The sequence below is a fragment of the Crassostrea angulata genome, chromosome 6 (assembly GCF_025612915.1).
Source record: "Crassostrea angulata isolate pt1a10 chromosome 6, ASM2561291v2, whole genome shotgun sequence".
Classification (NCBI taxonomy): Eukaryota; Metazoa; Mollusca; class Bivalvia; order Ostreida; family Ostreidae; genus Magallana; species Magallana angulata.
In genome coordinates, this window is record NC_069116.1 from 30,644,707 (window position 1) to 30,788,885 (window position 144,179).

Here is a 144,179-nt window from a genome sequence, read left to right on the forward strand (position 1 = left end):
ATGAATTGTATGTCAAATTACAACCAATCTTTTCATCATAAGATGTAAATGCAGAACATACAATTTGAAACATACCTCAGAATGTAAATAATTATACTCTCTCAAATGGTTGTAGATTTGGTTACCCTGACCCCACCTACCTAGACCAAGTGTTGGAGGAGTTGGAGGCCAAAGGAGTCACTGAGGAGTCGGCTGATGATCCAGAGGAATACAAGGAGTACTCAAGAGAATTTAGATATTAGTACTTGAAGGAGAAAAAATATATACATGCCTTTTATGTAGTTAATATTCTTTTCAGAGTGGATCCAGTTTATTCATTATTAAGGTCTTCCGTTTCCAACGGAAGACCTTATTGTTATTGCTTTGATTCTTTTCCTCTATTATTATTATTATTCTTTTTTTTTTCTCCCACGTTTTCTCAAAAACGCTTCAGCCGATTCTCATGAAACTTTCAGATCTTATTCATGACAAAATTTGTAAGAAAATTACACGAGCTTTTTTTGGTCGTCACTTCCGGTACCAAGATATTAAAGATTTTATGTTTTTGCTTGTTCACGATTTTTCTAAAAAAGTATTCAGGATAGGACATTCAAATTTTCAGAGAAGGTAGAGAGTGAACGGCCGCAGTGCCCTTCGCATATCCGAACGTCCGCCGTTACTTCCGGTCGTCACCGGAAGGAAATGAAAAACCTTAAATTTTTAATTATTTGGATTTGAATTTTTTTTATTTTTTTATTCGATAGAGACGCTCTCGAAACTTCAGAATATGAAATTCGTTTTAAAATCGATCCATGCATTCTTGAGATTTTGGACTCCAAAGTTCTGAAGCGAGGGTCCGCGTAGCTCAGTCGTTAGAGTGGTGGACTTGTGCCCAGGCGACCCGGGTTCAGTCCCTGAGTGCCGAATCTTTTTTTTCTCTTATTTGTGTTTTGATTAATGGTTTTATCTTTAAAATGATGGATTTGAATGTTTTCCGTTTTATTTTTGTCATAAATAAAAAAAAATAGCGGCTTTTTTCAGTACAAATATAGACTTTTCTGTTCTATCAGCAGCTCTCTAAATTCCGACGCTCGTGGCATCGCCGACATTAAAGACATGCCGCCGAAGTGCCCCTGCAGTTCGATCGCATTAGAGTTCGCTGGGTCGCTTTGCCGGCATCAAAGAAATGCCGCCATCTCAATGACTGTATGCACACAACATTTAGCAATGCACCCACGTTATTCTACTCGGCTTAAAAAGGAGGACTGCTTAGTATTTATTCCCATATATAGATACACACATGCATGTATACATGCGTTTATTGACATAGGTTGCTTATATATTGATTTCCTGAACATTATAAAACACTATGTAATCTCTCTCTCTCTCTCTCTCTCTCTCTCTCTCTCTCTCTCTCTCTCTCTCTCAAGTACAAATGTTTTAGCATTTGAATAAGAACTAGTACGGGTAACATGCAGTAAATTGGATAGAGGGTAAATGCTTCTTATTGATTGGAAGTCAACGCTAAAAAGTCATTTTTATTAAAGATGGTGTACTTTTTCCTTTTTTGTGCATGTCTATATACTGATAAGATAGAAAAACCTCTGAAGTTAATACACGTATACTATACGTAACGGGTGACTGTGACAAGGTTTAAATACTGACCACCCGTTTATGAGAGTTTCAGCCTAAGAATGAATAGATTTTAAAAAAAAACCAATAGTTACATCTTTCAAACAACGCTTATACATTGTTCTAACATATGTATTTTATTTAGAAATTGTGTAATATGTGATATTTAGAATTTAATATTCTACGTTTAATATAGAAGTCACCGACCGACCCCCCCCCTCCCAATTCATAAAATCATTTAGTGTTTCTGGTCCGATTTTACTTGATCTTTGATCTTGGCCTTTAATTTCAACTAATTACCATTCTAGATTACTGTACTAATTACCAGACCCATTCGTTCATTAATTACAGAGATGAAGTTTTTGGCATTTGAGTTTCAATTGTCGTGTTTGACATGTACTATAAAAAAAAACTAACTCCCGAGCCCCTTACTCGTGTAAAATGCCCATACGCGTTTGGACAATAAATCTGATGTTTTTTTTTAAATCATTTTAAACAATATATGTTTAACGAATCATTGATTTTTAACCTATAGGTATGTTCAATACTTGGAATATGTTGACTCAAACAGGCGTATACATATCAAAACCTACAAATACTGTCATTTTTTAGAACTTCAAGGCATTTTCTTTTATAGAGTGGGTCTGTGCTCCATATTTTTCTCATAGTCTAATTAAGGTCTATTGGAAAACAAAACGATTTCAATCAACAAAAACGTGGAGAGAAGACCCACTATACATTAAAAATATCATTTTGTATCCCAACAACTGAACGTTTTGAAAAAATAGTACAAGTCCGGTAGTTCTTGACCTTAGTCACACATAATATTTAAAAAGCCCACTTTGTTGTGTCTGAAATGGCTCAGTGGTTAGAGTACCTGGTATAAGCTAACCTTATATATCTAGGGTTTTTATGTTACGGGTTCGATACCACCAAAATTTCCGACAATAATTTTTTTCTTATTTATTGTTAAATATATCAAAAACTGACTATAGTTAGAAATTTTGCTTTTGCAAAGTTGTATTATAATATATTTGAATAGATTTAATTGGGGAAAAATAAATTTAAAATTGTATTTCACTACTAAACCGAATTGGCATTTGCGCCATCTTATTCCCCCATCTTCTTTGTGTAAATGTACCTCGGACCCCAATCTTATTGTCTTCCAAATATGCAGCGGATTGAACAATTAAGAAGAAATTTTTGAGATCAAACGGCGAGTATAGCCTGTACGGGGAATTAAAATGTACACAGTACAAGGGATGTAAGCAGCCGCGTAATATTTCTGTTGCATGTATATTTCTTGTTTTCCGTTTAGTCTGTATCTACGATAGCGTGTGAACTACTTATGAATGTTAGAACTGTGGAAATTACTGTCATCAAATTTTTACCGAATAAATTTACGTGTTACAGATTTCGTTATTTCTACATTTATAAAGATTTTATCAATCCTGCTGAAATAAAACAGTCAAACATAATAGTAAACGACACGAAAAAATATTCTCAACACTGAAATACATGGGTAAAATGCATCAGTCATTGTTTTAGGACTTCCCCTAATTGTTGTTAACCGAATCCGAGATCCACACCTCAAAATTCTATTTTCGATTTATTTACGACGAAAATCAAGCTCGGGTCTTTTCACCCCCCTCCAGACACAAACACGCATTTCAAATGACCTCGCACTGTTACCAAACCTGAATAGTCAGACATCTTACAGGTTGTTTATCATCTCATACAAAAACTCAGCTCCTCTCCCGGGCGGAAACGCCCCAAATTCAAAGACAAAATCGGGATTTATTTGCGTCAGCCATGTTTTGAGACACCTGCAAAGGCTGTGTGTTCTAATCTCGCCGGAGCCAAGATTTGTTCTTTCTCTCCTTTTTATTTAATTTTCTAACTAAAATATTCAACATAAAAGGGTTGTTGGACTGTAGTACAAGTTGAAAAACACTCTTCAATTAAGATTAAGACAAAAACAGTCTTTTATTATAAGGGTCTTCTATTATAAGACCCTTCTAGTCTTATTGTTATTAGGGTCTTCCGTTTACAAAGGCAGACCCTCTTTTTTTTTTATTACAGGTCGTTAGACCTGTTATTAGGTCAAAAGACCTCTTATTTAATTTGAAATAAAATGGGGCTGGTCCATTAAATTAGGAGTCCAACGGGGTGTATAATCCTTCATCCATCGCTCTTTTAGATCACATCTGCATTTCCTGATATGTTTCGTTGATGAAGATAAAAGGCAAGGTCATTTCCTCTTCTAAAAATCGGACGGAAGACCTCCTCGTTGCTCGCAACGAGATCGTGTCTAGTTATTATTATTTTTTTTTCTCCCACGTTTTCTCGAAAACGCTTCAGTCAATTTTGATAAAACTTTCAGATCTTGTTTATGACAACATTTGTAAGAAAAGTACGTGGGATTTTTTTGGTCGTCACTTCCGGTCCCGAGATATTAAAGATTTTATGTTTTTGCTTGTTCACGAGTTTTCTCCAAAAGTATTTAAGATAGAACTTTCAAATTTTTAGAGATCGTAGAGAGTGAACGGCCGCAGTGTACTACGCATATCCGAACGTCTGCCGTCACTTCCGGTCGTCAGCGGAAGGAAATGAAAAACCTTAATTTTTTAATTTTTTGAACTTGAATTTTTTTTATGTTACTATTCGATAGAGACACTCTAAAAACCTCTGAATATGAAATCTGTTTTAAAATCGATCCATGCATTCTCGAGATTTTGGGCTCCAAAGTTCTGAAGCGAGAGTCCGCGTAGCTCAGTCGTTAGAGTGGTGGACTTGTGTCCAGGCGACCCGGGTTCAGTCCCCGAGTGCCGATTATTTGTTCTTGCTTAACTGTGTTTTGTTTAACGATTTTATCTTTATAATGATGGATTTGAATGTTTTCCGTTTTCTTTTTGTCATAAATAAAAATAATAGCGGCTTTTTTTCAGTACAAATATAGAGCTCTTTTCTGTCAACTGCTCGCTAAATTCGGACGATTGTCGCATTGCCGGCATCAAGGACATGCCGCCGAAGCACCCCTGCAGTTCGACCGCATTAGAGTTCACTTAATCGCTTTGCCGGCATCAAAGAAATGCCGCCATTTCAATGATTGTATACACACAACATTTAGCAATGCACCAACGTTTTTAGTATTTCACATGGCTTAAAAAGAAAGGTTGTTTTGTATTTATTCAAACATTTTGATATGTACATGTATGCATGTATACATGCGTTTATTGACAAATGTTGCGTTTATATTGAATTCCTGAACACTAAAATCTCTCTCTCTCTCTCTCTCTCTCTCTCTCTCTCTCTCTCTCTCTCTCTAAAAGATCTACTACAGGTAACATGGAGTAATGAGGCTAGAGGCTAATGTACATTTGACGTCAAAAAAAGTAAATACGTATTTTTTTCTAGTTACGGGATATTGTCTACGGATGTTATTTTTTGAAATTCACTGTTCAATGATTTAATTACAAATCTATTGACTGTCTGGGATTAAAAAAAACCGATTTTTATTATCAACTGAATGCTTAACATTGGTCATTTAGACATAACACTTGGGTATCGTTTGGATTCGGGAAAATGGGGAATAAATAATCATACTATATTTTTAATGATGTAGGTTATTTTATTTGCTGACTTACCAGATTTTTTTATTATGCAGTTATTGTCGGCAAAGAAAAACTTGAGACAAAAAGAAATATAATTCATATGAAAAAGCAGATAAAACAATTATTAATTTCTTTATCAAATCAGAGACGTAAATGTTATTTATGTCTCTGATCAAATCGATTTCTGATCTCTCTCTCTCTCTCTCTCTCTCTCTCTCTCTCTCTCTCTCTCTCTCTCTCTCTCTCATCATACATATGTAGTGTTTAGCATGTAAATGTTATGGCATTTTATATATTTTATTTCTGAAAACTTTAAAAGTAAAAAGTAAATCCATAAATTGCGTTTGATGTAAGATTTTAAAAGATTATTGCAAATGTTTCTCGACTTGTTGCAATACTGCTGTTGTCATAGGCAAAATCCCATCGTGAGCTCTGGACCGGTAAATGTCCGAGTAAAAATAAACTGGCGACTTCGAGAGAATAATGCGTATATCTCCCCTATTGTAAGACCCATCAACTTAAAATTCGGCAGGAGTGTATCTCAGACATTACTTTTATGAAAAATACATGCACGTTGCGAGTGTTTTAAAGATTAATTGATTTTTTAGGATTTTGAAGCGAGCTGGTAGTTTTCTATCTGGGTCAGAGTTCGACCTCTTTCTTTATTTATGGTTTCATTGAAATTAATGTTGAAATGGACTTGGCCCCTGTGCAGCCACGTAATATTTCTGTTGCATGTATATTTCTTTTTTTCCGTTTAGTCTGAATCTACGATAGCGTGTGAACTACTTATGAATGTTAGAACTGTGGAAATTACTGCATCAAATTTTTACCGAATAAATTTACGTGTTACTGATTTCGTTATTTCTACATTTATAAAGATTCTATCAATCCTGCTGAAATAAAACAGTCAAACATAATAGTAAACGACACGAACAAAAATTCTCAACACTGAAATACATGGGTAAACTGCATCAGTCATTGTTTTAGGACTTCCCCTAATAGTTGTTACACGAATCCGAGATCCACACCTCAAAATTCTATTTTCGATTAATTTACGACGAAAATCAAGCTCGGGTCTTTTCACCCCCCTCCAGACAAAAACACGCGTCAATATTTCAAATGACCTCGCACTGTTACCAAACCTAAATAGTCAGACATCTTACACTTTGTTTTTCATCTCATACAAAAACTCAGCTCTTCTCCCGGGCGAAAACGCCCCAAATTCAAACACAAATTCGGGAATTATTTCGCGTCAGCCATGTTTTGAGACACCTGCAAAGGCTGTGTGTTCTAATCTCGCCGGAGCCAAGATTTGTTCTTTCTCTCTATTTCTTTCTCTGCTATTTATTTAATTTTCTAACTAAAATAATCAACATAAAAGGGTTGTTGGACTGTAGTACAAGTTGAAAAACACTCTTCAATTAAGATTTAGACAAAAACAGTCTTTTATTATTAGGGTCTTCCGTCTTCAGCGGAAGACCCTTCTATTCTTATTGTTATTAGGGTCCTCCGTTAACAAAGGAAGGCCCTCTTTTTTTCTTCGGTTTCTTTTTATTACAGGTTATTAGACCTGTTATTAAGTCAAAAGACCTCTTATTTAATATGAAATAAAATGGGACTGGTCCTTAAAATTAAGGATCCTACAGGTGTATAATCCTTCATCCATCGCTCTTTTAGATCACATCTGCATTTCCTGATATGTTTCGTTGATGAAGATAAAAGGCAAGGTCATTTCCTGTTCTAAAAATCGGACGGAAGACCTCCTCGTTGCTCGCAACGAGATCGTGTCTAGTTTTTTTTTATGTTTGTTTGATTATATTGAAGCATACATATATGAAAAGTGCATTCTTCCTTTTGGTTGTATAAGATTTTACATGCTAAAATTAAGAGATTACTCCTATGACTTGTTAAAGGACCTACTGCTATTAGAATGTTATTTTACTGTAGACAAAACTAAAATTGTACATGTGAACTATATCCGACCTCTTTGACTGACATGTATTACAGCTATTTAAAGCTGCTTGGTCTGATTTTATATCAAATTTTATGCATGCTTTTAAACGATGGCTATGCTTAGTATATGTATAATAATAGACATTGCAGTAGTTTTACCCGTCAATTATGCCAAATTTCAATGAAGAAAAATACGTACAAAATTTGCTAACAAAACAAACGACATTAAAAGGTACCGCGTTATTTCGCCTCATGTTAAATTTCATCCCTAAAACGAGACGGGTATGGTTGTATTACGACTTTGACATCGCATTAAATAAAGGTCGAAATGATCAGACAAATTACAAATAAACATGTGTACGTTTTGTTCGCTAATATTTCAAAAGTCTGCCTTCTTTACAATCGATGCATAGCATGCGGGTTGAATAACCCCAATCATTCGGGGGACGACACCAAGCGGTTTCCTTTTCTAAAAATTCCCGTGATGCATCTTTGTTTGTTTTTTCGTTTGCCCAAATAGAAATTATTTTTATTTACTTTGAATATTTCTAACTTTGAAAGAAGACTGATTCTGCTGGTGTAAATACGAGAAAGTCCATAACTTTCTAAGATAACTGATTTGTATGGAAAAATTTTGATACTGTAATTACAAAAAAATCGGACCAAGCAGCTTTAAGTTCTTTAATGCTGTGTTAAATTTTAAAGTTTACCATTTTTTACTACATATTATATTCACGTTTCAAGAATTTTATTTTTAAATTTCTTTTAAGTATTGAAGTTTGACAATAGATGACAATAAATGTATAATTTGACGTTTTGTAGAATTTAGAATTATATATATGTAAGATTATTAAAATAATTATATCGGAGTACATGATCTACTCCAATTTCATATCAATAAATATTTTATCTATCTGTCAATTTTGTACAGCTTTTCTTCATTCAAAATTAAAGAAAAAAGATTCAAGTCGTTTTGAAGCATTAATGTAGCACTGAGTTACTTGGATATAAAAAATGCAAGGAAACATTTCATGTAAAAAAAACTTCTAAGATTTAACGAATATAAAAATAAATGTATTGACTTTAAAGTTTTATCTATTAATATTGAAAAAAAAACCCAACTTATAACGTTTGTTTTCAGCTTCTAAATCACATTGTGATTGCTTTTCCATCAACTTACTTTTCAATAAGTGTTTTTACTTTTGGTATATTGCCCACATCCATAAAAGTAGTTTTAACTTGTGCATAATTTTACCCATGACACAATGATTAAAATGATATTGTTCTCTATTTTGCAAATGATTTATTGCAAATTTTATTTTACATGTGACACATTGTATTTGTTTAATAAGCGATGGTTTTGGTTTGCATTATGTTAAGAAAAAATATATATTTGTTGTTGTGTTATTTTTGTCAAAGGATTTTTAAATTACGCTAACTTGTTCAGTTTGCTTTTGAATTATTATTTAGATATCGTCGAAAAAAAATTATTGTATCTTAATAAAGCTTTTTTGAAAATGTAAGGACGATGTTGAACCCTCAAAGGTATTGAACAACTATTTTGCATTTGGTTTTGCAATAGCACGAACAATACAAAAGAAATGTTCCATCGCCTTTTTTCCATATTTTAGTAAACTATGTTAGAAATTGTATCTCTGAATTATTAATATATTTATTGAGTTGTGGTGTTTTACATGATTAATGACAATAAAATAATTGCAGGTTCACAAAAGAATGCTTTTTAAATTTTACATGTACATGAAATATTTTAGATTTGGCAATTTTGTGATTATTAAGTAATTGCAGATAGCAGAGGAAAGAGTCATAAGTTCATTTGTAGTTTGAATTGTGACGAGTTGCTATCATTCTGTAATTAATACTATTTTCACCTTATATGTTAGAAACACAAACTTCTATCAAACTGCACAAAATTTTTCTATATATTTTGAGTAGTATAATATCTAACGCAGATTGGTTCAATTTAAAAAAAAAAGAAATGAATAAAATATACCGTGGAGAGAATATTTTCTTCTTTTGTAGTTTTTATGGTGTGCTCTTTTAAAACATTATTGTTCATATCAGTTTTTATAACGTACATCTACAAAGCTTAATTTAATCGTTACGCATTAAAAGCATAATGGTGACGTTCACCCTCCAAATAATAAAAAAAAAGACAAAAAGTAACATTTCCTTAAAAATCCCCAAAAATACAGGTTTGTTGTTCGTCGTCTTCAATTTTATTAACGTTATCAAAACAATTAATTTCTAAGAAGTTGTAAATACACGATATTTTACTTAAGTGTTTTAAGGTATCCGATCCATATTAGGACCTATTTTTTTTTCCAACCTTGAATATCCATCGTGTATTTAATACTTTGATATTAAGGAAGGCCGGGGTCTTCTCGTTATCAGACATACTTCTTATATTAAGAAATTCTTGAAATTTTGACACAGTCAAACAGATCATATAACCAAATGATTCTATGAGATTAACCAAATTTGACTAACTTGTTTTCGAATCAAGGTCAGGTCAAGGTCACTATCTTTTTCCTCAATTTAAAGAATAATACAAGTAAATGTAGTTATCTGCAGTTTTGTAGAAATCTGATAAAGATACGACGTTTCTATTCTTCAATGAAATGATAAAATATAAGATTATCTATTAGCTTATAATTCTAAATTGAAATTAATATTTAAACAAAAATTGAAATTGCTTAGCCCGCATTTCCTCCAATTTTTTTGAAATTTGAAGATATTTTGATTATTTTTTTATGCTTCCAATTATAAAATGCTTCTTATTTTTACATATAATGAAAACCTTATATAAAGGGATAAATTGACAGAAGCTATAATATTTTGACATTTTAATAAGAGAAAATCCGATTTTAGTGATTTTTCACACAAAACTATATAAAGAATGATTGTTTAAAAAAAACTAATAAAAATGTGAATTGATAGGCAAATCATATTTTAAAAAAATTCTCAGAAACCCAAGCACATTATCATTAGCTCAAATTAGCTGAAAAAATCCAATATTAATGTTACTGTTTTAAAAATGCTGAATAGACTCGTGAATCTACAGCAATTCTGAATTGCCAGAAATTGTGATATTTTCCTACGCCAGTGTTCCGCCAAAAAATAGTCCTTGTTAGATTCAAAACTTTTATTACTATTTCTATGCCAAGTTGATGATAAAAGAAAAATATGAAATTTTAATTTCCCTCATCTTGATTTAATGACCATTTACTTTTGACAAGTCGAAAACCAGAAAAGACTCCTTCCTTAATTTGAAGCATTTTAGAGTAGAAAAAAATTAACCTAGGGAAATTTTTTAAAATAATATAAATGAAGCATTAATTAATAAATGAAAATTAGATTATGGTCTATGGGGACAAGCACATTTTTTAAAATCAAAAAGTAAATGCTAGGAATATCAATAGATGCTTTGGTGGAAGGATGTATTTTTTCCTTAAGAATACAAAAACTATTGAAAATAAATTTTATACCGTAGAGATTTTTAAAACTAATTTTTATAGAATTAAAGCAAAGAGGGGAGGGGGAGCAGCTCTTCAAGAAAAGGAAAAAGGTCATTGATTAGGACACATTCCACTCTCACATATTGATACTTAAACATGACAATTATGTCCAAGTATACTGAGTATTAAGCCCATACATATCTGTTATGCACCAAGATTCATTGAATCTGAGGCTATTATGGATCGGATGCCTTAAAATTATACTTACTTTCAACTGTGAATACCGTATAAATATTTATATTTAAACAATAAAATGCTTCCTTTGGTGATTCATCCGGTTCATAAAGATGGCAACATTGTAGAAAAAATACATAACCCACGTTAGCGGGTTATGTTATTTTTCTCTAATTCTTTTTAAAAAATATAGTTCATTGATGTTGACTTTATTTATAGATGATATAAATAAAACTATACATTAATACAAGTACACAGACTTGCATTTTGTGAGCTCTTAATTTTAAGAAGTTTGGTAATTATGGCAGCCTTTAATTTAAATGTATAATTATGAAATTTGGCTGATTATTCTGTGCTGATCGACAACGACAATTAAAATTCACTTACTTTATGAGTTTATTTGAATAATTAATTATCTAAAACTTTTTTGTTAGTGTTTGATTTAGCCTTTAAGTTAGCGCTCATCACATAAATACTTTACATAACCCGTTAATGCGATAGTAAAATAAGGCTTAACATATCGATTCTATCTCATTTACAATACTATGAATCATACTTGCTATCAGTCACTGTATTCATGTTGCGTTGTGCACGTTTTAGGATATGTGTTTATTCTTATCTACAAGGCGAAGTATAGCGACCCATTGTCGTGTTTTGGTAATAGAAACAATTTTAAATAATATTTTGCTGAATGTTGCTGTCATGGAAATCTGTTCCCATGTACATTACGCAGTTTTCAAAAATTATCTTTTCTTTCCAAAAAGATTCGACAAAATCTGTTCCTCCTGTCTTCATTATATTGCAATGCCTTATAAATGTTGAAAAAAATTACGAATTACGCAAGAGCAAATGTCAAACTTCCATCAACGGGACTCTTTCCATTTATTCATTCGCAAGAAAGATGTAAAATTAACATCCAAAATCTTTCTTTTATAATTCATGCAGGATACGAAGGTAGCAATCATTGCAGAAAAAAATACACAACTCGCTATCAGGGGTTATGCGTTGTTTCGGCAGTGAACAAATTTTTTCCAACTGAATAGTTTACGACTAACATTTGTCAATTTACATCAAAAGAATAACACATTCATGGATCAGAAAAAAGATATGAATATATAGAAGCATATTGAACCTTTTAGCTTTCCATATGTGCGTTGCAATCACGAATGAAGATTTATCTGACTAGTGGGAGGGCATATTTACATGGCTCTCGAGGAAAATGCGTTCATACTCATTGAATATACATTAAAATACAACATGTGAGGTAAGATTTCTACAAAATCTGCTAATGTTTTTCTTCCTTCTTATTTAATTGATTTATTTGCCCCGCATCCAGATGTTATGGATATATCAAATGTTCTATGGTCACCAATGAGGCCTAGATGGTTCATTCTTCTTCCGAAATCAAAAATTTAATATTGCAATGGATTGTATAAATTAACTAATCTCAGAAAAGGTTCTTATATAATTTTTGAGATGATATTTCTATTAATCCAAAAAAAAGGTTCTCATGTAATTTTTGAGATATTTCAAATCTTCAAAACTGTAAGCATTAAGATTAAATACAGACATACCATTATTATTCCATGTAGGCATAAGGCAAGAACGACTCAGTAATCTTACGTAATTCATGTTCACAAAGAGAGTTTATTAAAAATTTGTTGGCATTTTAAAAAGAAATCTTAAAATACCACGTTGATACTTTTGTGAAAACATCTTCTGGTTCTGTAGATTCGAGCTTGTTTAAATCACGATCCCCAGGGGTAGGGTTTCGCTACAATGTGAAGATATGGGAGATAAAACATTATAAAATCTCTCAAAAACCGTTTAGCCAGAAATGCTGAAATTTGCATAAAAGCATCCTCATGTTGTGTAAATTCGTTAGTTTAAATCGTGATTCTCTTGGGTAGAGTTGGGGCCCACAAGTGGTCCTGGATCAAAGTTTGATATAGGTTTGTTTAAGATCTTCTTGGGAAATCGCATGCTCAGTATCATCCTGTAACAAAGGGGCATAATATTTGACATGAGAATAATTGGGGAAAGTTTTGAAAATATCTTATACAAGATCTATTCTACTACATTGTCGATGTTGTATAACTCCTCATAAAGCTGAATTAATTATGGATTTTGTTGTTCATATGAGCTATCTGTCCCAAGGGCTTATTATTTGGCTTTTACGGAAAGATCATTACGGTTGCTACGTGATAAAATCTATGATCATAAAGTCCTTCGTGTTTAGTTAGATTTGATCACGTGTCCTAACTTTGATGATCTCCCCAAGAAGTCAAAGAATGAATCCTTACTCCGCCTAGTGTGCGTCATTTGACACAATTCATTTTTTAGGTAGTGCAGACTTCGTATTATCAGACCAAAGTCACTGGTCTTTGATATGTAAATATGTAAATTATGAATATAATTCAGGCAAACATTTTCAGAATAGTGTTTGATCTTGATACATCAAAATACTCTGCACCTATTGCAGATTAAAATGTAAATTTTACACAACAAAGTTTGACAAAGTATAAAATATATAATTGAAAAAACCCAAAAAACTTAATTCCCAAAATAATCTTACTCTGTGTGTGTTTGTGTGGTGGGGGGGGGGGGGGGTACCTATAACTTACCTTAACTTTAATCTCACCTACCCAAAAAATCCCAAATTATGAAATTACTAGTCCGGGGGGGGGGTTAACCCATGACTGACTCAAATTTTCAATATCAATATTAATATATTAATATTTCAATCGTTTTAAGGTAAATTTAGGAACAATTATATTTGCTACGAGAAAAAGTGTGTGTGGGGGGGGGGGGGGAGGGCTATACTATGCTATACTAAGCCCCCTAGCCCCCCCCCCCCCCACCTCCCGACTCCGACGCCTATGGTCTGTATATTAGTGCGAACAATGTTGTACTTACGGGTTTAGAGGTAGTTGAGATGATGACTTTCATGTGATCGACAACAGCCAACCAGACATGACTATTTGGAAACGTATAAAATTTACATTTTGGAAAAGGTCATAAGAAGTACAAACTGTTTTGATTTTCTATATGTACATGTATTTTGTCATGATAAGAAAAGCTCAGGAAGATAACAGTAAAAATGTAAGGTAAGAACATCTAATTCATTGGCGTCGGAAGCAAATTGAATGGGGGGGGGGGCTAGACTATTCCTCAGAAATATTGAGGAAAAAAAACTAATTCCCAAAATCATGGAAATCCTAATCTGTGGAAGGGGGGGGGGAGAGTATTCCTATACTTTTCATAATTTTCCATATTTCCTGTTGGTTTTATCTTGCTTTTTCGTTTTGATAATCGTATGGCACACACTACAAAAATATTGAAAAATGCTTAAAAATGATAAAAGACACCATATCTCAAAATTTTGATCATTGACCTCAATAAATTTTATGCCAGTAGACAAAGGTCAACATACTTAGTTTAATACTATAAATGTTTTAGCATTATCATCATTCAATTTTTGTTACATTGAATAAAAAATGGGTAGTAATTTGAAAACCGAGAGAGGAAATTCGGACTAGAATATCTATAAAAATTGTGAATGAAAACCTAATGCTTTGTATCTATTTAATGTCACTACCATTTATTAATTATATTTCATTTGTTAAAGAGTTAAGCAATTTGTATTATTTTCACAATTAAGAAAATCTCAATCATAGTGTAAAAATTTTATGGATTTTCCTTAAATTTTCAAAAAATATTCAATGGTCATTAACTCAAAAAGTAGGTCATTGACTTACTTTTTTTGAAAGTGTAGAATAACATCACCATGCAAGGTCTATTACACAGAATAGTTGGTTTTTCATTATTATCATTATTAAGGTCTTCCGTTTCATACGGAAGACCTTACTGTTATTGCTTTGATTCTTTTACTCTATTATTATTTTTTTTTCTCCCACGTTTTCTCAAAAATGCTTCAGCCGATTTTCATTAAATTTTCAGATCTTATTTATGACAAAATTTGTAAGAAAAGTACCGAGATATTAAAGATTTTATGATATTGCTTGTTCACAATTTTTCTCAAAAATTACTCAAGATAAGACTTTCAAATTTTCAGAGAAGGTAGAAAGTGAACAGCCGCAGTGCCCTTTGCACATCCGAACGTCTGCCGTCACTTCCGGTCGTCACCGGAAGGAAATGAATAACCTTAATTTTTCAATTTTGGGGATTTGAATTTTTTTTTATTTTTTTTTATTCGATAGAGACGTTCTCAAAACTTCTGAATATGAAATTTGTTTTATAATCGATCCACATATTCTTGAGATTTTGGACTCCAAAGTCCTGAAGCGAGGGTCCGCGTAGCTCAGTCGTTAGAGTGATGGACTTGTGCCCAGGCGACCCGGGTTCAGTCCCAGAGTGCCGAATCTTTTTTGTGTTTTGATTAATGATTTCGTCTTTAAAATGATGGATTTGAATGCTTTCTGTTTTATTTTTGTCATAATTAAAAATAATAGTGGCTTTTTTCAGTACAAATATGGAGCTCTTTTCTGTCAGCAGCTCTCTAAATTTAGACGCTCGTCGCATTGCCGGTGTAATGAAGAATAATGACCCCCGTAGAAAAATGACCGGGGTCATTTTTTGACGTACAATTATGACTCCCCGGTCATTATTCTTCGCAGAAAAATGACCCCCGGTCATTATTCTACGTAGAAAAATGACCCCTTTGCCTGAAGAATAAGTGTCATTTTCATAAAAATGAGCACACTCTACATGAAGAAAAGTGACCCCTGTAGAATTATGACCGCCTTATAGATTAAAGTTTTCCAGTATATTTTTTTTTATTTGTGAAATAGTCTTTACAATATTGTAATTTTTACTGCAGTTTACAGAATTAACAGAAATAATAATTTATATAGAAGTAAACTTTTAAAAATGAAAGAAGGGGTGTAACTTAGAAAATAAAAATCCTTCCGTTATAACAAGATACTGACGTCCGTATTGCATCGGGGTATGGTTGTCATCTTAAAGAGACAGTACAGCTGAAAACACATGTGTGAATAACTTCAGATTTACCTATTGTATAGTTAGGAAATAAGAAATAACGTTTATTGTAATAGTTGAAATACGTGAAAATCCCTTTCACATACTAAATTAACGTAATTATGAGCTTCCGGAAATTCAAGGGTCGTACAAACCGGAATAATCTTATATCGTTTATTTGTACCACGTGGACTTTGATTGACAGTAATTGACACGTGCTGAAAACTACAAGATCTTCGTCCCACTACGGTCATCATGGAAAACGAGGTTAAAGCGATTCTCTAAATGAAACACATCCTTGCTTACTCGATATTTTATAAATGGTTTACCAATTTAAGTTCATTTTAAAATGAATAGACATAAATATGTCAAATAACCCCTCAAGGGGCCTCATTTATAAAAATAGATTTAGGTTGTAGCAACTCCTATTATAAACACGAAAAATACATGCTTACAAAATAATAAATTTGGTTATTTTAAAAACTTTGAACAGTTATTACATATGAGAAGTAGAAAATACATATTTGTTTCAACAAACCTGTCCAGGAGATTCTTCGCGAGCCCTGCATGTGTTTTGTTTACAGTAAATACGCATGCGTAATAGTATAGAAGGCTGAACCCCGAACACGTTGCGATGTATTTAGGTGATAGGTTATACTTAATTATTAATTTTAATGAAATAATTAGTTTTATTGCATGGAGAACTTTGTAAATTTCTGAGAGTTTATAAATTCATGAGTAGTACAAAAATACCGAACCCGATCGGAAATTTTTTTCAAGTCGGTTTTTCGATAAGATGCGCCGTACTGTCTCTTTAACGATTACATTTGCATGTATCTCATTATTACGAGTGACAACACATTAAAATGATTTCGAGATACAAAATTTTGTTTATTGTAAATGAAAGAGTAGACTCGATATTGTTCATGAATTATACTTGTATTGACGAAACTAAAATGATGAGAAGTTTACTCCACTGTTAGGCATGATAACCAAACTGAAGTTGGTGGACAGTAACAGCAGCCATTACGCCAGTAGAAGCTAACGGCCAACAAGGAAAATTGTCAAAGTACTGAGAGTACTCGAACAGAAAATTTTATTTTACTTTATCATCGGCATAGTTTAGTTAATATCAAGTTGATTAATGCATTAATGCTTTGTATGAGCATTGACAACTTTGGATACAGTAAAGATAGTGTGATCAAAATCAAGGGAAATATAAACCCTTAATATAAGCCCGAACCCCTTTTCAACGCTCTTAGAAAAAATCTGTTCTTATTATGATCGATCAGTGTTTATTATCTATTTAAGATTTAATATAGTCAGGTAAAGTTATTCATGATCACAAATACATTAACAAAAAATGTTTTGAATATCGATGTTCATGTATAATGTAGAAAAAACAAAACTAACGTAAAATGATTTTTTAAAAATAACTTTCCCCCAGAAATAATTAAGTATGCATGTTCCTACGTTACCTGCCTCCTTATCCTTTTTTCATAAAAATGTACATATACATGCATGTTTCATTCTTCGATTGACATTCATTCACCAGTGAATATTGCTTATATTATTTCAGCAATTATTCGTTCATGATTATTTTTCGTCAAGTATCACACAATAATTTAATTCTGGTTGTAACGCAGCATTTGATTGGATAGAAAAAAAAATTTCACGTCACAAGACACGTCACAATGCACCAACGTAAAAAAACGTACTTATCAGCTTGACGTTACGTTTAAATTTTGAACAAATTAATATCATTTTTAAAAGTAAAACAGAATCCATTTGTACAGCAACTTACAGAAAATTAAATTAGAAGGAATGAACTCAATATCCACCCAAGTTATACTCGTATAACCTGGGTTGGAGTAATATACGCTTTTTTATAATCCGCTCTGCGGATTATAAAGCGTAAATTGCCCCAACCCAGGTTATACTCGTATAACTTGGATAGACATTGAGTTCATTTCTTAAATATCCTAATGTGTATGAATTTTATTTCTTCATTTGCGTCAAATGCGAGAAGTGACGTAACTGTTAAAGATGACGTTTACTCAGAATGAAAAAAATTCCACCAATGATAATGAAAAGCCAACTATTGTGTGTTATAGACTTTTAATTGTAGTGTTATTTTTGTCTTTCAAAAAAGTAGGTCAATGACCTACTTTTTGAGTTAATGGCCATTGAATAAATTTCGAAAAATCAAGAAAAATCCCATAAAACTTTACACTACGATTGATATTTTCTTAATTGTGAAAATATTGGAAATAATTGAATACTTTAAAAAATGAAATTCAGTTTATGAATGGTAATGGCACTAAATAAATACAAAGCATTAAAATTTCAGTCCAAATCCCTACCAATTTTTGATCCAATTTTACAAAAAATTCAATAATTATAATACAAAAAACACTTGTAATAATAAACTACTTATATTGACCTTATTCTGTTGGCATAAAATTTATATAAGGTCAATGGTCAACATTTTGAGATATGGTGTCTTTTTAAAGCATTTTCCAATATTTGTGCAATTCGTGCAATACGATTATTTTAATGAAGAAGTAAGGTATCACTAATACCATGAGAAAATGAGACAATATGCAAAATTATACAGACTAAAATATAAAATCTTATCTTTTAATATTATAAGACTACTGACAAAATTTTTTTTAGCGGAAAACAAAATTTGCAAAATCTATTCCAAATTTCCTCTTTTTGGCTAAAAGTCTACTTTTGTTTGAGCCTGATGAGTAGAAATATCGAATGTTATGTCAATAATAATTTATTTCATAAATACTTTTTGTGTTTAGAACAGATTTTACTCATGACATTGAACTGTATAACAATCCGAATTTGAGAAATCAAACCCAGAGTAAACAACACCCTTAACAATCAATTTGTGGCAATGTAAGATTGCTTTGTGTATGCTTGCTACGGATATGAAAAACTATATATACAACGATTTATTTACAAGTTCGGTGTTTATAACTTCAAAATCAGTTGAACAGAATGAAAATTCAAGTAATTTCAAAGCCGTATCATGGATACGCGATAACCAATTCCTATTCTTTGGTACGGGAGGGGGTCATTTTTCTACGGGGGTCATTTTTCTTCATGTGTAACATGAAGAAAAATAGCCCCTGGTTCATTTTTCCTCAGAAAAATTCAATTATTCTTCAGCAAGGGGGGGGGGGGGTGGGGGGGGGTCATTATTCTACGTCGAAAAATGACCACCGGTCATTATTCTACGGGGTCATTATTCTTCATTACACCGGCATCTAAGACATGCCGAATGTTATTTTCTTTCTTAATTTTGTTTTGTTTCACAATTTTATCTTTAAAATGATGGATTGTAATGTTTTCCGTTTTAAATTTATTGTAAATAAGAATAATAGCGGCTTTTATTCATTACAAATAGATAGCTTGTTTCTGTCAGCAGTTCGCTAAATTCAAACGCTCGTCGCATCGCAGGCACCAAAAATGTGCCGCCGAAGTACCCCTGCAGTACGCTGGGTTGCTTTGTCGGCATCAAAGAAATGCCGCCATCTCAATGACACACACAATATTTAACAATGCACCCACGTTTAAGTAAGTATTCTACATGACCTTAAAAGGAGGACTGATTAGTTTTTATTCACATAAATATATACACGCATGCATGTATATAAATGTGTTTATTGACATACGTTGCTGATATACTGATTCCCTAAACACTGTAAAAAACTAGAAAATCTCTCTCTCTCTCTCTCTCTCTCTCTCTCTCTCTCTCTCTCTCTCTCTCTCTCTCTCTCTCTCTCTCAAGTACAAATGTTTTAGCATTTGAATAAGAACTAGTTCAGGTAACATGCAGTCAGTTGGATAGAGGCTAAATGTACATTGGCGTCCAAAAATTATACATGTATTTATTTCAAGTTACAGGATAATGTCTATGGATTCAAATAATTTCAAATTCATTGTTAAATGATTGTCTTCTTACTGATTGGAAGTCACGCTAAAAAGTCATTTTTATTAAAGACGGTGTACTTTTTACTTTTTTGTGCATGTCTATATACTGATACAAATCTGTTGCCTGTCTGGGATTAAGAAAAACCTCCGAAGTTTATACACGTAACTATACAAACGAATGGGTGACTGCGACAAGGTTTGAAAACTGACCACCCGTTTATGAGTGTTTGAGCCTAAGAATAAACAGATGTAAAAAAAAAATCAATAGTTACATCTTTCAAACAACGCTTATACATTGTTCTAACATATGTATTTTATTTAGAAATTGTGTAATAAATGATATTTAGAACTTAATATTCTACGTTTAAAATAAAAGTCACCGACTGACCCCCCCCCCCCCCCTCCCAATTCATAAAATCATTTAGTTTTTCTGGCCCGATTTCCCTTGTTCTTTGATCTTGGGCCTTTAATTTCAACTAAGTATCATTCTAGATTACTGTACTAATTACCAGACCAATTCGTTCATTATTAACAGAGTTATGAAGTTTTTATCCTTTGAGTTTCAATTGTCGTGTTTGATATGTACTGTAAAAAAAATCTAACTCCCAAGCCCTTCACTCAATCCTAATGAAAATTCGTGAAAATGAACCTCGGACCCCATTCTTATTGTCTGTCAAATATGCAGCGGATTGATCAATTAAGACGAAATTCCTGAGATTAAACGGCGCTTATACCTGGAAATTAAATTTACACAGTACACGCACCGACCCCCGCCCCTTCCTATTCACAAAATCATTTAGTTTTTCTGGCCTGATTTTACTGGATCTATTATCTTGAACCCTTATTTTCAACCCATTCGTTCATTTTTAAGAGAGTTATGAATATTTGGGCATTTGAGTTTCGATTGGCGTGATTGACATGTACTGTAGAAAAAAATTCTAACTCCCGAGCCCCTTACTCAATCCTAATGACATTTTGTGTATATGTACCTCGGACCCCATTCTTATTGTCTGCTAAATATGCAGCGGATTGAATAATTAAGAAGAAATTCCTGAGATCAAACGCCGAGTATAGCCTGTACGGGGACTTAAATACACAGTACAAGGGATGTAAGCAGCCGCGTACTATTTCTGTTGCATGTATATTTCTTGTTGTCCGTTTAGTCTGTATCTACGATAGCGTGTGAACTACGAAAGCCGAGAAGGATCATTCGAGATTCGAGATTCAAAATACGAGATTCGAAATACGAGATTCGAGATTCGAAATTCGAGATTCAATATCTAAATTAACCAATCAAATCATGGATCTGAAACCTGTATCCTAGCAACATCAAACTGTTCTAAATAAAGATCATTCGTACATGCTCTTTCCTACAAATAAATGTCTTAATAGCTCTTAATAAATGCTATGTTCACTTTTCCCTACCTAACTAAATAATTATGTATATTTACTTTTACACAGAATATCTAAGTAGACTAGTAATAATGCAGTGTGCTTCGCGGATCTAAGTGATTTTGTTTGCCCTGGTGCATTTCCACTTGATGCGTTTGAACCCTGGGGTATTTCACCACCAGTAATAGTTTAAAACCCGGGTTTATTCACCCCTTTTGTGTAAAAATGCGGTTATGGTAGAGAACTTCATAAGCGTAGCTAATTTTTTCTGTAGGGGGTCCTAGGCCAATTTTAAATAATTTTACTATGTAAATTTAATAAGCTCCAATTTTGCCGAGGAGGGGGTCCAGATCCCCTGACCCACTCCTTTCTAGATCCGCGCATGAAGATTAGTACATGTATCTAAATAATCTAAATATAAATAATCAGTTCGGTTTCACCAATAAATATAAGCATTACTTATCTTTTTATGTAGGCATACAGTCATACACTAGTACTATGATTATAAACAAATCATTGAGATATTATCACATTATACGGAATTATTAATAAATACAATTTTATTTCCTTTTCCTCAGTAAACAACTTATTATGAGTCTTACTTTTGGAATTGTTTTCAATATAGAAGGATACCTACTCTCTACAATTAAAGGTAGGGATGATAGGATGCCAATTTGTTCACATTGCCGATTTCTTGTGCAGAGAACAGTAAAACATTTTAAAAATTTGATTGTGCATGAATATTTCAAAATTAATTGTTGTACATGTATTTTGTTATAATTCATTCATTGATATATCAATAAGAAAGATTAAAAGCATATGTTTCACAGCCAAGTTAAGTTTCTCTGTAGTTTCCTACCCCCCCCCCCCCCCCCGCACCAAAATTGACAATAATTACATATAAGTCATACAAATGTTTACTTTTTTTGTAAGTAAATCTCTAAAGATGTAAATAAGCACTGTAACCTAAGATGTGTGTATTTAATATACTACTACATTACACTTAGCCAGATAAAATGTAATCAGGATGAAGCTACAAGGGGTGAGTGGTGCAAATTTACCAATTTGTCGCCATACACACAGAACACCAAATAAAGAAACTATGAGTGGTGTGTGGAATGCATAAAAGATGGCGGCAAATTATCTCAAATAATCAGTGCAAAAACAAACAAATAGACTGTTATTTGTTACATATCCTGCAAAAACATTGATAAAAAATGTTATCGTCACATAACATAGCCGATTATGTTAATGTGTACATATGGTCAACGTACATGTAATTCTAATATACAAGATGGCTGACGTATCAGGCGGGGATCCAGAAAATTAAATTTCAAAAATGATCGGTTGAATTACATTAAATGCTTTGAAAATTGTTTTAAACTATCGCACGGGTCAAAATGCATGATAGAAGCTATGTACAGTGTAATTTGAAACTTTCATTTTAAATCAATATGTAGTATTACCTATTATAACAAATGAGAGTATAGCACAACTGCCACAAGCAATACATGTCCTTTACCGGTACCACCTCCCTCCCCATAAAAAAATGAAACAATTGTCGTTTTATTTGCTAAAATGTGTGTGGTTCAAGATTTTTCTAAAGGACATACCCGATTAGAATTGAAAAAGAGTCGTACGTTTAAAACTAATTTTGTCAAATTTTTTAGATTCATTTGGTTATATTTTGGTCCATTTGGGTAAATAGATGCACCAGCGCAGCTCTTATTTATATATAATCAGGCCATAAATTCAAAATATTTTCAAAAATTAATAGCTTTAAATCCAGTGGATGAAAAAAAGGAAAGCAAGTCGAACTCGGTGAGCGCTAATACCTGTGTTGAATGAATGGTACAGTAGGATATGCGCAAAAAAGTCCCGTCTACTCTTTCCTACCCTATATTTATTGGAATATTAAATCCGATTATGATAGTCAAATTAAAAATCAAGTACGGATATGTACCTGTTTATCAAAAGTAAAACTACTCATAATTTATCTACAGTGCATCGTTATGGAGCTTTATATTAATTAATATTAATAATATTTATATCAAAGTTTTATATTAATTTGCCGAGCCAAATAAAAAAAACCTGGAAAACGAAGAGAAAACAAAGTGGGGACAGAATAACTGGCAAACTAATTAGGACTTTATAGCCCCCCCCCCCCCCTCTTGAAATGTATATACTGAAAACAGATTATTGGAGTACAACATCCGCACACAATTTAAAGAAAATTTCATGTTTTTTTTTTATCATTTTCGCTAGCTAATGTAAGACATCACAAATACCCCAAACCCCCTCACGGAAAAGGAAATGCTAGGTGATGAGAGAGAGAGAGCGAGAGAGAGAGAGAGAGAGAGAGAGAGAGAGAGAGAGAGAGAGAGAGAGAGAGAGAGAGAGAGAGAGAGTCGATGTAAATCACAGGTGCGCTAACACCGTTAAAATTAAAGCTTGCTAGTTGGTCTGCCCTACCCAAGCTACCTCCTCTCTTTTCTCCTTTTAGAGGCTTAATTGTTGTCTATATATGCTTGTAACAAATCAAATCAATTTCAAATTCTAAATCAAAACTGAATTTGACACTACAAAACTCTCTCTGTGTCTGTCTGTCTGTCTGTCTGTCTGTCTCTCTCTCTCATATCGACAATGGCATTGCCATACCCTACAATACACTATTCTTATCTGGATTTTTGTCTTTGAGGTTGTAAATCATTATATCTTCTATGGTTTAAAACTTTATCATAACCTATATTTTGACATGTCGATTATTTCATTGAGTTTCGTTTCATAGCTAAAACATTTAGATTAAACAGATCTTTCTTCGCGAGCCGATTTTTACACAGTTGGGGCGAATACACTCTGGGTTAAAATTGTTCGGGGGGAAATACAAACAGGGCAAACAAAACCACTTAGATTCGCAAAGCCAACAGTGTTATTTCTAATTTAATTGTTTATACGGTGTGGGGTTAATTCATCAATGTTAATTTAACCATTTTATAACCACTATATAAGAGCTATTAAGACATTTATTTGTAGGAAAGAGCATGTACGAATGATCTTTATTTAGAACAGTTTGATGTTGCTAGGATACAGGTTTCAGATCCATGATTTGATTGGTTAATTTAGATATTGAATCTCGAATTTCGAATCTCGAATCTCGTATTTCGAATCTCGTATTTTGAATCTCGAATCTCGAATGATCCTTCTCGGCTTTCGTAGTGAACTACTTATGAATGTTAGAACTGTTGATATTACTGTCATCAAATTTTTACCGAATGAATTTACGTGTTACTGATTTCGTTATTTCTACATTTATAAAGATTTTATCAATCCTGCTGAAATAGAACAGTCAAACATAATAGTAAACGACACGAAAAAAAATTTCTCAACACTGAAATACATGGGTAAAATGCATCAGTCATTGTTTTAGGACTTCCCCTAATTGTTGTTAACCGAATCCAAGATCCACACCTCAAAATTCTATTTTCGATTTATTTAAGACGAAAATCAAGCTTGGGTCTTTTCACCCCCTCCAGACACAAACACGCATCAATATTTCAAATGACACCGCACTGTTACCAAACCTGAATAGTCAGACATCCTACACGTTGTTTTTTATCTCATACAAAAACTCGGCTCCTCTCCCGGGCGGAAACGCCCCAAATTCAAAGACAAATTCGGGAATTATTTCGCGTCAGCCATGTTTTGAGACACCTGCAAAGGCTGTGTGTTCTTATCTCGCCGGAGCCAAGATTTGTTCTTTCTCTCTATTTAATCTTTCTCTCCTTTTTAGTTAATTTTCTAACTAAGATATTCAACATAAAAGGATTGTTGAACTGTAGTACACGTTGAAAAACACTTTTCAATTAAGATTTAGACAAAAACAGTCTTTTATTATTAGGGTCTTCCGTCTTCAGCGGAAGACCCTTCCATTCTTATTGTTATTAGGGTCTTCCGTTTACAAAGGAAGACCCTCTTTTTTTTCTTCGGTTTCTTTTTATTACAGGTCATTAGACCTGTTATTAGGTCAAAAGACCTCTTATTTAATATGAAATAAAATTGTGCTGGTCCTTCAAATTAGGGACCCAAGGGGGTGTATAATTCTTCATCAATCGCTCTTTTAGATCACATCTGCATTTCCTGATATGTTGTTGATGAAGATAAAAGGCAAGGTCATTTCCTCTACTAAAAATCGGACGGAAGACCTCCTCGTTGCTCACAACGAGATCGTGTCTAGTTATTATTATTTTTTCATTCTGAGTAAACGTCATCCTTAAGTGTGCCTACTTTCGGTTTGATAAATCTGTAGTACATGCGTTGCGAAGGAAATGTCGTCCCTTGCACAGAATCCATTTAGAATCCTAAAACAACACTAGGTAACATCACTTCACTGGGGCTAATTACACAACTGATCAGGAAAAAGTAATATGGTGCTAAACAATTAAATTCTAATTTATAGTAATGTTAAGTTTTTACAAGGACGTCCCTGGTTTTTATTTACACGGAATTATATTAATTTTGTAATGATTATGAGTAAATGTATGTTAGTATATGTAAGACTGTGTGCATGTAACAATTGTCCCCTTTTATCTTGCTCACAGACTTTTAAAAATATATGAAAAAATAATCTACAAAAACTACGTTTGTCATTAAAATCTACAAAGAATGTATTAGTAGTACAAGTGTTTGTTATGATTAGTGGAGTAGGGTTTGTCGTCAGGAATAACGAAGCCTTTATTCATTGGCTTTAAATGCAAAAAACTATGAGTATGTTTTCATGTGCATGGAAATAAAGTGCTTTATTATACCTCTGTTAATATTCCCTTGTTTTTAAGCTCGGAACATCTGTGACGTTACCCGATCGGTACATTAAATTCAAAGTCCGATAACTCTAATTTGTTTGTCAATAAGAAATTCTGCATCGCCGACAAAAAAAGTTTTCCTCGGTATAATTAAATACATATTTACTGACTATTCGGACGATAGCAAGGTTATTGTCCCCCTCGACAGCAACTTTTTTCCTTGGCTTCGCCTCGTGAAATAGTTGCTGTCTTGGGGACAATAAACTTGCTTCGTCCTCAAAGCCAGTAAATAGGTATATAATGTTTACCTCTTCAACAACAGTGTACATTCAGTAAGGTTGTTCTGCTAATGTGTACATGTTAAGCGAAACAAGGAAACAATTTATGCAGCCATTTGTTTTCTATTTCAGATGTTAAAATAGGTAAAAGACATAATAAACCAAAGATGGCACACACTGAGGAATCTGTAGAAACAACTTCAGATTTTGAGGTAAAAAAATTCAATTTATCAGTTGTGAAAAATATTTCCCTAATATGTTAACTTTGGGGAAAAAAAGTTACATGTATGAAGAAAGCATTAAATTTTTCGAAACTTAAGTTTTTCTGACCATACATGTACCCTGGTCATGTTTACTGTACGCGTAGCTCTTACTTGCTCTGATTCGCAGTGAGACAACTGTTCGCGTAGTTCCGAACCATACAATGAGCTATTCTAAGTTACCACTGGCGATAACTTGCACTACGATTGACAAAAGGAAACTTTTTGTGGAACTTCTGTATAATTTAGACTTAAGTACGAGGTGATGCAAGTCGATACGTGCCGTATGCGATGTATTGCTCGAGCTTTAAAACAGTAAGGTCCAAATAGACACATTTTAGGTGATGCAACCTGTCAGGATCTCATTTCCCTTTAAGATACGATAAAATACATGCCCACATACAATGTCCGATGTAACCTCGAACTGATTCGAAAATTATAACGCAAGTCCCTGATTTGTGTACGTGCATATAAGTTCTTTTTGGTTATCGCTCATTACTAACCGATGTCCTCCGTTGCAATGGGGCATAATGATGATATCTATTCTTTTCACGACCAAGATGATGGAAGATGACCACGATTTGAGTTACGATAGGACTCCGACGGCCATATCTACAATCATGTATTTAGCCCGAATGACCATATTGACAAATCTCAACAGTCCCTATCGCCACAAAAGAACTCAAAATCCATTGAGATTTAATACGATTAAGTACTACGATTACTGTACGATTAAGACGATTGCAATGATGAATGAAGTTTGTATTTTGATTTCTATATGCCACAGGCGCATGATGCAGATTGAAGGATGATTTTTATTAATGACAGGTGTATTGGTTGAATCGGTTGTAAGCTTAAATGTTGATGGACCGATCGGGAGACGGAGAGGATCACAAAATAATTTGACCGCTGAGTTTCAAGTGAACTTCCAGCTGATGTGACAGATTTGAATAAATAAAAGATGGCGGCGATGTGTACCTTGTGCATTATTAGGTGTAGACGGGTTTTTTTTTAAAATTTACAAATGTATTATGAGAAACAAATATAACGTCAGGCACAGCCACTTGCTACTTGTTTATGCCTAGAATGTTTTGTCTGGAGTACAATACTGTACATTCAGCAATTTTTCTGAAATAAACAATTGTTTGCGTGGACGTCGCAGAGAAGACAAATTCATGAAAGACAAGTGCATAATTCTGAGGTAATCTAATTCTCTCAGTTAGATGAAAAGATCCTGAATTCCCCAACATTCGTAATGATACATGGGAACATGAATGATTACTAAATGATTCACTATTTTGTGGGTGGTAATTTTTAAGCTCATACACAAACCATATGTTGTGAAATCCAATACTGCAGTGCAACCTGCAATTCTCTGGAGGTACCTAGCATGCACCAAACACCAAATGACCACAACGTAGACGACTATATTAACATTGCGGGTATGTTCCGTATTTAGGCAACATACACTAATACACAAATATTTAACGCGCATTTCTATCGAACACGGCAACCGAAAACTACAGTTAGGAAGATGGCCACGATTTTCATATTTTGATGATAACATATATCAATTTGATTTCTATTGCTCAGCGTGTTTTAAATATCATTCTTTAGAGCTACTGAATATATCTTATTCTGGCTCTTCAAAACCGTCAGAGTTGTAATTATAATCATCCCAGGCTTCTATAGTATCTAGATACACGCCTAGTCCAGATAAAGAGGTGTAACTTTATCCGTACATATTTTCATAAACCCAATGCTTTATTTTTTGGCTTCTAACAACTTGTACATGTATCTTTGAAATCGGCATACCCGGTTATTTTATAAAATTTAGTCATTGTTATGATTGTTCAGGTGAGTGATGTGGCTTATGGGCCTCTTGTTTGGGTATGTTATAGTCTGACATCCATTTCTGTTGAAATTGATCATTCAGGGTTTGCTAAACAACATTCAACAGCCATTTTTTATCATCTACATTTTGCAAAATCCAAAAAGGTTAGGGCCAATTACTTTGATGTGTACACGTAATTAAATATTTTCAAATACTGTAGATTCCTAATCAGACGCGAGGAATATATATCCGCATAAAATAGCGAGAAGTATACATCTCGCCAATTAATAATCTCGCTTTTAGTTGTTTTTTTTTGGCCATTCGCGAATCTGAATTCCTGTGATTTAATGCAAAACGATTGAATTGAGGAATTAGGATTATTGATAATTTTGTCAGTTACTTGCAATAACATTTACATAGTATGTATTTAATTACTATCAATTTCTTTGATTTGTGTAATTAAATAGATTTCAATTACTTTAATTTCGTCATTTAAAATCTCAAGAACAAATATATGTAGTAACAGCACGCACTGAGATAAACGAGGCTTTATGTATTAATTTTCAAAAAAAAAATCTTAAGTTCATTTTAGTCAGCATTAGATGTTAACCATAGTATATTCGTTCTTTGGTATGAGAGGGGTTCACACCTTAACAAAATAAAACTATTGCCCTGGACATTGTGTTATGATGTATAAACAAAAACATTCCATTCTAAGGCATTTAATTATTGCACAAGCATAAACCTAATATGGCAAACAGGTATTCAAATTATGCATCATTAGAACCCTTTTAAACTTTTAACTTGAGGAAAAAAAATAATGAAATGAAACTGAAATGTATTTGAAAAGACATGACCTTTTTCGAATGTATTTAATTATATTCAAGTAATTTACAAATAGACTCAATTACAAATAACTCTTTATTACTCTGAAAAAATTAATTTATAACGTTCAATTACAGTTCCTTTTTTCACTTACTACATTTCTGAAATAAAATCATATAATATCATCCACGTTTTTGTGCATTCAATCCAGTGGAAGTTATTTCTTTTGCACAGTGATTGGTTTTAAAAAAAATATACAAGTTATGGGTTTTTATTGCTTCTTTACCTGTAAACAATCTTATCTAAAATTTTATCAATCTCAGTTTTACATTTGCGTTCAGTGGATCTAGCAGGTTTCCAAGAACTATATACTTTGGTGTATATGTCTTAAGGTTTAAAGGTACATGGTCACGATTTTGGTCAAATCGATTTTGATGTTTACAATGTTTTAGTAAGCATATTCAATAGGCAAGCAAAATTTGAGAGTCATTTGTTGAGTTACAAGCGAGTTACAGAGCTTACAATTCTTTACTATATAAACAAAGCTTTTGTTTACATTTTAAATGTTGAAGTGAAAATTCCAGTTTTAGACCTAAAATGATTTGTTAAACGTTAGAAACTGTTTTTATATGCTTAAAATAAAGAAAAGGATAGACATATCAGCTCAAAAAAGATTTTTAGTGGTATATTAAACCTATGTAAACAAAAAACAGGGCACGAGCTTTGTTTACATGTCAAAGAATTGTCAGCCCTGTATCTTGCTTATAACTCTACGACTGACTCTCAAATTTCATTTGATCAATAGAAATGCATTTCTAAAGCAATGTAAATAATAAAAACTGAAAAAGAAATCTGACCAAAATCGTGCTTATGCCCCTTTAAAACAAGTTTACAGAATTTAAGATGAATTTTTTTCAATGAAAATTATATTTAAAGGGCCATAACTCACAATCGAATAACGAAATTTGAGTAGCATATTTATTAAACGCATAAATTTGACAATTTTGTTTAAATTTTTAGAATTTCAACAATGGAGATGTACCGGCTGAATCTTTAGAAATGGGTTTGTATATTTTGATTATATTTGTGAATCATTCTTTATTTGCAAAGATCGCTGGCAACAAATTCTTTTAAAAAGAACGTTTTCTATTCAGATATATGTATATCGTCCAAAAAGTAATATCATCAGCAATGGCCAATCATAGACGATTTCGAAGTAAATAACCAATCTTGTTATATATATATAATTTCAGTTGATGTTCGTGGTTTTCTTGCTGATTCGACGAAACTGAAAGATTTTATTACCTGTAGAAATTGCAAGCAGGAATTTGATCACGAAGCTCACAAACCGTTTCTGCTCCCCTGCTTACATGCCATATGTAAAAGCTGTACTCAGGATATTTCAACTATAGAAAAACAAGGATTAGAATGCGACGAGTGTCATGGCATTCATATTTGTTTTCAAAATGGTGATTTATCCTTGCAAGTTGACAGTACGAGAGAAATTGCATCAGAAATCTTACGTCTGACGAAAGGCGACTCTAGCTTGATTTGTGAAATGTGCACAAGTCATAAAATAGCGTCACATCGCTGTTCGGATTGTTCTCTTTTCATATGTGTTGAATGTGTGAAATTACATTCAGCTATCAAACCGTTCAAATCACACACTGTTTTGGAAATTAAAGGTCTTTTAAGCGAAGAAAAAAATTGCATGAGCTTGTTTAGGAAAACAGTACATTGCCCAGTGAATGGGCATGAAAATGAAACGCTGAAAATGTACTGTTTAGACTCTGCCTGCATGAAACCTGTCTGCGTTCTGTGCTGCATCACTACTCACAAGGAGCATGCGTATTGTAACGTAGCAGAGGTCGGGAAAGAAAACAAAACCAAAATAGAGAATACACTTCAAAACGTTGCTTCGAAAGTAGATCAAGCTCAAAAAACTGTTACAGAGTTGCAAGATATGAACGCAAAATGTATGCTGGACTCTCAGCAACTTCAGAACGAAATAAAAGCACGGTTCAGCGAAGCAAAAAAAGCTTTAGAACTTAGAGAAAAAATATTATGTGATGTCGTAGCTGAACAGGTGAATGACAAACAAAAATGTATTGAAAATGAGAAGAAAAAGATAACATCATATATCAACTCGTGCAAACAGGCCTGTTATTATTGGAATATTTCACCAAAACTGAATGATCACCAGTCTTTCTTAGCCATTGGCGATTCTATTCAGTCACAACTTGAAAACCTCAAAAGACAGGAAATTGAAAAACAGGTCAGCATGGATATCATGAAATTTTCTCCGAAACCTTCAGATGCATGTTTGACTTCATCAATAAACAGTTTTGGCAAAATATTAGTTACAAAGGTCAATCCAACCAAATCTAAAGTAGTTGTTTCACCTCCAGTCTGCTATCAAGGCGAAGAAGTACATTTTCAAATCCAATTACACTCTTCTAACGGTATACCAATAGTTGACGAAAATGTCAGTGTACATCTGAAAAACAGAAGAAAAATCATGAAATCCGTTCTGTGCTCCTCTGGTACATCATCAACTACTTTTACTGGAATATGGGTTCCAGATAGAGCACTTCAGTTTTCTTGGATCGTAGTCAGTAATGAGATCGAATTGGAGACCTTGGAGGGAATGATAGAAGTACAAGCTACAAAAATAGAATGTGGTATAGTATATTTTAGATTTTAGAGAGAAAATTAACTTCACACTGCGAAATATGAATGCATTATATTCGTAACTATCAATTTGGTTTCATATTCGAATTAATGCCATTGCTTCTCACAATTGGCTACACAAATGATACCATTTCTTGAGCCAAATAATTGTTGCAATGATCTCTATTTCATGAAATAATGCAGAAATGATGCAAAAATAACTGAAAGAATACATGAAAATTCGATAGATGTAGAATTTAATTATTTGTTATAACTTTTCATCAATTAATTAAAACACAAAGGCGAATTATGCACTAAATTTTGAAAAGGGGTTACATAAAACAACACGCGGATTGATTCCTCAACTTACATTTTGTAACTGTAACATACAAGAAGAGGTTAAACAATGTATGAATGAAAAAATATTTCACTGATTGACAGTGCATTTTACACTGTCATGTATCCGCGCCGGTAATGACGTGTTTGGATAAAGTGAAAATGGAGGCTCCGTTTGCTTCTTGATAAGTTTTCGTGTTATTTAAGGCTTACATTGTCTACTTTTACATTAAAAAGATCGTTAGATCTATTTAAAAGCATATAAATCTTTAAAGTTCTATGAAGATTGTGTTAAAATTATGTAAATATGTAAATAAGCAGTTTATGTCGATTAATTGTGAACAACGGAACAGGTTTGGATGACCTTGTTTTTCAAAATAGGAACGTTTTGGATACGCATCTGATACGGTTTGGATGTGGTTAATATAAGAGTGTAAACAGTTCTTTGAATTATCCTCTCACGAAGAGAATATAGCATCGCTACTGTGCGATATACATGCCCTCACTAAAAAGCATGCTCTCGATCATGAAATATGGATATCGTCATGAGATAGACATACGAAGTCACATTGTTTAAAAACATAAACATAGACGTTAAAGACTTATGCATTTAATTCAACAAAACTTAATATACCGTAATTTGAATTTCAATTTTACACAAGCTCCAAATAACTTGCAATCGGCTTATAAAAATTGCATACAGAGTGCTTTACAGATATGCTAATTCTGTTGTACATGTATAATCATTCTATCGATATTAATTTCGAAAGATTCAGCCTTACAAAAATCTTTACCGACACAAAAAAAACAAGTGTTTACGACAGTTTCAATTAAGTTATGATTGTATAACGTTATCGGCTTTAAACATGAAAACGTGAAAAAATAAAAGAGATCAGTCAAATACAGAATTATACCACCTTTAAAAAGTTTAAAAGTCTGTAAAATCGTCTAATGATACAAATGTGTTTTTTCTCTTTTAAAATTCAAACGATATAATATATAGATACACTACACAGAACAACCGTGATAACGTGGATATTCTTAATTATTGGTATCCCGTTATGGATTTCATGAAAATGAAAAAAAAATTCACTTTTGATACAGAGTACGTATCTAACTTATTAAACATCATACTTGTCTATTTTTTTAAATTAAAAATTGAAACGTTCCCAAACAACTTTTTAGTTTTACAACAGCCTAACAACTGCGCTTTAGCAAATTTTTAACTATGAAATTTTTATCATTATACTTTCATATTAAATTCTAACGCGGGTTTTGTACTTTTTCTGCAGTAACGCCACCTTCATTTCCCGCATGAGTCACCAAAACTTCATGATATACATAGATACATATTTATCGCTTTGATTGTCACGTGAGAATTATGATTGAATAAATGTACATATAAAATGGCGATGTTTATTTAGGTCTCGTCATCAATTGAATTTTCTGGACTATTTCTATCAACAGAGTAAATATATGACTAGACAGACAACTATGGTACTTTGTATTATATCACTGGGAGTGAAATTATCGTATAATTTTCTTCGTTTAGCGATGTACTGGCTTTGTATTGAATATAAACGAGGCTAACGTTCATAGTATTATTACGAAGCACTTTCTCCGTTCAACTTACTTCACGATATCGTGAAGTAACTAAACAAGAACACATCATATTGTCGATTGCCATAAAGTAGTAGATACATGTAGTTGTCTGTTAAGGTGTTTATAAATATGATGTATTGCTTTTGTCTTGCAAAACGCAATATGGACTTTAAATTTTTAAATATTAAAAGTTGCACTGAAAGTCAGTGCAGGCAAAATTTTATTCGTGTGCTACTTCGTACTTCAATCGACTCTGATATGAGGCGTTATATTTGATTCCGGAACGTAAAATTCACTCGGCATTTCAATATTAAATTGTCATTTTACCTGCCTCAGAAGTTCTTGCAACTCAAATTTTAAAGTAATAAACGTGTATTGTAATGGATGGAAATGATGACCACATACATATACGGCTTTCGAAATAGAAAATTAACACATGTTTGATATATTTGTTATAATTTCCGTCAAATCACCCCATGTCTTATATTTTTAAGGTCAAGATCTAGTAAATGAATCCAGGGTGCCTTTTTGATGCTAGAACCATTACAATTAATAGCTTTCCAAAAAGCTTGCCTGACTAAACAAAATTAATCAATAGAAGCATGCATGTATCAATTAGGCTATCTAATCAGAAATGAATTTTAATTTTCGCTGCTGATCATAAATCTATAAACGGAACGTGCAAATTTAAGACGAAATGTCAGTCTTTTCCTCGATCTAGAACACGTACATATATATCACTTGAAATTCATTTATTTCATTAATTCATTTTTTTTAGAATGTACACATATCATATAAGTTTATGTAAGCTTGAAAGCATGAGAGTAAATAGTCGTTTTTTTTTAATTGTACATGTGTTTGTTATATTAAGATGCAAAATAAACTAAATGGCATTATTAAAAATTTCCAACCATATGAAATATGAAAGGGTATACAAACACGTTTTGTTTTTGAATATGTAAGGGCAGCTTCATCAAAATCATCTTGACAAGCAATTAAAAAAGGGAAAATTCTCAAATTCATGAAAAAAACCCTAACTGTAACTTCAATTCAATAAGAATTCCTTATTTGCAGCTTCATTTTTTGCATGCTTCTACAAAAGTGTGGGGGAAGGGGGGGGGGGGGGCAAATCCATGATATTTCCATATGTTCTATGCCAGCTGCACTGCAAAAGTGGGAAGGAGGAAGCAGCCTTCCTCATCCCAACTCTCGATGCTACGTGCCTGTGATGTAAACACATGGTGTGCTCTTGGGTATTCGCATGAGCCCATTTAACGGACTCGTTAACTCGCGCGCAAAACCTATGAATGAGACATTATGGCGCGAAATCCTGCTCATGCACGTAGCATCGTTTTCGAAAGGGGGGGAGCAGACTCATCAAAAAAATCTTAAAAAGCAAAAAAAAAAAAAAAAGCAAAAGAAAAAAAAAGAGAGATTTAAAGTTTCCCAAAACCTTCAAATCCTAATACGAGGGGGTGGGGGGGGGGGGTCATATATAACTTTTAGCTTCAATTTCACTCCTCATTTCCTTATTTTCATATCAATTGTTTACATACTCCCAAAAAAGTTGTGGGGCCAACTCCATGATAATTCAATTTTTTATATGTAAATTTTAAAAAAATTTGTTGCTGCGAGAAAAAGTGGGGAGGGCCAGCCCCCCCCCCCTAATGCTACGTGCCTGCTCCTATTACCGTTCACGCAACGAATGAACTCATCCATTGGCAGAGAGCCATGGGGAGGGGGTCAGATGAATTTTTTGATATTTGTTTTGTAACAGCTGCATACATTATATTATACTTTGGTTTGGATGCGTTGGAAGAAATCTATCGAATTAAGAAACACATTTGATTAGTAATTGTTAAATGTAGTAATGTACATTTAGTAAGACACGCGAGCTATGATCCCTTTTCAAGATTAATGCAATCGCCCAACTGAACGAAAATCGGGTCACACCTCGCTTTGGCAATTTACTTCCTCCAGTAAACATTCCAGCTGTATAAATATATATTTGTTTTAATCCAAACTGATGACTCTCTTGTAATAATGATAATCCAACACCAATTATTACTTACATTGTACCGTAATAGACAATACATATGTATGTTACAACTTATTGCGATGACCCCCTCCCCCTTTCTCAACGTTTAAATATGGCAGAATGCTGATCTATTTTTAAATCAGGATTACACACGTGTACTGCATGGTGAACGTCCCTTTTACTTGAAAACTCTTGCTCGCTGTTGTTATTACATGCCATATAACATTTTCATCAATTGTGAATGTAAATGCTGACATCTTAAACATGCATCGGTTAATCTTTTTTGTGAAATATCATGATATTGCCTGTCCCATTGTCTGCACTGTTTCGGAGATTGCAACTTTTAAACCTTAGATATGCCTGGCGTCATGACGTCAGGCAATGACGTCACAATTGATTTGATTAATCTTTTCCCGTATTTTACAGCTTTAAAGGAATTATGTAGAAAATAAAACAACATTTTGACATTCTATATTTAATCACGGGAAAAGTAATCCCAGTACCTAAATTCTATTTGACATCATTTTTAAGAGGAGGTCAAGAGCTTGTTTCATGTTGTTTTTGGAGAGACTTTAGGCATTCTAGATATATTTCACTAGTCAAATATGGACAAAACTCTGATATTTGCTACTTTTATCTTTCATATTTCATAGAAAATGATTGTTTAAAACATGATTTTTCATTGAGTTTACCAAAAAATTAAGCCCTGGTACACCCTATAAAACAAGGATATTGTTATGAAGCATCATTTAAAGAGTTTATATCTTGAATTTCATAAACCTGTAAGCACCTTTCATTTACTAGATCTTAACCTTAAAAGATCAATTCTCAGTAAATGTCAAAATTCAGTGGCCACGCAAAGTCATTGATGTTGTTAATATTTCGTATTTTGATACCCTTTCGTGAATAATGATGCTATACAATCTTAAAGGGTTGCTATGAGGACCGATTGCCTTAGTAACAGAAACAAAAGATTGAAAAATGGCCATTTAAAGCAATTTGAGTACAATTTATAACAGATTGCAGCAGTTTCAGCTACACAGAATAAAATAATCATATACTTATTACTGTGAATTTTTAAATTACTGAAAACATTTCATGGGCATATGAAAGTTTAAATGTGTTTCTATGGTAACTAAATAGCACTTCAAAATAACATTTTATCGTTTTATTCGAACATGAACAGCTTTGAATGGAAAAAAAATAATTTTTGTTAAACTTGAGCAACAAAGATATTTAAAACTGAAAATTGGTATTCGTTGATACGGTAACAACAACTAAAAATCACAAAAACTACACTTAAGTCTAAGAATTTAGGAACTTTTGAGGACTTTATACCTATACCTGGATCATGATACTTTAATATAAATTAACTGGAATTACTATATAAACATGTCCTCAATTTTAATGCAATATCAGTTGAAGTTACGGTTGTCTTTAAGAAAAAGCAATAGCGGTTGCTATGATGTTTTGTGCAATTAGGAATTTCTTTATAATTTTCTTAAGTCAATACTCTAAGTGACGGCAGTTTTAGAATTATGAATATATGATAAAACATTTGTCATGTTAATCGCAAAAAGCAACAAAATAATGGTTATGTAATAGTATGAATATTATGGATATCATATTATTTAAGTATATAGAGTAAGTATATAGATTTTAAAATAAAACCAACCAAATCTGACACACATTTTAAATACACACCACACCCCCTAAGATCCACCCTGTACCTTTACATACCTGTATATATACCCCAGGGGCAGTGATTTGGTAAACATTTGTGTGCATAAATTTTATTGGTCAGATATTTGTTAGGGTTGTTGTGGTTGGTTTGTTTATCTGAGTACTATATTTTGCCGCCAAGTGTTGTGAATCTTTGTTTGGTCAGCCAGAGGGTGGCATGTAATATATATATATATATATATATATATATATATATATATATATATATATATATATATATATATATATATATATATATATATATATATATATATGACCTGAATAAGACCTAGATCATAAAGTTTGACAACAGACTATTTCTCTTTCTGATATCCATAACGATTATAAACTCATCATTAGGTGAATAGAGGAAGCTTATTCCCATAGAATGGGCTCGCTATCATTTGATTAATTTCATCCACTGTCACTGTGGCCACAATAAATATTCGAACCCTCAACAGGCGTTATTTATCATAAGTAAAACCTGTAACAATTTGGCGCCCACGTTGGGACACAGTGACAAGGAGGGAGAGAGACGAAACCAACTGGAGCAGACTGGTGAAGTTCCGACGAGAGAGTATCGAGGCACCTCCTAGATGCAACGCACCTTCCAATGAATCACGCTACTCAGAGACGGCTTTGTAGACGGTAGATCCGCTCCAGTCATCGCCGCACGAGTGAGTTCATTTTCTGTGATTTGTGAGTCAAAAACTGTGGCCCGCTTCAGTTCGTGTATCTATACGACAATACCTGTCATTCAAGTGTGAATTCAAAACTTTGGGAAATCAACAAAAGACTCACGGGTGAATTGAATCAGTTGACTTGCACAGTACTGACAGTTTGGCGAGTCGGTACACCATTAACATTAATCATCAGATTATAATTGACAATAAGTACAGTCCTGATTGCATATAGATATTATGTATGTAATTTGTAGTTTAGATAAGTTGTGAAGATCTGAATGTCGTCGTCTGAGGTATGCCACATGCGCAAATTTTGATTTTGATATATACAAAAAGTGCACTTTACTTATTTTTGACATAATTTATTTTTTTCGCATTTGACTTATTTTTGGTAATTTTTATAATGGCAAGATAGAAGAGTGCTAGAATGGTTAAGTGGTGTAATTAACAGTGCACATTACTTCTATTTCTTTATACCCTTACATGGTACTAATCAGTTAAATATTAATCGCTTTACCTATTGACGTTCGACCATCATTGACAGGAAAATTAGTTTTTAAAAATCGGGTTTTGTCTTCAGTTGTCAGAGGTTTTGCGAACTATTCATTTTTTGGCGTGTTACCTTGCAGTTGTCGGTGTGCTTCGATAGTGTTTGTTTTTGGTGATGGTATTGTGTTCTCAAATACAGCATTGTAGTCACAACATATCTCATATAAACCACAGTTTGATATAAATTAGCCCTAAAACAAATTCCAATATATATACTACAGTGTAGACAAGTTTTTCCATTTATTTTCATTTCAGTGTATTCTCATATAAAAATTTAATCGGGATCGGCGACTATATTTTTGCGAAATTTTGATCGAGCTCGAGCTTCGCGATATTCGTACAATGTGTTTGACACAGACCACAATTATTTTTCCCTCTTTTTCCTTTATAAAACAAAAATTCATATAAAAAATTCCACCGGCTCAAATCTATTCAAATTTGGCATAATAACCGACAAACATTAGTCCAAAAACATCTCCAAAGTACCGGAAATCAATTGAGATGGGGCTGAGATATGGCCCCTACAATAACCCCTACCCTGCAAAATCCACTTTCACTTCGGAATATTTGTAAACATTGGCATCTTTACACCCTTCCTATTGCGCCTTTAAAGATCGATTTTCCCAATAACTTTTAGCTAGTATTTTTTTTCAAACCTTCTTCTTTTCATCCATGCCCTAAAAGGTACCAAATTCGCCCATTTAGCACCCCTGGGAATTTTTGGGAAAAAAACATACATTTTTAGAATAGAACTACTTGCGTGGTCAATGAGCAGGGGGTAAAAATAGTGGTATGTGACCTAATTATTTCACATACCTTTATTGATTTTGATGAAACTTGGTAGGTTGGCACCTGTGGGTATTTCTGATGTCTCCCAGAAGTTTCGGTCAAAAATTGTCCTTAAACCAGAGTTATGGGCCCCTGAAAAAAGGTACAGGAATAGCTGAAATTCCATGCAAACATCAGCATCTCACACAATCAATTTCCTTGAAACTTTAATATGTCATATTTCAACTCTTTGCCCACAGACATCTGACATTTTTTCTCATCAAGATTAATATTATGCAATTTTAATAATGTTTTGAAATAATACCCCAAATAAGGCTATAAATCCCCAGAAAAGCCCCAAAATAAAATATGTAGACACAGATTTTTCAGTAGGAAAAAATATGTAAAATTTCTACATTTAATATACTATAGAAATCAGACATGCTAGTAAATAAACAGCAAGTATTCCCTTTGATGTAAGCGGATAATCAAACATGGCCACTGCAACCAACTTGAGGAAGGAAGTGGCACTTACAGGTCAAAATGGATTAGCATCGGGTACAGTTTAGATGACATGGATAGGTATAAAATGCCATTTGAAGTAGTGTCAAACATACAAGACTATAATTATGATGAAAATAAAGGAATCCATCACACCATCTTTGATACAGCAAGCAGAAAGTACTTACAGAATTTATCAAAATGTTTCAGAAAAACCAAAGGCCATGGAACAAAGGGAGGAAACTCCGCCAAAGGAAGCTGCCCAGCAGGAGGTTTTTTCAGCAAGGTAATACTAACAGATCCAAGGCTTCATCAGAGGACCAAGAGACAACTCGTAAACGCTCCTTTGTCCGGCTATACGCTGGGGACCATGGCCTGGTAACACGACCAAGTTTAGACTGCCAATCCTACATAACTCCTGACTGTGATGGGGAGAGTGGATCCTCGTGTATTCTTCGGCCACGGTCAGAAAGCTGCAGATACCTACAAAATGCCAACAGCAATGAATATGAAGGGGGACAACGTGTAGTGAGTGAGGAGAAAATGATCGATATGATGACGAGCACAGCCCATCTTCATCAGACTACTTCAAGCACCTGCCCCATGCCAAATTTTGCTGTACTCGAGGCAAGAAAGCTAGGCATCTCTTGGAAGTACAAGATACAATGCGCAAATTGTCCGTTTACCTCTCCGACATTCAACCTGTATCATGAGATTCAACAAGAGGGACCAGGCCGTAATCCATCAGCAACCAACATTGCTCTCGCATATGCCATTCAAGACACTGCCATCGGGGCCGAGAAGATGATTGAACTCCTCACCTGTTTGGACATACCTGCTCCCAGCAAATCATTCATGCAGACACTCCTGTGCAAAACAAGCAGAAAAATGACAGAACTTAACAAAATGGACATGAATGACAAGATACAAAAAGTCAAAGAGGTTAACGTTACTCGAGGACACCCTGAAAATATCATCAACATTTCAACAGATGCAAGGTACAACAGCAGCGTCATGTTTAGTCGGAAGACCCCCGGCCAGAATGCCAGTCAAGCCTTTTCTCTGGCAGTAGAAACAAATACAGATAGAAAGTATATACTTGCCTGTGCTGTACAGAACAAACTCTGCTGGACTGGTGCATGGCTGCGCTGGAAAGGAATGGAAGTGGACTGTCCTGGCGGTCATGTGGAATGTACTGCAAACCTGTCTCCGGCTGCTCCGTTCTCGGAATACGAGATGGGGAAGGATATCGGCACTCAGCTCGGCCTGCAAGATGTTCTAGTCCGGTATGTTACCACAGACGGCGATGCCCAAGGTGCTAAAGGAGTGGACGATGCCATGTGGGCTCTTCATCCCTTGTGAAAAGTAGAGCGCCTAGCAGACCCTGTCCATTTTGGGCAATCACAGTTCCGTGCCAGCAACCAAGCAGTATACAGCGATGAAATGTTCCATTCTAAGACAAAAGAAGAAAAGAAAGAGTTACAGAGGGTGTTTAGCAATGACTTAAAATCCAGATGTTCCATGATAGTGAAAAAGCTTTTCACCAAGTATGACAGAGACCTGGAGAAAATGAGCAGTTTCTTACCCAAAGTCCTGGAGGCAACTGTTGCATGTTATGACGGAGACTGTTCTATGTGTGCCGCCTATTCCTTGGTCTGTGACGGGGGAGTGGTCTCCAACTGGTGGAACTTTAGCCGCAACTTGGCCATCTATAGGATCACCGCCCTGCAAATGAATGACAACGACCTGAGAATTGTGACAAAAGTTCTGAAAATGAAGTTGAGCGTGGAGGCTATCTCTGCCATGAAACTTCTGACTGACACCAATGCCAACGAGTCCTACCATAGATCTGCAATTGGTAACATGCCCAAGAATGTGAAATTCTCAAGAACAATGGAAGGCCATTTGCACTCCATGATTCACAGGAGGAATAACTTACCAGGAACCTCAACCAGACTCAAGTGTGAATCTGCCGGTTTCCAATACTCAGACTCCGGCAAGTGACGACTAGCCAGGATTGGCCAGCAGTTCCTCTACAGACAAGAATACCACAAAAAGGAGAAGATTAAGACCAGAAGAAACAAACAGCAAGGTAGGAAAATGGAGGAACACCATCTATATCGTCAGGAACATCGGACAAAGTCAGACTACCGGAAGGGACAATTGGATATGAACCTACCTGCAGCAGTTGATCATCCCTACCACAAGAGAGGAGCATGCCAATATCATCTGAGGCCTCGCCTAGGATGTGACAGAATGACTTTATACCCATTTTATGAATGATACTGACTATTACTAACCTTAAAGCTTGAACTGAATCCATCACCATGTTCCATCAGGCATATACTAAAACCATTATTGTGAGGAGAGATGCATGACTCTCCAATGTTTAGCGGTGTAACATTGTAATAAATATGATAAACTTACCTATATTCTTTGTTTTCTCAATTCATGTCAATAATGAGGTCAAGTCTGCAAGGCAGGAAGGGAAAGTGGCCCAGGCAGGTGCCCCTAGCTCGGCAGGTCCGTCGCTGGTTGTTAATACCATGTGGTTCCAGAGTGATGTGCTCCGGAACAACACACAGTGTGTTGTGGCACAAGTGTGATGCAACAATAGATGCACCCAACTCATGATAACCATGATGTAGCATGACACTGAGTCTATGTACATGCACGGTAACCCACTTGTTCTTTACTGGATGCTTGTAGCATACAACACCATATTTGTTGTTGCTGCTTCTAGCACCAGTCCAGATGCGACGCTGACCGTTCAAACCAGGAGCAGAGCCCGAGCGCACTTTTTCTCTGTATTTTGTTAGACATTCGTCCAAAGCCACGAAATGAAAGTTGCAGACGACAAAAATAGTGCCAACACATGGTTACATAGAAATACGACTTACCTCATTTGCATATGCGGTCTTACTAATCACCCAACAATAAAACCACCATCAATTGAGAGGGGGCTGAGATATGGCCCCTACAATAACCCCTACCCTGCAAAATCCACTTTCACTTCGGAATATTTGTAAAAATTGGCCTCTTTACACCCTTCCTATTGCGCCTTTAAAGATCGATTTTCCCAATTGTTTTTAGCTAGTATTTTTTTTCAAACCTTCTTCTTTCCATCCATGCCCTAAAAGGCACCAAATTCGCCCATTTAGCACCCTGGGAATTTTTGGGAAAAACATACATTTTTAGAATAGAACTACTTGCGTGGTCAATGAGCAGGGGGTAAAAATAGTGGTATGTGACTTGTTTCTAGGTTTAACACCACTATTAATTTTTACTATATATTCTTACCAAAATTACGCAACTTTAGATACGGGTAGCAAGTTTAAAACAAACTTCTGGGAAAATTCCTCTTTACAACTTTTAAAACAATTGTTCCTAACCAATTTAGTAGCAAAAAACACACAGCCATCCACAAAGGCACGAACGTTTGTTTACATCAAATTTACACATGTGCTTGAAAATCATGTCCGAGCCCTTTTATCCCCCTGCCGAAACAACTGGCATCAACAATTCAAGTGACCTCGTGTTTTTACAAAGGTGGGAAAATCAGGCGTTTACACGTTGTTTTTTATCTCATAAAAAAGTACAGTCCCTGTCGCTGGCGAAAAATTCCTAAAAACGAAGGGGAATTCGGGAATTATTTTCACTCAGCCATGTTTTGACGTGAACCTTCGGAAAAATAGTGTTGTGATACCTGCATCTAGTGAAAACAAGTCGAGTATTTTCGGTTTATTTTCTGTTCAGTATATATGATTTAAATTTGTTTATTTCAGCCCAGCATTGTACATCCATGTATAGGTAGACTTGATTTACTTGTATCTTCTATTTCAGGTGATCAGTTACTTTTCTTATCGCGACATTTTTTATGTAAACAACAAATGATTTATTTGCATTGAATTCTGTTTGGTTAGATCAGTTGATATTTTATTAGAGTTTGATTGCTTATGTAGTTACATATAGTCAACAGGAAGTGCATTGTACATACTGGAAACGTAAATTGACTTTCGTTTTCAAACATTATTAACTTCATAACCTTAGTTCCACACGTGAACTATATATTCATATTTCTTAAGTCATTTGTGTTTATTTAAAAAAAAATTATCCCTTGTTTCATTTGTTTTCATACATTGATAGAACAAACCCTCCTCAAATAAAAAAAAAATCATTTATCATATCATTTATTTCATTTAGTTAGCTATTATATTCTCGGATATCAGCAATTGAATTCTGGGTTTAAATTATATTTACAATTTGTATTGTTTTGTGTATGTGTGTTGTATACTGCTGTACAATATATCACCATGTCTGAAACAGAGGAAGCTACATTGACTCCTGATGAAGTAAAAAACATAGTGTCTGCCTTAGAATCATTGAAGATGAAACCAAAAGCTGATAGTCCTGAATTGAAGTCATCAGCTGATGTTGCTGGCAGACCGGTAGAGACATCCTCTGCAGCATCTCCAAGTCCGCAGTTCATCAATATCCTTTTTCTCTGGAGACTCAAAGTCCGATGCCTCTTATGATGTCTGGAGATATGAAGTTGAGTGCCTACTGAATGAATCATATAAACCAGAGACCATATCTCATGCCATAAGACGGTCGCTTAAGGGAAAGGCTAGTCGTGTAGTTATGCACCTGGGAGCTGGTGCTTCCACGAGGTCAAGCTTGGATAAGCTTGATAGTATATATGGAACTGTGGCAGAGAGAGAGGACATCCTAGCTGAATTCTATAGTGCTCGGCAAAGAGAAGATGAAGAGTGTGCAAGATGGAGTTGTCGCTTAGAAGATATTATCAGCAAAGCACAACAAAAAGGATTAGTACAGACTAGAGAGTGTGATGAAATGTTGAGAACTATTTTCTTTAAAACTCAGACCATCTTCGAAAGATATATGTGGACACTTATACGACAAGTCTAGTACATTCGACTCTTTGAGAGCTGCAGTGAGGAAGGTGGAAATGGAACATCAGCCACCAATAAAGAAATCGGCCATTACAAAATTTGCAACACCCAAGGAGGAGCCAGATGATAGATATCAGTCATTAGATGCTAAGATCAATCAACTAACTACAGAGATTAGAGGCATGAAAGACAGGCAACACAGTTATAACTACAGACCAATGCCACAGGCTAGACAGCCTTGTCAGAGAGGGAGACAGAATCAAGGTTATAGAGGAGGATATAGACCGTACCCCAGATCACAACAGCCTAAAGATACTGAAGATGTAGTAACAGAACTTCGGGATTCTAGAGCTAGAGATCTACCAACATGCTACAAGTGTGGTCAAGTTGGTCATGTTGCTATTGGATGCATAGTTCTCGTTGATCATCGTCGCCAAGGTTTAAACTTCAACAGGTCAACACCTGCGGACGAGGGGTTGACTTGAGGACAAAGAGTCCCAGGAAACAGACATTAATAGGAAAGCCAAATGAAATTACAGTTGCTATCAATGACATCCAGTGTCGAGCATTGCTAGATACAGGAGCTACTGTGTCAACCACTAGTGAAGAATTTTACAGGAAGCAACTGCATGATGTTGAACTTCATAGCATAGAAGATGCCATTCATATTGAATGTGCAGATGGCCAAAATATGCCTTACATAGGATATGTATTTGCTAATTTGAATCCATTAGGCATTCCTACATTAGATGAACTGCATGACTGTCTATTTTTAGTTGTTCCCACAAGTAACTACAACTCTCATGTACCAGTACTTATAGGAACCAACATAATACAGAACCTTATTGACACAACGAGAGAGAAGTTTGGTTCTAGATTCTTACAGGATGTAGCTTTGCATACACCTTGGTACTTAGCATTCCAGTGTATTTTAATTAGAGAGAAGGAGCTTCAAAGGAATAGATATGCACTAGGACTAGTTAAGAATGCAGAAGCGACCAGGATAATTATTCCTCCTAACAGCAATGTTACTATTGATGGATATGTGGATAAAAAGATCCCACACAGCAAAGTCACAGTGATGATGCATCAGTCTTCTAAGACCTGCATACCAGATGATGTTGACATAGAGGCAACACTGCATCCTTATGTATATGAGGATTACCAGATATTTCCTGTGACTATCAACAATGGGACTACAAGGACTATTTCTTTTCCACCAAAAGCTGTTTTGTGTGAGATTCAGCCTGTAGTTATAGAAATTTTTGGTCAATTTTCGTACAGTTCATCTACTGTATCACCAAAGATGGAAGGGATTTTGTCAAAAATCCATATTCCTGATGACATTACAGATGAAGAGCGACAAGCATGCCTAGACCTTGTTGAATCTTATTAGGATATATTTTCCACAAGTGATACAGATATTGGAACCACAGACAAGGTGAAGCATAGGATCGAGTTGTCTGATGAGCATCCATTTAAGCAGAAGTATCGAATAAAACCCCCTGCAATGATTGATGAAGTTAGGTCGCACATCAAGGACTTGTTAGCAGCTTGAATTATCCGCCCCTCCCATTCGCGTTTTCATCATACGTTGTATTGGTAAGGAAGAGTGATGGGACTTTGCGCCTATGTATCGATTACAGGCAACTCAACTCTAGAACTGTGAATCAACAGTTAAAAATTGGCCAGTACCTTCCAATGCGGAAGATGTACGAAAGTTTTTAGGTTTCGCCGGATATTACAGGAAGTTTATTAAGGATTTTGCAAAAATCGCCACACCACTCATTGATATAATGGCCATAGGGAAGAAACAACGAACTAACATCAAGCATAGAGAAGATCCAAACTGGAAGTGGCAAAGAGAACAACAACAGTCATTTGATACCCTCAAGGAAAAGCTTACATCACCACCCATCTTAGCCTATCCAGACTTCAGTAAGCCATTCAAGCTGCATACAGATGCATGCCAAACTGGATTAGGTGCTGTACTATACCAGTGTCAAGATGGAGTAGACAAAGTGATAGCTTATGCCAGTAGAGGTTTAAGCCGTGTTGAAAAGAACTATCCCACGCACAAGCTGGAATTTTTAGCTCTTAAATGGGCAGTAACAGAGAAATATTCCGATTATCTACAAGGTAAGGAATTCACTGTTTACACAGACAATAACCCATTGACTTATGTTTTAAGCAATGCTAAACTGGATTCTACAGGTCATCGTTGGGTTTCCGCATTATTATAAATAACACAACTTCAAAAGTAAACCAAAAAAACCCAAACAGCATCAAAGTTTATGCTTCCGCTATACCAAATAGATACACAAAGAGCCACGTTTTGGTAAAAGTGTTTGCATTTTGTTTCTTTTTGTTTCTTTTTTTGATTTCGAGAGAATTGTCTATCTTTTTTATCAATAACGTGTTTTAAAAACAAGATTATGCATTTTAGACACATACAATGCGCATGATTTTTTATGAAATACTTTCCTACGCGTTGAAGAAATGGGGATTGAATATATAACGCTTGTTGCAAAATTTAAGGCAGCAACTGTTTGATTTTTTTCTACTAGACAGACATATTTTGTTTATTGCCGCTTTCAAAATTTGGTTGCTTTCTGACCCTTTGCCGACATTAAAAGCATGAGAGAGAGAGAGAGAGAGAGAGAGAGAGAGAGAGAGAGAGAGAAGAGAGAGAGAAGAGATATTTTCACTCCTTACTACACAATATGCGTAAAGACACATCAAAAGAGCTCGGCTTTCAGTTCTTCAGTACTTTGATGGAGAAATGGATGTTTTATCAATTTATAGATGGTCGGCTTGTCCTTGTCAGTGAGTGTACACATACCTCTTAGTATAGTTACGTACTTCTTGGCGAATTATTGATATAGTTAATATCTGTTCAAGTATTCTCTTCAATTTTCAGCAAATCACAGCAAAATACTTCATTTCATTTCTTGTATTTTGAACATGTTTACAATGCTTTCTGATCAAATTTAACAAACATTTCACATTTAGTTATGATGCCATCAATTTGTAAATCTCGGTAACACAATCTATAATTTGAAGACAAAAAATGTTTCTGGTATTTCTTTTATTTTGTTTAAACAACCCTGTGGGGTGTGTGTTGACAAATATGGCCATTAGTCACTTGAGTTGCTCATGTAATCTATTGATGTTTGTCTTTGATACTCAGCTGACCGTCAAAGCCTGTAACTCTCTTTAGATTTATCTGATTCGTCAATTTTGATTTGAGTACAAGTTTGAAATTTTAAATTTTATGGCATGTTGAATCTTTAATTTTTGAAAAGAGTGTTGAATTAATATTTATAGGTGCAAACAGGACTAAATATTGGAACTTCTTAATAATTATTTTAATTCAATTTAAATAGACCGAGTTTAAATTTGATGCCATGGTTCAATCCTATAAAAGAGTAAAAGGGGAGAAAGCGATTTATATGTAAGTTGAATTTTCACTGCAGAAAGGAAACTCTGAGGTAATGTTAAATGCGCCGTAGCGCCGAAAGAAGCACATACACCTATAGTTTTGTTTTGAATTTTGGTTCAGATGTGTGTGTAAATTTACAACAACAACAAACAAAACTTGGGAAAATGCAAGATTTTACCCAGGATTTAACTTCCGAAAGTAAATAGTGAACACTGACCTGGGATAATTATTAATTATCGAGATCAAAGTATACGTATAAAATCGCCATGATAAAACATTCTATCTCGTTAGAATTTTGAGACATTCTGCATGTTTAATCTCTGTACTTAAGTCATCTTATATAATAACTGCCGGTTTAAAACAAATAAAACTCAGTAGTATTTTTGTAAGGTAATTAAAATATTCTCACGTATTCTTGTGGGTAAAGAGACAAATAATGCTTTTATTAATTAACGATAGGGTTGATGTAACTTTATAATCTGAGTGCACTGTGCCTTATATACATGTACATGTAACTAAAAAAAACTATCAACAATGCTCTGATTTTTTAGACTTAATTCTCCTTTTTCAGATATACTAAAAGAAAAGGCATATTGTGTTATTTGCATGGATGACCCAACAGATCCAAAACAACTTCAAAAATGTGGGCATATATTTTGCAAAGAGTGCATTGAGCAGTACTTTGAGTACAAACCAAAATGTCCTAGCTGTGGCACAATCTACGGGAAAGTGACGGGAGACCAACCCCCAGGAACAATGTCAATTACGACAAACGGTAGTAGACTGCAAGGATTCAATGACAGCATTGGAACAATTGTTTTTACGTTTATTTTTAACAATGGAAAGCAAGGGGTAAGTTTTCATTTTACATAATGGTTAATATCAAATGTCATTTTTTATGTTCCGAGAACTTTGTTTGCTTGTTGACATTTGTATGTGGCCAATATTGCTAAGTGTTTAAATATGGGCAAAAAATGTTGAAAATTCCAATGTCTCCTTTGAAACTATACCCGTTTTTTGCTTTAGTTGATCAATTTGAAAATTTGGAAACAACAATTATATTTGGCATGTACCACATGTATTGGTTTGTTTTTCTAACTGAACCAATTCTAAATTCCCTAACATCTTGAAACATAAATATATTTTACATTTGCAAATATATTTCCTCATACAAACCCTCGAAAGAACAAACCTCTTTTTCTATGTAAACTTTAAGAGATCTGATCAAATAGTCATAATTTTGACATCACAAAGATCATAGCATGAGCTCGTATTTAATTTCTGTTGCGGGGATAAAGTAATTATCGCTATTCCTAAGAAAATATCACAGCGGAAAATTATCCTAGTTTGTATGCGAGGTAAATAACAGTCATTCTATTTTAATGGAGAAGACAAATTAAATTTTTGAATGTTTTCAATTTGAGAATTGAGCACATTGAGGTACAATTTTCTTCTTCACATCTATACATGTAGGATTTTTTAAATAAAAAAAAATAACTATTATATATTTTTTTAAATACAATAACTAGTAAGTAGTTGATGAAAAAATGTACCTATATGCTCTCATATATTTTGATCGCTTTACAAAGTGGGGGGGGGGGGGGGGGTGGGAGCAGAACGAAAATATAGGGAATTGGAAGTTAACAACTTAACAGTGTACCCCTACCAAATGTTTAGTTTTATATCTTGCGTAGGATTTTCTTATTCTGGTAAAAAATAGTATTTAATGAAGGTACAATGTCAAAGATTACGTGTATGCAAAAATAAGTGTAGAATTCGAATACTTTAAAATACTTTTTTTTTTGTTGTTCTACCGAGGGACCATATGGCACAATATCTTTTGAACGCCCATTGTTGCTCAGGTGAGCGATGTGGCCCCATGGGCCTCTTGTTCGTCATTTTTACTTCTATTGTACATGTGATTCTTGACTGTGTTTGTGTACATTTGTATTAACTGATTTTGAACTTCAAATACCAGTGAACTGGTCCTGAGTGAATAAAAGAAGTATAAAACTTAGGCCATTCTTTTTTTCCATTTTAAATGCTGAATAGGAAATACCAAGTTAAAAATTTAAAGCTGAATGTAATAAACTCATATGAACAAAATATGACTCAAACCTAGGCGAACTGTGAGTTCTGTATCTTGCTTATATTTCTACGATTGACGCTGAAATTTTTGTTGAACATTAGAAATTCTATATGAATTAGAGTATGTTTAATACTAGTACAAACAAAATAAAAGAATGATATTCTGTATATACCTACTCTCTTGGGCCCCCTCTTTATACAATAAATAATGTGAATTCTACATCAATTTTGATAGTTTTTCAGACACGAGTAAATAAAAACGACATCTTTAAAACAGTTTCCATAGTTCTGACACATTTCTGTTGCGGGGATAAAGTAATTATCGCTATTCCTAAGAAAATATCACAGCGGAAAATTATCCTGGTTTGTACGCGAGGTAAATAACAGTCATTTAATTATAATGGAGAAGACAAATAAAATTTTTGAATGTTTTTAATTTGAGGAATTGAGCACATTGAGGTACAATTTTCTTCTTCACATCTATACATGTAGGATTTAAAAAAAAAATAACTATTATATATTTTTTTTAAAAATACAATAACTAGTAAGTAGTTGATGAAAACATGCACCTATATGCTCATATATTTTGATCGCTTTACAAAGTGGGGGGGGGGGGGGGCAGAACGAAAATATAGGGAATTGGAAGTTAACAACTTAACAGTGTACCCCTACCAAATGTTAAGTTTTATATCTTGCGTAAGGTTTTCTTATTCTGGTAAAAAATAGTATTTCATGAAGGTACAATGTCAAAGATTACGTGTATGCAAAAATAAGTGTAAAATTCGAATACTTTAAAATACTTTTTTTGTTGTTGTTCTACCGAGGGATCATATGGCACAATATCTTTTGAACGCCCATTGTTGCTCAGGTGAGCGATGTGGCCCCATGGGCCTCTTGTTCGTTATTATTACTTCTACTGCCCCATGGGCCTCTTGTTTCGAATAACCCTTAACAGAGAGTGAAAATGCATGAATTTTTGTTAGTGTTTACCATCAAGTCACAGAAGAACAGTCAAGTCTTCCATATACTGTATATGATGCTAGGCTACAATGGTTGATTGAAAGTCAGAGGTCACCTCTTGAAAGCCCGTTCATGCTCTCAGTGTTCATTGTAGAAAAATACTCTAACTTATCAGATATGAGTTATTAATTTTCTGCAATGTTCGCTACCTTCATTCTTCAATGAAGCACCAAAGAAAACATATATTTTATCGTAAAATTAACTTCATTAACCTTTGAAGTGGTGTTTTTTTTTTGTTTAGCTACATTTTAAACAGTTTATGGTTTATGATTTATTTTTACTTTGCATAGTTTTTTCAATATTTTTTACAGGAAGAGCATCCAAATCCCGGAAACGTTTACAAAGGGATTAGTCGTTCGTGTTATCTCCCAAACAATAAGAAAGGCAGGCTTATAGCTAAGCTACTCAATGTAGCATTCAGTAGGCGGTTGGTGTTTACCATTGGATGGTCAAGAACTACAGGCCGTGATGGAGTAATTACTTGGAATGACATACATCACAAAACTAGAATGGAAGGAGGGCCAGCAAGGTATACACATTCAAAATGCACAATTATAATAATTTAATATGATTAGATTTTTTTCTAGATAAAGTAGCCTGATTAACTCTAGTTTTTATTGCTGTGGGTTTCCATAAGTGTGCTCGTACACTTAGTAACATTTACTATTTTTCTCTGAAACTGAATGCAACTACGACTTTATCTCCCTTCCCATGAACCATATTTTTTTTTGTTTTTACAAGCTTTTCAATTAATGTAATCTTTTAAACTATCTCCTTTGGTATCCTGCAGACCAAAAAGGAATTAGGTACATAGTTATTATAAGCAAGATAGCCTTTACTATAATTTTGGAATCCATGGTCCCAGGGTCAATAGTTTTGGTGTTATTCTAGGGCTCTATTTCTGATAAAGTAAATATGCTGTTACTGGTTTTTTTAACAGGAGATCAATTATAGACAAACATGCGCTCATGGTTAAACAGAGGAAAAACTACGCACATTGATGAAGTTTTCCGGTCAATTTTTCTTTGATACGTCGATCAACAGAAAAATTATTATTTTCATTTCTTAAATGGCAATAAATTTCTATTGGAATTTTTCCAAACTTTTTCAAAAATGACGAAGTAAAATTGAGCAAAGAATTAACGCAAAAAGAATGACCAAAAAAGGACCCAAAATACGGCGATCAGTGCAGTCATCTTTTTCTGGTCTTCTTTTAATTGTAACCTATTACTACTTTTATTAAATTTGAGAATACTGTTGATATTAGTATTAAGCCTCACATGCATTTATGATCTTTTATAATTATGTATCAAACAAATGTTGCTTCTGCTTCTGGGCAACGGCAATAAATCCAAGGATACAGTCATGAAATCTTGGGAAAATTAGTGGAAAAGACAAGTAAAAAATTACGGCATTGTAATCCGAACTTCGAAATAGAACGCTTGTTACATTCCTTGAACTTTGAGAAAATCCCGCATTAAAACGTCAAAAAACTTATGACGTCGTTTTTAATGTCGCAGTGACTTAAAGTTTTCTGTTCAATAGGGTTAAAAAAAAATCTTCTCGTTTACTCGGCGTCTTCATGAAGCAGGCGTCGGAGTAGAAAAAATAGGGTTATAAGGAACCGCCAGGGACTTGCAATGTTGATGCGGTTTTAACGTTATTCATTACATCTTATATGTTTAATTATAGGATCTCTCATGATGTGCGATGGTATATGATATTCATCCAACGAGTTGTGTGTTTTCTACCCCCGAGCCTTGGTGAGGGGATAGAAAACACAAAATGAGTTGGATAAAAATCATATACCATCACAAATCATGAGAGATTCTTTTTATCACATGTTCTACCGCAAGTTAAATCTCAGTCTTTTCTTAAACCGTGATCTTTCTTTAAACGTTAAAATTGTGAGCCGCACAACACATTCACTATAAGACGTCAACAACTTTACACATGAAAAAAGTTCCTCGAAGATTAACAAACAAACATTTCATTTTCTGGTAAATTTTTTATCAATTTACACCCCCCCCCCCAAAAAAAAAACCAAAAAACAAAAAACTGAAACAGCATGAAATGCTTCACATTTATAAATGTACGCTTTTCAACTGAATTATTTTGTGACTTTTTCATTCTACGTCAATTATCGCCTAAAGCTACGTAATGTTTAATTATGACGTCATGTGGCGTAAACACACACTGGAATATCAAAAATTAATCCCATGAGTGATAATCAACGTATATTGAGATTAACATGTGATAAAATACATTTACATGATTAAAGGAATGAACCTTGTTTCACTGCAAGCGTGAATTCATCAAAGCTTGCTCTATGTATCCTGTTTTGAAGCAATAGAGTGCATGGTACAGGTACTGATGACCAAGGTTGCCTCCCCAAAAAGTTTTAAATTATGCCTGGTTTGGGTTTGATCAAGATAAGGATACTTATGTAGGGGAGAACATAAATACTTTAAAGTATATCTTTCTTGATATATTTATTTGCAGCCTTTAATGATTGAAAGAAGATAAAACTTTGGGTCAAAACAGGTTTAATTTGTATGCCAAACTAATTCATCCTTTCATAATATGCAAAATTGGAACATTTAATCAAAACATAGCTAAATATGTATATAAATCATCTCATGTGGTTGAAGACAAGGGGAAAAGGTATATGAATTGCTCCCAATTAATTACATTTGTAAGTATTAATGGATTTGAAAGTATTTAATTTCATTTCAAAGTAATTGACCCACAACCCTGCATGGTTGTAGATTTGGATACCCTGACCCATCCTACCTAGACCAAGTGTTGGAGTCGTCGGGGGCCAACGGAGTCACTGAGGAGTCGGCTGATGATCCAGAGGAATACCAGGAGTATTTACAACAGATTGGATTTTAGCTGTATACAAGTTTCAGAGTGGATTCAGTAGAATCATTGTTTTGATGTTTGTTTGATTAAATATTGTAGTATGCATATATGAAAGCTACATTCTTACTTTATTTTCGTATGAATTTTCATGCTTAAAAGAAGGTTTATTCATATGAATGGTAAATGAAGTTACTACATTAAAATATCTATAACATGAATTGTACATGGAACCGTTTATATCTTTTTTATTCAAAATATATTGTACTTATATAATATTAGGGTTCTAATCTTTATTTTAGAATTTGAAATTATTATGTATATACCGGTAAATCAGACAGCTGATTGTTTACATGTACATGCGCGGAATCTGATGCACTAACAACATATAAAATACTATCATTATGTTGGTACATGTTATTCGGTACGATCTCAACATAATAATTGATTAATGCAACATGTTTAATTAAGATGCTCAGCAATTTTGATCTAAACGGAGATTATTCTCGCTGCTAGAAATACATAAGTATATATATGATGAGAAATAAATAGTTTTTTCTTTCATTAGTGCATTTTTCTCTTTTTTTAATTGTTTATAAATTTCTATTCACTAATCTGAGAGTCAAACTTCGAGTTATAAGCAAGATACAGAGTTTTGCGGACAATGCTACTGTATGTTTGTACACAAAGCTGAGGCTATACTTTAGTTCAACTGCAGGCCTCTCGATTCTCTTTAATTTGGGCCGATATTTGGCCCAATTCCCAACGTGAAAAAAGCATTTTTTCCCCCGAAATTGAGTGTGTTTTTCCCAATTTGAGATTGATTAGAATAAATGTAACTAAAAGAAAACCATACTTATTCTAAATATATATCATGTATATTCAGCAGTCATAAAAAAACTGTGAAGATGTGCAACACAACCGCATTGTAAACTGTTTCTTGTGATCGGTAACTTAGCCAGAATTTCCTCAGACATAGACAGTGTAATTGAAAAACGACGTTTAATACTTTTAATCCTGATATTACAGTCAGTTGATAAGCTGTTAATAGTTTATAATTCTGCAATAAATGTTAAATTTATTATGAAAACGTTTGTCTAAACAGATCCTCTACAAAACGGTAGTAAGTGGGTCAGAAGGTTGAACTAATACCCCAAATACACAGAAGTACATAGACTGATTTTATAAATATTGGCATTCAGCTTACACAATTAAAAAAAGGTTTTATTTGTAAATTGTGTAAATACAAAAATAAATTAAATTTTACATTTATACAAATAAGATAACTTTTTGGAAATTCTGATAAACTGTTTCATTTTTTCTTTGCCATTTGACATATATAGTAATTACACAAAAACCTTTTGGGAAATTTTACATCTCCTTTAGGAAACATGTATTACACTCTTTGAATTAATTTTTTTCCTTCTCATTGTTACACTCACATGTTCCCAGTTTTAAAAATAATTAAAAAAAATTAATATTAAAAAATCCTATCAGTGTACTGGTACCCTAGTTTTTTGTTCAGGGGACTGTACGTTTAAAGTAGGAAAAAAATTCCCAATTTTTATCAAAACGTCGCATTTTTCCCAGTCCATTAGCCCTGGTCCCAGTACAAGAAATGGGTGTGAGAGGCCTGCTGAGTTCGTTTATATTTTAAATTCAGCTATGCTGAATAGAAAATACCAAGTTTAAAAATCTTAAGTTGAATGTAATAAACTCATTTGAAGAAAAACATGACTCAAACCAAGCTTTGTATCTTGCTTATAATTCTATGATTGACGCTGAAATTTTGGTTGATCAATAGAAATGTCTTCCTAAAAGGATGATATGCTGTAACTACTTTCTGGTATCCCTTCTTAAACGATGAATTGCATAAAATCTACACAAATTTCTGATAGTTTTTAGAGCACAAATAAATACGACGTCTTTTAAACTGTTTCCATAGTCCTGACACATTATTATAATGAGGATGAAAGCATAAGCATCGTTCTTATAAAATTATTGCAACGGAAAATCATCTTTGTAGACATTTGTTGTTTTTAATAAAGATGAAAATAATGGATGGGCTTGGTACAATAGAGCGACATTCCTGCCAATACATAGATTTGAGTTATAGCTCTTTAACATATGTAACAACATTTTTCAGTTAAGCTTTTTCATCAGTCAAGTGAGTAAGGATATGAAATGTCATACGAAATGAATTCATGCCTGGTAAACGACAATCCTTTATAATGGAGAAGGCCAATGAAATTTTTCAATGTTTTTTAGTTATTTATATTGCATATAATCTTATTTTCGGTAAAAATTGTATTCCATAAAGGTCAAAGATAAAGTATATGCAAAAATAAGTGTAAAATTCGGATATTCATTTTCGGTTAATCTACCGAGGGTCCATATGATACAATATCCTTTGAACGTCATAAGGCCGGTGTTGCTCAGGTGAGCGATGTGGCCCATTGGACCTCTTGTTTTAGTGATCGGATTAGTTTATTTGGACTAAAAACTGATAGCAGTAAATCAATCATTAACTAGTCCGACTTAAAATCATTTAACAACGGTTTAACATTGATAAATGCACAATTAACATCATTCTTAAAACAACGTTTCCTATTGGAGCATACAAACTTTTATGACACGAACCAGCGTACATGGTTTCTAACACCATTAAACTCTGCCTATTTGGTCAAGGGTTTGTGAGTGGCGGTGCGGATCAGAAACTCTTGACTTGGGAAGATGCTTTGTCTTACGATAATGGACAAAATTTTATTTATTTTTTTTTAAGGGGGGGGGGGGGAGGTCTTAATATCCCATTAGTGATGTTAAAAGGATTGGCCAGGTAATAACAGCAATCTATAATGATTTATTTTATTTGTTTAAGCTAAAATAACTGTTTAGGTTATAAGATATAGACAATAAGCATGGGAACAAAATTTAACACAAACATCTATTTCATAGAAAAAGAGACTACTATTCTAGTTTAAATATCATCTTAGCAACTCAGGTTTCACCCATTTGAAAATGAAAATAAATTCAACAGTATTTTAGTCATCAATTTATTTTTTTAAAAAAACTATTTTGAATACCATGTGTTCATTAGAATTGCTTTTAATTGAACGTTCTTGAGCTCTGACACACTGCAGACAATGTGTGCTAACATTATTGATATGTCTTCATGAAAACGAGAGAGAGAGAGAGAGAGAGAGAGAGAGAGAGAGACTTAGGTCTTATTCAAGGAAGAAGAAATCATTCTTTTAATATCTTAAAAGAAGTATTTTAATACGGTTGGGGTGATCAAATGCTGTAATTTTGATTATGTCCGACTGTATCCGATCACTTCATACTATTCAAAGAACGGTTCCTTATTATATATACATGTAATTTACAGCATACCTACGATTTAATGTTAGAATAAAATACATGTGATGTGTACCAACGGTACGCAAAATTTACCTTTTTTTCGACACCATTCACGGTGTACCGGTGGGACACCAAAATTCACGGAATATGAAAATTTGTACTGTATTTTGATTTTAGGTTTTTTGGTGGCTTTGTTTTAAACGGTTTCTTAAACTCATGAATGTTTCGTAAATTGATTGAAAAAAATTAGCCAACTTTAAAAATATAATATACATGAACTTGACCCAGCTCTTCGTAAGTAATATATTAATTTAATAATCAAACAACTATTATCTAAAGTATAAGCTACTTTAGATAACAGTTGTTTCATACACGTACGATTCATGAGAAAATTGTAATAATTATAAAATACGAAATGAAATTTTAAAGGCAGCAAAACTTCATTACAACATTTAATATAAGAAATTGTTGTATTGGTTTGGTTTGAACTTATTTCATTTTAATATGATTACAATGGGATTGGGCACAAGTTCTAAAACTTATTTAGCCCTCTCCCTTTTGTATTATTACTTAGTCTAGTAAAATGAAAAATAAAAGTATCAAAATATAAATAGAAGAACAGGAAGTAAGAATTGATATAATCAATTTAAAATAGATTTAAACTATTTTAAAAAGATATAGAAACAAGAAATTTAAATCAAAATAGTAAAAAAAGATAAATGCGCCCCCCCCCCCCCCCCCGCATATTCGTACACACACAAACACACAATATGGGTTTAAAGATGGATTTTTCATGGTTTTTTTTTCCAGTATAAATGAGTGCAATCCACCTTTTGTAATTGGTACTACAGTAAAGAAAAAGACTTTAGTAATGTAGCATCGCAAGCATTGTTAAAATGAAAGCTGTCTCCCCTTGATGGTATCTCCTTGGTTCGCTGGACAATGTTAACAATCTGTCAGTTAACATCTACGGAAGCGTATTAGTGCCACATATACACTTCACATATTTTTATTTTCTACACTTTAAAGTGTAAATTTTACACTTTAATCTGAAAATTTTACACTTTAATCTGTAAATTTAACACTTTAATCTGTAAAATTCACGCTTTAATCTGTAAAATTCACACTTTAAAGGGTAAAATCACAATCTAATCTGTAAAATTTACACTTTAATCTGTAAATTTTACACTTTATTCTGTAAATTTTACACTTTAATCTGTAAAATTCACACTTAAAAATGTAAAATTCAGAGTTAAAAGTGTAAAATTCACACTTAAATCTGTAAAATTTACACCTAAGTCTGTAAATTTTACACTTTAATCTGTAATCTTTAAACATTAATCGGTAAAATTCACACTTTATTCTGTAACATTCATACTTTAAAGTGAAAATTAACACTAAAATCTGTAAAATTTACACTTTAATCTGCAAATTTTACACTTTAATCTGTAAAAATCACACTTTGAAGTGTAAAATTCACACTTTAATCTGTAAATTTTACACTTTATTCTGTAAATTTTACACTTTAATCTGTAAAATTCACACTTTAAAGTGTAAAATTTACACTTTAAAGTGTAAAATTCACACTTTAATCTATAAAATTTACACTTTAATCTGTAAAATTTACACTTAAATCTGCAAATTTTACACTTTGATTCGTAAAAATCACACTTTGAAGTGTAAAATCACACTTTAATCTGTAAATTTTACACTAAAATCTGCAAATTTTACACTTTGATTCGTAAAAATCACACTTTGAAGTGTAAAATCACACTTTAATCTGTAAATTTTACACTTTAATCTGTAAAATTAACACTTTAGTCTGTAAAATCCACACTTTAAAGTGTAAAATTCACACTTTAATCTGTAAATTTTACACTTTAATCCGTACATTTTACACTTTAATCTGTAAAATACACATTTTAAAATTTACAGATTAAAGTGTAAAATTTACAGACTAAGGTGTAAATTTTACAGATTAAAGTGTGAATTTTACACTTTAAAATGTGAATTTTACATTTTTAAGTGTGAATTTTACAGATTAAAGTGTAAAATTGAATTACAGTCTAATGATTATTTTCATTTGTTCTTCACAAAAATGACCAATGACTATTTAGAATGTATTCCACACTTACAAAAGCGCATGTCTAACAAAACTTTTTTTATCTTTCATTGCGCATCAAAATAGATTCACTACATGCTCGTACATCTAAAATGTTAAATTAAAATGGTGATAACGGTATAATGATATAACTTTGATCTCTCTCTCTCTCTCTCTCTCTCTCTCTCTCTCTCTCTCTCTCTCTCTCTCTCTCTCTCTCTCTTTAAGAGAGAGAGAGAGTATTGAATCCTTTGGTTTTCCATAGGTGATATTCAATTTTTTCTGTAATGATCGATTTATCTACCTTTTTGGTGGCATATCTACTTGGCTAATGAACGAGAAAAAAATGCTTGCATTCCTTTCCTAGCATATAAAAAAACCAACATATGACAACATAAGACAATGTGAGGTAAGATTTAGTCAAAGCCGATTTTCTGTTCTTGTTTACACAATACGATAGAATAAATTCAGTCAATAAATATTTTTTTACTATACCAATACCAACTTTCGTTTTGATTTGTGTCCAGTAATGGGCAAAATTGATTTTTTCACGTATTAAATAAATTATATATATTTGTCAAATTGAAAAAAAATATATGTTTTGTATATAATTATGCATATCGTAATCCTATTTTACATTTCTTTTGACAATGTACTGATCTAAGGTATAAACTGATAACACGTCATATAAGAATTGCTACGAAAGCCCAGAAGGCTCCTTCGCTATTCAACATTTGTGAATAGGTTTTAAGGTACTTTTTAATCATAGTAAAAGAAGTGGTGAGGTTGATCCAGATCATCATCAACAAAGTAAAATAATCATCGGACTCCTGGCAAACAAGAGAAAAAATTCTAGATCTGCGCATTCTATTCAGACATAGTACGTTTTCATAGTAAACATACAAGAGATATTTATGCAATACAAAAGCTGGACCTTATTTAACCTTCATTTCATCTAAAAGACTACAAGAGTTAATGATTTTATTCATATAAGATAATTATTCGACGATAACATTTATTATGCCAGTCATTCCAAGCATGTAGACAGTAACAATTAAGTTGTGTTCCTTTAGTTTATCAAGAAAATTTACTGAATTCTTATAAAACCAAGAACATTAAATACATAATTCTTATCATCTAAATATGCTTTTTAAAAGCTTTATGAATGATTTAGATTCCTCTTTTTAAATTTTATTTTTGTAATGGTAACAAATTTATCACCTCTGAAAAATACCAGTAAAGTTTATGGGAATCATATCTTTTAAATATATTCTTTAGAATCAATTATTTTTTAAAAAAATCTCTTTGTAAATTTTTATTCTATGTAAGGTTAACAAATCTTTTAAAAAGTCTCAAAGCAAATATTTTTTCTTCTTTGAATAAGAAAAGTCTCCAAATTATGAATTATGTCAGCTTTATAACTATTGTCAAAGACATATCTAATATATAACATATTCAACAAATGTTACCTTTTATAAATTTGGGAATCTTATGCATACTTATGACATTGATTCAATTAAAAAATGTCCATATTTGTTAAAAAAAAATTAGCTCGATTTATTCAATTCTGTACCCTTCTTAACTTGACCCAGCATTTGTACATTTGTAAATATTTTTGGTTTTTTTGTACCTTATGTACCATTGATAGGGGCTGAGAGAAATAAACATTCATTCAATATTGTTTAGACCAATTAGATTTTCTTAAATCACCACAGATATATATGTACATGAACTAAATTAAAGAAATTAAGAAAGCGATAATCGCAGAAGTACTACCCTTAACAAATCAATTCTTTCTCCGTTGTGTCCTCTGTGATAAAATCCAAAAAAATTTGGCAGTTGCGATATAATGATTTAGCAATCTTTATTTTTTCTCAAGTCTCAGTTATGACCTTAAATTTAGGTACTTCTCTTAAATGGATTTGAAATGAAAACCAAGTTGAGAAATTTGAAAATGTTAATGATGCCGTGGCCACAATACCTTGTTTCCTCATATAACGTCGATAAAAAGGTTGGTTGTCTCCTTTAACTTTCGTGCCCTCTTCTTTCTTCCGTTTTATAAATGCAAATACCGGCTAACAGCTTAGTTATTCATTACCTGGCCTCTCCGCGATAACAAGCTTTGTTAAACATTTCAAATTGTTTTACAATGAACTGAAATGTCACACTTTCATTGGTTAATACATCACTCGAGACTACAGGATATATCTCTATATCAGTCTGGTGAGAAATAATATTCGGCAATATGGACGACAATTCGCCTACTCATCTCAACATTTCAATATTTAATACAAAGGCTGCGTTCTCGACTTCCGTAAGCTCTTAAAGTGTTTGGAATAGTAATGTCCTTTGTAATTACTTTTAAATTAGAGTAGTTGCCCTTTGAATTGACGTCACATCGTTGTGTCTAGAACAGAATAAAAGTGCAGCGTCGACATTTGCTGAAACCTCTGCTGAGGAAATTAGAAAAAGTTAAAAATTTAATTGCAACACAACATTGAAAGTAAAAAAGTGTAGCGAGATAGCAATCAATGACTATCTTATTCGGACATCAATTTCAGCAATGACGAACAAACACAGAATTTAAGTTTCATTTTATTGAGTCTGCATATCAAATCAAAATGAACAACAATATGGTAACAAAATAAATCCAGGCCTTTTATCCACCCTTAAATAACTTGATCTAAATATGACCCCTTAAATATAAATAACCAGATCTGAAAATAATCAAGATATGTAAAACAGAGATAAATGAAATTTAGGAAAAAAGCCAAAAGAGACGTTAACCCAAAAATGAAAAAGAGCAGACTGGCGATTTACGGAAAAATCACCTTTTATAAACACCCGTAAGAAATCTCATACAAAATCGTATCCGTAACCCTTACGGAGTATACGGAAAAATTGGGGAAAATAGTTCCAATAGAATAATTAACTTTATAATAAATATTTCATCATAAAATAACATAACTTTCATTCACACAACAATAATCAATTAATTAATTACCTTATAATGAGCCATTCTCACTGCCGGTAAAATATAGTCGTTCGCATAGATCTTAACGGCGGATCAAGAAAAAAAACAACCCGGAAGTAAAGGGACGTATCCCAAAATTCCATGTGCATAAACAAAAATGTAAACAGAAAAAAGATCGAAACTGGCCGGGATGACAATAAAAAAACAAGAAAATACATTTTATAACGCGCGAAATATGCCATTACAAGTATATACCGCAATAATATTACAATACAGGTACGATATCGTAACTCTTTCGTTAACTATCAAAGAGTACCCATGTACGTTCGTATGTGAAAGTAAAAGTTGCACAAGTAATTTTAAAAAGCTTTCCAAAAAGCTTCATTAGCTTGCCTGACTAAACAAAATTATTCAATGGAAGCATGCATTTTTCAATTAGGCTATCTTATTAGAAATGAATTTTAATTTTCGCTGCTGATCATAAATTTATAAACGGAACGAAATATCTGTCTTTTCTTCGATCTAGAACATGTACATGTATCACTTGAAATTCATTTATTTTATTAATTCAATCTTTTAGGAATGTACATGTAAGCTTGAAAGCTGGAGATTATATAGTCGTTTTTTTTTAATTTTATTTATTATATTAAGATGCAAAACCAACTGAAAGGCATTTTTAAAAATTTCCAACCAAATAAAATATGAAAGGATATACAAACACGTACTGTTAATGAATGTGTGTGGGCAGCTTCATAAAAACCATCTTGACAAGCAATTAAAATAGTGTGAATTCTCAAATTCATGGGAAAAACACCCAAACTGTAACTTCAATTCAATTAGAATTCGTTATTTGCAGTTTCATTTATTGCATACAAAAGTGGGGTGGGGGGGGGGGCAAATCCATGATATTTCCATTTATCATATGAAGTTAAGAAACGTACCAGCTGCCCCCCCCCCCCAAAAAAAAGGGGAGGGGGGAAACAGCCCCCCTCACCGCAACCCCGATGCTGTGATGTAAACGCATGGTGTGCTCTGGGGTATTCGCATGATCATAACGGACGCAGACATAATGGCGCGAAATCCTGCTTTTACCGTTCACGCAACGAATGAACTCACCAATGGCAGAGGTCCATGGGGAGGGGGTCAGATGAATTTATTGACCTTTGTTTTGTAACAACTACATACATGTATATTATACATGTACTTTGGATCGGATGTTTTGGAAGAAATCTAACGAATTAAGACTCACACTTGATTAGTAATTGTTAAATGTAGTAATGTACATTTAGTAAGACACGCGAGTTATGATCCCTTTTCAAGATTTATGTAATCGTCCAACTGAACGAAAATCGGGTCAAACTCCGCTTCGGCGATTTACAATGTAGTTCCTCCAGTGAACATTCCAGCTGTATATAAATATATTTGTTTTAATCCAAACTGATGACTCCTTGGTAATAATGCTAATTCAACACCAACTATAATTACTTACATTGTACAGTAATAGACAATATGTTACAACATGTTGCGACGACCCCCTCCCCCTTTATCACCGTTCAAATATAGTGGAATGCTGATCTATTTTTAAATCAGGATTACACACATGCACTGCATGGTGAACGTCCCTTTTACTTGAAAACTCTTGCTCGCTGTTTTTATTACATGCCATATAACATTTTCATCAATTGTAAATGTAAATGCTGACATCTTAAACATGCATCGGTTAATCTTTTTTGTGAAATATCATGATATTGCTTGTCCCATTGTCTGCACTGTTTCGGAGAATGCAAATTTAAACCTTAGATATGCCTGACGTCATGGCGTCAGGCAACAAGTTCACAACATGTGTTTCAGTTACATGTACCTGAGGAAAAGGTTGTTACAAAACGGTACATAGAACATACTTAAAAATACTAGATACTCCAATGATGCTTTAAAAGCATACATGTACATAAGTTATAACACATAAATAAATAACACATAAATACATATTTTTAAACTCTCATAACAAGGGGGTCATTTTAAATGTAGATAAAAATTTGAAACATTACACAAGGATGCAGCAAAGATTTTCAAAGGGTATTTGAAAGGTAATTATAATACTTTTGAAGAGTTTGATTCCATGAAATTCATTTAAAGATTGGACAAAAAGTTAGGCCACTGTAACTTTGACTTGTGTATTCTATCGCTTTTTGTAAATGAATGTCTAACTTGATAGTCCCCGGGTAGATAAGAAACTTGTTAGGAATGTAACTGACTGACTACAGATATCTTTCGGGCTCATTAATCGTATCAACGGCGAGACGAAAAATAATTGTATCTAATGGACGCCATTTAAGATTAGCATTTAATTTTTCCGTACTTATGCTTATCTGCATTGTCGTCTATTAATAATTTGGACTCATTCATGTATTACTGGTACCCATATGATTTGTATCCAATCATCATCATCATCATCATCATCATCATCATCATCATCATGTACTCGATCATCAACTCAATGTTAACGTTAGTGAAGTACAACAATACATGGATTAAGTACTATTTAAGTATATACATTAAAGAAATTGTGATTATTTTTTTTCCCGGAAGACAAATATTTGATTTAAAATTAAAAGTTGGTTAACTTTGATTTGTTTTTCTGTGTTGATAAATAAAACAATTGTGTAGGTGGATCATAATTTTCTTTACAAGAAATTAATTTCTCAATGCCTTGAATTGGTGTTTATATATATGTACCAAATAAAAAAAGGCTAAATGTGGTTAAACGAGCAAGCATGCGTGTTGCAATAAGAGAACAAAGCTAGCTTTTCAGGTTCTCTATATAGATAAAATGCTTATTTTCAAAATTGTATTTTAATTTTGATTTTCATTAATTTACATTCTTCCAAGGTAATGCAGTTTAGGTAAATTTTACACCAGATGCTCAATACACAGAAAAGCAATAAATGTTTAGGGAAACGGTGTTGTTCATTACCATTTATAGATTAAATATTCTTTAAGTCGCTACCATCATTTTGACAATACATGTAGTTTGACTATTTTATCATGATTAAAATGGACACAATTTCATTACTCTTGTCTTAGTGACAAATATCTGACTTATTACATGTAGTGGGTCATATTTACATCTATTTTGAAAATTTCAAATGTTTTTTGTTTTAAGCTTATTTAAGGATTTCTTCTTAATATTTCAGAAGGTTTGGTTTTAAGAAGTTTGCATTGAAAAGCAAAAGAGTAATTTACTTCATGATGGCACAACAGAACAAGGAGGAACCTACAGAAACATCTTCTGATTTTATGGTATACTATTATTTCTTTAATATTCGTTAGGATCGATTTTTAATAAATTAGAGAAAAGTAAAGTTTCAAGGAAATGTAAATTCGTGCCCAATGATACTACCAAAACAAGATGTTATTTAAAATGTACTTCATAAAAGAATTAATTTCGTGAATCAACTAAGCAACTAAATTCATCACTAAAACTGGTATCTAATGTGTAATAGTGTACGTAACATCGGGATTATTAATTTAGTTAAACAATTGGCTACAAGACAACTATTTCAATGAAAAGAAAACCAGTTACATTGTACATAAAAGCCCTACGAAAGTCAAGGTTGTTACATTATTTGCCGATATTGGTCAAATTGGCATTTGTTATCACGGTGCAAAATGTATATTTTTTGAGATGTGTATCAAATGTACAGTTCCTACAATGCAGCTTTACTCAGCCATTTACGCATTTTTTTAAACATTAAAAGCTTTAAAGGTTGCAAGGCATGCAAACCGAAGAATTAAAACTTCATTGGTTACAATTGAAGATTTGATATACCTACTGGTAAATTATCTTCCAAAAATGAAAGTTGTTAAAATTTCCAGTCGGCTGTTTTTGTAAATCAGAAAATAAACTACTGACCGCTTTTGTGTAGAAGTAAAAAGAACTTTTGGAAATAGGTGAAGAGGGGATTCCAATGACATTTAAAAACAAACATGACAATAAAATGGAAAATATTAGCTGTAAAAAAAAATACATTATCTTATGATTTCTACAATCAGATATTACAATTAAACATGTAGATATAAAAATGTCCTTAACCAAGTTAAAATAAAATACGAACTATGTTAAGAAGAATATTTTTCAATAAAATGCATCGTAATCATGCCCCTTAAAATGTAAATACATCGTCTATTTAAATACAAGATATGTATATAGTTTAAAAACAATAATTGACAATTCTTCTTAAGGTGATATTGAACACCTCCATGTTGTGACGTACAATTTATCGAAATAAACAATAAAATCAAGTATAATTTACAAATAGTTTCTTTCTCATAATAGTCATCTAATAGCTCCGTGCAGTGGGTTAGAGGGTTACTTTATATCTGTAAGTCATGAGTTCGAATCCCGCTGGGGATTTTGAAATTTTTACCATTCCTAAAATTTTTAAAACGTATTTTTTTGGTTAAATATTGTATAGTTTGAAAATTCTCAACCGGTAAAAGAATTTTAATTATAATGTACATTAATCCACATTAAAATCGACAGATGTCCAATACCACCTTAAATTGCATTTAAAAATGAAGATAAATCTTAAGTAAAAAGATTGCTTTAGCAACACAATTCACACCTCTTGTTTTGTTTTCAGTTATCAACTGTGCAAAAGAGTAACACACCCCAATCTTTGCGGCAATTTCAAAGAATTAGAATATATGTATCATTTTAAGTTTATTTTCTTCATATAAATGAAAAATATTCAATCATTTGAAAAGGAGATAATTCTAAAACACCAAGCCGCCAGTGAAGGTATATTAAGATTTTCCATTAATTCAATTAAAATATAAATAGGGTAGCAAACATCAAATTTATAAGAGAAAAGGTGAATATTTTCAAAGTTTTAATCTTCGATACATATACTACCATTTAAGTATTCCGATTTTTGTGTATTTAATCTTGTTCATAAAGTGACACGTGTACCAATAATGGAACATTAGAGGAACTAAAAGAATTTATACTTTAAAGTATTATAATGCTTTTATTTGTTAGTGATTTTAATATGTTGTATTTTGTACACATGTACGTTCAAAGTTCAACAAGTTACTAAATTTTGGCAATTTGAGTGGTCTTAAGAGGATTGCGGTGTTATAAATATCAAAATAGCATAAATCAAAAAAAAAAAAATCAACAAAATTTACAATACATGTACCACAATTTATGATGCAGCTAGGAATGCTTCAAGGTATATGATTAGAACAGTTTGTTGACATCCAAGACCGATGATTGGTACCCAAGAAGTGTGCAAAAGTTTTCACAGCTAAAACAATGACCGTAGCAAATGCAAGTAATTGGATGACAAAGGCTTTGATCTGTGTTTTTTTCTATTGTTAAACCGTAGTGTCTAGGTGTATAGTGAAGTCCCTTAATCAGTGAGGAGTTTTGAAGAATTGTGTCTAGACTAACAAATCGCAAAATAATTGTTAATTAATGACTTATTTAAAGAGCAATTGAGACATTTAGGAAATAATAGATTTTGAATCAATACTACTATATTAAAATAATAGACTCTAATTTTTGAGCTTTGATACCGAGAAATCGGAAGAGTACTGTATTTGTTTTATATATTTCAAACATCAATGGTACCTGAAGATTACCAATTTGTTTTTATTTTTTCGCAATCAAGCTTTGCTAATTAATAATCAACGAAAATTCCTAACAAAAATCCGGAAATCATGTGGATTTTACAATCCTGCGCATGCGCATTTCATTCACGCTAAATTAAGGGAGGCTCTATAGTTTATTTTTCCACAATATCACATTTGCCTTGATAAACTCAGAAACGATAACACAAATACATGTAAATTTTTATTGAAAATTTGCTATATAGCGTATTCGTCAACAAAGAAAATACGGGAGATAAGTCTAACTCAGTGCAGTTAATATGAAAAATCCCGAGAGTTCCGAATGTCAACGTGGTGTGTTAATATTGAAGCGAGTAAAAAACGGTGGTAAAAAAAAGTGTTGAAACTTTTTTAATATGAATTAAATTTTTAGATGAAGGGTTATTACAGCCTCAAAATGGTTTATTATGAATAATTTTTAAACTGTTGTTTTCAATGCAGCTTCATTAACTTTCTCCAAAATCGATTCTGAGCGATTCTGCAATTCTTTGCTACATAACGTGTGATGTTAAGGCCTGCTGTTTCGAAACGCAGATTACTCTAACTAAGTAGAGAGTAGTGAAATTCAAGCATTATTTTAGGCTTAAAGCTTGGTAATGTTAATGTCAACAATACGGTGAGTCAATGATATTGAATCTATTTCGCAAATTTCCTATATCATATGCAACGTCAACCCGTGCACGCACGGGTCAAAGTCTAGTATATTTTTAAAATCTTTGTTCAAATTCCGTTGATGGCTGTGTTTTTTTCTCAAATACTGTTTAAAAAATAGCCCATTGTAAAGTATCTTTTCTCTTTATATTGTTTCTTATATCGAAATGCCTCTTTTTTACCAGGAAGATAAAATGACCAGTACCGAAACAGAAGAATCAGAAAAAGGTGATACTCAGGATCATTAGAAATACATTTCTTTGCCCATTGATAATAGTTCAGAATGATATTATATCTCTCAAAATTAAAATTACCATTCAATTGTATTCTGTTCTATCGTTCTTATTATAAGACTTGTAAATCTTTAACACTATATTTATTTTCTACTATAATAGATGACTGAAATATAATCGACAGCACTAACATGCATTATAAAATTTTACATATGTGTGTGTATGTTCATAAGTTTAAAAAAGACGTTTTCTATGCCTTTCAGGTGTTCATAGTTATTTTGCTGATCCGGAAAAACTCAAAGAATTTTTATCTTGTGTCAAATGCAAACAAGAGTTTGATAATGATAATCACAAACCATTTTTACTACTTGTTCAGACGCGGTTTGTGAAAGTTGCACACAGGAAATACTTGCTTCAGAAAGTCAAAGTTATGAATGCCACACGTGTCAATGCAATCATATTTGTTTTCGAAATGGCAAAACCAATTTACACACCGACAGTACGAGGGAATTCGTCATAAAAATATTTCGTATTAATTCTGGAAAAACTAGCTTGGCTTGCGAAATGTGTACCCACAATAAGCTAGTATCCCATCGTTGTTTTGAATGCTCTCTTTTCATATGTACAGACTGTGTCAAATTACACTCTACTCTGAAAGCTTTTGGATCCCATTCAATTGTTAAAATAGATAGGCTTTTAACCACAAATTGACAACTGTTAGAAACGTTAGTTGTGCTGAGAAGGTAGCTGAAAATGCATGTATAACTACAGTAGATAGTTAAACAAGCGCGTCAATCTCTTGATGAGTTAGAAATCATAGATAAAAAATCTCAAGACGAATTCCTGCAAGTTCAAGAAGAAATAAAAACCCACTTTAGTGACGTCAAAAAAGCAATACAAGAAAGAGAGAAAATGTTATTCGATGCTGCTGTCACACAATTGAGTAAAAAACAAAGTTGTATCGAAACTGAAAAAGTACAACTTAATCTTTTTATTGATTTATGCGAACAAGCAAGTTACTATGGGGAATTTTCTGAGGTAAATGATCATGAATATTTCTTAGACATTGCAAAAACCATCCAGTCACGGCTTGAAACCACGGAGCGTCATTTATCTGAAAATAAAGTCAGTATGGATACAATGAAATATTCCACACAGTCAATGCTTACTTTCGAAACAGCTGTAAATAGTTTAGGCTCACTGTCGGTATCAAAAGCAATTCCGTCAAAATCCAAAGTGGTGGTTAAACCAGCATTTTGCAATAAAGGCCAAGAGGTACAATTTCAAGTCCAGTTGTTTTCTTCAACGGGAAATTTAATAGTTGACGAAGATGTCGGTGTGTGTTTGATGGTAAATGGAAACATCTTCAAAATCATCAAGTGTGCCATTGATGAATCGTTTTCATTTTTCATCGGAATTTGGGTCCCAGACAAACCAATGAAACTATCGTGGATTGTTGTCAGTAATGGAATAACACTGGCAACTTTAAATGGTGTCCTCGACGTCAACGAACCAAATAAAAGTATCAGGGGTAGGATTGTTTTTCAACGATCGTTCGTTATTTTTTAACAATTAGTCATGCAGTATTTCATTTATTAAAATATTATTTTTGGTGTTTTGCAGATGACGGGGGAAAGCAAGTCTCTGTGAGTATTATTATGTTATCAAAAATACAAAACTATTAGTAGATTAAAAGAAAACATTCTCTTTAAAGTGTTTCCTCGATGAGCAGTGTGGGCCTCCTGTAAAAAAATTGGTTTAAGAATTTCAAACAATACCGAATACGAAACTGCATCTGTTCTGCAAAGAATGTTTTTTATTGATCCATATTCATTGTTTAGAAGTATTGTACATGTATATGATGTTCAAAACCTAATTTTTCATGTTATCGAAGAATAAGCATTTGTTAAGAAAAATATCTCATAATACATTTATTTTTCAATATTTTCGTGGTTTTTTTTTCTTTGTTGGGATAATATTAATTACATTGTGTTTCTAAAACTTACTCCTTATTAAGCTAACATTTATGTTACATCGGTAATTTTTCCTGTTGTTTATCGCACTAGGAAACAAAGAATAAAAACAATTACCAATGAAACATTTTTTAAAAAAATCTCCGAATGCGAGATAAATAAAATCTCCTAAAATGATTGGTAAGATAATAAGTTCGCAGGTATATAGTTGCTTTAAACAGGCCTTGATAATTTGTATTTAAAATTTTATTTATTTTTCTTCATCAATATAATCTATTCTTATTTAAGGTCAATTATCACTTTGCTTAAAAATCCATGGGCACAGTAGTATGTAAGCAAATAAACAATTGTACAAATGTTCACACCTTAAAAACTGAATTGTTTGTTGTTAAGGAAGTTGTGATGACTAAGAAAACGTCTACAAAATGCAACAAAGGCTAATCTAAAAAGGATCCTTATTCAAGATTCAAAGGAGTAAAACCTCAAGAGAACACTTCTAACATAGAAGTCAGTTTACCATCGAAGGTTAACATTAATCAAGAGAAGCAATACACTACAAGTGGTAATAGCATCAACATGTCTGAAGAGGATTTTAGAAAAATGTTATTCTTTGGAGACCAACTTGACTGGTTCAAAGAAATATCAATGAAAGTATATTACGATGGGAAGAATTTATGTATTCAATCGACTGTTGATAATGATAGAGTAGAGAAACTACATAATCTATTTAAGAGCATACAAATGATGTCCACTGATGATTTTTTCACCCATTGTAAGGATATCAATGTTTTAATGGTAATGCAAGAGGTCGAACGGATGAAACCAACTGTTTGCATTTTGAGGACTGGAGATAAAATTGAAATCATTGCTAACAACTATATAGATCTTGTAGAAACAAAGAGTTTGCTTCAAAAAAAATGCTCATCAGAACAAATGTCAAGAAGAGAAGGGCGTTCCTTCGTAGAAAAACAAGACAATCGGTTACAGTTAATTGCACAGGGCACCAAACTTACGTACTTCCGTTAATTTGAATAAAGGTACGCGTATTCAAGCTTTAGAAGTGAACACAAAGAAAGGTTTAATGATAAAGATATATGCAGGCAGCATCCTTCGTTTAGATGTTGATTGCATTGTTAATGCATCAAATGAAAATCTGATGCATGGAGGAGGAGTAGCAGCTGCAATATCAGATGCTGCTGGATACCAGTTTGATCAGGAAAGCAGGGATTATGTTCAGAAATATGGTCCTATTCCAGTTGGAAGATGTTGTGTGACATCTGCTGGCAAATTACCTTACAAGTGTGTGATTCACACTGCAGGACCAAGATGGGGAAATTATAGAGATAAAAGTAGATGTCTTCTGGAACTGCAAAACTGTGTCGAACTTGCAATGAGAGAGGCAGACGACAGAAGGATGAAATCTATTGCAATTCCAGCAATAAGTCCTGGTAAGTTTGACATTGGTGTTTTAAAGCACAACCAGAGCAGGTTGCCTTATCCGAAGATATGGGGTATGAGGAAATAAAATGTGAAAATATGACTTTCTCTGGAATAATTTGAACTTACAATGATCAAGGAGGAGGATTACTTTCGAATGGTTTAACTTTACTCGTGATCATTGTTTTGTTTCAAAATTATGCATCGTTATTTGTAGTACCACGGCCCCGTTTAAATTTATGACAAATATTTTACGTATTATCACTTTGCAGTACAGTGACATTCTCTTGTATTTTATAGTTTAATGACAGGTATCGAAAAAAGAAATTTATATTTAAAATATTTCCATTCTTACATTATTTTTACATAAACACATCGTACATGTATGCAAGTACCTACAGTATTAGCGTAAAGATAGATTTCAAGGCCCACTGGCTCTTTATAGATATTCTTTCTAAGATCGTGGGGATGACGAAGGAGCAAAAATCAAAAATAGGAATTTAAAACGTAAAATTGTTCAAATATACACACGAAATTTACTGAAGTAAATAAACTTTGAAGCAAACTACACACTCCAATGATATTTTTGCCAGTTAAATTATATTTCAAAGGGACATTTGAAAATGTTTTCTTGTTCATTTCCTTTTACATACATCAAAGTTAAACTGGAAATGAGTAGATGATCCTTACTCTTATTCGATATTAATTAAACGACTTACAGGACCACAATGTAATCTAGACTTTATTATTATTATCATTATTATTATTATCACTTTAGACATTGACTTTCGGTTAAGAACTTCCTGTATTTCCCTCTTTATCTTCTGAAAACTGGCCTTTTTTCTATATTGCCCTATTGGGGAAAATATGTTTTTGAACGATATAATCATATATATATTTCAATTTTAGCCATCGAAAACGAATAAAATTACCCATAAGCATCTTCTTCCTTTTTCTTATCATCTTTATTTTGTTAGGTATATTTGCCGTACCAAGGGACCTGTGTGTACAGCAATACTATAAAGCAGTGATGTCATTCAACAGGAACTATCCTTGTAAGAGTCTCCGGGAAATTCACTTTGTAGACCGAGACGATTCCATGGTCAGGGCGATACAGGAGATATTTCAACTGCCAGAAAATCGCCAATAAATGTATTCTTTTGATTTATCAAGTATTTATTATAGAGAGTTATATACCTTTATAATCTAAAAAGCGCAAATATATTGCATGATACCATAAAAATGTATTTAGTTTTTCTGATTATTTTTTTCTCGAGTATATTTTTAAGTAGATTTGAAAACCAAGGATTGAAACAAAATTGTGGATTTTTTTTAGAATTTAGTATTTTGGTCTTGTATTTCAAATGTATTTCCCATGGTAAGTACATGTAGTACGTTGTAAACTAGTGTTAATATTAATCGCTTTGTTAGTCAGTTCATTAATGCCGACGTATGTTAAACCCAAACCCGTTGGATACATTTTTTTAAAGATTGCAAATATTTTTTACATTTTTTTCTTAATATGTTTTGCCACTCATGTTTTAATCGCCTTGTCATTGACCATTTCCTTTACTTTTTCGATATCATTGTGCATTTTTATATAAGTTTAAACTTGTTTAAAAAAGAAACCCCCCAAAAAACTCATTATTTTGGTATTATAATGACACTTTTTTTTTTATAGAAATGACACTAATAATATTTTTTTTGGCAGGATACTAGTATTACTTTTTATGTCCAACTGTCTTCTGTAATAAAAGCTTCCACATTCATGCTTTTTTATAAATAATCATATGTTCAAACTATTCTAATGGATATTAAATTATTCTTTTGTACACAACATGTTTTCTAAGACTAAAACTAAATTACCAAACTGATGCAACTGTAAATGATTTATAATGCGAACTAGGAAAAGTACGAATCACCCTTTGAAAACCTAGCTATTATTTTTTATCACAAAGTGTGACTGGAAAAAGTATGGCTGGAAAGATACTCCGACTATATGCGTAGAAAACATATTAAAATCACTTATATCGTTGATTCATGACCAAAGGACATAAGTAAGGGCAGGAATTTTTTTTAAAAACACAGCTTTCAGTAAAAACTAATTTTTCATTTTTTACATGTCTTAAGATATCCTTGAATTACATTTTGATTAATTATTTGATATCTATAAATACATAGGGTTCAAACGGATTGCTTTAAATTGTTCTTTTGTTCTTTTAATGTATTACTCTGTTGTAAAATATCTTTGCATTTCATTTTGCCTAATTATTTGATGCTTAAGATAATCATTTCCTCAGCTTCAAAGTATTTTTTCTTCATTAAAATGTTATATATTATTTAAACTTTATAAATGAAATAATAAAAAAAAATAATAAAAAAAGAAATCTTTGGATAGTATCCTCGCATTATACGAAATTATACAGCAGTTTTGCATAGAATGTTTGAGATCAAATAAGATTTTTAAAAACCGGTTGTACTAATGCATCGGTGGCTCGAACCGCTTTACCTTTATGTAGTTGGTCTCCGTAGAGCCATTAAGACAAACATTCCGTTATTTAGCTGTGTGAAATATTAACACTTCAAAACTAAAAAAAAAATTCTACAAAAAAGACAGATTTATGGTACACATGAAAAAAATCAGGATAATTAAAAATTATCAAACATTGCTGAGGAGCGAAGTGTTAAATACATACACATACACTTATATACAGACTTTTGGTTCAAATATTGTTCTTTCAACTGTATTTAAAAAATTTCTTTTGAAACGTTTCTACTTGTTAATCAGGTTTCAATACACAGCATAAACATGAACAGTGTACGTAGATTTGGCATTACAAAAGACAGGATTTTATTTGCATGAATCATGTAATATCCAACTATCTTTCCTTTGTTTATGGATATTTTCATAAATATCCACATATGTTTGATCTTGAGAATATTTTATATTTATTCTTATCGAATATTAAATTAATCAATTCACAGTTAGGGCAAATAAGCAGCTAAAATAAAAAAAAAATCCCTGGTTTTTTTTAGTCCCCTACCGGTTTTCACCGGAGGGGACTATAGCTTATCTCTGCGTCCGTCAGTCCGTCTGTCTGTCCGTCCGTCTTTCTGTCCCACTTCAGTTTTTCACACTTTTTTTCTTTATGCGTTTGAGGAATAATATGAAATTTGCTGAACAGCTTCAAAATGTCAAACTACAGATCAAGTTTACACTTTTGTAGCGTCTGGTTGACATATTTTCGAGAAAATTAATTTTTTATATTCCAATTTTTTAATGTTCGGGTTCGATATTCTGCATAACAGTGCATTGTTTTCACAATTTCCACAAACTGGTAGGGGACGTGTATTGATTATGCAATACTCTCAGAATGCTTGTTTTATTAAATATCATCAATAAATCTATTAAGATAGAATAACATATCTGTTGTAAGGAAGGAATCTTCTCATTATCAGACCTACTTCTTATATGAAGAAATTTATAAAATTTGGACACATTTAAACTGATCATTTAAACAAATGATTTTATCAGTTTAATCAAGTTTGACAATCTTTTTTTCGCATCAAGGTCAGGTCAAAGTCACTATCTTTTTCCTCAACTAAAAGGATGATAAAATTAAATGTAGTTATAAACAGTTATGTAGACATTTGTTTAGGATATGAAGTTTCTATTCTCCAATGAAATGATAGAATATCAGAATGTCTATAAGCTTATACTACTAGTTAGGAAAACATACTTAAACTAAAATCCATACTGCTTAGTCCGCATTTCCTCTATTTTTTCTTAATAATTTAAGATATTTTTATTATTTCTATGCTTCCAATAAAAAAATACTTGTATTTCTGATTTTTACATATTATGAAGACCTTATATAATGAAAAAAAGACAATAACAAACCGTGAACCATCTCAAAAATCCATAAAACGAAATACAAATTCAAAGCCGAGCAACACTGACCTCCAAATACACCCCTGCGAATGTTATTGTCATTTAAATTTTAGAACACGTGGTTTTATTTGACCCTTTCAGTTTCGCAGTAAAAATCGTACCTCGTGTTTATAGTCTAGTTCATAGAATCTATAGGTACTATAGTAGTCAAATATTAAATCTAGAGGTTTATTGATTTTAAACTTTAACTTTATTAATTGGTGAATAAAATGTGTTATAGAAATAAATGTGACAATACAAAAAATAGTTTTTGTCAGCTGTTGCAACAATTAACATGTTAAGTAGATATCCCCCCTGAGGATTAATTTTCGATCCGCGCCTGACCTAGTAATAGCATCTTTAGTGAAACAGACTATACAATTTTATGCAGAACGTTCCTTGAAAATGACTCGATATACTAAGTTTTTATGCAAAACAGACATCCATTATTTTTTTTAAAACACGGTATTGCACACCACAAGCATCAAACATGGATATGATTTTATTAAGCCACGCAATGTTTATATTTTCAACCACTCAACACGTGGTTGAACACGAACGAAAACTCTGTTCTGAATATTATCTTTTAATATAAAAAAAACCCCCTAAATGGTGAAATAAGACGAACTTATTAAATGAATTTCATGTTTTAACATAAACCAAAGTAGGATACGATATGAAAAACGACCAGTACTTACGTATTTTGAGAATATAATCCGAACACTTATACTTCCGCTCGAAATTTCACAGGAACTGAACAAATCTCGGTGAAGTCTCGTGAACTTTCATTCGAGCACCTCTGGATTTATTACATACTTAGAACGATAAAGAAAACATTCCGAACACATTCGCAGGGGTGAAATAGATACAAGTAGGATCAGGTGCCTAGGAGGAGTGAACGTCCTCTGCTGACCAGTCACACTCGCCGTGTGCTCTTTGTCGTAATCGGGAAAAAAATCGGAAAAGTCGGTAGACAACTAGGTGATTAATTATGGTCTAACAATTAGTATGAAAAACGTTAGTCAGCATGCTACCCAGTGGAAGATTGTATTTGCTGACAAGGTCGTTGTATCGAGCATAGAACTTACGAAGATATGACTTCAAGCGAGACTGTTGATAATCCTTTTTTATCAACTTATTTGTCAGTAGCTTGCTCCCTCTTTGAAACTGTTCATACGAAGAGCAGGCCCTTGCGTATCGAATCAATTGAAAGACGAAAACACCATATGCAGGTGATAAAGGTATATTGCTACACAAGTAAGGAAAGTTGACTATAGAAAATTGAAGTCATTGCGTTTATCATAAAGTTTTGTTGTCAGGTTACCATCAATGTCCATGTCCAGTAAAATATCCAAATATGAAACAGATAACGCAGACTATGTGGTATCTTTTATTTCATGTTCACTGGGATATATCGAGTCGATGTAAGTATGGAAATAACAATTGTTGATTGATAACACGTCGTCGATATACCTGAATGTTGAGTTGAAGGCCACAGTGATTGATTTATTTTTTTCACATACAAGTTTCTGAATAAAGTCTGCTTCATAAGAATACAAAAATAGATCTGCTAACAATGGGGCACAATTGGTGCCCATTGGAATTCCAACAGATTGTTGGAAGACTTGATTTCTAAAAACTTCATAGATGTTGTCAAGCATCTTTTTAATGTCAAGTTCAGAGTACTTCTGTGTGCAATCAGAATGGTTTTTAACAAAATCATTGTTTAGATTTCCGATGACAAGGTAGGCATTTTTACGACTTCCATTTTTATAGAAGAAAAATTGTCGATGATATAAAAAAACCTAGATTTTAATTTGTCTTGGGGAATGGTTGTATAAAGAGTTGATAAATCGTACGTTTTGATGCTATTGATTTTGGTAAGATTTTGTGACCTCAAAGTTTCTAATAATTTTTTAGAGTTTTTTAAATATTCACATCTGATTCACACCACTTCTGGAGTATATTGTTGTGTAGTACTCTTGAAGTTTCTCCTTCACGACGGTAAGAATTTTAGTAAGGAATAAAGAGAGAGGTTTGGTAGAACATTTCCTGAAATCTGCTATATATCTCTGTTTATAAGGACTTTTGTGAAGCTTTGGATATCCTTTACAGATTTATGATTTCGAAGTATTTCCTGCTCGAAAAATAAAGATATGAATTGACAGAAACGCTAATATATTGACCATTTAGAAAGAAAGAACATCCGATTTTGTTATTTTATCACAAAAGTCTATTATTAGAATGAGCGCTTAAACATGCTAATAAAAATGTAAATTCATAGGAAAATCATTTTTTAAAACATATTCTGAAACCTAAGTACACGGATCTCATTATTAGTTCACATTAGTTAAAAAAAACCAACATAAATGTTATTGTTTAAAAAAACCCAAAATAGAGTCATAACTCTACAACAATCTGAAGTTGTATGATAAAATATTTTATTTCCTTTCATCTTGATTTAATAAACATTCAATCAAATTCATTTTAACAAGTCGAAAACCAGAAAAGACATTCCTTAACATAATGAACTAGGGAGAAATTATGATTATGCATTTTATTTATGAATTAATCTGAAAAATGATTGACATATTAACAGTAAAAAAAAATAGAACGATCCATTACAATTCTGATGGGTCTTTGTCCCATACAGACAAGTCCTTCAACTGTTCGTTCCCAGGTCGCAGAAAATCGCCAAATATACACGCTCTAACCAGTCCGGCTGCCGCGGCATAGGGATCCACGGAGGAAGGGGGTCTTCGATCCTCAAGGTAACCCCGCCCCTCCGCCTCTACGAGAGGTGGTATCCTTACGGTTGTGAAATCTTTTCTGTCTCCCGCGAACACGAACTCGTCCTGTTTCGGGTGCCAGTGTCCACTTGTATTGGTCAACCTTTCTGTATTGCCTTGATCTAAGGTTTGGTCGTATATTTTGAGGAGAGGAATAGGGTCTGATTTAGCCAGCAAGTTGATTGCATGGTGAATAAATCTGAAACAACGTCAATTTATTATAAATGTCATACTTGATCAAAATTTATAATGATATTTGAGAAATTGCTGAGTATCATTTAGCAATTATCTTTGTTGTGACCGTGTACAATACATGTAAGCATCTGTTAGTGCTATGAAAACATTATATATTGACATATTTGCAAACAATAAGATCCCACTTCATTTAATTACTAAGGATCCCCACTTCATTTAATTACTAAGGATCTGCCTGTATTTTTTTTATACAATTCTCGTTTCTTTAAGTATTAATAGTTTCATTTCCTAAGAGTTAACTTACTTCACCTAATGTAAAACACCAATACGTTATAAAAATAAAATTTAATCTTCTAAATGCATACATCAAATTTGTTTTATGCTATTTAACGAAGTCATGATAACGTTCATTCAAAAGTAAAGAGTGACGTACTTAATTCCTCCTTCTTCTCTCATCTTTCTGACACTGAAGTTCAAATGTCCACCGGAAAAGAAGGCCTCTCCGCGTACTGGAACTGATTTTAGAGTCACTCTTAGTCCGTACTGCTCCCCTAGTCTCAGTAGGATGTAGCGGGACATCTGTAGGTGGTCTCCGATTTCTACCCCAGGACACGACCCAACCTGATACTCCCACTGATAAAATCATATATTTGATATATAGCGTTGTTTTATTTTACATACAATTGAAGAAATCATTAATCAATTATTTCAAACCGACCACCAAGATTAATGAATAACCAAAGTAATCCATGCATGATTTTCTCCCCATTAAGATTCGTCCTAATCAATGATGTTCTACTGATCAATATATAACCTTTCAGATGATAAACTTTTAACCGCATCACATGAAGATTAAAAAAATATACATACCTAGCTTAAATGAGGATTTTTAAACAATGACTGATCAACGATTTTGGTGTAAAGAAAGAATTATGTACATGTAGTTATGCATTAAATACATCTAGTTTTGATTTTGACGAAATATTTGAAAATTGGTGCAATTTGATAAAAATTTTGTATCATGTAGAAATCTAATAAAAACCGTTTACATTATAGGAGAATTGTCCGAAACGCGTAAACTAAATTTAAATTAATGCAATAAATATATATAGACAGTGTGCCAAAACATAATGAAGAAGACACCTGTGAAGGTCCATTTTCCCGTATGCAGCCACAGGCATTAACCCCGGCGTATATACAGGCTTGCAGGTGCTTCATGGACAAGTCTCTCTCTAGGGCCACATTTCTGTCGTGTACATGTCCCATACTACAGTAGAGAACTGCAAAGAGAAGTGACGTCGAATTATTGAAGTGGCTTATATATGACTTATTCTATGTCATCATCACAATTGCTCAAATTAACTTGCAGGTGTTTCTAGAGCTTTGGAGAAGTAAAATTATAAGGACGATGAATAGTTTGAATATACACGGTCTACTAAAATGCGGTTTTGTCAACTGTCAACGCTTTCTAAATTAAATATGAGTAATTTAAAAAGCATGGAACGCCAACATACTTTACAACATATTTTCACTACGTAAATGGAATTTAGCTACTAATGCTTGGTAGCAAGTGATCATATTAAAATCGTAACCGTGTAAAAGCTTATAGTATCCTACTGAGAGTAGAATAGTCATTGTCCTTGGGTTCATAGCTGGCTGGGAAGTTATCACTGCGGGTCACTATGTACTCCTGCTCAATTCCAAACCACGGGTCATGGGGGACCTTGGGACGGAATCCTGTTTTGGGGTCATTTTTTAACCTTTCCATAGTCTCCAAGCATTGCACTCTGGTATTTATTCCTATATAAGTACAAATGATTTTATTCGCATATGGTGTAAGAATTTCAATATAATGATAAGCAATGAACTAAAGAAATGTGCAACTAGGAATTTAGATGTTCTCACCATTAATAACACCTCTCTCTCTCTTTTCTCTCTTTCTCACTCTCTCTCTCTCTCTCTCTCTTTCTCTCTGATGAAGCTTATACGCATAATTGAGGAAAATAATATGCAATTAGGAGTTAAGATACTCTCGTCAGTAATTGCATCTCTCTCTTTCTCTCTCTCTTTTTCTTTCTCTCTCTCTTTCTCTCTCTCTCTCTCTCCATTTACCAGCTGGTTCATCATTTGTCTTCCACATATCACATAAAACAAGTTTATGAGGACTTTTCAGGAACGGATTCTCGAACATCGCTACTGGTTTCGTAAGCATTGGTATAAACTCGGAGTCCTTCTGGTAGACACTGTTCCACATATAGCTATCCCAAGCAGGACAATCTCAAAGAGAGCAAAAAGAAGCAGTATACATGTACCACATTATCAGACGTGATATATCAAAAAGACAAAATATCGGAAAGATCGACAATTAAAAAATCAAGTCTACTGATTTTTAGTACACTCCTAGGTCGTTTGATCTGAAAGCACAAGTGAGCTTCACTGATCACTTTTTGTAATTCGTCCTTCTGTCTGCCCGTCCGTCTGTAAACATTTCACATTTCGACTTCTCTAGAACCCATAAGCTAATTCTAACTAAACTTGATACAAAGTGCTCTTCTTCAAAGGACATTAAGGTTTCTTAAAAGAGGGTCACACAATCTTTCAAAGGGAGGTGATTAAGAAATATTGAATTAAAAATCAATAAATGAAATTCATCTTCGCAAACGTTGGCCATGAAAGCAAAAAACGTGTGTGAAAGCTTCTAAAAGAAGCATAGATTAATCACCATCACTTTTATAGGGTAGTATAGGGTAAGGCCACAATAGGGATGAATTCTTACATAGGACTAAATAGAGAAAATCTTTGAAAATCTTACTCTTTAAAACTGAAGCAATCAAGAAGATCTATTTAAACAAGATTTACTATACATGATTATTAAGATATATTTTAAGATTTCATACCGAAAAGCTGGATTGCGGAGAGTAATGGACTTTGTTGCTAAGGTGAGCGTTATGGCGTATGTGCCACTTGTTTTCTTTTAGCTTAAAGAATTCATTTTTATTTTCAAGAATTCAAAATTAGATACTTACCGTTCACAGTCTTTGGTTCTCTATCCACAACTTTCACCCTACTCCAAAATTGATAATTAGTATGGTTGGCAAACACATATTCCAATATGACGCGCTTGGATGAATTTGGTATATCTGGCATGGAGACAAACTGTAATTTTCCATTTGTTTCCATGATTCTGCAAATGCGAGAAATTCACTGTAGTAGATTGTTTATTTATACGTTTTGTTTTTTTAAAAAAACCTTCTTTTGTTTTATTGTTAACAGTATTGCATATAAAAGTGTACCCAGATTTCAGCTGTCCGAAGTTTTTCAGCGATAGCTTTACCTTTAGCTTAATATAGGCCTTCTCCATGTCAAATAGATAATGTAATTCAGGCTATGTTTTAACATGTTATCAAAAAAGAGAGCCGACGAATCTTCCGATGTGTCCTAAATTAAATACAGATTTGACTGCAGGTTCAACTAAATCAGTCGCATGTTCTCTGCAATGTAAACAACATACACTGTAACCACGCATGCTTGTGTTTAAAAAGGGTGCATCGTGATTTTACAAAGATTTACGACAGTTCTTTCGAAATGAATTATGAATGCTTCATGCGGCAGACTTTAGATGTGCGAACAGAAAAGAAATGGGAGAATTGCTAACGCCTGTCAAATCATATTCATTTTACATATTAATCTTGTTTAATCGGAACTATTCCTGCCTTTAAATGAAATAAGTTTTTAGGAAGTATGCGGTTATTTTTTCTCTATGTACAATTTCAAATAAAAGCATTTAGGTATATTTCTGTTCACAGCCTCCATTTCTTTCCATGTTGAACTTTTCTGACTTTTATTTTCTGACCAACCAGCAAACACACTTTCGACATTATTCTTTTGACCGTCAATAGACATATGTTCAATAAAACCACCATTGCTTACATCTGAGGCGTCACAAAATAATAAAAAATCGCATACATTTGATGCGTTAAAACACTCATTAAGACAATCGCTTTTGTTTAAGGAATTTAAACTTTCCCGCAAAAAAATTAATTTCGTTGAAAGCTTTCGCAGAATTTTTTATCTTTTAGTTCCAACTTGCTCAACTCATAATGCAATCATACAAATACCTTGTCTTCAGTCTGACAGTTTTACCAATAACTGCCCTCAATAAAATATTTTGGCCTTCTGATTTTGCCATTTCTTTAAACTGAAAAAAAATATGTTTTTATTACCTTCAAATGAATAGTGCTCAAACAAGTTTGAAGCCGCTGGATCCTGTCTTCTGTAATAAAAAGTTTCCCTTTTCTATATCCCACAACAAACCTTACCATACTAGATTTTGAGTAGGAAGCCATTAACATTTATCATCAGCAAACAAAAAACCTAGCTTTTCAAAATGTTGCTTAACGTAAATGCTATAAAATTTGTTCAATCTTAAAAAAATTAAGCTCCAATGCCATCATCTAAAAAATAATGATTCTAATACATTTTGCTCTCAAATACTTGACAGGTTCTCTAAGAACTTTCGTAAATATATAGCCAGCAGTGGATAAACCGAAAGGTAAAACATTGAAAACATAATAATGAGTTTTTTCATCCATTTCCCATGAAAAGAGAAGAAATTCTCTGTGTTCATTGAAAATTTCAATATGATGGTAGGCAGATTTGAGATCAAATGTAAAAATAAAATATCTCTTTTTTAAAATTTCTTTGGCTATCGAAGCATCCTCATACATGTACTTATATTAATGCAAATTTGGGTGTAAATCTCTGCATTCAAGAACTAAGCGCAGCTTACCATATCTGTTTTTGCAACCGTAAGTGGATTTACAACTTTTAGATATTACTGACATTTGAAACGCCCTTTTCGTAACAAATTTTCCAATTCTTTTGTCACAAAAGTTTTGACGTTCAACGCAGACCTGTTATAACGTAACACTTTCGAAGGTGGCTCGATTTTGAATGGAATTCTATAACCTACTTTCATTAATTGAACAATGTATTTATTTGCCCCAATTCCTTCCCATTCACTCACCTGTGACTTTAAACGGCCAACATGACTAGAAATTTTTGACAACTTTTTTTTATTAATTTTCGCTTTCATTTCAATTTTAAATTCGCCCAAAACTGAAGTTTTATTTCTACTTATCTTATTTTCATCTTTTCTTGGACAGTCTCGGCTCTAATAGCCCTTGGCACCACAGTCATTACATCTGCCACGTTTGATTGTAGAACTTTTTACGTCCGTTTCCATGCGAGAGACGGTCTCTGCTACTTGCCTCTAATAGTGTGACGCAAATCTGTAAGTTCTTCGTCTTGAAAATCTGTCTTCTCTGGCCATTTTTCCGCTCTCATTTGGGCCCGGTTCATTTTCTTTTTGTCGTCCAAATCTGCTGCAATCGGATTTGATTCATATTTTTTAACAACTTTCCACCCTTACTGAGAAGAATCTGCCAACTTGATAAGCTTTTGTCGATTTTTCACAAGTTCTATACCTTCTGTGATGCTTGACTTGGCTGACTCGACGTTTTCTTCGTTGATAGTGGTCGAATTAAGATTTGCTTCTTTCAACTCGGATAACACTCGTGCCTCATGTTTGTATCGGTTTTCGTTGCCTTTCTTACGAAAAACATAATGCTTGTCAAGATTCTCTTCAATCCTGTTAAGTTGCGAATTCGATATTTGCTGAATATTTTGCTGGAAAGCTTTGAATCTATCATGGTCTGTAAACTGTTCAGTAAATCCACTTGCTCTCGCGTTACGGCCATATCAACTTTCTCCGTTATAGTTTGAGTTAACTCTATTCTCCAACCGTCCCTCATACAAAATTTGACTTCCTCTGGTAGAGCGTGTGCTAGAAACTGAACTTCAAAACCTGAGAATTCTACTCAAACACGTCTTTCCCAAAACTATTATTTCATTGTCTATTACTAAGAATATATACGCTACTAAATATACGAAAAGGAACTTCCTTTCGGCACAACAAATTGTGTACATGTCGTTAGGACAACTATTTCTCGCTATACTAACGTAACGCAAGAAATTAAAATTATTAACGAATTTTATCTCTTCACAATCCTTATATACTAGTATGCATCATCCGAGAACGGTGAGGAGTTAACAAGAATTTACGTTTCTAACGTTCGCCATTTTCATGATTTTGTAGAATGCAAATCAAATTTAAATTTAATTTTTTTTAAATATAATACCCACTTTCGTTTTGTAGCTTGCTGAGTTTATCATCACGATTTGTTTGCAAGTATTTTACAGTTATTAATTTATCTATATTCTTTATGTAGAGCAAATAAACACAACAAGTATGTCAGAGTAAATATACATTAGATATAAAGAACTAGGTCGACACATGCATTGTAGGCATGTATCTTTAAAAAATCAAAGTACTTAAGATTTTTGAGACAGAGGATTCTTGAAAGGTTAAAGTTTATAGAATGACGTGTAAAGCATTTTCTTCCCACCACTTAACAAAAGTTTTAACAATGAATTTATATTATATATATACGAAAGCCGAGAAGGATCATTCGAGATTCGAGATTCAAAATACGAGATTCGAAAGACGAGATTCGAGATTCGAAATTCGAGATTCAATATCTAAATTAACCAATCAAATCATGGATCTGAAACCTGTATCCTAGCAACATCAAACTGTTCTAAATAAATATCATTCGTACATGCTCTTTCCTACAAATAAATGTCTTAATAGCTCTTAATAAATGCTATTTCACTTCTCCTTACCTAACTAAATAATTATGTGTATTTACTTTTACACAGAATATCTAAGTAAACTAGTAATAATGCAGTGTGCTTTGCGGATCTAAGTGATTTTGTTTGCCCTGGTGCATTTCCACCTGATGCGTTTGAACCCTGGGGTATTTCACCACCAGTAATAGTTTAAAACCCGGGTTTATTCACCCCTTTTGTGTAAAAATGCGGTTATGGTAGAGAACTTCATAAGCGTAGCTAATTTTTTCTCTAGGGGGTCCTAGGCCAATTTTAAAAAATTTTACTATGTAAATTTAATAAGCTCCAATTTTCCCGAGGAGGGGGTCCAGATTCAGATCCTTTCTAGATCCCCGCATGAAGATTAGTACATGTATCTAAATAATCTAAATATAAATAATCTGTCCTGTTTCACTAATAAATATAAGCATTACTTATCGTTTTTATGTATGCATACAGTGATACACTGGTACTATGATTATAAACAAATCATTGAGATATTATCACATCATACGGAATTATTAATAAGTACAATTTTTTCCTTTTCCTCAGTAAACAACTTATTATGAGTCTTACTTTTGGAATTGTTTTCAATATAAAAGGATACCTACTCTCTACAATTAAAGGTAGGGATGATAGGGTGCCAATTTGTTCACATTGCCTATTTCTTGTGCAGAGAACAGTAAAACTTTTTAAAAATTTGATTGTGCATGAATATTTCAAAATTAATTGTTGTACATGTATTTTGTTATAATTCATTCATTGATATATCAACAAGAAAGAATAAACGCATATGTTTCACAGCCAAGTTAAGTTTCTCTGTAGTTTCCTACCCCCCCCCCCTCCGCACCAAAATTGACAATAATTACATATAAGTCATACAAATGTTTACTTTTTTTGTAAGTAAATCTATAGAGATGTAAATAAGCACTGCAAACAAAGATGTGTGTATTTAATATACTACTACATTACGCTTAGCCAGATAAAATGTAATCAGGATGAAACTACAAGGGGTGAGAGGTGCAAATTTACCAATTTGTCGCCATACACACAGAACACCAAATAAAGAAACTGTGAGTGGTGTGTTGAATGCATAAAATATGGCGGCAAATTATCTCAAATAATCAGTGCAAAAACCAACAAATAGACTGTTATCTGTTACATATCCTGCAAAAACATTGATAAAAAATGTTATCGTCCCGTAACATAGACGATTATGTAAATGTGTACATATGGTCAACGTACATATAAATCTAATATACAAGAAGGCGGACGTATCAGGCGGGGATCCAGAAAATTAAATTTCAAAAATGATCGGTTGAATTACATTGAATGCTTTGAAAATTGTTTTAAACTATCGCACGGGTCAAAATGCATGATAGAAGCTATGTACAGTGTAATTGGAAACTTTCATTTTATATCAAAATGTAGTATTACCTACATGTATTATAACAAATGAGAGTATAGCACAACTGCCACAAGCAATACATGTCCTTTACCGGCACCACCCCCCTCCCCATAAAAAAATTAAACAATTGTCGTTTTATTTGCTAAAATGTGAGTGGTTCAAAATTTTTCTAAAGGACATACCCGATTAGAATTGAAAAAGAGTCGTACGTTTAAAACTAATTTTGTCAAATTTTTTAGATTCATTTGATTATATTTTGGTCCATTTGGGTAAATAGATGCACCAGTGTAGCTCTTATTTATATATAATCAGGCCATAAATTCAAAATATTTTCAAAAATTAATAGCTTTAAATCCAGTGGATGAAAAAAAGGAAAGCAAGTCGAACTCGATGAGTGCTAATACCTGTGTTGAATGAATGGTACAGTAGGATATGCGCAAAAAAGTCCCGTCTACTCTTTCCTACCCTATATTTATTGGAATATTAAATCCGATTATAAGAGTCAAATTAAATATCAAGTACGGATATGTACCTGTTTATCAAAAGTACTCATAATTTATCTACAGTGCATCGTTATGGAGCTACACAGAAAGTTTTATATTAATTTGCCGAGCCAAATAAAAAAACCCTGGAAAACGAAGAGAAAACAAAGTGGGGACAGAATAACTGGCAAACTAATTAGGACTACATAGCCCCCCCCCCCCCCCCTTGAAATGTATATACTGAAAACAGATTATTGGAGAACAACATCCGCACACAATTTAAAGAAAATTTCATGTTTTTTTTATCATTTTCGCTAGCTAATGTAAGACATCACAAATACCCCAAACCCCCTCACGGAAAAGGAAATGCTAGGTGATGAGAGAGAGAGAGAGCGAGAGAGAGAGAGAGAGAGAGAGAGAGAGAGTCGATGTAAATCACAGGTGCGCTAACACCGTTAAACTTAAAGCTTGCTAGTTGGTCTGCCTTACCCTAGCTACCTCCTCTCTTTTCTCCTTTTAGAGGCTTAATTATTGTCTATATATGCTTGTAACAAATCAAATTAATTTCAAATTCTAAATCAAAACCGAATTTGACACTACAAAACTCTCTCTGTGTCTGTCTGTCTGTCTCTCTGTCTGTCTCTTTCTCTCTCTCTCATATCGACAATGGCATTGCCATACCCTACAATACACTATTCTTATCTGGATTTTGTCTTTGAGGTTGTAAATCATTATATCTTCTATGGTTTAAAACTTTATCATAACCTATATTTTGACATGTCGATTATTTCATTGAGTTTCGTTTCATAGCTAAAACATTTAGATTAAACAGATCTTTCTTCGCGAGCCGATTTTTACACAGTTGGGGCGAATACACTTCGGGTTAAAATTGTTCGGGGGGAAATACATACAGGGCAAACAAAACCACTTAGATTCGTAAAGCCAACAGTGTTATTTCTAATTTAATTGTTTATACCGTGTGGGGTTAATTCATCAATGTTAATTTTACCATTTTATAACCACTATATAAAAGCTATTAAGACATTTATTTGTAGGAAAGAGCATGTACGAATGATCTTTATTTAGAACAGTTTGATGTTGCTAGGATACAGGTTTCAGATCCATGATTTGATTGGTTAATTTAGATATTGAATCTCGAATTTCGGATCTCGAATCTCGTATTTCGAATCTCGTATTTTGAATCTCGAATCTCGAATGATCCTTCTCGGCTTTCGTATATAAAGCTTGAATATTTCCAGGGTTTTTTTATGTCTAAATTTTTAGAACGTTTTATTTTATTAATATTGACAATTATTCGAACCTAGAGGACAAAGTTTCTGTATGCAATGACCCGTGCTTTCTTAAGGGAGTTGTTAAGTTTTACATTATGTCGTTAAAGGTGGTACAAGCGTTCTTTGTCTGTCGACGTACAAAATCAGTTAGCATGAGGTAATATACTATAAGACAAATATGCTGCAATTATTTAGTAAACATTATAAACATTAATAAAGTAGTACATATGTAACAACACTTTTTAACTAAACAGTAAGTATTTCTTATTGAAATAAAATTTAAAAAGAAGTTAAAAAGTTATTAGATTATCAACGAAAAATATGCACACAACTATATAAACTAGAGTTATTAACAAATCGGTTGAAACGTACAAACACCTCTCGCTAACTTGTAAGAATGTAAAAAATATATCATTCAGAAACAAACGCATTGCTAATACAAAATTTACAATACCCACAACCAAAATGGATGAAGAAACTCATTACAATTTTGATTGGTCTTTGACCCATACCGACAGGTTCTTCAACTGTTTGTTCCACGGTCGCAAAAAATATCGCTCAAAAAACAGATGCATTTCTAATACAAAATTTACAATACCCACAACTACAATGGATGAAGAAAATCATTACAATTCTGAAGGGTCTTTGTTCCATATAGACAGGTTCTTCAACTGTTCGTTCCCAGGTCGCAGAAAATCGCCAAATATACAGGCTCGAACCAGCCCGGCTGCCGCAGCATAGGGATCCACAGAGGAAGGGGGTCTACGATCCTCCATGTAACCCCGCCCCTCCGCTTCTACGAGGGGAGGTATTCTTATAGTTGTGAACTCTTTTTTGTCTCCCTCAAAGACGAACTCGTCCTGTTTTGGATGCCAGTGCCCGCTTGTGTTGGACAATCTCTCTGTGTTGTCGTGTTCTAAGGTTTGGTCGTATAGTTGAAGGAGAGGTATAGGATCTGATTTCGCTAGAACATTGATTGCATGATGGATAAATCTGAAACAAAGTAAAAAAAACTCTTTCATTTTTTTAGAACTATTAATGAAAATTTTTAGATTGAAAAAAATCATTTTCCTCATTTATTTTTCCGCATGTATGTAATCCGTATCTTAAACTATCTCCACTTGTGAAGATATGAAAGCATTATACTGTATGTTTGCTTACAATGAAATTACTATTAAACTTATGATTTTTACATTGACAATAAAATAACTACAGAAATTTGTGTTCCTATGAAAGATATGCATATTACTTAAAAATGATTGATTTTTTATTCATAACTCCATATACATGTATCAAGTTTCAAGTCTTTTCTTAATTTAGTCCTGCTAAATATCGGTGTTTTTATTTTTTTTGAAAGATAGAAGAACGATTTGGCATACTTAATTCCTCCTTTTTCTCTCATCTTCCTGACACTGAAGTTCAAATGTCCACCGGAAAAGAAGGCCTCTCCGTGTACTGGAACTGATTTTAGAGTCACTCTTAGTCCGTACTGCTCCCCCAGTCTCAGTAGAATGTAGCGGGACATCTGTAGGTGGTCCCCAATTTCTACCCCGGCACACGGCCCTACCTGATACTCCCACTGAATAAAAAACATTATCTTTTTATTTTTTAAAGATGGAACATTTCAAATACAGTATCTTCAGACACGAAGCATATTTTTCAATGGGGGAGGACAGCAGACTTATCTAAAAAAAATTACAAGCCAAAAAAAACCCAACATAATAATGAATAGAAGAAAGAGATTTTTATAGTTATGAAAATCTTAATCCGTTGGGGGGGGGGTTGCTTATCACGTTCATCTAACCTAAATTTCACTGTTAATTTACTTTCTTTCACTTCAATTTTTTTAATGCTCCTAAAAAAAAGGTGGCGGACTTACTCCATGTGAATTCCCTTCGTAATATGTAAATTTTAAAACAAATGTTTGCTACGATAAAAAAGTGGGCAGAAATTCAAACAAAATAACAAGATTTTATTGAGTATCATTTAGCTCTTGCACACAAAACTTCTACAATCATTGCATGCTAATGAAAATGTTAATTACTGAAATTTAAAAAGGTTGTTTATATAAGAAAAAACAACTTTTTGAACAAGTCATAACTTGGTGAATATATATGTATCTTCATGCATTAGATATACATAGGTTGAATGTGAAAACTGGCGCAAGCTATGAAGTGTATGACGTTTTCATGTTCATAAACATACACGTACATGTATGTTCATTCATGCATATCCAAACAGTGTGTCAATACAAAATTAATGAGGAAGACACCTGTGAGGGTCCATTTTCCCGCATGCAGCCACAGACGTTGACCCCGGCGTATATACAGGCTTGCAGGTGCTTCATGGACAGGTCTCTCTCTAGGGCCACATTTCTGTCGTGGACATGACCCACACTACAGTAGAGGACTGTGAAGAAACATTGATCGTTAGAGTTGATTTTGATCCAAACTCTACCAACACAACTGCAGAAAATAGCTGCTTGTGTATATATCAAGTGCTGGAGATAATAATAGGTATAAGTGAGAGTACAAGGAATATATATATATATATATATATATATATATATATATATATATATATATATATATATATATATATATATATATATATATATATATATATATATATATATATATATAAGTCTACCAACATTTGACTAACTGAACCATTCTTTCTAAATTTATTACGAATTATCCCTGGGGCTTGGAACGGTAGCATACCTTACATCATCCTATTTTAAGAATTTTACGCATTGCGATCATGTTATTGATAACAATTAATATGAAAAAGATATCGTTTGATATCTTAATTTCAAGTCAACTCTGGTTTAAGGAATGAATCTCCTTCCCTCCCCAAAACCAAGCATTACCCACCCAATCGACCAAATTCGCCGCCGTGATATGAAACTACCTTCCTACGCCCCTAACCATAAATGGAATTTATTTCTTTATGCTTTGCGACCATATCAAAATCATAGACGTGTAAAAGCTTATAGTATCCTACTAAGAGTAGAATAGTTATTGTCCTTGGGTTCATAGCTTGCTGGGAAGTTATCACTGCGTCTGGTCACTATATACTCCTGCTCAATTCCAAACCACGGGTCCTGGGGAACCTTGGGACGGAATCCGGTTTTGGGGTCATTCTTTAATCTTTCCATAGTCTCCAAGCATTGCACTCTGGTATTTATTCCTATGTAAGTACAAATGATTTTATTCGATTATGGTGTAAGAATTTTGATATATAAATAACCAATGAACTAAAGAAATGTACAAGTAGGAATTTAGATGTTCTCATCAGTAATTACATATAACACATTACACATTTACCGGCTGGTTCATCATTTGTCTTCCACATATCACATAAAACAAGTTTATGAGGACTTTTCAGGAACGGATTCTCGAACATCGCTACCGGTTTTGTAAGCATTGGGATAAACTCTGAGTCCTTCTGGTAGATACTGTTCCACATATAGCTATCCCAAGCAGGACAATCTCAAAGAGCAGCAAAAAGAAGCAGCATGTACCACATTATCAGACTGGATATATCAAAAAGACAAAATATCGGTAAGATAGACAATTAAAAAATCAAGTCTACCATATTTAGTAGATTTCTAGCTCGTTTAAGCTGAAAGCATGAGTGAGATTTACTGATAACCCTTTTTTTAAATCGTCCTTCTAACTGTCTGTCTGTCCGTTAGTCTCTAAACATTTCACATTTTCGACTTTTCTAGAATCAATGAGCCAATTTTAACTAAACTTGTTACAAAGTACCCTTCGTCAAAGGGCATTAAGGTTTCTTAATATGAAGGGTCACACACTCTTTCAAAAGGAGGTGATTAAGAATTATTGAATTTTAAATAAATAGATGAAACTCGTCTTCGCAAACGTTGGCCAGGAAAGCTGAAACGTGTGTGAAAGCTTCTTAAAGTAACATAGATTCAAGTATGTTCAAATCACCATCACTTTTATAGGGTAGAATAGGGTAATGCCACAATAGGGGATATTGTATACCAATATCAAACACAGGGACCTGACGTGAGAAATTTTTCTTTTTTTACAATAACATTGTTCGTCACGGTCGCCATTTTGGTTTTTTTGACGGACAGATCTGACACGATTTATTTGCAGCGATTCATGTAAAAATAATAGCTAAAATGGGTCCGTTTAATACCACTTACTACTTTTTGTGTAAACTCGTGCATCATCAAAACGAATTACGATACAACCGTTTTCTTCATTAAAATGCTCCGAATTGATACTCTTGGGTATGTCTTTTCTGGTTGGCTGTTATATTTGTCGTTAAAAATAGAGCTACAGAATGCTAAAGACATTAACTGATAAATGTACAAAGATCAGACAATTAAAAAAAAACTGGTTTGAAAAAATAAATACAATGTCCAGATCAGTCACTGAGTGCTAATGATGCGAAGGAGAGAATGTGTTATGTCAAAGAAAAATATTTACTCGCCGGTAATATGTTTTACTGACAATTTGAATAGGCAATGTTTATTGTATGATAATTGTATATTGTTAACTTTAGCTATAAATTCTATCAGAATTATTTGATTTTAAAATTTCTAATATATGCAAAGTAAACGCCTTTAACAGCAAAATTAACAAATGTTGTAGGAAATTATCATTTCAGGGATCTGTGTCCTTTCAATGCACGCTCGTCTATCAAGCGCAAGTTTTCTTGGAAATATAAACTATGAGTTTTTCTATCTTCTTAAAATTGAGATAAGTACTATTTCTATTTATATGTTCTACCACATGGTAAATTAAATAATTCAAAACATAACAACCATGCATTTTCTCTGAATTCATAGGTCTAATACTGGTATGATATATTTACCGATTGAAGAGAGATCAGCAGAGTTTCTGTTGATAAACATCAAGATATTGATGAAGAATTTTTTAAAATCATGAATGTGTTTGCTTTTGTCCGTTATAAAGTATAGAAAAAAATGTAAACTTATGTCTCATAACATTAAAAAAAAATTACATACATATTCCAACTAAGCCGGACAACATGAACATTAACATTTAATTTGGTTCTTCAATCGATAAGATTATATATATATTGTTTGATGTACTGGTCACCCAAAATGTATAATCTATATAGATTTTGCTTACAATGCATTGTTCAAAATTAAATTCAGTTTGATAAAGTAAATGAGTCAATGAACGAGAAGGCAAATTCAGACTTGTTTATTTTTTATATACAAAGTTCCTTAAGAGATGAACAGCAGTCATACTACCGCAAGTAAACTGGAAGCAAATGAAACACCTATTTAAGGTCAAGATCTAGTAAATGATTCGAGTGTCTTTTTGGTGCTGGAACTATTATGACGTCATAATTGATTTGATGAATCTTTTACCGTAATTTACGGCTTTAAAGGAATTATGTAGAAAATAAAAAAACATTTTGACATTCTATATTCAAACACGGGAAAAGTAATCCCGGTACCTATAATCAATTTGACAATATTATGAAAAGGAGGTCAAGAGCTTCTCTTCTATTGATTAATAAGCTGTGCATTCAGTTACGTAACTCATTCCACAAATCGATACATCTATTAAATCTAAGCAAGATTAGTTTGATAAATAAATTAAACTATTTATTTATTTTCTTTATAGAATTTGGTTTATACATATAGGACTTAAATAGATTAAATGAGTGTTTTTATCATATATTTTTACTAAAATGCATGAAAACTTTCTGCACTATTTCCTTACGCGTAGACTCAATCCATGTGTTCGACGAGTGCCTTCCGGTTTGAGAATTAGGCTCACAGTAAACTAATAGACGGAGTCACATGACCTCGTCTAAAAATTGAAGAAGATCTATATTTAAACAAGATATACTATACTTGATTGTCAAAAAAAAATTATATTCAATACCGTCAAGCTGGATTATGGAAAGTTCTAGATATTGTTGCTCAGGTGAGCGTTGTGGCGTCTGTACCACTTGTTCAGAACTAGGCGTTTTTCAAGAATTTAAGATTAGAAACTTACCATTCACTGTCTTTGGTTCTCTATCCACAACTTTCATCTTACTCCAAAACTGATAATTTGTGTGGTTGGCAAACACATATTCCAATATGACGCGCTTGGACGAATTGGGTATATCTGGTATGGAGACAAGCTGTAATTTTCCATCCGTTTCCATGATTCTGCAAAAACAAGAAATTCACTGTAGTAGGTTTTATATTTATACGTATTTTTTTAAAAGCCTACTTTTGTTTTATTGTTAACAGTACTGCATATAAAAGTTCCCAGATGTCAGTTGTCTGAATTTTTTTCAGCGTTAGCTTTACCTTTAGCTGAATATATATTTCACGTCAAATAGATAATGTCATTAAGGTTACGTTTTAATATGTTATCAAAAAGAAGAGCCGACTCAATCTTCCGTAGGTGCCTTAAGCTATAGACAAGTTTGTTTTCAGGTTCAACCACATTAGTTCCATGTACATGTACTCTGCAATATAAACAACATACTGTGGTTTCATCAATATTCGTTGAACACCAATTTTCGTGGATTTCGTTGGTAAGTTGATCCACGAAATTAAATGTTCATTGAATTTCAATTTCAACTAACATTTTGTATTGATAGGATCATTGGCCACGAAATTACGTATCCTTGAAACTGTGGTTTTCAGAAAATCCACGAAAATTGATACCCACGAAAATTAATGAAACCACAGTACACTGCAACCATGCATGCTTGTGTTTAAAAAAGGTGCATCGTGATTTTGCAAAGATCGAATTACGACAGTACTTCCGAAATGAATTATAAATGTTTCATGTGGCAGACTTTAGATGTGCAAACAGTAAAGGAGTGGGGTAATTGCTAACGCTTGTCAATTCATATTCATTTTACATATTAAGGTATTTTAATCGGAAATAGTCCTGCCTTAAATTAAAATAAGTTTTTAGAAGTATGAGTTTAGTTTTTCTCTCTGTACCATTTCAAATGCAAATGCATTTATATTTCTATAACAATGACTTACAAAAGGATTTGTTAACAACATATTACCTATGTGGTTAAGTAGTTGTATTCAGTGGAGCGATTTGAACATTCCAAAATTAGAAGTTATAGAACCTTGTTATTGTTTCTGAGGTCAACAGATCGTGTGGTCGAGGCATATAATCAAGAAGGAATTCGAAAAACCAGTCCAGTTTAAGCCATTCGGGCATTTGCTCTGAAGTGCATTCAAAGTACGATATTTTATTGACCCCAGCTTTCTCTACATTACACATGTATGAGCTTCTTTTGTAAATGGGCTTCCATAATCATGACAATTTAATGCTACGGAAATTAAGATTACTTACCAGTACTTGCAAGAAATCGAAAGCAGTGACTTTTCTCTTTCAGTTCCTTTTGACTAGACTTGAGTCTGTAGAATGATACTAACGTAACAGAAAGAGAATAACCCCTTCTTTGCACCTTGTCAGTCCAATAAGTAGGTCAGGTTCATGCTTTTCAAGATCATGGGCGGATTGTTGGGAGCGATTTGAACCAAATAACCACATTTCCAATAGCCAAATGTGTCCGTCAAAGGGATAACTTAAGCCCTTCCTTATTAAGGATATTTATTTATTGTTTTCCAACATATTCAGATTCATGTATTGAGGAAGTATCACTTCAGACACAAACTTGTAACTGTTTAATGTATGCAGACGGCACTGTTACTTTGTCATCCTCAGCTAAAGGTATACAAGCAAGACTTTCTAAACTTGAAAAGTACTGGTCTGATTGGTGTCTAAACATTCAGAAAACTAAAGAAATGATCTTTAATAAAGCTGGTCGTAATATTACACAGAAACTAATGTTTCAAAATAACATGATAGACTGTGTATCTAGCTACAAATATCTTGGAGTCCACCTAACTGTATCTGGAAGTTTTCATGAAGCAAGATCCGAGCTCTATAAAAAAGCGTTAAAAGCATATCACATATTGAGAAATATTTTTTATTAATTTAAATCCTAGAATTAAAACCACTATACACGTTAATCCACTGTTAAACCAATTCTTTTATATAATGCGGATGTTTATCAAAAAGTTTTTGGTTGAAATTCTTAATCTTGTGAGAAAATTTATTATAATAAATGAGAACATGCTGTAGTACTCTTTTTTATGTGAAATATTGTTGGAATTTACATTGTCTTTTGCTATAATTGTTATACTTCAATCATTTCTACACTATTTATTGGCATGTATTTCTCTTGTACATATGTAGTTTTAATAATATATCATGTTCTTGTCTACGCTGGACTCTGAATTAAAAATAAATGATCTGTATCTGTATCAAAACGGTAAATGTGCAATGAGTATAAAAAAATGAGATTGCATGTTGACGTTTCAAAACAAGATTTAATCATTGTGCAACAGACCAGTCCGACGAAAAAAGTCGTTATTGACGAAGTTTATCTTTTCACAATCCTTGTATACTAGTATGTACCACCAGAGAACGTATGATGATGAGGAGTCAACAAGAGTTTACACTTCTAACGTTCGCCATTTTCAGAATTTTGTTGAATGCAAATGTTTGCAATTTTGTAATATAATAACCCATTTTCATTTGGTGGCTTGATGTCTGAGTATTATATAAGATATTGAAGGCTTACAAAATGACGTGTACTTTCTTCCCACCACTGAACAAATGTTTTAACAATGAATTTATATCACAGGACTATATATGGTTTGAGCCTAAAATGGCCCCCTAAAATTAACACTGTCATTTTACTGTAATTCTTTGTATTATTTGTACAAACATACATTTGAAGTTTTTTCATAATTTTCATTTTGGTTTTAGTGCCCACAATTTAAAAATATGACATCATAAAGTTTACCTTTTCCCGCCATTTTCTCATTTTTAGCATTAAACGGCTTGTTTTGAGGCAGTTTTTCTTTAAGGAAACATTGAGCGACTACTTGAACTAACAAAATATTTTCACCAAAGATGTATCTTTCCAATACTTATAAGTGACAAAAAGTTCGTTCTTGTTCAAAGAGTCGCTCTATATTTCCCATTCGAAAAAAGATAAGAAAAATGTCAATTTTTGGTTGATTTTGATTGAATTATAAAAATAGCGTCACTTCTGACGTCATGTACTGCCAGTAAGTGCATAAAAATCAAATAAATGGGTGAAAAACATATTTCATGTCAACTCTTTTATAAAATAACACAAGAAGTTAATGTACCTGAATCATTTTAAAAATAGCGAATTATGGGGGCCAAATTTGACTAATATCATATAAAGTTCTTTCGCTTGAATATTTCCTGAGGTTTTTATGTTTCAAAATTTTAGAATATTTTATTATATTAATATTGACAGTTATTTGAGCCTAGAGGACTAAGTTGTGCTTTCTGAAGGGAGTTGTTAAGTTCAACATTATGTTGTTCAAGGTGGTCCATGCGTTCTTTGTCTGTCGACGTACAATATCAGTAAGCATGGGGTAACATACTAAAAGACATATATGCTGCAAATATTTAGAAAACATTAAAACCATTAATAAAGTAGCACATTTGTAACAAAACTTTTAAACTCGACAATGAGTATTTTAATTGACGTGAAATAAACAAAAAGTTAAAAAAGTAAATACATGTAGATTGTATATGAAAAATAAGAACACAACAATATAGACTACAGCTAATAACAAATCGGTTGAAATGTACAAACACCGCTTGCTAACTTTTAGAATGTAAATGATACATGTATATCGTTCAGAAACAAATTCATTGCGAATACAAATTTACAATACCCACAACCAAAATGGATGAAGAAACTTATTACAGTTCTGATGGGTCTTTGTTCCATACAGACAGGTCCTTCAACTCTTCGTTTCCAGGTCGCAGAAAATCGCCAAATATACAGGCTCGAACCAGCCCGGCTGCCGCAGCATAGGGATCCACAGAGGAAGGGGGTCTACGATCCTCCATGTAGCCCCGCCCCTCCGCTTCTACGAGGGGAGGTATTCTTATAGTTGTGAACTCTTTTTTGTCTCCCTCAAAGACGAACTCGTCCTGTTTTGGATGCCAGTGCCCGCTTGTGTTGGACAATCTCTCTTTGTTGTCGTGTTCTAAGGTTTGGTCGTACAGTTTTAGGAGAGGTATAGGATCTGATTTCGCTAGAACATTGATTGCATGATGAATAAATCTGAAACAATGTAAAAAAAAAATTCTTTTATTTTTTTAAGAACTATTATTGACAATTTTTAGATTGACAAGCATCATTTTCCTCATTTATTATTTCGTATGTATGTAATCCGTAACTGAAACTATCTCCACCTGTGACGATATGAAAGCATCATATGTTTGCTTACGAAGAGATTTCGATCAGACTAATGATTTTTACATTGACGATAAAATTCTCAAATCTGTAACTACAGAAATTTGTTTTCCTGTGAAACATAAGCATATTACTTAAAAATGATTGAACTTTTATCTATAACTGCATATACATGTATAAATGTTTCTCTTCATTTCTTAATTCAGTCCTGGTTAATATTGGTGATATTATTTTTTTTTGAAAGTTAAAAGATCGATTCGGCATACTTAATTCCTCCTTTTTCTCTCATCTTTCTGACACTGAAGTTCAAATGTCCACCGGAAAAGAAGGCCTCTCCGTGTACTGGAACTGATTTTAGAGTCACCCTTAGTCCGTACTGCTCCCCCAGTCTCAGTAGGATGTAGCGGGACATCTGTAAGTGGTCTCCGATTTCTACCCCAGGACACGGCCCGACCTGATACTCCCACTGAATAAAAATCATTATCTTTAATTTCAGACACGACGCATAACTTACATGTATCTAAAAAATTACAAGCCAAAAAAATCATAATAATCAAAAGAAGAAAGAGAACTTTTCATAGTTATGAAAATCCTAATCGCATTCCTTTAACCTCAATTTCACTGTTAATTTACTTTCTTTTACTTCAATTTTTTAATGCTCCTAAAAAAAGGTGGCGGACTAACTCCATGTGAATTCCCTTCGTAATATGTAAATTTAAAAACAAATGTTTGCTACGATAAAAAAGTGGGCAGAAATTCATACAAAATAACAAGATTTTATTGAGTATCATTTAGCCCTTTGCACACAAAACTTCTACAATCATTGCATGCTAATAGAAATATTAATTACTGAAATTTAAAATTTTTGTTTAGATAAGAAAAAAACAGCTATTTGAACAAGTCATAACTTGGTGAATATATATGTATCTTCATGCATTAGATATACATAGGCTGAATGAAAAAACTTGCGCAAGCTATGAAGTGTTTGACGTTTTCATGTTCATAAAATATGCATTTACATGTATGTTTATTCAGGAGAATTCAAACAGTGTGTCAATAAAAAAAAAATAATGAGGACACCTGTGAAGGTCCATTTTCCCGTATGCAGCCACAGACGTTGACCCCGGCGTATATACAGGCCTGCAAGTGCTTCATGGACAGGTCTCTCTCTAGGGCCACATTTCTGTCGTGGACATGACCCACACTACAGTAGAGGACTGTGAAGAAACATTGATCATTAGAGTTGATTTTGGTCCAAACTCTACCAACACAACTGCAGAAAATAGCTGCTTGTGTATATATTAAGTGCTGCAAATAATGATAAGTACATATAGGATAGCAAGGAAGATAAATAGTTTTATAATTAAAGTCTACCAAAATGCGACTAACCGAACCGGTCACACTTTTTAAATTTATTACGAGTTATCCCCGGGGTTTGGAACGCTAGCATACCTTGCATCATCCTATTTTAAGAACGCATTGCTATCATGTTATTGATAACATTATATATGAAAAAAAATATCGTTTGATATCCCAATTTCAAGTCAACTCTGGTTTAATAAATGGATTTCCCTCCCCAAAACCAAGCATTACCGCCACCCAATCGACCAAATTTCGCCGCCCTGATATGAAACTACCTTCCTACGCCCCTGACCATAAATGGAATTCATTTCCTTATGCTTTGTGTTCATATCAAAATCATAAACGTGTAAAAGCTTAGTATCCTACTAAGAGTAGAATAGTCATTGTCCTTGGGTTCATAGCTGGCCGGGAAGTTATCACTGCGGGTCACTATGTACTCCTGCTCAATTCCAAACCACGGGTCGTGGGGGACTTTGGGACGGAATCCTGTTTTGGGATCATTCTTTAACCTTTCCATAGTCTCCAAGCATTGCACTCTGGTATTTATTCCTATAGGAATAGATTTGATTTGATATGCACATGACGTGTATAAGTGTTAAAACAACCATGAAACATATATGCGTACATGAGGAAATTATTGTGCAATTAGGAATTAAGATATTTTCGTCAGTAATCACCTCTCTCTCTCTCTCTCTCTCTCTCTCTCTCTCTCTCTCTCTCTCCATTTACCAGCTGGTTCATCATTTGTCTTCCACATATCACATAAAACAAGTTTATGGGGACTTTTCAGGAACGGATTCTCGAACATCGCTACAGGTTTCGTTATCATGTCAAAAAACTCCGAGTCCTTCTGGGAAATACTGTTCCACATATAGCTATCCCAAGTAGGACAATCTTAAAAAGAGGTAAACTGGCGCTTACTACAATGTTCAATTTTCAAACTTGCTATATGTATCTAGAAAAAATTACCGGTATGATAAAAAATTAAAACATCACATAACTAATTTTCTACAGGCCGATTGTTTTAGAATTCAAGCGTGAAACATTATGCGTTTACAAGAAGTTAAGACAAGAAACTTACCATCCACAGTTTTTGGCTCTTTATCCACTACTTTAACCTTATTCCAGAATTGATAATTGGTGTGATCGGCAAACACATATTCTAATATGACGCGCTTGGACGAATTCGGTATATCTGGCGTGGAGACAAACTGTAATTTTCCATTCGTTTCCATGATTCTGCAAAAGTGAGGAATTCACTGTGGTAGATTTTACTATTATAAGTATATGATAACAACATTTGTTTGACCATTAACAGTATTACATCTAAAAGTATCCATACTTCAGCTGTCTGAAAAGAAGTACATCAGTGTTACCTTTACCAGTAGCTTTTTTTTTTTTTTTTTTTTTTTTTTTTTATAATTTATTTCTTTTTCAAAGAAACATACATGCAAAACAGACATTCAATCATACACACACACATACACACTTATGAATAAACACTGAAATTTATTATTTTGTGGTTACTTGCTTATATGGGAAAAAAATTAAGTATAGAAAAAAAATATTCATGATACAGTGTAATAAAAATAAATCAGATATCAGCAGCCAAGATATCTTTCCAACTATCCCATAAGTTTTCAAAATATTGTAGTTTACCAGTTTGTATTGCAGCATATCTTTCAATATTGTATTTTAGTTTTAAGTGATAAAGGAAACCAATCAGACATGGTGTCCTATTTGACATAAGACAACAAAAAATATATTGTTTCATATAAAGAATTATAAAATTAATTACTTTGTTATGAAATGACAATGGAAGTTGGCCAAGTATAATGTTAAACATATTAAATCCAATTCTTTCAGAGGTCTTTCTATAAATGTATAAGCTAAGTTCACTCCACAGGGTATGTATTTTCTCACAGGAAATAAAAACATGTATTATTGTTTCCACATTGTTTTTACAAAACCCACATGTGTCAGTATTTTTAATATTGATTTTTTTAAGGTAGTATCCAACTGGAAGAATTTTGTGTAAAATTCTAAATTGAAGCCATTGTACAGAAGAATCTTTGGTAGTTTTAAAACAAATCTTAAAAATATCATATACAGTAAGATCTTCAACATTATAATCAACCAGATCTGTTTTCCATCTGGTTACAGCAATTGGAACAACCACATTTTCGTTCAAAACATTGTAAATAATTTTTGTACACTTTTCATGGAGTATGATTGTTTGGAAAAAAAATGGTATACATGGATTAGGATTTCTTTGAACAGAAGTCCTGTCAATGTTAGACATTTTAAAAAACTTAAAAATTGCTGATTTAACACTGTTGTATTGCATTATACATATATTCTTGAGATTGTATTTACATTTAAATTCTTCATAACTTAAAAAATTACAATTTTCATCATAAAAATCTTGTATGACCTTTACACCATTCTTGTACCAGGTTTTTATGAAAACATATTTATTTGCTATGAGTATTTTTGAATTGTACCACACCGGAGAATTTAAAAGATTATCTTTTGCCTTTGGGTGATCAATATAGGTAATAATAAAACATAACCATGAATTTAACACATCTTTCCAAAAATCGTTGTTTACCTTGTGTAAACATTCAGTTACAAAACTATCACCAAAATCAAACAAATTCTGTAAAAACTCATTTCCATAAATGGTAAATAAAAAATCCATCCATGGTTTGTGTGATTTTGTAAGCCTTTTTATCCATGAACATTTGAGAGATATTATAAAATTGTTAATGTCAACCATTTTCAACCCTCCTGATGAATAGTCCTGTGTAATGACTGACCTCTTAACTTTATCAATCTTAGATTTCCACAGAAATTCAAACAAAATTTTATTAAGGTATGAAATTGTTTCTTTCTTTGGATTTGGTAGTGAAATGAATAAATGATTTAGTTTCGGTATGAGCTAACTTTTAATAACAGTAATTCTACCAATGGGAGTAAGAATTCGTCGTTTCCATTGCTCTACCATAGCTATAATTTTTGGAATTTGTAAATTATAATTCATATCGACAATATTATGAAGATTTACTGAGAACTGAATTCCTAAAAGGTTGAATGTTGTTGACCCCCAATCCAATTTCCATCTTGTGTGATGATAAACCTGATCTGAAAATTTTTTTGATCCAATCCAAATAATCTTTGTCTTAGATGTATTTATTTTAAGACCAGAAAAACTCGAAAAAAATTCTATGGTTTCAAGAGCTGCAAAAAGTGATTTTGGTGAACCATCAAGGACTAGTGAAGTGTCATCTGCATATTGTGATATCTTATGTTCAATATCATTAATAAAAATACCTTTAATATCTTTGTTTTGTTTAATCATTATTGCTAAAATTTCTGCACACATGATAAATAAATATGGAGCAACAGGGTCTCCTTGCCTGCATCCTCTTTGTACAACAAACTGTTGTGATAAATGGCCGCACTGTAAAATAGCAGCATGGAAGTTTGTATTTAAAATCTTAATCCACTGAATAATATTTTCTCCAAAGCCAAAATATTTAAGGACTTGGTATATGAATGACCACGACATAGAATCAAAAGCCTTTTCAAAATCTATAAGTATTAAAAGACCAGGTATGTTTTTGAACTCAGTGTAAGATAACAGGTCATATATAAATCTGGTATTTTCTCCAATGTATCTTCCCTTCATAAATCCAGACTGTGTATCAGATATTAAATAATCTAATACTTTCTTAATTCTAAAACTAACACACCCTGAAATAATCTTGTACAAAACATTTAAAAGAGTAATTGGTCGCCAGTTTTTTAAAAACTGTCTAGGCTTATCACCTTTAGGTAGACATGAGATAATTCCAAGTCTCTGTGAGATGGGGAGTTCCTTCTTCAAAAATATACAGTTAATTGCTCGTACAACAAAATTTTTAATATCTTTCCAAAAAAATTTAAAAAATTCAGCAGTGTACCCATCACTCCCAGGAGATTTGTTGTTCTTCATATGTTTTATGACATTTAATACCTCTTTTTCTAAAAAAACATCTTCTAGACCTTTTGACAACTCATTTTCTAACTTAGGTGAATTGTAATTAAAAATAATATTATCTAAATCAATCCTTACTAAATTTGTGTCCTCACTTGCATATAAATTTTCATAGTACTTCTTTACATAATCTAGTATTTTTTCTTGCTCATATACCCTTCCAATACCTTCAACTTCAATTTTTTTTATTGTTTTGTTTATATAATTTCTAGATTCCAAATTGCAAAAATATTTTGAAGGTTTTTCGCCTTCCTCCATCCAATGGGCACGAGACCTTATCATATGTCCAAACAACTTTTCCTTGCGTAGCTTTTCAAGAGCACTTTTTTTTTCATCCAAAATATTAATATCAACAGTAGACTCTGATTCCAGTAGCTTAATGTAGATGAAGTAATTCCAGACTAAATACATGTACGATATTGTAATTAAACAGGAGAACCCACTTAATCTGCCGATTTTGTTTTCAAGCTATACACAAGGAGGTGTCTTCCTACTTTTGAAAAAAAAACAGGTAAAATACAGGTAGATCTGTGTTGGCTAGGTGGGAATGGGTGCAAATGGAGAACAAAAGAATTTAATTACAGGTAAGCTATAGTCTGTTTTCAGATGAAAGTAGGAGAAATAATATATATTTATTAGCCTACAGAGGAATACATGTGAATTGAGCTTTTGTCCCAGTACTTTATCTTATTTAATTAGTTCAAATAAAAAGGCAATTTTTAAAAATGAACTCTTACCTATCCCCCTATAATTCATGCCCTTGATTAGGGTACAATTTAAATATTATGGTTTGTGTATTTTCATCATAAACTGAGTTAATTATATAAGCTGACTTAACTTAAACTTAGCATTGTAAAATATTATAATTATAAGAATAACGTTTGAAATTTTCATTATACATCAAATGGGTCATATTTTAATTTATTTTTTTTCGATTTTCTTTGGTTTCTATGATTATATTGATTAATTCCAATCTACAGAATATGAAATTAACAAAACACAAAAGCGCTAGAGTTAAGTGCTTTTATTTTTTATGGTGTATACTTCACATTTAATAAGATTCATTGGATGATGATCAATACAACATTAGTTATGAAGATAAAATCCTCCGTTGTCGTTTTCTATAAAGGTGACTTGCATCTAAAGATTGGGCATTTTAATTTTGTATGTTTTTAGTATATTTTTTGAAAACTGCAGATCGGTCTTTTTATGTATATATATTATATACATCCAATTAAAACAATTTAAAATTATTTACATAAACGTTTTCATCATGCAAGTACCCATATTGGTATATACATATATACTGTTTTGAGTAATGATCTTGCAGATAATTGCTGATCTATATTTCAAAAAAAAATTTGGTCATTATTATTTATTTTTTCTGATATCATGTTATAGGCAAAATTAAATGCTATTTGTTTATTTGTTTTCAACAAACTATTCTCGGGTAATTGATAACAAACACATTAACATGTAAAAACAGACTATAGCCTCCTGATCACTCAGATGTGAAAATCAAAATGTTGGCCAGGTGAGAATTGAGAAATTCAGAATGTTGGCTAAGTGGAAATAAACCCACAAGGATGACTGGTTCGATCAAATCAGTCTCATGTTTATATAAAAATAACATGTGAACAAAAATACACTGTAACCACTGATGCGCGCTTGTTTACGATGAATGGATCGCGATCAGGCACAGATTCACGAGCGTATATCTGAGATGAGTTATGGATACATTTTCTGACGTACTTAAAAAGGTTGAACTGTAAAGGAATTTCTCATGCCTGAGGTCGGAGATTCATAATGATCAATTATGATCGATGAATTACTCAGGTATGTTAAGGAAGGTATCAGAATTCTACCACGCGTGATTTAGATATCATTCAATGAAACTGCAAATATATGCAAGTCTTAAACAGAGAAAGATAGTTGTTTATATTGAATAATGATAAATAATGCATGGGTTTTATGTAAATTATGAAGCTGTCTCAAGCAGACGTAGTGTATTTTATTATATATATCAATAATTTCTAAGAAAGTTTTATTTACAAAATATATATGACCTACATTCGATGAAGTAGAACAGCTATTTAAAAGTAGTTTTGTGTGGAGGGATTTAAAATTCGTTTTAAATATTTATTTTCCACCAGGTCAACAAATGTAAGCAACAACAAAGAATTCAAAATGTCAGCCCATTGTAAGGCACTCCATTGACTAAATTGCTCTTTTAAAATGGTTGTTATTTACGACATTTTGCAGGCATTATATGCATCCAATGCATTGCACATATATGAGATTCTGTTGTTCATGGGCCTGCAGATTCAAGTAAATTGGCTCGCAGATTCAAGAAAACTGGCCCGCAGATTCAAGAAAATTGCATGCAACGCTTACCTGAGGCAGAGACGTTTTTTTTCTCCGAACTGAAATTAAAAATGCTTACCTGTAGTCGCGAAATAACGTAGGCACTGACAATTATTTCTCTTTCATTTCTAGTTGTTGGCTAGAATATTGTTTCTGAATAAAACAAACCCAAATACGCTTAAGATAAGTCCATCTGTTTCAAAACCATTTGCCAATTTATCTTGTATAACATGCAGTATGTCAGGCCAAAAAGTGGGTCAGGATTACACTTCCCAAGGTCATAGGGGGTTCACAGTGGCGATTTGATTGACACATCATCGGAACAATTTTAAATACACATAGAAATAAGTGGTTTTGTTCAAGTGACTTTGAATGTAGATTTTCAATACGTTTTCAGACTTTTCATATATATTTTATCTTTTAATTCCATTTTTTTTATAATTTTTCATTTTTTATGGGTTTTTTTTCGCTTTTAAGTCGGTTAGTGCTTTTTCAGTTTGGTGAACTACAAAGCAGTAGACACACGTAAAGTGGCGGAAAAAATAATATAGCAATACAGGAAGCAACTTGTAATAAATAAAGTGTAGATATGTAGATTTATTTAATTTATAATAAGTAAGATTTCGACTAGCAATAAGAAAAACATTGGAATAATGGAATCGAGGTCGTTCCACAACTAAACAAAGTAAGCACAAATTTTCAAAAACATCTCAGCGGGTTAAGTCCAAGCAAAACATACGCGAGTACTATCAAAGACATAAGATACAGTAAGGTTAGTATTAGCAAAGCATGTTGGGGACCGGAGGCCGACCGGAGCAGGCAGATAACCCTTCGCTGACCCTTCACTGACAACTTCATCTGCTACATCACTAGAGGCCGCACGCAACAAATTATAGCCGAAAAGTGCATGAAGTACGCGAAAGTGTCGTCACACCTACCAAAACGTCCAGAAGCCCGTTTCACAAAGATTTTCTAAGATGTTTCCTAAGATAGAACTTAAGATATGCCTAAGTTGTAACTTGTAATGCCTCACAAAACTTTCTTAGCGTAACGCAGTTGACTAAGTCTTATCTTCAGATACATTGTAAGCCACTTTCATATCATATTATAAATTCTAAATTAATACCGATCATGTAAATTCTTTTCAATATGAAACGAATGTAAACTAAATATAAGTAAATGTAAAAACTTATTCCCTCATTCACTTAGAAACTTCTTAGAAAAAAGTAAAATGTGTTAAAAGAATTTAAATAATGTAGTGTCTACGTGCATGTACTAAAATATTGTATATTAGTTACCTTCACATGCATACACGAGTAGATAAGAATTACGTAATAAACGGTATTTTTGGAATTTGAGAGAGAATGCATTGATCGTAGTATATTTCTTCTTTATTGCCACCTATACGTATACTTCTTTATCTAAATTAAATAATATTTGGATATGACTGCATGAATCAATTGAAAACATTGGTTACTACTAGAATTTCTGTTATTCTTTATAAATGATCGAGTGCATTTTACTGTCTCGTTTAGTCCATTATAAATAGCCCGTGTAAACATATACAGACATGCGTAATCCTAAAATAAGGTTCGTTGGATTGTACTATACCATTCGGTAAATTCCAAGCGGAATACAATAATCACATGTAGTGACAAGTAGCATTTTAGAATGGAGAGATGTGGAACTTTTAAACTAAGTTAAATGTAAATCGTAATTTTTATTGTAATGGTTGATATATAAATGTGGTGGGCTTTTTTACTAAAAGAAAACATCGCAAAGAAATGGATCTCTGCTGAGAGAACAAGCAAGGATAAAATGCATTAATGAATGAAACAGCATCCCCACGATCAAAAAATCAAATGAACAACCCACCCACCTATTCAAAGAAAACATCTAAATTTTCTCCCATAAAGAAAAGTTTATTTCGTGGAGGGATACAACATATCATCCAGTCATGCTGTAATTGAGTATTATTTAATATTTATTCCTGATTAAGCCATCAGTGATTCCCGGACATGAATAATTTAATTTTCGTAAGTGCACTAGCTATAACTATACCTGCTATCCATCTGCGCGTGCGACCAGATAATCTAAAAAAAGTGTGAAAATTAAAAGTCATCACCAAAGAAATTAATTATGAAATATATGTACGTTTTGATAATTCTAAAGTATTAGTTTAGAAGTAAGATGAAAAAGCTATTAATGATACGTGCATTCTAATATTTTTGTTCAACTTTAATGTGCATATAATTCATTTCAATGTAAAACATAAACAGTTGCCAGGTTGAGTTTGTTCCTAAGACATCGATTTACCTGTCTTAAAGTTAAGACATAACTTAGGAATTTCATAACATAAGACTGGAATAGTGAGGGGCATAAACAATCCAATTAAGGAGGTTGGCCCTGAAATAATCTGAAAACCACTTAGATATAAAGATGGGGACCTAAAATGTTTATTTTATTTGTGACCCATGTCACATGCCATTGATTGGAAATATAGGGCCTCAAACAGACATGATAATAATTTTCCTGAAATTTTTGCTAACATTTGATATAGAAATTGATAATTTGAAAAAATCTAACAAATATTTATAGTTTGAACTATTATTTAGTTTTGATTTTGATATACGGTAGCATGAAGTTGAACAGATGTAGAGGCTTTAAAAGTAAAATCTAAGTCAACTTTAAAAATTCTTGCTTTTCTGGTGGCTTCAAAGACCAGTACATAATGAACACAACAACAGATGTTACAAAATTTTGGAGTAATCAAATTATAACGCAAATTTATAAACATATATAGAAATGTCATCTTTCCAAAATTTTGCATACAAATAGACACACATTTAATGTCTCAGTTAAAAGAAAAACAAGTAGGGGTCACATCTCAAAATTTTTAGATATAGCATAAAATAAGCTAAGTTTAGTCCAAACTTGGAGTTTATTTTTTATCGATAGAAATATCAAAATACTGTTTAAATATGTTTTACAGAGCATCATGAATATATTGTAATACACAAACTATCCAGACGTTTGGTCTGCGCTGAAAATTAGGAAGCTAAAGTAACAGTACTATAAAACTAGTGGGTTATGAAAATTGTTCATTTCCTTCTTGAAAACCTTCCGCCACAAAATATAGTCCCTTACTAAATTCTGTGAAAATATAATTTATTAAAAACAAATTTATTCAGTATAGTTTATTTGGCATTGTAAAATAAAAATATACTACTAGATTAATATGTGATGCAGAATTTTCAGACTAGAGTGACTCAAAAAGGCTACACAAAACCTAAGGAGCGAACCACTTTAATGTTATTCACACCGTAATATTACCGATCCCGCCTGTCCGCAAAAGCCAACATTCCGTTAGAATTTGTCAAAACTGTTGAAGCTCCCGATTTTTGGCCTGAAGGAGTTCGATACAGGCGACGGATGAGTTATAGGGAATGGGAGGAAAATGTGCGAAACAGCTTGATGAGGACTGGGACACTGACGTCCATGACAGCTACTGATCAAACTCCCCATGACGTTAAACTTCAAACCGTACCAAGACAAAAACTAAAATATGTGTGTTGAACAAAACTAGTACTTAATATTTTACTTTCTCAATGTTTGTGTTGATGACATGGAACGCAAGGGGTGTGATCTCATCTACATCTTGTTTGTCAACTCTTTTAGAAAAAGAAGAGTGATATATTGATCATAACAGATCATAAACTTAAAGAAAATACACACAATTATCTTGATGCTATCCACAATGAATATGCTTGCATTGTCAAACTTGACGATGTAAATATATTGTACGATAATTCGGCGTTCACCGGTGAAGAGAGCGTTGCGATCATGTATAAGAAATCTTAAAGTTTTCTGTAAAAGAAGTCACTTTAGCTTGTTATAATACAAGACGAATTATAGGAATTAAACTCTATGATCATTCTGGTAGCTCTTACTACATAATTGGTGTATATTTGCCATCTGATAGCAATATTGCTGTTTACACCCAAGAACTTAGCATACGTGAAAATCTATACACATATTATTCGTTTTACGGTAAAGTTATCATTGCAGGTGACTTCTACGGCAGTTTAGCTGATCCATGTGATACAAACCTGATTAAGGCAGAATTATTATCTAATTTTGTCTCAAAGTATCAATTTTGTGTCCAACACAAGGATTTCAAGGATTTTGTCGTTGAGGGTGAGCAGATCACGTTTACCCAGAAGTGTACAACACTAGACTATATCATATTTGACAAGCATGTTCTCAATGAGTTAAAAAGGTATAAAATTATTGAAGAGGGGGCAATTTCCTTCACATCTGATCATCTACCGGTTTTAGCATATTTTGACCTTAAAATTCAAAGGCATTTCCTAATTAACTCTAACACAATACTACCCGCATGGCACAAGGCAACACCTGAATCCATCGTGGAAAATAGAAATCAAGTGAACGCAACATACAAAAGTTATAACTAAGCGAAATCAGGGCGGATAAAGACATTTATAAATTCGTTATTGACATAACGGAGATATTAATTACTTTCGGTCAAAACACGGTCCCATTTTCTACATAAAACCCCTACACGTGACCAGAATGGACTAAATCTGTCAAAAATCTACATGCAATTAAACGGAACAAACGTAGGGTATAGGTGTCCGAAGGAAGACCTCGGCGCATGGAGTTTACGTCATACCGAGAGTACAAGCGGACAAAGCGTCAATTTCGAAATTTTTTTTTTTTTTTTTTTTATAAGTCATTGTATGAGAATAAAGATCATTTACTTGATGAGGTAAATCTTCAAGAAGTAATTAGAGAAAAGGATGTAAAAAAATTTACAGAAAGTATGAGAAATAAATTAGAATTAGAAATAACTAAAAAGGAAATATTAGAGGCATTAAAACTATTTAAAAATGATAAATCACCAGGAACAGATGGATTTACAGCAGAATTTTTTAAATTTTTTTGGTCTGATATTGGATCTTATATATTTAATTCCTTTAAATGTAGTCTTGATTCTGGTATCCTTTCTCACTCACAAACACAAGGAATCATTTCAATCCTACCAAAAGGACAAAAACCCAGAGAATATCTTAAAAATTGGAGGCCAATTTCACTTCTTAATGTAACCTATAAGTTATTATCAAGTGTCCTGGCTAGCCGTATGAAGCCCATTCTTGTTGACATAATCCACGAAAATCAAAAAGGTTTTTTAGCAGGGAGATATATCGGGGAGAATTCCAGACTACTTTATGATATTATACAATACTGCAATGAAACTAATACCCCAGGTCTAATTCTCATACTTGATTTTGAAAAGGCATTTGACTCAGTCTCTTGGAAATTTATTTCTAAAGTTTTAACATTTTTTAATTTTGGTGAGAATTTCCAAAATGCAATAAGAACTTTATTTAATAATGCAAAACTTTGTGTGATACAAAATGGTATATTTTCAGAATTTTTTAATATGGGCAGGGGATGTAGACAAGGGGACCCAATCTCACCATATATTTTTTTACTTTGTGCGGAAATAATGGGCCTTATGATAAAAACAATATATTAATTGAAGGGATTAGTGTAATGAACAAAGAATATAAATTACTACAATACGCAGATGACACAGTGTTATTATTAAAAGGTTCGAAAAATTCAATTAAGTCAGCACCTTCTTTGGTTAATGAATATGCAAAATACTCAGGACTAAAACCTAATTATGATAAAACTAAGTGTGTAAAAATAGGACCCTTATCAAACAAATCAAATGAATATTTCAAGGATTTTGAAAAAGTTAACTGGTCTCAGGAACCATTTACACTTTTAGGCATTACTTATTGTGTAAACTTAGATAATACATATATGTACGAGCTAAACTTTAAACCAAAAATCAATGAAATGAAACTATCAATAAGCGCATGGTCTAGAAGAATGCTATCTACAGCAGGACGTATCACAGTAATTAAAAATTTGATTCTTCCAAAAATTACGCATCTCTTAATAAGTCTTCCTAATCCTCCAAGAAAACATATAAAGGAAATTGAAACAATTTTTTATAATTACATATGGAATTCAAAAACATCAAGGGTAGCCAAAAGTAGCATTATTCAAAGTTATGAAAAGGGTGGGCTAAGAATGATATGTCTCGATTCTTTTTGCAAAAGCTTGAAAATCACCTGGATACGTAGATTTTTTAATGATGCTTGTCAGTCAAGTTGGAAAGACTTGATAATAAGTACTTTTCCAAATATTTTAAATATGACAATTGTTGGAAGACAAATACTACATCAACTGTCAAAAACTTGTAAAAATCTATTTTGGAAAGATGTTTTTTTTTGTCATTTTTTGAACTTAGAAAATGTACTGACAGCGAATTATCTATTTTAAGCCCGATATGGTTTAATGAGTCTATATGTATTAATAACAAATATGTCTTTTATAAGCAATGGTTTTTAAAAGGTGTACATCAAATACTACATTTTTTCAACAATGATGGTACAATAATGAAATACGTACAATTCTGTAACCAATATGATATTAAACCTCCGTTTACACATTTTTTAGGAATTGTAGATTGTATTAAAAAGTTACGGTTAAACTATGATACAGAAATTATTCTTCAAAATATTCCATATTATCCAGAATTTTTACGGATAATTAGGAAAAATAAACAAGGCTCAAGAGACTTTTATGACATTTTTATTGATGAGAAATGGAAAAAACCAAAATCAGAATTGAAATGGGAAAAGGAACTAGACATGAATGTAAATAACATATGGTGGAAAAGACAAAACTTATTGTTTTTCAAAATAACTAACGACGTACAATTAAGATGGTTTCAATACAGGATTGTACATCGAATTATTGCGACTTATACTTATTTACGTAAGATAGGAATAGTTGAATCGGAGTTATGTACATTTTGTAGATGTAATGCAGAAACTATTTGTCATCTTTTTTGGGAATGTGAATATGTGAGTGAAATCTGGGATAATTTACTAGTTTGGATGAAGGAAGAATTTGAATTAGATATACCATTAAACAAAATAGATGTTATATTTGGTAGATACTACAAATATTATAACATTTTCAATATAATAATATGTATTGTAAAGAGACATATATATAGAAAAAGGAGTAGAAAAAAATTACCCTCCTTTACTGGAATCAAACGTGAAATACTTTATTATTACAAATGTGAAAAATTTATTTACACGAAAAATTGTGAATTAGAGCAATTTCATGCAAGATGGGCGAGGCTGTCCTTTAATAATGATTGTTGATTTTAAGCCTTTTGCCCCTAAGATCTTAGATATTACAAAGTACTTTATTTTTGTTTATTGTAAAATGCTGATTTTTGTACTTGATTATGATATAGAGTAATGTGCATATACATGCAACTGAATGAGTGGGTGTATGAATGATGCAATTTGTAAAAACACCCTGTTTCAAATTTTTTTCAGTATATATAATGTTAACTTATAGACTCCAAGGCTCCCCAACCTCGGCTATAAGAATACTTCTACATGTTCTGGAGTAATAAAAACAGTTGTTATAAAAAAAAAATTTCGAAATGCTTTATATGAGGAACACGAAAAATATATGCAAAAAGTATACATTGACATTGATAAAGCCGCAAAAATTGATGTCTGTCTGTTTTGGAAATTAACAAAATGCAGAAAGCCAAGGAGATCCCAAATCTACCCAGAAATCCGCGACGAAGAAGGAGTTTTTCACACAGACCCAAGAGGTGTTGCGGAAACATTCACTTTGTTCTATAGGAAACTATATACTCCGTTGGAAGACGATAGTTTCGATCATGCATTCAGAAACACGATTATTGATAAGTACCGACATATTACGACTGAATGTGAAGAGGATCGGGGTATATACCCCAGGGGTTCAACTTACACCGACAGAAATAACGTCAGCCATAAATACACTCAAATTACGTAAAGCACCCGGTGACGATTCGGTAACCAATGAACACATAAGTCATGGTGGTGCAACACTTATCGCTTGTATTTTGAAGTTGTTTAATGCTATTGTGCAATGTAACTAATTATTATATATTATTAAATATTCCTCTCTGTTGGAAACGTGGTCTTATAGTACCATTACATTAAGAAGGAAACATGTCAAAAGATTAATGCAACAATTACAGACCTGTAGCTTTATTGCCATGCTTCTTTAAACTTTTTAAAAAGGTTATGTACAATCGAATAAATCGAAGCAATTTTTTCAAACTAATATTTTCCGAATTCTCAACGGGAGGGATTCTAGAAGTAACTAGGTTGTCTGACAGCATCATTTAATCTCCAAGAGACAATATTGCATAACTTAGAACAAGGAAGCAATGCATATGTATGTTTTCTTGACACCAACAAGGCATTTGAAACGGTGTGGTGGCCTGGACTAATGTTTAAACTATACGAACTTGGTATTAATTGCAAATTAAGGTCTCTCATCAACAAATGCCACCAAAACACACTAAACTAAATTGTTGTAAATCAATCTCGATCAGAGTTGTTTCCGGTACAACAAGATGTTCGACAGTGTTGTGTTCTATCAACGTTCCTTTTTCTTGTCTACATGAATGATCTTATCCATGCTAAAAAGTCCGGTAGTCTAAACACAGGTATACATGTAATTAACATACATATACTTAGCAGCTGCCCTTCCTTAGCAGATGACATGTCTCTAATTGGTATTTCTCCGCTTGCGCTACAAACACTGTTAGATATTTTACACAACTATTCCTGCAAGTGGCGATTTACATTCAATGTGTCTAAATCATATGTTTTACATTTTCGCGCTAAAATATCTAAATAAGATAACACAAACTGGTATCTAGGTCCTGCAAAGGTGTCCTGTGAACAATCTTACAACCATCTAGGAATCGAAATTAACCACTAGTGTAAACTTTCGGACAGAATAAACGAACGTGCAACAAAGGACGAAAATCCTACTTTGCATCCGATCTTGGCACACCATTTCTTAACCCTAATACGTTATCCCATCTATACAAAAAAAAATTGTACTCCCATCAGTGCTTTATGGATGTGAGCTTTGGTGCAACTTGTCTCTAACAGACAAAAACAAAATAAATATATTTCAACGTAACACTTTGTAAGAACTCACTCGACTTACCAAAACTGTGCAGATCAGACATGTGCGAGTCCTTTTTCGATGCCTTACCTATCAGCGCAGAGATTGACGTTTGGAAGATTTTATTCTTTGGGGGACTTTGTCGTTAAGACCCTAAAAAGGTTAACAAAAAGGATATTTCTAACAAGATTATTTTCTTATCTAGTACACGATCTTTCCGTAAATCAGTTTGGCTTTATCCCTGATTCTATAAAGGTTCTCTAATCATATAACCTTACAGTTTACTTGTGGTATTTTTTAAAGGAACGATCCTTTTCCGAGAAACCTTGTTGGAAGAAAATTGTCAGCAACAATGTTACTTCACACCTTTCTCAACGAAAAGCACGGACGTCTCATGACCCTGACTTCCTATTTTTCACAGAAACTTTCAGAGAGTAAAAAACCTCCCCGATTTGGAATATACCTGAAAACTATTCGGAAATCAAACTCTACAAGTCAATCTTTAAACTCTGCACAAGCGTACGTTTCAATGGAAATCCCTATTCATGTATTCTGTGCGGCAAACCCTTTGTCGACGTGTTTCAACGTTCTTTTTGTGTCTGCCCAGCTACTGTTGTAATACGTGAAAATTGGTGTTGAAGCAAACTGCTTCAACATAGAATTATGCGCGGAATTATGTGGTCTTTCAGAAAATGACTTGTTTCATGTACTTCTCGGGCGTCGTACAAATCATGAATCCGACAATTTTGAACATCAATCTTGTTCGAGCGACAACGGCAGCATAATTCCGTTCCATAACAATAACAACTTCCCCTACTTCCTGATCCAATTCACGGCTATTACCCCTTATTAAGGACACTGTTAATAACGTTTGCTCTTGTCTTCATTTTCCTGTATGTGTATATGTAACTTTTTTTTATACATTTTCAATACAAGTGCATCTATACCATATATGTATATGTGTATATGTAATTTGTGTTTGTGTGTGTGTTTGTGTGTGTGTGTTCGAGTGAATATATAAGTTGTATATAATCATTTGCTAGTTGTATGTTGTCATATCTTTTTACAGAGGAAATAAACCATGATTGATTGATTGATTGACTAGCAAAAAGAAAACATTGGAATTTGGAATTTGGATTTTAAAGTGGGTGTAATTTACGAAATTTTGCAGGCATTATATGTATCCAGTTAAAGACAAATGCAACGGTTACCCGAGGCAGAGATGGCTTTATTTTCACCGACTTGAAATTAAGACGCCTTACCTCTAGTCGCGATAAATCGTAAGCGCGGACGATTTTCTTTTTTCTCTTTTAGTTCTAGCTGACTAGAATAGTGTGACTGAAAAATGATACATGTACCAAACCAAACTCATGGTAGACAACTCCGTCTATTAGGAAATTATTTGATCATTCAATGTGTACAACCTGTTGTATGTCAAGCAAATAAGTGGGTCCGGATTACAGTTTCCAAGATCAATCAGGTGGATTGTCAGGGGCGATTTAATTGAGGCATCGGAACAATGTTCAATACACAGACAATAAGTGGTTTGGTTCATTAAGAGCCTTGAAATATTAATCATAATATAATAATTTCGTTTTCAGGAATTTCATATAGATTGTTTGTTAATTGATTTTTTTATTTATTTATTCATTTACCTACTTTTTAATTAATATGATTTTATTTATTCTTTTTTATTATTATTTTTCAATCATTTTAATATTCATTGATTTTTTGCTTTTAAATCTGTTATTTACGGTTGAATATCCCTCTGATGAGAGAGATAACTCCTGTAGAAAAGAATTTCAATTTGTTTCTATGAGGTCGATCACAATAAGTAAGGCATGTAGCAACTAGGGAGGCGGTGCTGGGCCCCAGCTGCAAACTCTAGACTTTGTCAACCACATTAATTTGAAGCTATGGCATTTCAAACGTTTGAAATTAAATAAGGGTTTTCTATTCTGAGAGAGCCGATATGGAAAAACAAATTAAAAAACCCAAACTCTCATTTTATTCAAAACTAGATTAATATCACAATATTGAAATCATATGTATCATGTAATTACTGGAAACTCAAAAATTTGATTCCCTTTTTGTGTTGTCGTAAAATGCCATGGTTTACATTTTTAGTGTTTCTAAAACATAAAGATCCAATTTAATATTATCTTATCAAAATTTAAAAACAGAGAAACTTTTTTGAAAAATTAGAAACTATGACAATTCATCATGTACTGTATGTTGAACCTTCAATATTTCATAATAAAGGTTGTTGATCTTGTTACAAACTTATAAAACAAAGTGCTATTCTGATCTAAAAAAAAACATTGCTTTTTAATATCTTGTAATATGAATTGACAATGTATGTAACTATATATTATTTTCATATACATTAAATAATTTTTATTTAATGCTGCGGTTGTAAAATTTTGCTTTTTCTATTCACTATGTATAATTTTCTTCATATCATGATTAGATATATTATCAATTTTTAAAAAAAAATCTTGCAGCAATTCATCACTTTAACGTAGTTTCATTTGAATCTTTTAATAACAAAAGGTAGACATGTGTAAGGGCGGGAAAAATAATAGAGCAGTATTTGTACATGAAACAACCTGTAACAATTAAAGCGTAGATTTACTTTAAGATAGCATGCCGATGTTTCCAAACCAGAACAGATTTGTGTGCAACAAAGCGGTCTGAATAGAAAAATTCTACTGGTTTATTGACAAGCATTGTCTGTTCTAAATCTTTGCTACTGTATATGCAACAACAGAGAACGTATGAAAGGTGAGGGAAAAACAATAGTTTACATTTGTATCGTTTGTTATTTTAACAAGTGTCCAGAAGGTATTTTGAAATTCGTGTAGTTTGATACCTACTTTCGTTTTGGAGTTGCTGATTTTATTAAAACAGTTTCAAGTTTTTTACTATTGTCGATTTAATTATGAATGTATTTCTTCTTCTTTTAAGCATATACACATGCAATCTATATCAGAGTTACTTAACATAAGAAAAGATATAAAGAACTAAATCGACACAGCTATGTAGAGGTTTATTATGGTACAAAAATGTCTGACCTTATATTATTTTTTGGCATTTAAAATTCCCGATAAGAAGTTTGATAAAAAGACCTTCAAAGTTATCAAAACCTGAAAACATAAATCTAGATTTGTACTGTAACACTTGCAAAATAAATCTAGTGCAGGATACTGTGGTTTCATTAAAATTCAAGGGTATCAATTATCGTGGATGAAGTGAAAATCACAGTTTCGAGGATACGTAAATTCGTGGCCAATGACCCCATCAATACAAATTGATATAGAAATTGAAATTCAATGAACATTTAATTTCATGGATAAACTTAACAACGAAATCCACGAAAATCGGTATTCAGCGAATATTGATAAAACAACAGTATCATTTTTTTAAATTCAGAGTACTTTTTTTTTTGTCTATTTAAAGAGCTCAATTCAAAATAACATCGGTTTTCCCACATAGTGAGGGTCAATGTTTACGTCTTTGACCTGAGGTGTTTAATAAACAACGTTTGTCAGTAAAAGCATGCATCCATGTACCAATGGCAAAAAATACTAGACAGTACTCCTTTTAAAGTGAAATGTGGTTATTTTGTTAGAAAATTTGTTACATGTATTTCCAACATGCAATTTCAAAATGTCGTACGCATACAGTAATTAAGATGCCGGCATGTCTTTGATACCGGTGAAGCGACGTACGTCGGAAATTAGAATGCTGCTTACAAAAACAAGACTGTCACCAAGTGGGAAAATCGGCGATATTTCCTCGTGCAATTTCATTGTTATTACGCTAAAGGGGTTCGTTTGTTGTATGCATGAATTGTAAAACGCGATAAAGATTTTATATACATATTTTCTCTTTCAGAAGTTTGTTATCACATATGAGAGAAAAATGGCACAGCGTTACTCTAATGAACTGTCTGATATAGCTGCAAGCTCTGACTTTATGGTGAATACATTTTGAAGCTGTGCATTTTCTTATGCTCGTTGTAACGAAAAATATTTTGAAGATTTATATTTAATATTGTACATCATAATGATTATTATTTAATGTAATACATTTAACTATTGATCAGGGAATCATTTGTAGACCGCGCGCATATATACACCTTCAACAAAACTAATCATGGATAAATATTCATTTGGTCGGTTAAGTATAACTAGCTGAAAATTTACTATATTTTACTTCTTTAAAAAAAAAACGAGATTTCAAAGTTCACGAGGCGTACTTCTCGCGATTATAACATTCAGGGGTTTTAATTCTATCTTCAAATTTTGATATTAACAGGGAAGCTTCGACTCAAATAAGAATGTTTGCATGTATGTGCCAGACTGGACTTCCAGTGGCCAAGAGGAGAATTTCCAACTCTCCACTCTAAGTAGAAGTTTGAGAGGTTCAGTTGTCATTAGGGAGGCAATCACAGATGACATGATTAACGATCAGTTGAATTTACAAAGTCTAATCACTGCATGTGAACTGCCTGACAAATTAAAAACAGAGCTGATGGCGTTGCAAACAATGAACCCAACTCTAGACGTATGTGTCTCTAAAACTGGGAAAATTTCCATCAAATATGATGCTAGCAAGACCTGTGTCTCTTTCAGGCATCTGTGTCATTTGGTTTTTCAAATCCCTAGAGAAATGTGCACAATTCAAGTGACAAAGGAAACTTATGACAAATTAGAAAAGAAACAAAAAGATGAAAGGGGTTGTCTCATTCGATACCGTAGGCACGTTCTACAAGGACCATACTATGTAAAGTGCTGGATTCACAGATGCCTTGTTATAATATTGTCATATGGAGATAAATCAAACACCAATTGCGAAGCGCTTTTGAAATGGATAAGGCCTACTTTGAAACATTCCAAAAAAGACCAAAAATCACGAAAAGATGAAACACAGGAAGGTATCATTTTGCAATTTTATCTAAACTTTAAGCGGTTGTTAAGCTAATTTTGAAAAAAAATTGATCATAGACCTAGTTGATAGTTTAACAAAATAAGCAACGAAGAAACAGAGTTATTCAATAAACGAAGTTAAACTTACATTTTGAGTAACATAAAAAATGACTATTTGTTCATGAAACTAAAGAGGTGCTTTGGTTTTGTTCAAGTCTTTTCAGGTCTTTGTAGGAAACCCGTAAATTCAAATTAAAAATGAATAAATTAAAAAAAAAAAAACTTCCTCTCCTAGAACTAGAAAGATAGTGGCAAACCCAGAGCGTTCACTGTTTGCTGTGACACCTGTTAAATAGAATAAAGTAAAATAATGTTACTATCTGATTTTTACGATGGAGGGGGTACATAGCGATCCCCAGGATACATGTGGGCGTCCATCATTAATATTCAAAAATAAACTGATGAAATGAATTAATTTGACAATTGTAGAATGTCTAAAATCATAACATAATCGTCGTTGGTATGCTTGGGAAAAAAAGATAGAAAAATGCTAATTCAATGCGTTTAAAATCGGGAAATGAAAACATCCGGGTTTTACTTTTGGTATGTTCATCAGATGCTGTCCTAGTTTGGATTCAAAAACCAATTTATATACATGCAACGGAGGCTTATATTTACTATCGTCAAACAGTAAATGGCTAAATTTTAATTGCAAACATAAGAGTATTCTTGTTTGACATTGTTAAATCTCTTTTCAAGTTGGGATGACAGAAAATATGGACATTGAAGAAAAGTTCTTTAACTCTTTTTATTTGATTAATCGAGAGGGGAAATTTTTTTCTGCATTTAAGGCTCAAGCACGTCAATTGAATATCAAAAACTGTAAACTTGATATCTGTGTTATGAATTCGTCTTTAGGTCTGCTTTTCGCACAATATCACACGAGAGTGTAAGAATGAAGTCTAATGTAATAAAAAATAAGATCTGTTTAAGCGTAAAAGTGGATGAATAGGAGAGGGGCATATGCTTTTTTGAACCTCTTTTGAACTACGGATATGTCACGGTTTCCCAGGATCAGCGAATACAAACTGTCAATAGTTTCAAAATGTGTCTCCATAACGCAGGGTCAAAAGGCCAAATGATTTCTCAAATGCATAGGGATGCACATTTAATTTTTTTGATAAGTTGCAAAACAAAAGCGCTCTTTTTGAAAAAGAATAAGAAACGGACATAAAAGGTATTTTCATTGTGATGCAAAGACCTAACTAAAAACTACAGTTAGACAAAGTGGTTGAAATGAATGTGTTTTTCTTTCATGCTAGAGAGTAAAATTATACCATCTATTTCAAAAACCTTCTTCTTTTCAATAATTTAAAATACTGAAATCAAACACTGAAAATTATATATTTATATAAAACAAAATATGTTATGTTTTTGTCATCAAAGATAAAGATGTTAATATTAAATTGATTGAAACCACTATTTAAGTTGCAATTTTTTAGAAGTGCTAAATAACGACACAGAACCAACGGATACAAACAACAGAAATTACAAAACCAAGTTGTACGTCGAATCAAACGAAGCGGAAGTAAACGAGATTCCCAGACACGTGTACAAGAAAATGGTTGCCCGCAAAATTCAAAGTGTATGTGTCCCTCTTGAAGGTCCAGAGACAGATCTAATTACTCAATTTGTTCAATACTTTTCCAAAAAAGCAAAGGAAGGAAATAGTAATAAAAGACTATTTCTTGAAATGTGCATCTGTGTGGAGTCTGGAGAGGATACGAGATTCCGTGAAGGAAGAACCGCATTAGAAAAGGCAATTAATCAAAAAATGTTCAAGTGTTTAAAACTTTCAGAGTTCGGTCTTGAAGATAATTGTCATGGTATGTTTGTTTAAAATATTCACAATAATGACAATTGATTATGTTAAGAAGAATTAGTATTTTTCCTTTTCACAACTTTTTGGCGATATCATGATATTTTTCAGCCAAAGTATAAGAAACGATTAAGTGAGGACACGTTCATATTTGCCCACTTAAGCAAATAAACATTTGAAATGCTTTTATCAGCTTATTTGGTCTAAAGTTAAATAAGATAAACTTTTCTAAGAATGCAAAAATTATTTATATACGCTTAAGTTTTTGCCCTAAACATGTTTTTACTAAATCTACGCAAATTCTAACGTCAGGGTTATACAATCTTTATGATAAAACGTTAAACATTAATAATATACTTGAGATTTTACGAAAAGAAAATATTTTTAAAGGTAGTGTAAGAATATGAACTTTTAATTTTATTCAGAAAACAATTTGTGTTCCTTTAATCTGCTTTTTCATTACAGTAAATGTTTTATGTGGTCATTTTTCAGATTCATTGTCACCAATTGAAGTAGAAATAGGTACAGATTCTATAGGAAAAGTTGCCGAAAAGGTTTGATGTTCAAAAGTGAAGAACTATTGATTATGAATTAAAAATTCATTTTTGCGTTTATAGAAACATCACCTCAGCCTGATATATGACATGCTAATAAAAATCCAATACTAAATCAATTACTAAAATAAATAAAACATGATAGTCTGTTTTGGTCCCACGTATTTTCATAATTTTTCCACAAATATGACTTTTTTACACGTAGGTCGATGTTCTCGTTAACTCTAGCAGTCCGAGCCTTGATTTAGCTAAGGGATTTGTAGAAAAGCAGATTTGTGAACTCGGCGGAAAAACAATTCAAGAAGAATGTAGAGAAGAAAAGAAAAGGGGCACATTTACCTATGGAGAAGTCTGCAAAACCAGTGCTGGTCAACTACAATGTAGAAAAATATACCATATAGCCCTATATGAGCAATGGATTTCAACGTGTAAATTGTCATTAGAGGTACACATTTCTTTGAATCTTATTTAGCTTACAGTCGTTGCATCTTATGCTTTGATTCAAGCACACGCTAATAATAAATATATATAAAAAGGTGAATATATTTGGCTCTTATTACACAAACATAATTGTGACATAAAATAGCTCAGTCAGTTGAAGATTTTAGTACTAAATTAAATTTGAGCTTACACTGATATTTGTGTAGGTTTAAAGTATTCTTTATATCTCATAGACCTGTGCAATGCTATCTCTGTTGAAATTTTAGATCTTAGCTGCGTCAGTTGTACAGTGTTTGAATGAATTGGAGAAGGATGGTTTTAAAAGCATTGCTTTCCCGGCATTAGGAACTGGCAAGTTGGGTTACCCTTACTGTCCTGTAGCCAATACCATGGTTACTGTGATACATGCATACGGAAAGAAAAATCCTGATACAAAAATTGAGAGGGTCCATTTTTATCTTTACTCAAAAGATGAAATTTGCCAAACAGTAAGAAAATAATCACATTTTCTTATGTCTGTTAGAAATCATCGTAATGCATCAACTTTACTTCATTGAATACCATCTTCAAAGATTTGACTTGCTATTGTCGCCGTGTATATCTAATAGATTGCTGGTGGTGAGTTAAGATTTGGAAGGACACTTTGTTAAAGTTTACGATTAAATCATGGATCTGGAATCCTGTTTATACACAACATAACATTTAACGTAAATAACATTTGGAAGAATTACTAATATTGTAAAATATGAGCTGTTGGAAAAACTTTATATAATAGAAATTATGTTTCTCTTTGAGTAACAATATTTCATAATGCCAAACTGGCACTCTTTTCCTTTGATTCCGAGTTATTGAAAGCGGGATCAGCTATGGCTAATATCATTCAGACTTAACAAATTAATTGTACATTGCAATCACTTATATAAGTCTCATCGAGAGTAATAAAGGATTATCAGAATCGGGCTTTATTCTTACAGCAATTCAATATTTTTAAAAATACAATTCAACTCACTCTTACTATGATCATTCATTTTTCATTCCATTTGTACAATATTTCCAATTATTACAGATATTTAAAAAAATGCATAATACAAAATATCAAAGAACATCTTCTTATTCTTAATTGTGCATTGATTTAAAAAAGTTAGTAACAAATTATATTCATAATCATATGATGTTTTAGTCTTTTAGGAGAGCTAAAAAATTGTATGAATTTTTTCTACAATCAAATTCAGGTAAATCTTTCTTTCTTTCTCTCTCTCTCCATCTCTCTCTCTCATAAATTGTATTTGACTTTTTAATTTACATTGTTAAAATAAAGTAATTAGTCATTTTGCACTTCCAAAGAGGACTTCATTGAACGATCTTACAAACAGCTTTGGATGCCAAAGGAAAATATGACCGTACAGATTTGGTCTGAGCTGCCTCCATCTTGCACAACCTGGAGAAGCCATATAGAAGCGTATTTTATATTCGTAGAAGGAATTCTCAGTGGTATAGAGAGTTTTATTGTATATACATGTATAAGGATAACTTCTGATATCCACTTTAATCGATTTCTTGTAGATTTAAAGTTAAAGTTATCAGAAAGCAATTCTATCTAATCTAAACTTATATCATATCTTTGATCCATTCTGATATTTTATAAGACTTGTATTTATATCATGTTCATGGGTTGATGGTTTTCCAGAAACTTATCGTAGACGATTGTATAATTATGGCGGATTTATAGTCACTTTTCCGGACTGGGATGAAAGCAAAGAACTTGTAAAAGATCTGGTTTTGACAAATGGATTGTGTGCAGTTCTAGTTGACATTAAAGGCAAGTCTTATACCGGCTTAAAATAAGCGAAATTGTCATGATAGAGTTGATAAAATATAAAAAGAAAAAACGCTGGAGAAATATAAAAAGAAAAAAAAAGTGGAGAATTGTAAAGAATTTTATATTTAACTACACATTGTCACCAGTACTTTGTGCTAATTAATTTCGATGATTCAGATGCAAAAGTCAAAGACTGTGTTGCATACCAGAAGAACATAGTCGACTGCTTTGAGAATATCCCATGTGTTGAGCTACTGAAAATTGTGGTGTCCAAAGACATGTTCGAGAAGCTGAATGCAAAGAATTATGGTAACTATTTCAGGAGATTGAATGGACTACAAATTAACTATAAGATCTATGTAACATTATAAGATATGTTTTTTTTTTTTGGTATTATTACGTAAAGATAAGGTCCTTATATTTTACCTGTTAAATTGGGGTATTTTCTATATGTTTATATAAAGCTCTTCTTATAAAAGGAGATACATACAGTCTAAAAATGGCCACGACCATCGAGCCCTTTTAATCTGTATTGACGCTTATGGACTAAAAGCTCAAACGAGCCTTTTGTTTTACAAACTTGCCCGTTACTTCACAAACTTTTTTCTTTATTTTTGTCTTTGTTAATTTCTTTACTAGAATACAAAAACAATTTTATACGGACTTGGCACATCGTAGTCTTGTGTAAAGGACTCTCGGGTTTAAAAAAAAATTATGATCTGTTTGGAGTCCTGAGATTTTGTCCTTAAATTAGTATACTTATACGTTTTTGGTAATACATTTATATACATGTTGTTTACATGTAGATCTCTTGGATTGTTCAATTTTTGAAATCTGAAAAATAATTGAACAAGAGTAGAAAAAAAAATTAAAATATCTAAAAAAAAAAAAAAATTATTCGGAGTGCGGGTTGATATACAAATATTCTAATATTTATTTTTTGGATCATATGTATTTCAGAGATTAACATTCATCGAGTATCAAAAATTGATGTTTCTGTGTGGGGAAACTGCTGCAAAGAAGTCGCCAAAGATGTAAAATCCTTATTTTAATAAAATATGAAGAAACAAATCTCTGATTTTTTAAATTTGAGAAATGTAGAGCACCGAGGGCGGACATTTTCTACACAATATCTTAATATTAATAACCTTTTACAACATTTCGACATGTACAGCGTTGTTTCAAGATCTGATGCTCTGCGCAATGAAATAAACTTTTTCTAGCAGTATCAAATTGACAAAAAGGAATTTGTTGAATTATTTGATATTTGAAGCAATTCAATTTCTCTTTAGCATAACATTATCAAATCAGTTAATTTAGCATGTCATATTTAAACCTAAAAATATACCTTCATTCTGAAACTATGCATTTTAAATGTTATTGCTTGAGCGATATTATTTTTTTTAAATATCCGCACGATATTTTTTCGCACATTTAAAAAACATGTCTATTTTATGAACAAGAGTCTTTTGTTCTAATTTTGATTGCCATATTTTTTGTTATTTTTAAAAAGACAATATTTCTGCAAGATATAGTTCTAAACATAAAAATCAAACTCTAATCACTTCTTACGCAGCCTTGTAAAAAATACTTTGTGATGTTCTCAGAATTATGTAAACTTACTCATTGGCGGATCCAGAGGGGGGAGGGGGGTTCCGGGGATCGGACCCCCCCCCCCCTTTCTCTGGGACATATGCATTTTTTTTTACTTAAAAATACAAAGAAAAATACATGACCAGCTTATGCGGTTTATGCTATTTTTATGGAATGCAAGCTACCTTCATACCCACATGAAACACAAAAGAAAGCCTTTTTTGTTTTGTTCTCAGGAATCGGAAATTTTGTTACAAAAATACTGTGTAAAAGGGTTTATATGTAAACCATTACGAAAATAAATGGCCAACTTTTCATATTTTTTCTAAATATGATCGCATCTACAGGTTCTAGTGCCGGATGATGTAGCGCACCCAGTGGAGAGGTCACATCAAGTTCCCTGGGACGACAATTGCTTTTACCATTGTATTTCACACCTACCATCTATTCAGCAGATAAATTATCCCCATACTTTTGTCATATCCTTTCATTTAGACCTTTATTTAAGAAGGCAGTCGATAGAAATTAAAATCGATGAATAGTTCAGAATTTAAAAACATCAAAAACATTAAAAAATTACCAAAATATCCATTTTTGTAATAGTTTGTCTTAATTAGTCCGCGTTATTTTTTGTTTCTTAATATTTCTTTTCTATCAAGCATAGACGCACTTTCTCATTGCTGGAGACTTGGGTTTCTTGAGGCTAGATATTATGCAAATCTTCCTTACCCAAACCAAAACAGCAAAACGCTCAATAATGCAGTTCACTCTGATGTTGAAATATATGTAAATAGATAGTGATGAGATAAATGTATATTAAGTACAGTTGTATACGCAAGGAAAACGTTAAAAAATCCTTGTTAATTGACAAATGATGAATTTTGCACATATTGATTTTCATAAAATGGAACCCCCCCCCCTTTTCCAAATTGCTGTCCGCCTCTGTTACTAGAGAAAGTAAAACAAATAGCAATAGCGGGGGTGTTATGGTAGCATATGGAATCTGGGTTACATGTAATTCCGTGAAATCACCAATCTTATTCTTAATTAAATAGTTATTCATCCGGATCTCGTAAAACTTTCCCAACTTTTATAAAGTTTGCAGGGTAAACGGTATGTTGCATCAAAACAACACACAACATGCGATTCTAGCAGCACTTTTTAATATAAGCATTGATCAAACTAACGATACGTATAAATTTCAAGTTAAATATATAGGGGGTATTGTTGTTCTATTCGGATTTTTATATCGTAAACAACGACAGAGGAAGGCCTGACCAAGAAATAAAAGCAAATTTACATACCTTTTAACGAATGATTGATAAAAATAGCATCTCTTCCAGTATTCTTATGTTCAATTCTCAAAAAATCACATCACAATACTTCATTAGAGTTCTTGGATTAGTTAGATTTTTAATATGTTTACAATGCTTTCCGATCAAATTCACACGACATTCAACTTTCAGTCATGACGTCATCAAAGTGTAAATTTACGTAATACAAACTATTTTCTGAAAAAAAAATTGTTTTCAGTATTTTTTATTTGTTTTTAGTCTACGTTTCGTTGCTTCGATATTTGAATATGTACATAATTGTGTTGTACATTCAAAAAAGACTTCATTGAACGACCGTACAAACAGCTTTGGATGCCAAAGGAAAATCAGACGGTACAGATTTGGCCTGAGCTGGCTCCATCTTTCACGTCCGGAAGAAATCAAGTGGAGGCGTATTTTATATTTGTTCACATGGATTTAAACGGTAAAATGGATTTACTGAGTGTTTAAAGAACGTTTTAACACCTATAAAATTATAAAATATATAATTTGTTTAATTTGTATTGCATAATTTTTCATTTATATTTATGTGTATACATGTATTTTCAGTATGTGTAATTTTTCATACTTGCATGTAAGGGTTTTATAGTATGGGTACAGTTGTTTGCAAAAAAAAATCAAAAAAAGTCCTTTCTATGGATTCGTCGGTTTTGCCAACTAATGTGCATAACTCAAATTGATAAAATAATTAATATTGTAATTTGCAATATTGTACAGAGCGAAATATTTTAGATTCTTTTTATTGGTCTAATTCTTTATATAAGATTGCAATACCATTCCTTAAGTTTTAACAGTTTAAGGGTCAATATTGTTAGATTCAGATCATAGACGGTTGAATCATTATGGGGGCTTTGTGGTTTTGAGGCATGGCTTGTCATCAGTGATAGTAGACATTAAAGGCGAGTTTTGTACATTTCTACTGATACAAATTTAAAAAGTCGGCACTACGTCATAAAACATTGACTAATGCATTTTACTTTTACTGATATAGATGTTCAAATCTGTGACTCCTATCTAGTTCACATACGTGAATGGTTTAAGAAAATTCCATGTGTAGAGTTACTGAAAATTGTGGTGAACAAAGACATGTTCGAGAATATAAATCTAGAAAATGCAGGTAAGTATATGACCATTTAAGCTCTCCTGAACTGATTTCGTACCAAAAGTTTTTCAGCATTCACATCAGTTAACCAATTTCATTTTAATTCAACCAAGTGCTGTTCATCAAACATTTCTTTCTTCTTTTCTTTTTTCTTTGGATTTATTAATGGGCTTTTATAATTCTATGGACATAACTTAAATGACTAGGACTACACACTGAAATTTTAAATGTTTCAGAGAGATTTGTCCACAATGTATCACACATAGATGTTTATGTGTGGGGAAACCGCTGCAGAGAAGTCAGAGAAGAACTGTTGAACCTCTAGAAAATCATACAAACTATTGTGATTACAATGTGGGAATAAAATATAAACTTCACCTTTCCTTTCACTTTTCCTGTATCTTTTTTTAAAAGATACAATTTTTCCTGATAAATTGAGGTTTTTGATCATTTACGTTTTGTAATTTTAGGTTATTTTCCAAGAGTATATTCATTGACATAGATTGTAGTTTTCATAGTAATTAAAACGGTATAAAAGTGTTTTCGTACTCATTTTGGAAATTTGGCAAATCAATGTTGGATAAACTGAACCTTCATCATAAAAACGTGTAAATTCAATAACAATTCATTGATCATTTAATTCAATTTGTAAAGAGTACACGAATCTAAATCCGGGTATTTTCAAGAGGGCTGGGTGGATGTTGCCATTAATAAACTATATGAATCTCCTAACGAGGAAGAGCTCTCCATAAAGATAAAGGAAGACGTTTAGATTTTATTGAAGAAATATATTGAATTTCTTTTACTTTGTGAAATTATAGGCAGATCTGGTGGGTAATCTGTTGATTATAAAACTTTTCCATCTCTTATTTATTTCAATTTTAAAATGCACGTACAAATGTTGATCACAAAGCACATTATAAAGTCAAACTATGTTAAAGTATTTATAACGATGATAATAAACGTTAATTACAAAAATTATAACATTGTTATATGTCTATTCATAATTCTTATTCTTATCAAAATTTTCATTAAGTTACATGCATTTGTATGTTTTATATTTTTCCTATATTGGAGTTATCGCTGCGTCACAAAGTATTGTCAAATTCTGATCTGTTAATTTCAAAGAAAGTTTACGACAAAATTTATGAAATTTTGCATATGTAAGCCTTCCTCTCTTAGTTGTAAAGAGAATAACTCCTCAATAAAGATGAAATTTTTACATTTACTTTCTTTCCCTCTATCAAGTTGCATTGATTTATTTGAGAGATATTTACTCATCACACAGAAGACCCAATCACCAAATCTGGTGCATATAAATACAGTCTTCCTTTGTTATTTCTCAAAGAACATGACTGTCTTTCCTCGCGACTTCAAGCCAGATCACGACCTGGGGCTCGTAACGTAAAGGGTACTTCAGTCTAAGACAGTGCTTAAGTAGGACTTATGTACATTCTTAGACTTAAGTCCGTATCTAGAAGAGTGCTTAGCTAGGACAATTTACCCAAAACTTAGGCGGCCGGTAGAGGTGACTTAAGTATGTCATAGGTATTGTTTTCACACATTTAGAAGACTTACTGTTAATTATTTCAATTCAACATATGATTACAGAGTATTAATCACATTATGATATTTACACAGAATAAATATCATAATATTCATCAATATAATTTTTTTGATTTGATTGATATAAATATTAACTGTGGTCATGATGATCAGTAACATTTTCCATAAACCAGTAGTATGCAAGTGGACTGCTAAATAGGTTGTAAACACGTAATGGTCGGTTTACAAGTAGTAACTGCATATATAAACTCTTGAAACTCGAGAAATTAAAAAAGGATGTTTAAAGACAGAAAAACCCTCAGCGATTTTAATGACGACGATTGCCTCATTTCAATATATCGACTTAATGAAGAAATTATACCCATTGCAGAATATATGAATTGCCTTATTGGTGAGGTAAGATGTAGAACAAAAGATAAAAAGAAATCCACTTATAATTATATAAAGTTCTTACGGCCTTGCGATATTACCCCACAGGCATTCTTCGAGAACGACTAAAATAGTGAATATTAGTCACAACAATAACCTGAATATATTGCCCGAGATCCATCGCTTTGAGTTTTGTTTAAAATTTTAGGTACAAACGTATATAATTATACTCATGCCACCTTGAATATTGTGTATGTACATTTACATCTACCCCCATGATGGCATCTAATATCAAAGATGTCATGCACGTGTATCTATAAAAATATGATTTTATTACCAATACATTCAAATTCGACAAAAGAAATGAAAATACGTTTATACTTTTTAACATAAACATGACTTAGCTAAGACATTGCTAAGTTTGCTTTATGTTACAGTGTAAGACATACTTAAGCAGGACTTTTGTAGATCCTAAGATTCCGCCTAAGTCCTACTTATGACCCTACTTAAGTCAAAATTTTAGCATGCTTTATGTTACGAGCCCCTGATATTATACCTACGCTGATTAATATTTCTTGATGTAAACATATTTTAACAGTAAAATGAATTCAATCATTAATTTATTAGTATACCAAAAGTAAATTCATCAAATTACAGAATGAAAAATAAAATTCTCTTAAAAGTTATCAATTCTCTGACCACTATTTTTGTCAGCATGATTCGGCTGATCCAATGGCTTTTCCGTTAATTGCACATTACTCGTTGAATAGGGCATTTATTTTTTTAAAATAAATAATGTTTTCGGAAAGAGAATAAATGTATATAAAACGTAAAGATAAGCATTGATCATTATTTTATGAAAGATTGCTAGCGCGCGTTATTCAATTTGTATGCACACCGTTGCAATTATGGGACAACATCTTTATGATTCAATGCTTAAATGAATACTCGTGAACATAAAAAATACATATAATGTAATAGCCTGTTGCATACAAAGGCTATCTCTTTGTTCCTTTGATTTTGAAGTCCTGAAACTCTTAGAAGTGGCATGGGCTCGGAACGCAAGCACTCTTCGGACGGGATCAATTAGTACGATAAGCAAGGATCAAGGCATATAACTATATTTACGTCTACCAAGTATTATTTCCTCTATTTCTTAATGAAACTTATAGTCAATTCATAGCTCAATAGAAACAGTCAGACTGAAATCTACACGCCCCGTTTATCGATCGGCCGAAATCTACAGCGGCTGAAACTGACAAGAAACTGACAGGACAGAAATTGACACATCCTGTTTATCGATTGGTCGAAGCCTACAGCGACCTAAGAAAAATGACAGACTGCACGAAGTAATCATGATGATGTCAGACTCAAAGTCTCACGGGAGACGATTTGGCTAACGTACTTATGTACATTTACAGTGATTTCGTGAATTTTACTAACTTTTCATGATCAGTTTATTAATTAGTTCAAAGAAAGATGTTAATATAAACAATAAAATGCTTCCTTTGACATTAATTCATGCAGGTTATGAAGGTAGCGATCATTGCAGAAAAATTTACATAACCAACAAACGCGGGTTATGAATTTTTTCTGCAATGTTGCTACCTTCATATCCCGAATGAATCACCAAAGAAAGCATTTTATTGTTTAAATGAAACAACTTTGTATATCCTTAATTGGAATCAAGACACAATTTGAAAGTAAAATGATAGAAGACTACTGAAACGTTAACAGACAAAGTTTATCGGTTTCAAGTATAAATTGTAATATTAGAAAGTAGGGAATTACGGTCATTCCAACATAATAATTGTTTTTCGCGGTTAAAATAGGTAACAAGTTATATAATATAGTTACATATAATTATGTCATTGACTTTTACTTCCAATTGCAATTAGAAATAAATATTTCATCATAAATTTGGCTGTTTCATAATGACACTGACTGATCAATGATTTTATTGAGGCTTTAACATCTTTTTTACGATTTCATGATTTAAAATAAATGAAATTAATTTAAGGTATCTTGTTAATAGGATTTGCAGTGTCATATATATATATATATATATATATATATATATATATATATATATATATATATATATATATATATATATATATATATATATATATATATATATATGATAAATTCTGACAAAAAATTACATTTCATTCACGTGTGCTTTTCTTCCTTATTTTTAATAAAAACCAAATTAATGTTGTATTTAGCTGAACTTCATTTGTCAACTTTGGGTTTGATTCTATTTAAAGTAATACCGTCACGATTTTTATAATTTTATTCCGCAAATGATGAATGTTTATAACTCTCAGATATTATATATTGGCCCACATCCTTCCTTATAGAAAACTATATGATCTCTTAAATTTGTTGGAATTCTGTTTAATCACAACAAATCTAGAGGTAAGTATAACATGTATTTTCAAGTCAATTCACTCTTGCGTAAATGTTTATTTTATTTAAATCTTTACCAAAGCCATCTAAATATATAATATTTCTACATTTGAAAGTAGAAAGGAAAAATGAAATGTTTTGTTGAGGTATAACGTACAGATCTACACTGAACCAAAGCAAGCTAAGTCGCTAACTTGTGAAAGTAAACGATGGATCCGTAGATTTTTTATCACTTTGCTCCTTACAATAATGACTGGCGTATAATTAGAGTGCTATGGAGGCCTAGAATGTTAATTTATGTATAGACTATTTCATAGAGGTTTATGAAAAAACTAAGATTGTAGAGGTCATTATAGTCAACAGATTTTATATTTATCAGAAAAGAAAACATTCTTTGATATGGAGTTAAGACCGTAAATATTATGTTCCCTATGAAAGTTTTGGCATTATAAAAAAACGATATTTAAAGAAACGTCCGCGAATTTAGTGTCTCTCATCTAACACGATTTAGTCTTATATACAGGCGTTGATTAAAATTACCGACCAAAATTTTATTTCAACAATAAGAAATATCTTAAAAAAGGGAACTCCACAAGCACCCTTTAAATTATTTCATTTAATTTAGAATAAATAGATACATGTAGAGATGGAAATGGAAACTTCTTGGAAAGACATCAAGATTCACATCACGATACACAATGAATCCGTCCTATTCAAAACTAAAGATCAATCAGAAGTGTTCGATTTATCGCCATGGATTCCTCCCTCTATAATGCAGTATGTTTTGACCAGGGAGCTATCATCCTTGCAAAGTGTCTTGCAGATGCGTGGATATGTTCTCGAATTCGATGGAAAGCATGTTAATGTTTTCCATGTCTCTGGGAAAACGCCAAAAATCCTTCAAAACGTTGGGAACGATCTCTGCAACGTTTTATCAGCATTTCTCACCAGATTTGAAACAAGACCAATATTACCAAAACTGAATGGTGACCAAACAGATTTAAATGAGATGAACTTGCAAAACGTCCTTGTGACGTGGGATCCATCAAGCTGTTGTTATTGGCTGAGTGGTGAAGAAAACGAGGTTGAAGAGGCGTATAATGCAATAAAACAAGAATATCCTTTTCTATGGACCATAAATGGAGAAGTGACATTTAAGGTAGAAGATACAATATTCACATATAGTAGGATAATATGAATAATAAATCATGTAAAAGAGCCTTTCTGAATAAATTTCTTCTTTTAAAAATCATCGAATATCGTAGTTTAAAAGGAAAAAAGGATACCTTTACAAAATTTTATATTTTATAAATAAAAAACCTTTTTAAACAAAGAAACTTTCATTTAAATAATATTTATGCAGTTAGATTTGATTAGGTTTACTTTGGTTATTAGGTTGAAAATGATTGGAAAGACATTCGTTTGGTAACAACGTTTCATGACATCAGTCCCTCCTGTTGTCTGGTCATCGATCCAGTTCCATACGTTCCTCGTCAGAAACTTCATTTTGTCCACTCACAACGATCCATCAATGAAGTTCTGAAATCAGCTGAACCGATTTCTGATCGGCCTGCTTCAGTCAACTCGGGACCCATTCATCTGGAACCCTTCGTAATTGGGGCCATCAATGTTTTGGTTCAAAAGACCTCAACTTTGGAATCTAAAGCTATTAAAATCAATTCCTATGTGGATGTGCAAAAGGAGTGCCCAAAAACATACGGAAATGTAAGCTTTTACTGGGAGAAAAACCTTTCCGTTGTATGGATTACAGGAAAAAAAAGCGATGTTGCGTCGACCTTTGAAAATATCCAGTTATTTTTGGAAAATGGTACCAAGCTACCCGAGTTGTTTCCGAAATCTGCGAAGACGGAAATAATTCCGAAAGAAACGGTCCAGACAAAAAGGGTTTGTTTTAAACAAATTTATGTGTTTTACAAACGTTATTTCAACTTAATGAATTCTTTGGCACGTTTATTACTGTATATCTTATGAATATTCATTTGTTTATTAGTTATTTGATGTTTTATAGCTCGACGATGACACGACACCAGAAAAAGAAGGAAACATGAGTGAAATGATAACAAAAGAAGGGTTGGCTATCAAAATTTATTATGGAGACATACGAAATCTGCCTGTAGAAGGCATCGTAAATGCTGCCAATGAATCTCTCAGTCATGGTGGTGGAGTTGCAAGAGCTATATCAGATGCAGCCGGTTACGAATTTGATAAAGAAAGTAAAGAATACGTGAAGAAACACGGACGTTTGGCTGTCGGTTCTTGTTGTGTGACGTCAGCCGGAAAGCTTCCTTATAAAAACGTAATCCATACAGTAGGACCAACTTGGTACGACTACGATGATAAAGAGAAAAAATTGTGTCTCAACGATGTACAGGAGGCGGTAGAAGTTACGTTTAGACGGGCTGATAAATTAGGACTCCGCTCATTAGCTATTCCAGCTATAAGTTCTGGTAAGCTATGTGATGATGAGATATAAATGAAATTTATTAAATGTTTCTTATCATAAAATGGCTTCAAGTGGTTTGTGGGAACAGGGCAATTTCTGTTTCTATGGGTTCATTTTTAAATTTCATACAGTAGTTGTTTATACTTTCTACAGGTATCTTCGGTGTTCCAAAAGAAAGCTGTACTGAACAATACTATAAAGCAGTCGTTGCCTTCAGTAAGCAATACACTGGCACCAGTCTTCAAGAAATCCACTTCGTTGATGTTGATCTCACAATGGTTCGTCTAATTACAACAACTTTTGAGAGACTCTCGGGATCGAAGTTAACTCGTAAAACGATAGATTTGCCTACCTCTCGGGAATCGAGAGTTTTGAAAAAAGAACGGGAAGATCGAAGCAGAAGTCCAAACAAAAACAGTAGCGATGATGATGGCATCGTATTTGATATTACCGACAAAACAAGTATTTCTTTAAAGGTCGGTAATATTGCTGCGACTGATGGTTCAGCAATAGTTTGTCCACAAGATACAAGATGTTTGTCTTTGGGGGGAATTGCAAAGGCAATATCTGATAGATTAGGTAACATGGAACAAGACATGCCTTCAGTAAACCCAAAAGAAGATGTTCCTCCTGGTAAAGTCATACCAATGAAACAGGGGAAATTAACTGTGCCTTGGGAGTATATTCTCCATGCTGTCTGTCCCACAAAAGAAAAGAAGGATACCATGGAACAGTTTGAACTTGACTTGAAGGAGACCATACGAAATGTCTTCAAAGAGGCTGCGTGTCTTGGTTTGAAAAGTCTGGTCTGTCCTCTTCTTGGAGCGGGTAACTTTTTCTTTATTATAATTATTATTTAATTTTTAGTCGCTCGCTTATTCCGAAAAGTTTAAAATAACAAATTTTAAAAATGTAACTCTTAATTATTTGATACCGCTTTGAGTTTATATTTTAAAAAGATTCCAGTAAAACGATGCTCCAATCCCTAACTTTTTTTCAAAAGTTTCGAAGCTGGGCTTTCTATAAATTTTATTTTACTGTGTCATTTTGAACCTTGAAATATAAATTTTAGGTGGTTTCATGAAAACAAAGGAATTGGAAAAAACCTGTGTCCAATGTCTTGTCGATGTTGTTAAAGATTTGCAAAAAGGAAATTGTCCCTTGCAGAACATTTCAGTGGTAGTTGGGTCTCAGACCATTCTAAATTCAATAAAGAATGCGCTTACTGGGGCAGGCTTTTGTTGCCGAACAAAACCAAAACCGGAATGTTGGAAATATTCAAAGGATATGCGACCAAAATATTCTAGAAAGACAGATTCGGGAAAATCATTTAGTTCATGTAAAGGTACACGATCCTGCGACAAAAAAGGAACATACAACAGTCATGAAAAAGAAAATTTTAAAAAATCCCCAAAACTTGGCAAATGTGGCGTGAGATCTTGTCCCCCGTGCGACGGCCGTCAATTTCGTGATCCTAAAGCAAGACCACCATGCGAAGATACGTCCAAAAAGGAGAATTCCCAGCCATTTGGCGTAATGAAAATGAGTGAAAACCTGAAAAAACTGCCTGGGTATGAGGACTCTGATGGAACCATTGTCATTACATACGTGTTTGAGGATGGATACCAGACTGTAAGCACAGTATAATTTTTTTTAATGATTTCAGAAAAACTACAATTTTCTCTTTCTCCGCATATGTGAAAGTTCAAAAACCATTTATACACGAAAACTCCTTTACTTGGATGTATTTTGCACAGACACATCACTTTTATGATTAAAAAAATATAAAACCACGGCAATCTTTTAATATGAAATTTACACTTGCTGGTTAATGTTCAGCTTCTTATTAGAAAATTACCGGTATGCCTTCAAGAGTTCTGTATAGAAAATCGTCCCTTTAATGTCGGTACTTATATTGCGAATCAATTTTCTACCATACAGTAATACATTATCGTTATGGCATCTTACTTCGATGAATTGAATAAATCTGTTCCTTGGTTTCAGTCGTTCCATCCTTTCCCCGGAAGAAAATACTCGCGTATTACCCATACGGCCTATGTTCCTGACAACGAGAAAGGGCGTCTGGTGACACGCCTCCTTAATGTTGCTTTCAGTAGAGGACTTCTTTTCACGGTGAAGTCTTCGTCTGGATGTAAGCCCTGTAATGGCATCATCGCGTGGAATGGAATCGTTCACAAAACCAGCATCAAAGGAGGACCAGACGAGTCAGTATTCAATTTTTATCGCAAATTAAGTACTATGTACAACTAAATTATGATAAATTATTTTATTTAAATATGCGTCACTACATGTGACATACAAGAAACAATGAACATCGTAACTCATTCTTAAAAATTAAATTAGAAGGATATAGTATACTTCTTCATCATTTATCTTTTTGACGAATATGATAAAATATGTATTATGATGAACATTTGGTCTGAATAGTGTTTCCTTTTTTAAAGGTATGGTTATCCAGATCCAGAATATTTGGATTTGGTGCTAGAACAATTGGCTGCCAAAGATGTCACGAAGGAAAACAGCAACCCATCAGAGCACAAGGAGTTTTCACGCTGTTTACAAAACTGAACAAATAAGTTCAAAATATATGACACGCACATGTATTGGTTGGATTTTTGAAAAATGCTATTTGAATACTTAATAATTTTGACTTTTTTTCCGGGGAAATATACTTTCACGACTGTTGACGATAAATCGTTAATTTTATTTTACAAAAATATTTAAAAGATGTACAGAAAAAAATCATTGCACAATGTAAATTTATTTCACTGCATAGCATGGTCATCCCTATCTGGTGAAGTAAACTTGTTGGTATGAAGTTAAAATCTAAAGCAACTTGTGTTTTTCAACCAGAACAATCCGTTGATTCTTCATATACATTTAAATGGAACAAGTTGAACAATGTGGCTATCATTGATCGGCTAAATCATGCACGTCATTTTATTTTCCCCTTCATAAGTGTGTGGCATATTGCATATCTCATGTATCTCTTTATTTTGTATATAACTTCATTTCTTAATAGAAGGTCTATGATAGTTTCCTATGTCAAACTGGAAACAAAGTTTCGATAGAACATTCGTTATTTAGTGTTTTTTAATGTGTTTCCCTTCATTCATTTCCTTGTCAATTCTAAAAATACACGAAATCAAATAAATTGTATACATAATACGACTTTATTATATGACACTTTACAATTTATGCAGACACATGTAAACGTAACCAAAAGATGAAGTAAATAATGGATAATGATCAAATATCTAAAAAATATACATAGTTCATATAAATAAACCTTTGTTTTAAAAGAAAAATCATCTATAAAATACTATTTAACCAGGGATCAAAATACCCTCAGCACTTTCTATCACAATGAGCAAACATGGCCAAGAATAACCAAGCTTAATATATAGATATGGTCCCATTCTATTTCCATCATAACATTCACCAGGAATTATTTTCTCGCAGGATACCTCTCTTCATTAATCTAAAGGGTAATTCTAGTATTATAGATATATTTGTTACATTATTCCACTTGTACGATAATCAGGAAAACACGAACTTTATTTTTATTTCCCATTTCCATTTCTTCAGCAGGAAGAACTAGCGTAGCCATGGTACGGATAATTAATCAAACAATTTATTACATAAATAGAATGGAATGTTACTAAGAGCAGTTTGAGCTTTATACTGTAGTGAAGATGAATTATTTTTCAGGTTTTCTGTCATAAAGCATTAGTAGGGTAGCAGTTTTAGAGAAAAAGTTCATCTCTTTGAGAGGAAATTTAAAAAATATACATCACAATGTCAAAATCTACAGTGACATATAAAAACTAAATCAATTGAAAATAAATATATTTTTAGCTTGCTAGTGTTGGCTATCTCTCTAGATAACTAAATACCATTGATTTCAATGACTGTTAATTAATGAACATTTATCATTCAGAGCAATCACTGAAAAAATAAGTTTTCTGAGTCAAACTGTAAAATGAATTGCAGAAACAATTGGTAAGGGTGAAAATAAAATACTTACAAATAGCTTTTGTTTGAGATCTAGGCATATGATGTGAATACAAATGGTTGACTTATTTATGAAAAAACATAACAAAGCAAAATTATGTACATGTATGTTGACCCATATGACAATTTAGTTTGTTGACACTACAAGAAACCTTTCAGCTATTTAACAAAGTGAAAATATATTAATTAATATCAGAATGGGGAAAAATCCCAGGAGTAAGCGCTGCTTGCAATTTCATATACACTGTGACAATACTTTAGGAAGTCTATAGGAGAGACAGACAGGGCTACAATTAAGTGTCCTCATGCTTTGCATGATCAAAAAAAATTCCCATACCATCGAAGTACTCTTTCACAAATTAAATAAAATTGGTATCGATATCATTCTTATCACACACAAACACTCTCTCCAATTAGCTAATGCATGTGTAGGCTAAAGGTTATACAAGTATGAGAGTTGCTACATTTCATAATTACCCTATGATTTTAATAGTGTATGTGCACAAACTTGATGCAAATTGTTCATTTCAATTTTAAATGCTAAAGGAACCAGATTAAATGTAGTCATTGCAGCTCTGTAGTCCTTTCCTCCATGGCTTTTACGTCTTTCTCAGGGTTTTATCGAAGAGTCCTCTTTCTGGAAGTAGAGGAAAAGTGTGACCATTACGTTTTGAAAAACGAATATATTTTTTGTCACTTAAACTATAATAAAAACAAAATTAGAAATAAATTGAGACGGAAAGTACCAAAAAAAAATCGTACGACAAATAAATTTCACAAAATCTTCCGGCTTTTCCAATACTTTTTATCCAGTAACATATTGATATATGTATATACATGTATTCCTTCTATTCAATATCTAGAGACTAAACTATAAAATTAATTTTCATCTGTGTTCAGACATTTAACAAGACATAGAAAGCAATTAGTTGACAATAATGGGTAAAATTCATAAAATCTATTTAAAACATACACATGCCTACAGTAATTAACAAAACTACTTGAATTTTTTGAATATCTTATTAGAAAGGAAATTTTTAATTATATCAATTCCTTCCATTGGCATAGTATTATGACAACATTTAATAATGACATAAATTTCCTTAAAAAATTTGGTTTAAAAGTTTTGTTAATTTTTGAACAAGGAAATTAAATACCAACAAAACTGTTAAATGTCACCAAAAAATGAAAGTTTATCCATTTTCTGCTTCTAAAGCTGCTTTAATCAAGTTTCTTATCAAACTCCATTTAAAGCTGTTTACTGTTACAACTGCTCACAGAACAAATTTCTTTATGTTTAAATTGTTTTTCTTGATTCTTGATTCATATTCTAAATATGCACATGCAATAAAATGCATTAATAAACCAAAATAAAGTATGCAGCTCAATATATGTTGACAATATATGCTTGTAACACACAATTTATTTACAATCTTGCTCTAAATAATAAACATCTTGCAGTAAAAAAAAAATCTTTAAAATGAATCTACAGTAGACTTTGGATACAGGGAAAATCATACCAGTGAAACCAACATATTGCATTAAATGAGATAAAAACTATCCCTTTTGCTAGATATTTAATGCTCTTTTTTTCTTCTTAATAAACTGAGAATTTTGTCCTATCTAAAGTCCACTGCAATTTGATAATCATATAATTGTGATTTTTTTGTTGTTGGTTTTTTCACAATTCAAATATTGATATACGGGTACATTTTAATTTGAAGGGTGAGATGGTTTCTAACTTTTTTTTAATTTAACTTGTTTTGTTATTGGCCAAAACTAAATGCTTCTCTTGCCATGCTATACCTTTACCTCATCATCTGGGTCTGGCTTAAAATGGGCTGGAAAATTGGAAAATTCAAAACATCTCAACAACCAAGAAAGCAGAAATGGCACAATTAGTTACACAGACATTAATACTTTAAGTCACAAGGGATCAAAAACCCTTCATTTCCCTTCTCATTAGCTTTTTGCCCCCACCAGTCACTCAGATTTTGATTTTTACCTAGAAATCATCACTTTGATTTGACCAACCTGTGTAAAGATGTTTCACATGATAATAATGAAATAAAGGTTTATTTTCATTATAAAAATTGGATAAGGATAAGGAAGATAATTGTGCCTATTAGTTAGAATTAAAAACCACATAATTCACCGAGTTATTTTCACACCGATGCATCTAATGTTCAGTGATGAATTATAGGTCAGTATACAGAATGATCTTGGTGAATGAAAGGTTTTTGTGAATCAAGGGTGGTGGCCATTTACAAGTTGCTTCAGGTCTGTAGCTCACAGTCTTTGGTCCCCGGCTTCCAAATTTGGATGGACGACCTGGGAGCCACAGTGCCTACCATCATAAAGAACTGCAATTTACGCCACACACAAAAATGTGCTGGTTTGGACTGATTATACACTGTGGAATCATTGATATTCGTGGTGGCTCAATTTTCGTGGTATTCGTGGGTAGTCCAATCCCATGAATTCAAATCCTCAACGAAATCAAATTTAGAAAGAATTATCTTTGTTACTGAAACAGTAACTGACGCATCCACGAAATTACACCCCCTTGAATGAACAAAAAATTCACAATCCACGAAAATTGGCCCCCACGAATTTAAATGATTCCACAGTAATCTTATTTCCACAAATTCTGTGGAAGAAAATTTGTACCATAAATTCTTCAGGCAATTTACTTCTGATATCATCATTTAATTTGCACCAGACTTTCTCTTAAAAATGCTATCCGACCTCGAAAAATAAGTTTCATAATGTTAATTCATCTGCAGATCAATAGTCGCTATTTTTACATGTAACAAACTGCACCACTTCACTTTACAGGGCTGGTGATGGTGTTTAAAAGAATATCAGAGGTAGGT

General features: G+C 32.8%; 7 protein-coding genes, 1 long non-coding RNA gene and 2 pseudogenes across 11 annotated transcripts in view; 6 read left to right on the plus strand and 4 right to left on the minus strand.

Annotated features, from left to right (window-relative positions):
* Positions 1-316, plus strand: part of LOC128187351 (E3 ubiquitin-protein ligase TRIM36-like) — an 83,111-nt gene extending 82,795 nt beyond the window's left edge. For both annotated transcript variants that reach the window (XM_052857765.1, XM_052857766.1), the window contains one exon: positions 116-316. In XM_052857765.1, coding sequence (XP_052713725.1) covers positions 116-242 — 127 coding nt within the window. In that variant the 3' untranslated portion in view covers positions 243-316. The remainder of the gene's footprint in view (positions 1-115) is intronic.
* A 13,541-nt stretch (positions 317-13,857) lies between these two features.
* Positions 13,858-54,927, plus strand: LOC128187348 (uncharacterized). 2 transcript variants are annotated; one of them, XM_052857759.1, is made up of 7 exons: positions 13,858-13,998; positions 26,439-26,518; positions 30,246-30,288; positions 30,479-31,906; positions 49,021-49,301; positions 51,869-52,086; positions 54,326-54,927. In XM_052857759.1, the coding sequence occupies exons 2-7, from the start codon at positions 26,474-26,476 to the stop codon at positions 54,450-54,452; spliced, it is 2,142 nt and encodes a 713-aa protein (XP_052713719.1). In that variant the 5' UTR covers positions 13,858-13,998; positions 26,439-26,473; the 3' UTR covers positions 54,453-54,927. The 2 variants fall into 2 exon arrangements, with proteins under 2 accessions (XP_052713719.1, XP_052713720.1); XM_052857760.1 differs by having other exon boundaries at positions 13,858-13,993.
* Positions 54,928-60,648: 5,721 nt separating this feature from the next.
* LOC128187350 (uncharacterized) lies at positions 60,649-74,587 on the plus strand (annotated as a pseudogene).
* Positions 74,588-79,287: 4,700 nt separating this feature from the next.
* Positions 79,288-83,572, minus strand: LOC128189457 (glutamine synthetase-like). Its single transcript, XM_052861080.1, has 7 exons — positions 83,027-83,572; positions 82,760-82,917; positions 81,846-82,010; positions 81,351-81,533; positions 80,877-81,013; positions 80,167-80,366; positions 79,288-79,737 (listed from the first exon to the last, which is right to left on the minus strand). The coding sequence occupies exons 1-7, from the start codon at positions 83,092-83,094 to the stop codon at positions 79,371-79,373; spliced, it is 1,278 nt and encodes a 425-aa protein (XP_052717040.1). The 5' UTR covers positions 83,095-83,572; the 3' UTR covers positions 79,288-79,370.
* A 615-nt stretch (positions 83,573-84,187) lies between these two features.
* On the minus strand, positions 84,188-85,723 carry LOC128187449 (uncharacterized; annotated as a pseudogene).
* A 4,235-nt stretch (positions 85,724-89,958) lies between these two features.
* LOC128189459 (uncharacterized) lies at positions 89,959-107,974 on the minus strand. The gene is made up of 13 exons (XM_052861081.1): positions 107,785-107,974; positions 102,384-102,541; positions 102,032-102,196; positions 101,669-101,851; positions 101,021-101,157; positions 100,207-100,406; positions 99,446-99,808; positions 95,662-95,819; positions 92,974-93,138; positions 92,651-92,836; positions 91,917-92,053; positions 91,024-91,223; positions 89,959-90,637 (listed from the first exon to the last, which is right to left on the minus strand). Exons 2-13 carry the CDS (start codon positions 102,535-102,537, stop codon positions 90,271-90,273), a joined length of 2,415 nt encoding a protein of 804 aa, XP_052717041.1. The 5' UTR covers positions 102,538-102,541; positions 107,785-107,974; the 3' UTR covers positions 89,959-90,270.
* An 11,466-nt stretch (positions 107,975-119,440) lies between these two features.
* Positions 119,441-128,055, plus strand: LOC128186670 (uncharacterized). 2 transcript variants are annotated; one of them, XM_052856510.1, is made up of 12 exons: positions 119,441-119,588; positions 120,702-120,785; positions 121,125-121,743; positions 123,238-123,621; positions 124,107-124,168; positions 124,374-124,613; positions 124,876-125,097; positions 125,790-125,841; positions 125,954-126,100; positions 126,297-126,428; positions 126,606-126,737; positions 127,389-128,055. In XM_052856510.1, exons 2-12 carry the CDS (start codon positions 120,729-120,731, stop codon positions 127,478-127,480), a joined length of 2,139 nt encoding a protein of 712 aa, XP_052712470.1. In that variant the 5' UTR covers positions 119,441-119,588; positions 120,702-120,728; the 3' UTR covers positions 127,481-128,055. The 2 variants fall into 2 exon arrangements, with proteins under 2 accessions (XP_052712470.1, XP_052712471.1); XM_052856511.1 differs by having other exon boundaries at positions 120,723-120,785.
* Positions 128,056-129,619: 1,564 nt separating this feature from the next.
* Positions 129,620-131,381, plus strand: LOC128186671 (uncharacterized; the record flags this gene model as incomplete). The annotated part of the gene is made up of 4 exons (XM_052856512.1): positions 129,620-129,779; positions 130,171-130,254; positions 130,347-130,472; positions 130,694-131,381. Coding segments are annotated over 4 exons (459 nt in total), but the record flags the coding sequence as incomplete, so codon positions are not given.
* Positions 131,382-134,717: 3,336 nt separating this feature from the next.
* Positions 134,718-140,554, plus strand: LOC128189524 (uncharacterized). The gene is made up of 8 exons (XM_052861169.1): positions 134,718-134,813; positions 135,430-135,963; positions 136,200-136,709; positions 136,834-137,272; positions 137,422-138,096; positions 138,341-138,900; positions 139,273-139,493; positions 139,734-140,554. The coding sequence occupies exons 2-8, from the start codon at positions 135,451-135,453 to the stop codon at positions 139,855-139,857; spliced, it is 3,042 nt and encodes a 1,013-aa protein (XP_052717129.1). The 5' UTR covers positions 134,718-134,813; positions 135,430-135,450; the 3' UTR covers positions 139,858-140,554.
* On the minus strand, positions 140,440-143,536 carry LOC128189525 (uncharacterized). Its single transcript, XR_008244247.1, has 2 exons — positions 143,309-143,536; positions 140,440-141,940 (listed from the first exon to the last, which is right to left on the minus strand). It is a non-coding gene; the product is annotated as an uncharacterized LOC128189525 (long non-coding RNA).
* Between the last annotated feature and the right edge of the window lie 643 nt (positions 143,537-144,179).

Bases quoted from the DNA above. Each gene is read 5' to 3' on its own strand.
- LOC128187348 (XM_052857759.1), top strand. From the start codon at position 26,474: ATGGCACACACTGAGGAATCTGTAGAAACAACTTCAGATTTTGAG. The intron at 30,289-30,478 runs GTTTGTATATTT...ATATAATTTCAG, and splicing joins GGCTGAATCTTTAGAAATGG to TTGATGTTCGTGGTTTTCTT. The intron at 52,087-54,325 runs GTATACACATTC...GCATGGTTGTAG, and splicing joins ATGGAAGGAGGGCCAGCAAG to ATTTGGATACCCTGACCCAT.
- LOC128189457 (XM_052861080.1), bottom strand. From the start codon at position 83,094: ATGGAGAAGGCCTATATTAAGCTAAAGGTAAAGCTATCGCTGAAAAAC. The intron at 81,534-81,845 runs GTAAATGGAGAG...GTACTTATATAG, and splicing joins GACAAATGATGAACCAGCTG to GAATAAATACCAGAGTGCAA. The intron at 80,367-80,876 runs GTGTCTTCTTCA...TGATTTTATCAG, and splicing joins GGGAAAATGGACCTTCACAG to TGGGAGTATCAGGTTGGGTC.
- LOC128189459 (XM_052861081.1), bottom strand. From the start codon at position 102,537: ATGGAAACGAATGGAAAATTACAGTTTGTCTCCACGCCAGATATACCG. The intron at 101,852-102,031 runs GTAAATGGAGAG...CTATTCCTATAG, and splicing joins GACAAATGATGAACCAGCTG to GAATAAATACCAGAGTGCAA. The intron at 95,820-99,445 runs GTAATAAGTTTC...TTGTTTTTGCAG, and splicing joins AACAAAGACCCATCAGAACT to AATCATGGAAACGGATGGAA.
- LOC128186670 (XM_052856510.1), top strand. From the start codon at position 120,729: ATGGCACAGCGTTACTCTAATGAACTGTCTGATATAGCTGCAAGCTCT. The intron at 124,169-124,373 runs GTTTGATGTTCA...TTTTACACGTAG, and splicing joins TAGGAAAAGTTGCCGAAAAG to GTCGATGTTCTCGTTAACTC. The intron at 125,098-125,789 runs GTAAGAAAATAA...ATGATGTTTTAG, and splicing joins AAGATGAAATTTGCCAAACA to TCTTTTAGGAGAGCTAAAAA.
- LOC128189524 (XM_052861169.1), top strand. From the start codon at position 135,451: ATGGAAATGGAAACTTCTTGGAAAGACATCAAGATTCACATCACGATA. The intron at 138,097-138,340 runs GTAACTTTTTCT...TATAAATTTTAG, and splicing joins CTGTCCTCTTCTTGGAGCGG to GTGGTTTCATGAAAACAAAG. The intron at 138,901-139,272 runs GTAAGCACAGTA...CCTTGGTTTCAG, and splicing joins TTGAGGATGGATACCAGACT to TCGTTCCATCCTTTCCCCGG.